Source organism: Muscardinus avellanarius (genome assembly GCF_963383645.1).
Source record: "Muscardinus avellanarius genome assembly, chromosome: 6".
NCBI lineage: Eukaryota > Metazoa > Chordata > Mammalia > Rodentia > Gliridae > Muscardinus > Muscardinus avellanarius.
Genome location: NC_137791.1, coordinates 139,587,055 through 139,730,721, shown reverse-complemented (window position 1 = coordinate 139,730,721; position 143,667 = coordinate 139,587,055). Strand labels below are relative to the sequence as shown.

Below are 143,667 nucleotides of genomic sequence, written 5' to 3'. Positions count from 1 at the left end.
AGCCTAGGCACTGTGGGATCTGGAGGTCCAGGGAGCTTCTGGGGCCGGTATGAGCACGGGAAGCAAGAGTCATCTGAAGAGCCTGCAGGTGGGTAGGGACCGCAAGCTCCCCCTGTTGTGGGTCCACACTGCTGTGGAACAGCCCAAGCTCTTTGACAGTTTTTAGGTAAGCACAAAATAAAAGATTAGAATTAGCCACAAAGCCTTTTCTAGCCCAATATGGGGCAGATGCAGAATGGGCTTGGGAGGGCTAAGAGGCTCCTGTTGTGGCTGTGCTCTGAAACAGCACCTCCTGCAGGGAGGGGGCTGCCGCTGTAAGGCAGGTTTCAGGGATCCACCCTTGGTGTGGGGCATCACATACCAGTGTGAGCATCCCGTGAGCAAGGCGTGTGACTGAGACTCGCATCAGGAGGTAGCAAGCCGTGAACTGCGGGCCTTCCCGGCGGCCATGTACATGCACGAGGGTGAGGACCTGGGCTGGAGACCCCAGCAGGAGCCACAGGGGCCCCTGTGCTTAGGGAAGTCCTGAGGCTCAGGAAGTGCCAGGCTGCGACACGTCACACATGTGGCCATTGATCAGAAGTGCTTTATTCAGTTATGCTACTTAGTCATTTCAGCACAAAGAACTGTACGCTCAGTCGGCCGCGGACCGTGCACATGCAGCGGGGCTGAAGAGCACAGCCTAGCAGGCGCAGGGCAGGAACGCGCTCACCTTCTGTGCGTCACCCCAAAGGGAGCAGGCCCTGCAGGGACACGGAGAGACGCAACAAAAAGATATAACTTTTTTGGTGTCTGTGTGTCAGACTCGGGACTGGACCCAGGGGCATTCTACCTCTGAGCTATCCCCCAGCCCTTTTCTTTTTTATTTTGAGTCAGGGCCTTGCTAAGTCGCTAAGGGGCTGGCTAAATTGCTAAGACTGGACTTAAACCTGCAATCCTCCTGTCTCAGCCTCCAAAGTACTGGGATTACAGGTGTACAGTACCATCCCTGGCTTAACTTTGAAATGATTTCCTAATTCTACATTGTTGAAGAAAAATGAGAACAAAAATGTTGAATAAGGAAAATAAGTTGGAGAAAAATATTCACAAATTTAAATATGTATTTTAACAGTAGGCTTTAAAGTATTAAAGATGTATTTAGGGAATCATTTAAAAGCTCACAGTGTAGCCCAGCATGGTGGTCCATGCTTGGAATCCCAGTCTTTAGGAGGCTGAAACAGGAGGATTGCAGGTCTGAGGCCACAGAGGACTGAGGATCTGAGCAACTTTGAGTGAGACCCTATTTCAAAAGAAAGAATAGAATAGGGGTGTGAGTGTGCTTTGGGCGGAATGCCCTGAGCTCAATCTTCAGTAGTAAGTAAATTTTAAAAAATGAAAATAGGCCAAAAAAACCCAACAAACCCAAAACCCGGGCATGGTGGTGCACACTTGTAATCCCAGCATTTGGGAGGCTGAGACAGGAGGACCGTGGTTCGAGGACAGCCTCAGCTACTTAGTGAGGTCCTTTGCAACTCAGTGAGACCCTGTTTCAAAATAAAGAATAAAAAATAGGAGGGCTGGGAGCGTAGCTCGGAGGTAGAATGCCTCTGGGTTCCATTCCTAGTACTGAAAGAGAAAAAAAAAAGCTCACAGTAAAGACAGTGAACACTGCTTCCTTTTCTTCCCTTCCTATCAGGGAAGAAACCTAGTATATCATAGCTTCAGCCTCTGGGCTTTTTGTGTGTGTGTGTGTGTGTGGTACTGGGGTGGAACCCAGAGGCTTTCTACCTCCGGGCTATACTCCCAGACCTTTTTTTATATTTTATTTGGAAACAGGGTCTCACTAAGTTGCTGGAAGCCTCACTGAGTAGCTGAGGCTGGCTTCGAACCCGTGCGATCCTCCTGTCTCAGCCTCCCAAGCGCGGGGATGACAAGCGTGCGCCACCACGCCCGGCTCAGCCTCTGGGCTTTTTATTTTGAGATAGGGTCTCACTATGTTGCCCAGGGTAGCCTCAAACTTGCCTTCCTCCTGTCTCAGCCTCCTGAGTCACAGGGATTACAGGTGTGAAGCATCACACTTGGCACATTGCTGATTTCCGAACTACTAATGTAAAGCTCAAAACCCATGTCTCGGTAACAGTCGGTTTTGTGACTTGTCCACGTATACACTTGGAAAGTTTCTTATGTGTGCTCTTCTGTGGAGCGGCTGCACACTTGCCTGGGCAGTGCCTCTGAAGCAGGCTGGAGATGCTGATGGGCTGCCTGGGCGGCGGGGCCTGCGTGCTGCCATAGCCCGGGGAGCTTCCCTGTTCTGTTCTTCCTGGCGGCTGGCGTGCTGGAGCCGGTGACGGGCCTTTGATGGGCATCTGCAGTGGTGGGACCCTATTAACAGGTGCAACAGACACAGAGTCACCAGTGTCCTAAGTCTGGCCACAGGCTCAATCAGACATGGCGGTGTGGCTTTAAGGCCACCTGTGATTCAAAAGCTGTCCTGAGCCCCGGGGTAAGCAAGGCTGTGCTGTCCAGGGCCTCTGGCCGCTGCCCGCAGCTTGGGCAGTGCTGCCAGGCAGCCTCCCGAGGCCCTCTGTCAGATGAACTGGAGCAGTCATGGCAAGGAGGCTGACTGTCAGCAGCCCACAGAGCCCTTCCTCTGCACGGTGCTGACCAAAGTCAAGAGCCACAATGTGTACTTTTATCCACAGTCAGTGTTGATAAGAAGCAGAACAGGGCTGACTGGGAGTCCAGGGTCTCTGCCCTCCCCATCACCCGACCTTCCCGGCCAAGGCCAACTTCAGCCCACTTGGTCCTGGCCCCATTGCACCTGCACCTAATCCTCTGTCCTTCCAGCAGTTCTGCCCCTCAGTCCTGCCTACAGCTTGTAGGCACTCCTGCCCACTCCTTGGCTGCAAGGGCCTCTCAGCTCCCGTCTTCAGCACTGTGAAGGTCCTGGAAGCTTCCACGGCAAGCGTATTCACCCCATGCTCTGGCCAGGCTCTCCAGGGTGAGGAGCCCCGAAGCGTGAGGCCCAGCTGTGCGTCCACACGGGCCGTGTGCTGTAGGTCTCCTCACCCCATCAACCCGCACTTCCTCCTGTGTCCGCCGTGGCTGCCCACCCAGGCCTTGCTTGTCTGGAGGTGCTGCTTGGCCACACCCAGAGCCAGCGAAAGCTTGCCTGTGGAACAGCTTCCACAAGCAAGCCCGTCCACCAGAGCCCAGACCCACCCTCCTTTACTTGGCTCCTACATGTACAGCGCCAGCAGTTCTCCTGTCTGCATTTTCTAGAAAAGCAGGGACTCCCTGAGCCCAGACTCCCACACAGCTATCCAAAGCTGCCTACCTTGGGCCACTTGTGCTAGTTTCTTTCCCCAGAACACACCGTGCAGGAGAGCCTGTGTGCCCCTTCTCTTCTCAGGAACCTTGACCGACGACCTCCTCTGCCAAGGCTGTCACCTCTGACCAGACTGATTCAAATAGAACCCAGGTGTGCAGACAGCCTGCCCACAGCTAATGCCACTCTGCCTGCCACAACCCACTGTCTGCCCTGTGTCCATCCATATGCTCCAGAGAGAGAGAAAGAACTGGGCCCCAGGCGCATTATACATGACACACTCCCCGTGGGGGACCCTAGGCACGACCCTGGTGATGCAGGGTCCGTGGGCACAAAGGCAGGCTGGGCAGGGTCGCCTGGGGTGGAAAAGCTTCTTATCTAGGCCCAGGAGCTTTGCCAGGCAGATGGGTGCAGAAGGCCTCAGGGCCCCGGGGCGGTGTGCAAGGTGTAGCTGTGTGGCCACAGGCCCTCTGCAAGCAGGGGAGCCAGGTAAGGCAGGGGAGCAGCCGCAGGCCAGTGGGCAGTGAAGTACTGACTGGACTGCGGCGTCAGAGGGGTAAGGGCCTAGGCATGCCCTGAGAGGGCAGGTCTGCCTTGAGAGGTCACCGGGCCGAGAGCACTGTACACGGACACCTGCCATGCCCAGACACAGTAGAGAAGGCGGGTGGCTGCCTATCCAAGGAGGGCCTGGGTGAGTGCAGGCTGGTGGACTCGGGGCAAATTCCAGCCTGCCGCCTGCTTCTGAGAGTGAAGTGTCATTGAAAGACAGTGACTGGACCTCCTCATGCTGAGAAGGGATGCCAAGTAGAACGGACATCCTCTCTGGCTAGGCACAGCCTCTCCACATCTACACAGGGCGCCACCTGGCTCTTATTTCTATGATTATAACTGCTTCTGCAGGACCAGTGGAGAAACAATCCAGTTTCTCTCCAGTTTAATCAAACTGTATAAAATGCCTTTTTTCCATTAATTGCCTTTTTTCAGTACTGGGGATTGAATCCAGGGGCATTCTGCCTCTAAGCTACACCCCAGCCCTATTTTTTTATTCCTTATTTTGAAACAGGAGCTCACTAAGTTGCAGAAACCTCACTAAGTAGCTGAGGTTGACCTCAAACCTGTGATCCTTCTGTCTCAGCCTCCTAAGTGTACTGGGATTATAAGTGTGTGCCACCATGCCCAGCTCTTATTTGCCGTGTGTGTGTGTTACTAGGGATAGAAGCAGGGGCACTGTGCCTCTGAGCTACACTCACAGCCTAATTATTTTTGAAACAAGGCCTTGCTAAGTTGCTGAAGCTCTTTAAGCCTGCAGTCCTGCCTTCTTAGAAGGCGGACCCCTGGTCTGGAAGGCAGCCCCCACTTCCATGCTGCCCACGCCTGCTTTCTCAGCACAAAGGCAGAACGGAGTAGATGCCCAACAAGCAAAAATATTTACTTCCTGACCTTTACAGAAAACATCTATAAACCTTGTCTATTCCTGGGAGGAAATGAGTGCAGACATTAAATTTTTTTTTCAGATTTAACACAACAGATTTGTTTAGACCTAATACTTCATGTTTCTACTTTAATTGGCATATTTAATTAGACATCACACCGAGGTGCAGGGCGACAGGGACACCAACTCTTGGAGTACTTCCTGCTGGGTCCCACCCTTCCCCCCTCCTCCACACGTGTCTTGGAATATGGAGCATTATTTCAACTATCACATTCTTCTCTGTCCTCCTCTTTTGGAGTTTTTAGTAACAGGGAAAATAAGTTATACTTCAGATTAAAAAATGTAGACTGGTGTATGCAATGTAACTGCACTGAAAGCATGTACAAATGGGACTAACAAGCAATAAAGCAAGGTACTAGCCTCAGTCACGGTGGTTTCTCCTGAGTCAGACTGTGAGTAAGTTGTGTTTTGTTCATATTTTACCTTCTAAATATTGTACGCAAGTCATGCCAGGGAAGCTACCTGAGCGCCTTCGCCATGTGCCCCTGGCTGGGTGTCAGGCTGAGCTGCGGAGGGCCTGGGTAGGAGACGCTGCCTGCGAGGGAAGGGAAGGAAGGTCACCCAGCTGTCAGTCCAGCCTGCCTGGAGCCAAGCGCCCACTGCAGCCGAGCTCCAGCACCCCCTTTCTTCCTGCCGTGTCCTCCGAGCCACGCTTTAGCCTCAACACCAGTGTTAGCTGCTGGTTCAACTTCATGCCTGCAGTGAAGACTGAGGAGCAGAAACGGCAGCGTGCTCCCATGCTCCGCCTGTGCCCTGACTCTGTCCCTCCTGGCGGAGTGCAGTGGCCCTGTGCCGTCCCTCCTCCTCAGCCTACAAAGCTGTACTTCACCACCTTCTGAAGGGCAGGCCGGCGAGCAGCACGTTTTCTGTTTCTCTTACCCTGTAAATATTTTTTGTCTTCACTTTTTTTTTTTGCGGGTCTGGGGATGGAACCCAGGGCCATTCGACCTCTGAGCTACACTTGCCCTGCCCTATTTTTTATTCTTTATTTTGAAACAGGGTCTCACTAGGTTTCTGAGGGCCTCACTAAGTAGCTGAGGCTGTCCACGAACTGCAATCCTCTGGTCTCAGCCTCCTGAATGCTGGGATTACAAGCGTGTGCCACCATGCCTGGCCTTCTGTCTTCACTTTAGATGATAATTCCACTGAATAGAAAAATCCTGGTTGACCTTACAGGTGTGGGCCACCACGCCCGGCTCTGGTTAACATTTTAAAAAGCACTTTGCATAGATAGGTGTGGTAGCACTTGCCTGTTACCCCTCAGCCCTGGGGGCTGAGATAGGACAATTGCAGGTTCAAGGCCAGTGTGTGGAAACTTAGTAAGACCCTGTTTCAAAATAAAAAAATGAAAGCTGAGTGTGTGGTGCATGCTTGTAATCCCAGTACTTGGGAGACTGAGACAGGAGGATGGCAGGTTTAAGGACAGCCTCCACAATGTAACAACTCTCAGCACACACACACACACACACACACACACACACACACACACACACACACTTTGCATAACTACATATATAAATATCTGGGAAAATCTGAGAACACAATCCATTGAACAGAACAAAAATCTAGGAACCTACAGTGTAACATGAATAAAGTTTTCATGCTGACTTGCTAAAGGGAATGCCAGTGGATACCTGCAGAAGGAACCGTGGAGACAGGAAACCCTTGTGAGGCAGTCATGGGCGCTGTGGCCGAGAATGCTGGGGGAGGCCTGATGAGGAAACGGGCTCTAGTGTCAGGGCTGGCTCTCTCGCCACGAGGTCCTTGTACATTATGTGGAGGGGCTGGGCAGGAGACGCTGCCTGTGGAGGGAACGAAACTGTCATTCATGTTAGTGCACCGCGGCACGGGGAGGCCAGACACCTCCTGCCCCCGCCCCGTGAGGCTGGTGCTGGGTGGAGCCATGTGTGTGTACAGACCACCTCCTTCCGCGCCTGGCAGGCTGAGTGTGAGGCCGGCTTGTGAGTTCCTGACTCACAGAGGCAGTTACTAGCCAGAGGCCAGTGTGCTGGCACCCGGGCACTCAGCGAGCACAGGAGAAGCATACTCTGACCTGTTTCACTGGGCGTGTGGATGAGGACACAGGGCACTCTGCAGAGGGGGCCTGACCTTGGGCCTCCCTGAGCATGACAGCTCTGGGGGCCACCAGGGCCTTGTGTCCATGGAGCATGACAGGGACGCTGGCTCTGACAGGCCCATCTCTGTCTCCTGGATCAAGCAATGGTACTACGTGCTGGTAGCACCAGGAAACTCGCAGGAGACCCTGCAGAGTGGCTAAGAACAGGAAGGCAGAACTGCCGAGAAGGCTGAATCCACCCTGTCTTCCACGCTCGAGTTTTATGATGCTTGACATCTCGGGACCTTGTGGGTCCTGCAGAGACTGCCCCTCCCGGGAGAGCTATTAAGGACTGAGGGGATAGCTGGCCTGCGAGGTCGCCTCCAGTCCAGAATCCCTGGCCATGATCATCCCAGGGCTAGCCGTGGACAACAGAGGCAGCCATGCCCTAGAGCCACCAGTGCCAAGCGGCCAGTCTGTCCCACCTGCCTTGCATTCCCCCTGAGAGACTCCCCAGAGAAGGCACTGCCTGCCTCCCACTGAGGGGGGTCCCTGTGGCACTGTGCCAATGCCTGGAAGGCACTGAGCATGCCTTCCTTCATGGCAGGTATCTTGTCTTGTGGCCTCACCAGGTGCGTTCTAATACTCAGACAGTGAGAATGCAGGTCCCTCCTGCTTGGCAATGTCATGTCCATGCTGCAGTGGCCACCGGGCAAGCCTCTGCCCACTAGGGAGGTAACTGCCACCAGCAGGCCCGTGAGTTGGCAGCTCACGGGTGCACCCCATTGACCCTGAGAGCAGTCCTGTCCATTCTGTGTCCCATGAACTACAGCCTTCAGGCCAGGGGAGGGCATGGAGTCCAGAGCAGACGTCACTAAAGAGCCGCAGTGCAGCTGGGCTCGTGGCACACACCTGTAATCCCACCACTTGGGAGGCTGGGACAGGAGGACTGCAGGTTGGAGGCTGGCCTCAGTGACTTAGCAAGGCCCTCAGCAACTTAGACCCAGTTTCAAAATAAAAATAAATGCCCTCCTCATGCCACACTGGCTGGTGAGAGGGCACCTATGTTGGGGTGGGGGTGGCCGGCGACCAGCCTTCACTTCCAGAGGGCTGTGCTGGAGGTAGGAGGAAAACACTCCCACTTTAGTTGACCTGGTGAGTTCACAAGACATGGCTCCTGCTGGGAAGAGTAGGGGCCTGCCAGAGAAACAGTGTGGAACAAGAAGGCCAAAGAGGAGCTGCTCCCAAGCCGGGCGCGGTGGGCACGCCTGTCATCCCCGTGCTCGGGAGGCTGAGACAGGAGGACCGCACGGGTTCGAAGCCAGCCTCAGCTACTTAGTGAGGCTCTCAGCAACTTAGTGAGACCCTGTTTCCAAATAAAATAGAAAAAAGGTCTGGGAGTGTAGCCCAGTGGCAGTAGAAAGCCTCTGGGTTCCACCCCCAGTACCACAAAAAAAAAAAAAAAAAAAAAAGAGGAACTGCTCCCCATGCATCACCAGTGGGCGGAGCCAGCACTCCCAGGTGCGGTGACCCAGGCCTGCAGGCTCCTATGTGTGCTGGCACCCGCGGGTGCCAACGGACACAGCTTACCAGCGAGCTGTGTCAGACGCAAGCACTAGGGCTCAGCCACAGACAGACTGCTGCCGCACACTAGGCCTAAGCACGGGGAGACCGCAGGAAGCCCGCTAGAAAGCAGAGGTAAACGTCTGAGCAGACAGGTCGGTGCTGAGCATTCTGCAATTTAGGTTGCAGCCAGACACGGTGACGCATGTCTATAATTCCAGTACTTGGGAGGCAGACACAGGAGGATTGCAAGTTTGTGGGCATCCACAGCAATTTAGTGGGGCCCTCAGCAACTTAGTGAGACCCTGTTTTGAAATACAAAAATTAAATAGGGCTGAGAGTGTATCTCAGAGGTAGAATGTTCCTGGGTTCAATACTTATATCATCAAAAAAAGTTACAAAAGTTATCTTTTTCAGATAAAAAGCTTTATATACTATGTAAATTGTCCAGATTTCACTCCCACATTATAAGATAATCAAAGAAAAATCATGAGGTGAACAAAGAAACAGTATGACACACTCAACAAAAGCAGTCAAAGGGTGTGCCCAGGAGCTGCACTCTGGGGGACGGCAAAGCAGCTGAGATAAAAGCCCTAAAGGAGAAGCAGTGACAAGCCCTCGCCACTGCAGCAGAACAAGCCCAGCGCCCGGCCATCCCGGCAGATGTAGAGGAGCGCCGGAAAAGCCTCCTGCATCTCAGTGCAGGACTGGTGGGGACCTCACGGCCCTTAGAGGGCCTTCAAAGAGCCAGGCACTCCGCACTCAGTTGTAAAAGTCCAGTTTTCGCCTAAGATCAGGAATAGGACAATGTGTGTGTGTGTGTGTGTGTGTGTGTGTGTGTGTGTGTGTGTGTGACTGGGGAATGAGCCCAGGGATATTCTATCTCTAAACTATACCACCAGCCCTATCTTATTTTTTATTCTTATTTTTAATTTTTTTTTTTAAACAGGATCTCACGAAGTTGCAGAGGGCTTCGCTGAGGTTGGTCTCGAACCTGTGATCCTCCTGTCTCAGCTTCCCAGTGGGATCAGAGGTGTGACCCACGGCGTCTGGCTTTTTGTTTGTTCGTTACTGGGGTTTGAACCCAGGAGCAGTCTACCTCTGCGCTACACTCCTGGCCCTTTTCATTCATTCTTTCTTTTTCTCTTTTTTAACAGGGTCTCACTAAGCCACAGAGGACTTCTCTAAGCTGCCAAAGAAGGTCTTGAACCTGTGATCTTCCTGTCTTACCTCCCAAGTACTGGGACTACAATCATATGCTACTATGCTCGGCCATGCCTCACTTTTTCTTTAAAGAGATGTGTCCTCACTAAGTTGCTCAGGTAGGCTGGCCTTGATTCATGATTTTCATGCCTCAGCTTTCTAAGTAGCTGGGATTATAGGTGTACACTACTATATCCAGCTTTGCTTTTGCTGCTTCTATTTAACATTGTGCTGAGGGTTCTAGGTAGAGTAGTTAGGCAAGAAAAAAAAGTTATCCAGCCGGGCATGGTGGCGCATGCTTGTAATCCCAACATTTGGGAGGCTGAGACCAGAGGATCATGGTTCGAGGACAGCCTCAGCTACTTAGTGAGGCCCTTCACAACTCAGTGAGACCCTTTTTCAAAAAATTACTAAAAACTAGGGCTGGGGGTGTAGCTCAGAGGTATAATGTCCTTGGGTTCTATCCCCAGTACCGCAAAAAAAAAAAAAGCATAAAAAAGAATAAATATTTAGGAATAAAATTTACCAAAGAAGTGTAAAGAATTTTTCACTGAAAACTATAAAGAACTGTTGAAATAAATTAAAAACCTAAATAAAGGAAAGGCTATCCAATGTCCATGGATTGGAAGACTTAATATTGTTATGAAGGTAATACTTTCCAAATACATGTTCAGAGTCACTGAAATTTCAATCAAAATTCCAACTCCTTGCTGAGCTGGGCAACTTAGTGAGACCCTATCTCAAAATAAATTTAAAGAAAGTGCTGAGTGTGCAGCTCAGTGGTAGAGTGTTTGCCTAGCATGCACATAGCCATGGGTTCAATCCCAGCACCACTGGGGGAGGGAAGCAAGATCATACCTATATACTATCGACCAGAGGCACTCCTGTGACTCAAAGACACAGACAGGTTGAAAATAAAAAGTTGAAAAAAGATAACTGTTATGGTTTGGATCTGGAATGGCCTCGAAGGCCCCTGTGTGAAGGTTTGGTCCCAATGTAGCAATGTTCAGAGATGAGGCTTTGGGGGTGACTGGATCATGAGGACTCTGACCTTGTCTGTAGATACAGTCATTGTTGGATTTGCAATTTGAAGGGATTATTGGGAGATGGTAGAAACTAGAAGGATTGCCTATATATATGCAGGAAACAAGCCACTGAGGGAGTACCCTGGAAGGGTACAGCTGTCCCTGGCCCCTTCCTCCCTCTCTCTTTCTCTGCTTCGTGGCCACCATGATACTAAAGTAAGGCTTTGTAGGCTGAATAGAAGAGACAGTACACAGTCACTGCAATCACCAGAAGGAAGGAAGGGCATCAGGGAGGCAGATGTGGCTGAGCACAGGAGCACGCTGTGTGATTATATTCTTCTGTCTTCACGTTAAACATGAAGTTGAAGCAGAAATTAACATTGCTGCTGAGGTTGGATTAAAACATAACTTGATGTAACATGACAGTAAGAGAAAAGGAGGGAGGAAGAAATGCATGCTGGATTTCACCAGAACTAAGTCAGCATTAACTAGATTAGACTTATTTAGAGCAGCCATAGCAAACAGAGCTGCAAAAATACAGCTAAAAAGCCAAAAAGAATTAAAAAGTCACATTGAAAAGCATCTGTTAAGCCGGGTGTGGTAGTTCACACCTCTAATCTCAGTACTTGGTACGTTGGGACAGGAGGATTGCAGGCTCAAGAAAGGGTCAACAACTTAGCAAAGACTCTCAGCAACCTAGCAAGACCCTGTTTCAAAACTAAAAATAAGCCAGGTGGTGGCCCAAGCTTGTAATCCCCGCGCTTGGGAGGCAGAGACAGGAGGATCACAAAGGTTCGAAGCCAACCTCTCTGGTTTAAGAGACCCTGTTTCAAAATATGTCTGGGAGTATAGCCTGGAGGTAGAAGGGTTTCCTGGAACCCCAGTACCACCAACAAACCAACCAACAAACAAAAAAAAAACCCAAAAAACTAAAAATAAGAGCTGGGTGTGGTGGTGCAGGCTTGTAATCCTAGTACTTGGGAGGCTGAGAAAGGAGAATTGCAAAGATTCGAAGCCAGCCTCAGCTACTTAGTGAGGCTCTCAGCAACTTAGTGAGACCCTGTTTCCAAATAAAGTATAAAATAGGTCTGGGAGTATAGCCTGGAGGTAGAAAAGCCCCTGGGTTCCACCCCCAGTATACCAAAAAAAAAAAAAAACCCACAAAAAAAAACAAAAAACAAAACCAAAAACTAAAAATAAAAGAGGGCTGGGACTGTAGCTTGGAGGTACAGTGCCCCTGCACTTGGGAGGCTGAGACAGGAGGATCACAGGCTTGAGGACAGCTTCAGAAATTTGGCAACTCTTCATCAACTGAGACCCTAATTCAAAACAAAAATAAATAAATAAATAAATAAAACAGGGCTGGAGGTGTAGCTCAAAGGTAGAATGCCCCGTATTTAATCCCCAGTACCACCAAAACTAAAACCAAACAAAAAGGGCATCTGTTGAACAGAAAAGAAGGCAATAAAGGCAAAAGAGAGGGGAAAGGAGACATGGCAAAGAGACACAATAAATAACCAAGTAGCAGATGAAAGTCAGACCGTATCAGCACTCATGTTGAATGTGAACAGACTAAACACTCCAGTGGGGCAGCAGAGGCTGTCACACCAGATAAAGCAAGATGGATCCACACACTATTCTAACGGCACACTTTAAATTCAATTCTACCACTTCCGGGAAGATGGCGACCGAGAAAAGCGGGGCTTAAGAGCCCTGCTAACAACCAATCTCCATTACCACAAAATCAGCGCCTTTCATAGCCAGAAAACACCATCACCAGAGAAACAAAAAAATCACCAGGCTCCAGAGAGAAAGCAGACTGAGAACAGAGCTCAGAGCCACAGAGGAGATACACAGGCCTCACGCCCGAGGACGCGGCAGCAGTGCCATACTGCCGGCGGCAGCTGCGAGTTCACCGGACGGCTACAGCAAGCAGAGGTGAGCCGCTGCGGAACAGCCAGGCGGGATTTCTCGCCGCAGGTAAAATCTAAAGCTCCCAGTGGCTGAGCTCAGCACACGCTGCAGGGATTCAGAGTAGAAATCAAAACCAAGAAGAAATACGCCAGCCTCACGGCCGAGGGCGTAGCAGTGGCACCATATTGCCACCGGCGGCAGCAGCAGCGAATTCACCGAATCCAGTACAGCTACATCTGCGTACTCAAGAACAGTGAGTCAAATTGCGGGCCACAGAGGAGAAATCCCAGTACTGTACTCCCTGGGACTTGACCCAGTGGGGGAGGGGCGGTGGCAGAGATATCACACCATAGGAGAACGTGCAACCTGGCACCCCCCATAGTCTAAAGCAGCCTCTATCGACTCCCTGGGTCAGAGACTCTGTGATACAACCCAGTAAAGGAGTAGTGGGGTCTGAGATACTACTGACTCGAGATCCAGAACACCTTAAGTGAAGTCACAGTGACCCAAGGGAAGAACCCAGAGAAGGCACAAACTTCCGAAATCATGGGAAAGAGGAATAATACTGGAGCAATGAATGCCCACAACCCCACAACATCAGAACCCGATAAAACAGAAAATCAGAGATTTCTAGAAGATCAAATCAGGAAAATAACTGTAGAAATAATAGAGGTGCTTCGAAAAGAACTCAGAGAGAGCCAAAAAGAGATAAAGGATGCAATTAATGAAGTAAAGGCCTCAATTCAAAGCACAAACAACCCATTAGACCACATGGAGAACAGAATCTCGCTCTTAGAAGAAGATCATTCTAAAAATGAACGCATAGTTTCTAATCTAGGAAAAAATATCCGACAGCAGGAATCTGATATTGAAGAAATATGGGCCCATTTTAAGAGAGCTAACCTAAGAATAATTGGAATAGAGGAGGGAAAAGAAAGTGAAACCAAAGGGATCAACAATCTCTTCAAGGAAGTAATAGCAGAAAATTTTCCAAACATAGAGCAAGAGGTTGATACACAGATCCAGGAAACTTATAGAACTCCTAAAGGGAGTTTATAAGTTCTATAAGTCTAAAGGACAGGATCGGAGAAGAGGATCCCCACGCCACATAATTGTCAAAATGACCAATGTGGAAGCCAAGCAGAGAATCTTGAAGGCAACAAAAACAAAGAGCCAAGTGACATTCAGAGGCAAACCAATTAGAATCACTCCAGACTTCCCAAACCAAGTCATGAGAGCCAGAAGGGCTTGGAGTAACATATTCCAAACTCTGAAAGAAAACAACTTCCAGCCAAAAATTTCCTACCCAGCAAAACTTTCTATCAAATTAGATGGAGAAATAAGAAGCTTCCATGACAAACAGAAACTGAAGGAATTTATGTCTTCAAAACCAGCACTAGAGAAAATACTCAAAGAGACTAACTACAAAGAAGAAATAGGTAACACACACCAGAACCAGAGAAACAAGAGTTTCCATCCAACAGACAATTAAGATTGGTTATCAGTGGAGATTCATTACTTATGTTAGTTTTTTACCTATCTCTAAATGGTATTGTTTGCCTTTATTGTTGTTAATTTTTAGGATTTCTAGTTGGAATATTAATATACCTTCAGATATAGCATTTGGAAATATTTTATCCCATTCTATTAGTAACTGTTGTTTACATTGTCTTTGGATATACAATATCTTTTTTATTTTTTAGGGAGTTTGTATACTCTTCTATTGCCTGTACCATTGAAATCATATCCAAGAAATCACTGCCAATTTCAATGTTGTGAGGTTTTATGACCCAGATTTTCTCCTAAAAGTTTATAGTCTTAAGATTTATATTTAGGTCTTTTATCTATTTTGAGTTAATATTTGTATATGGGATTAGGTAAGGGTCCAACTTTATTCTTTTCCATGTAATTATTATGTTTCAACAATATTTAGTTAAAAGATTATTATTTCCATCACCAAATGTTCGTGGAAACCTTGTCAAAAATAACTTGACAATATAGGGAAGAATTTATCTCTAGGCTTTTATTTAACTCCAATGGTTTATATATCTGCCTTTAGAATAGTACTACACTGTTTCAATTATTGTAGCTTTATATGGTTTGAAATCAGAAAATATATATCTTCTAGCTTTGTTCTTTTTCAAGATCGTTTTGGGTATCTAGAGTCCATATTCCATATTAGGATATATTTTTTTCTGAAAAATAAATATATAAATATATGATAGTTTCACCTAAAAAAATTGAAAAAAAATATTCTCTGGTAAGAAAGAAAGTAAAAAGAAATATTGAAATGTTATCTTTAAGTCATCAAAAGCTTGGTATCAGACAAATGAAACTATTATGTGAGATTATCATTTTTAATTTTGGATAAATTGCTATAATACTAGATGTCAACCACTAAGCCAAGCATGGGAGGGAGGGATGGGGAGAGAATGGGGTGGGGATCGGGTGGGGGCTGACTGGGCGATGTGTGCATGTATGTCTACAAAAGTTTGTATCCCACTATGATGTATGAATACAGTGCACCAATAAAAAATAAAATAAAAATAAATAAATAAATAGAAAACTAAAAAAAAAAATTCAATTCCACAAATAACTCTAAAGTAAAGGACGGGAAAGAGGCACGTAAACAGCAGGAGGCTGTCTCATCGTCTTCAGGGTGCTCAGGCACCAGTCTGTGATGTAGAGACACATCAACGGGGACAAACCTGGCCGACTGCTACTGGGACACCTGGGTGAGGGGGGTGTGGGAGGGCTTCATACTGTGTTTACAACTTTTTCTGTGTGCTTAAAGTATTTTCAAGAGCCGGACGTGGTGGCGCACGCTTGTAATCCCCGTGCTTGGGAGGCGGAGACAGGAGGATCGCTCAGGTTCGAAGCCAGCTGCGCTGGTGTGAGAGACCCTGTTTCAAAAATATAAAATAGGTCTGGGAGTGTAGCCCGGATGTAGAAGGGCTTCCAGGAACCCCAGTACCACCAAAAAAAAAAAAAAGTATTTTCAAAATAAATGATTAAGAAAGCAAGCTGGGGAAGTGGTGGTGAGGGCTGCTCCACAGCTAGCAGAGCCTCAGCCCAGATGGCAGCAGCGCCCCGAGCTCTCTGCCCTCCCCTGCCTGCCAACTGAAGCAGCCCGCACCCAGCCCGTGGCCCCAGCAGTAGCACCACGGCCAGGTGGAAAGCCTACAATGACAACCTCATGGTGGACGGGACCTGTCAGGGGGCGGCCATCGTCTGGGCTGCTATCCCTGGGAAAACCTTCATCAACATCACACCAGCTAAGTCTGGCGCCCTGGTTGGTAAAGATGGGTCTAGTTTTTTGTAAATGGGCTAACACTCAGGGACTGGAAGTGTTCTGTGATCCAGGACTCACTGTTGCAGGATGGGAATTTACCATGGATCTTCATTCTGGCAGAGCTCTCACCTGTAACATCACTGTTACCACGACTGCCAAGACGCTAGTCCTGCTGATGGGTACAGAAGGTGTCCATGATGGTATGATCAACAAGAAATGCTATGAAATGGCCAGCAACCCATGGCGTGCCCAGTACTGACCTCGTCCATCCCTTCCCTCCACCACTCCCCACAACTTTTGCACCCCCTCCTTCCCATACACACACATGCACCATTTTTATTTTGGGGGTCATTACCCCATATCCCTTATTGCTGCCAAAACCACATGTGCTGGGGCTAGATAGACCAATACCTCTCCCTTACCCACACCTCTCCTGTGTGCAGTTGGAAAACTTTTGTTTGTTTTGTTTTTTTTCTAAATAAAAAGATTCTACTAAAAAAAAAAAAAAAGCAAGTTGATACCTCAAGAGTGACTGAAGAATTTGGAAAAAGATAAACACTAAAAACCCAAAGAATTCCACCCTGCAAAAGACAATGTCAAGAGCAGGAGGAGAAAAACCAGTCTGGAAGAAAGTATTTGCAAAAGACACACCTAAAGAAGGACTGTTATCCAAAACATATACAGAGGTTTAAATAAGAAAACAACAAAAATCCAGGTGTGGTGGCTCATGCCTGTAATCTCAGTACTAGGGAGGTGTAGCTCAGAGGCTGAATGCCTCTAAGTAAATCCCCAGCACCACAAAAAGAAGAAAGAAAGACAAAGAAAGAAAGAAAGAAGAAAAGAAAACAACAATGATAGTCTGGCTGGGCGTGGTACTGCACACCTGAGATCCCAGTGACTTGGGAGGCTGAGGTAAGAGGATCACAAGTTCAAGGCCAGCACGGGCAACCTAGTAAGACTGACTGAAAATAAAAAAAATAATAAAAAGGGCTGGTGCTATGGCTTAGTGCTAGAGTGTACTTGTGACCCATTCCTAGTAACACACACATGTGTGTGCAAACACACACACGGCCAAGGACTCAGAACGTACAGATGGCAAACAGTGTATAAAAAAGGTGCTCATCTCCTATGTCATTAGGGAAATGCAAACTAAAACAAAGCACTACTAAACACCTATTGAACCTGCCAAAGCCCAGAACACTAGAGCACCAAGCACGGGCAAGGACCGGAGCAGAGGAAGCCTCCGCTCAGGCACTGTTGGTGGGGATGCAGGGTGCTGCAGCCACTGTCTTGGCCTGGCAGTTTTGTTTAAAACCAAATGTGCTCTTACCATGCAGTCAAGTAGTAATCGTGCTCCTTGGTATTTACTCAGAAGAACTGAAAACTTATGTCAATACAAAATCTGCTATGGACATCGATAGCTTTACTCAGCACTGAAAAGAAATAACTCTGAAGCCCTGAAAAGACATGCACAATACTTAATGCATATTACTAAGTGAAAGAAGCCAGTCTGATCAAGTCAACACATGAGTCCAACTTAGGACATTCTGGAAAATGCGATTTTATGGAGACAGTAAAAAGATCAGTGGTTGCCAAAGGTTGGAGAGAGGGAGGGATACACAGGTGGAGATGGAGGATCTTAGAGCACTTAACTGTATGGCAGATGTGTCCTTATATATCTGCCTAAACCCACAAAATGTACACCAGGAGTGAATCCCAACACGAGCTACGGGCTTTAGGGGACAATGACGTGTTGGTAAAGGTCCATGCAGATGCTGACAGTGCTTGTGGCTGTGCATGTGAGGGGCAGCGGGTAGATGGAGTCTGGAGCTTCATCTCAATTTTACTGTGAATATAAAACTGCCTTAAAAAAACAAGTCTTTTTTTTTGTACTGGGGATGGAACCCAGGGACACTCCGTCTTTGAGCTACAACCCCAGGCCTCTTTTAAAAATTTTAAACAGGGTCTCACTAAGTTGTAGAGGGTCTAAGTTGCTGACGCTGTTCTCAAACCTGCGATCCTCCTGTCTCAATTTCTCAAATACCAGGAATACAGGTGTGTGTCACCAAACCTGGCAATAAGTCTTTTTTGTTTTCTTTTTTGGGGGTCTGGGGATGGAACCCAGGGGCATTCTACCTCTGAGCTACACCCTCTGCCCTATTTTTTATTCTTTATTTTGAAACCGGGTCTCACTGAGTTGCAGAGGGCCTAAGTAGCTGATGCTGCCCGCAAACCACAATCCTCCAGTCTCAGCCTCCCGAATGCTGGGATTACAAGCATGCGCCACCACGCCTGGCTAATAAGTCTTTTTGTGTGTGTGTGTGTGTGTGGTACTGGGGATGGAACCCAGATGCTTTTTACCTCTGGGCTATACTCCCAGACCTTTTTTTATATTTTATTTGGAAAAAGGGTCTCACTAAGTTGCTGAAAGCCTCACTAAGTAGCTGAGGCTGGCTTCGAACCGGTGCGATCCTCCTGTCTCAGCCTCCCAAGCGCGGGGATTACAAGCGTGCGCCACCAAGCCCGGCCTAATAAGTCTTTTTTAAAAAGCCAACTAGGAGCCTGGCATGGTGGCGCACGCTTGTGATCCCCGCGCTTGGGAGGCCGAGACAGGAGGATTGCGCAGGTTCAAAGCCAGCCTTAGCTGGCTTAAGAGACCCTGTTTCCAAATAAAATATAAAATAGGTCTGGGAGTGTAGCCTGGAGGTAGAAGGCCCCTGGGTTCCATCCCCAGTAACACACACACACACACACACACACACACACACACACACACACACACGCCAACTAGGAAGCCTGGTGTGGTAGCACATGCTTGTAATCCCAGCATTTGGGAGGCTAAAACAGGAGGATCATGGTTTGTGGACAGCCTCAGCTACTTAGTGAGGCCCTCTGCAACTTGGTAAGACCCTGTTTCAAAATAAAGAATAACAAATAGGGCAGGGGGTGTAGCTCAGAGGTACAGTACTCCTGGATTCCATCCCCGGTACCACAAAAACAAAACAAAACAAAAAAAATACCTGAGCACAAAAATCTACGAGGTAAAAAGGGCAGTAGTAGTACATTTGAGTATATAAAAGCTTAAAAGTTTTAAGTTTCTGTTTCAGTCAGCAATTTTTTCATGTTGTGGCCCCAAATACCTGATGACCACAACTGAAAGAAAGGAAGATTTATTGCTCATAGTTCTGGAGGTTTCAGTGCACATTAGGCTGGGTCATGTCTGTGGAGTTCAGAGAATGGTGGCGAGACGCAGAGAGAGTGAGCGAGAAGGGGCCGCGCCATACTCAGGACCCTCAAGATCACTGCAGCGACCGGCTTCCTCACCACACCTGACCTGCCTACCTTACCACCCACAAAGGGCCAGTCCATCAGTGGATTTACCTACCAATGACACCAGAACCCTCCTGACTCAATTATTTCACCTCTGAACACTTTGCCAATACATGAGCTTTTCCAGGGAACGTTCTTTATCCAAATAATAATAGTTTCTCAAATCCAAACACAAATGACAAAGTTACAAACAAACTGGGTAAATGGCCAATACCCTTCATATTAAGGATTTAACGTACAAAGGACAAAGGCAAAACAGGTTAGAGAAAAAGAGACGAATAAACTTAAATGCTCAGAATCACTAATAGTCACACACAAAAAAGAAAATCAACACGTTAACACGGGAGGGGGAGGCGGAAGGGAGAGGACCAGGACCAGATTAGGCCTGAGCCAGTAGGAAAATGGACCAGCCTCTGATTAAAACCACAAGAAGAGTGTCAGAGGCCACTGTCTTCCATGACATGTGATCACAAGAGCTACTCTACAAAAGGGCTCAAGGGCTGTGGCGCCGTGGTAAGTGGCAGCTTCCAGCGCCTTGGGAGGACAGCCCTCACTCAGGTAAGTTCTGACAGCTTTGATGGGACTTGGCTTCCAGGGAACATGGTTTAATTCCTGTATGGACTTGAGATAAGGCTACAGGAACTTTTTTGTTTTTGGAGGGGGGGGGGACTGGGAATGGAACCCAGGGGCATTTGACCTCTGAGCCACACCTCCTGCCCTATTTTTATTCTTTTTTTGTGTGTGTGTGTGTGGTACTGGGGGTGGAACCCAGAGGCTTTCTACCTCCAGGCTATACTCCCAGACCTTTTTTATATTTTATGTGGAAACAGGGTCTCACCAAGTTGCTGAGAGCCTCACTAAGTAGCTGAGGCTGGCTTCAAACCCATGCAATCCTCCTGTCTCAGCCTCCCGAGCGCAGGGATTACAAGTGTGCGCCACCACGCCCGGCTATTCTTTATTTCGAAACAGGATCTCACTAAGTTGTGGAGGGCCTCACTAAGTAGCTGAGGCTGTTCGCAAACTGCGATCCTCCGGTTTCAGCCTCATGAATGCTGGGACTAAAAGCGTGCGCCACCACGCCCGGCCTACAGGAACTTTTACTTACCCATGCGTCCATCCTGAGGTGGGCTAATCATCGAGATTCTCACAGGGCCTGTTGCCATCTCAGGCTAGATATACAAAAGGAAACAATTGGTAAAATTCCAAGTGCCACGCGTAGATTCCCAATCTGTTTATTAAGAATCTGTTTCCCAGAGCTCTGCCTCTAGAGTCCTTACTGCCCTCTGATGCATTCCTGTCTGACCTGGTTTGGTGTTCACTAGGCCAGGCTAGCATGGGGGGAGGGGCGACATGTCTTGCTTCTCCAGTCCCACCAGGGCCTGAGCTGGTGAAAGGATGTAGGAACCTACTAAGTGTGTATAAAAATTCAGGAGAGGAGGGTAAACAGAATTCTTAGCTGACGTTAGAAAATATGGACCTCTGCATCCTCCGGGTGAGGAGCTGCCATGCTGGACCCTGTCTGTACCTGCTTTTCTTCCTCAACCGCATGAGGCAGGTGCTGGCACCATTCCTGCTTGGCCTGCAGGAGCCAAGGGTGTGGAGTTGTGCTTTGCTAAGTTGCTGAGGCTGGCCTGGAACCTTCTATCCTCCTGTCTCAGCCTCCCAAATACTAGGATTATAGGCATGTGCCACCATGCCTGGCTCAGTAGTGCTTTTATTCCATTATTTCTGCGTCCTTCCTGTGAGCTGCGATGCCTTCAACCTAGTTCATCAGAAGCCCTGAAGTCACCTCCTCTTGCACCGTGTTCTGTTCACTGTACCACTCAGTCAACCTCGAGTGCCCGGATGGTCTTCCCCTTCCCAGAGGCCTTCCCTTTGTGCTGCCCACTGAGTCCAGGTGCCCAGATGCCTGCAGTTCAGTGTGCGGTGGCACCTCCAATAGGCCTGGGCATTTGATGGGGACCCACATGAAGGCCCATGGCTCACATCCCAGGGACCCTCCAGCTACTACTCATCCCTGCCCCCAGCTCTTGACCTCACCTCTGGCTGTTCTACAGTTCATGACCAGGTGAACAGTTCATGGGAACTTCAGCTAATCTAAGACCAGGCTGAGGTAAGCTGTCTCTTCCCATATAGCACCTAGAGAGAAAGGACTCTTACTTGTTGGATCTATTTTTGAGCCCCAACTAGGTGAGAGCCTAGTAATAGTTAAAGGAAAAAGAATTCGGACAGGCCAGAATGCCCAGGATAATAGGCCACGCCCAGGGAACTCAAGGGTGGCCCAGGGCTCAGCCTGCAGCAGGCCCATTGTGGGTCCCGGGGAGGGGGCCGTTCAGGGGCTGCTGTGCGTGCTCATCACTTTTGACCTTTCATCTCCATCTGGGCTATTTAGACCAAGCTGACTGCTCCCTTCTCTGGAGCTCATCCTCAATCTGCTGTCTCAGCCTAGGGCACCGGCTGGCATTCAGATGCACCAGGTTTCAGGTGTCGCTCCAGTCCTGGGCAAGGGTTCATACAGACTGCCAGGCATCCGGGCCAGTGTGGCAGAACGCATGGCCACATCCCACTAGATGCTTCTGGGAACTACGGCCCAAAGCCAAGAGGCCCAGGGAGGGGTCCTATATGTTGGGCCATATTCTGGGCCCGCAAGCATGAACGCCTCTCTGTGGAAAGCCAGGCACCTGGGAAACACAAGGGAAGAGCCCACTCTGCCCTTCGACGGCACAAGTGGCCAAGAGGAGGCCAGCAGGCTTATCCAACCCTCTCTCCTCACAGATGCCCCCGACATTCCTGTAAGGTGGTGGAGAGCCATTATGAACCTTCCTCTACCCTGTACACCCATCCCCTAGCCTGCATTCATGCCAACACCTGCTCAGTTGTAGCACAGAAGGCCAGCTTGGTCCGTGGGATAGTCAAAATGCATGCACTGTCTTCTCCCTTCTATTTACAACTCACTCCAAGGAGGGGTTCCCACTGAACCCTCTGTCAAGGCCCAGGATTTTTCATGGCATCAGAAAAAGTGGAGGTCCCTCTGGCCTGAGCTGTTTTTCAGCTGGGAGCTTCCTGCTGTGGAGATCACTGTGTCCACCACAGTGTGAGTGTCCACACTCCTGGCCTCTATACGCATGCTTGTTCTCTGGGTTCTCCTTCACACCAGCTTCCACATTTTACTGACTTCTGTCACTGATGACTGGATAAAGTGTAGGGGAGGTGTTCACTTTATATTTAGGAGCCATGATCTACCTTATAAAAAGGCTTAACACAGCCGGGCGTGGTGGGCTCCCCGCGCCTGGGAGGCTGAGACAGGAGGATCGCACAGGTTTGAAGCCAGCCTCAGCTACTGAGCAAGGCTCTCAGCAACTCAATGAGACCCTGTGTCCAAATAAAGTATAAAATAGGGCTGGGAGTATAGCCTGGAGGTAGAAAAGCCCCTGGGTTCCACCCCCAGTACCACACACACAAAAAAGGCTTAACACTGGCCAGCTGTATAAAGTCCTGTGCTCATTCAAGGTTAGAGCCTTGATGTAAAGGTCATCCTGCTGGGAGAGTTCCTTCCTGGTGGCCTCAGGTGGTGGGGACATTCACCTGGAGGGATTCCTGCACATTGTACTCTGGGGACCAGTAGGTGAAACTCCAGTCTGGGGTGGTAACTGAGAGGTCTCCCCAGAACCCACGCTCCATCTCGGGTTCTCCAGGAGCACCTCGCTGCACACCACCCTCCACAGAGGGCACTGAGGCAGCAAAGCCTCTCTCCAAGAACTTCCACGACCTCCACTCCAGCAGTACAAGAAGATTTTAGAGAGGAGACGCTGGTCTTGGACATTTCCCTTGGAACTCCGCCTCCTGGTACGGCGTGGAGGTTGGCATGCCTGCTTTTGTTAATACAACTTCACCGGGCAAGTTATGCTTGCTCATTTCCATACAGCCCATGGCTGCTTTGAACTCAAGGACAGAGCAGAGTGGCTGTGGTGAAGACTGTCTGCCAAGTCCAAACATTTATTATCTGGCCCTCTCCAGAACACGTGCCAACGTCTGTCTGTACGGGCACTTGCTCGGGCGTCCCATCCCGCATTCAGGCCCCCGCGCTGCGATGTGATGCTCTGCGACGGGCAGCCCAGCTGAGCCTGTCAACCTTCAGCACTTCCAGCTCGGCCAGCTGCCGGAACTTAGGTACTGCCTGGATCCTAGTCAAGGGGAGGCGGAGCCCACAGGAGTCTGCGAGTACACATTCATCTCTGAAACAGCCCCACGGGACGCAGGAGTGGATGGGTCTGGCCCGGGGAAGTGCGCATGGCCAGGGCTGCTGGGAGGTGAGTCGGGCAGGGAGGGACAGCCTGTGTTCATACCAGCTGAGGTTTCTCCTCCCCAGAGCTGCGGAGGGCTCCTCATCCCCGTTAAACAAGTCCCACCATTTTACCCTGGAATCCAGGTCCCACATAATCTGGTTCCGGTGACTCCTTGAAAGTGGGTGCCATTTCTCGCTAACAATTCTATACCGTAGTGTCAACCTCAGTGTACTACGAGGGTGGTTTGTATTTATGGAGAGCTTAGGACAGTTCTTGTCAATAAGCAGCACCATACACAGCTCTGGAAACGATGCACGTCGATGAGCATGCACCTGCGGACACGCTCACAGCTCAGAGCGCTCAGGCTGCCTGTGCTTGGGTCTTCCTCCCAGTACTTTCTCCCACTGGTCACTGCCTGCCCACCTTCTCTGAGCTGCCTGCTGTCTGGCTGAACGTGGGCCGATTGCAGGAGGCTCAGCTTCGCCTGGCCCGGCAGGTGACCGGACCCACCTGGCACCTCCTTGGGCTTTGGTCATATTTCCTCTGTTTTTTCTCTCCATTTCATACTGTGGTGTTCTGTTTTCCAGTGGTCATGTTTCCACTTGTTTCTTTCTGGCTGGCAGGATTTCTGTGTTCCCCAGCGGTGCCTCTTTCTGTCTTCTTGAGCCTCCTGTGAAGGCCGGTAAGCCCTGGGCCACCAGCCCTGCCATTCTGTGAGATGCCACATGGGACTCCGCCACCCTCCCCACATCTGTAGGCCTGGCCATTCAGACAGAATGGCGCATTCCTGGGAGGGCCTTTGGGGACCTGGCTTTGAACCCACCCTGCCCTGCCACGTTCCTCTGGCCAGCGCAGAACGAAGCTCGGCTAGAGGTCAGCCTGTCACTCAGTGGGCATTTGTGAGTGCTGAGGCTGGCTGTGAACACAAGCATGCGGCGAGGGAGCACAGGTGTACTTACTCTTCTCACTGGGGGAGGAGTGAGGTCGACTTCCATGGACTCCACTCTGCTAGAGAGTGAAATACATTAATTGAGCACAGGACTATTTACAGCAAAGAGCATCAGGGTTAGCACAGTGCACTAACCAGACCAGGTCTGCAGGTCTGAATCCCCCGCACCCCGTGCTGTCAGGGCGTAGCCAGCTCTAAGTCTGATCCTTCCCTGAACTCTACTGGCTGCCCACCGCCCGTGATATCAAACACAGGAACCTGGTGGACGATTCCCACCCCTGCTCCTCACTGCCCCCACTGCTCTTCCAACTCCCACTGGAGCCTGCCAGACCAGAGCCCAAGAGCAGGAGTATCCGCTTCCTCCTCACTCACGCCGCCTGTCCTGCACTCTGCATCAGAGCTCTGTACGTGCTCTACGTGCTCACTCTTCCTTAGATGAGAGGCAGGCAGGGAGCCAACCCTGGATTGATTTTTGTGGTGTGCGGACTGAACCCAGGGGCATTCTACCTCCAAGCCACACCCTCAGCCCCATTTTTATTTGGAAACAGGGTCTTGGTAAGTTGCTGAGAGCCGTAATAAATCACTGAGGCTGGTTTTGAGTCTGTGATCCTCCTGCCTCAGCCTCCCAAGTACTAGGATTACAGGCATGCACCATCATGCCCATCTTGAATTTGTTTTTGAGCTGCTTCCCCTCCTCTGGTCATCTAGATAGCAGTGACCTCAGAGCAAAGAGACTCCCTCTTTTCTGACAGCCTCAGTGGGAGTCCCAGGGATGGCTCTCATCGGTCCAGCCTTGGTGCAGTGAATTCTCCTAATTTCACATTGACTCAGCATCCACTGCAAAGCTTAACCCTCCCATACCAGAAGCAGGACTCAGTCACGTTGGATACAGTTTCCAATCTTCTTCTTCCTCCAGTTCCTTAGTCCGGTTGATCCAGACCCCTGCCCTACACAACTTCCTCTTGGAGACATCTTCCTACCGGACAATGAGGTGCAGCCCACTGACTGGCCCCACTGACCTCTCTGCCTGACTCTTTATTACTGCCTTGTGAGGCCCAAGGATGGAGAACTTCCCTCCCTTGCCCAGGATCTGCCAGTAAAAAAACTTTGTTCTGGTGTCCTACTGTGTGGTGTACTGAATTTGCACCTTCTACCAGCAAGACTAGCCTGTTTTCCCTAGGACACTGGGGGAAACACAAGGTTGTTCCATGCACCAGAGCAATGATCAGGCAGGCATAAAGAGGACACAATTCAGACAAGGGCCACAGGGCGTCTGCCAGCATAAACAAATTCTCCTTATGAGAGAACCCTGGTATGGGGTCAGCAGAAGACAAGGTATCAGGCTGTCCACCAGGTGAGAGGAATACCCTGTGAATGCTCTTGGCCAGGTCCTTCATTTCCAGGCAGGGAAGGGCTGCCAGCACCTTCAGCTTGGCAAAAAACTGGATCACACGATCACCCCAAACCAATCACTGTGGCTGCAGGAATAGTATGCTCTGACTGGCTAGCCAGGATCACATTCCTGATTAGGAGACCTGAAGTAGATTACAAAGGGAGCTGGATGTCTAAACATTTAGTAAATTGTCCAGTCTCTGTGTCAGTGAAATTTAGGATTTGGAGGGTGTTTGAAAGAAATGTAGACACGTCTATAAGAAATACTTGTGGTTCAGATTATTTTCACAAACTCTCACACCATCCCACCAGGGATACCTGTCAGGGGCTGACGAGTTAGGTGGCAGCAGCAGGTATCCATTTGGCTTTGCTGAAGGAGCAACGATAAAAGTTTTTACGTTAGTGCACATGAGCGTGGTTTACCAGTGTGAATCTCTACTCACCCCGCCTGGCATTTTTTTACTCACCTGAAGCTGAGTTCTTGATTGTGCTGAAAGCTGCTTGCTGTGATGATCTCACACTGAATGGATGGAGAAAAGATACTGAATTAAATGACAAAACTGCGCTTCCCACTCATTCACCCAAATTGCAAGTGTAAGAAGGCTTCGACTCAGCCAGCATTCCCAGAGGGCCTGAGAGATCACTCATAGGAGTCTACCAAGCCAGGCGTGGTGGCGCACGCTTGTAATCCCTGTGCTTGGGAGGTGGAGACAGGAGGATGCGCAGGTTCAAAGCCAGCCATGCTGGCTTAAGAGACCCTGTTTCCAAATAAAAAAGTATAAAATAGTCTGGGAGTGTAGCCCGGAGGTAGAAGGGCTTCCAGGAACCCCAGTACCACAAAAAAAAAAAAAAAAAAAAAGTCTACCAGCTCACACATTCTGCTGGGCAAATTGCCTGACACTCCCAACTCAGAAGCAAGATGAAAATCAAAGCTTGTTGCCATGTACCTAGCACACTCTTGAGGCTGCAACTGTTAAGACAAATGGCCACTGGCAGGTAGATAGCAAGTACATAAAATGCAGACATAGACAGTAATACTCACATGTCAGGTTGTAAAGGCCAGCAAAAGCAATGGGGAGAAGTTACTGGCTGTTTTGTCAGGCCCAGCAAAGCCCTGGACCTCTGTGGCAGCAGGCACCCCTACTGGGTCCGCCTCAGGCTGCACCTCCCTCCCACCACAGCAAGCTGCTGCACTCAGCCCCCTGGCTGCTGCAGGCGTGAGGGGAGGAGAGGATGAGAGGGCTCCCCGGGCTGAATCCTGAGATTCAGGAGCCTGTGCCCCCAGCAAGTGCAGTGTGGGACCGAATGGGCTAAGACAACTGAGCAATAACTGACACGGGCCTCTGCAGCAAGGCCACCTCAGAGCCTCGCTGCGCCCAGGCCCCATTCCTAACAGTACTTGTCCTGTCTGCAAGCTCCTCTCTGCCCCTCCCCAAGGCTCCTCATCTTTCTTTCTTTCTTTCTTTCTTTCTTTCTTTCTTTCTTTCTTTCTTTCTTGCTTTGCTTTGACAAAAGTTCATAGTAAATGCAAGTGTTCTGTCCTCTACTTCCAGGTGATGACCAACATTAGCCTCTTTTCCAGTCTTTGAGGGACAGAGGCAGCTGGCTGCCCACTGTTCTTATGAGAAACCTTACCTTTGCAGCTGCTCCTTCTGAAGCACTGATTCCCTGAGGGATTCTTCCAAATGAGAAATCTAAACATGATAAAATGATTTCTATTACCCAGACAGACCATCCCAACTGGCAGTCTGTAGGATACATTTTGGCTATTTAATTTTTTTAAGTCAATGCAATGCACTGAGCCACATTAGTAATATGGCAGTGGGGTCCGTCTGTGCAGAGATAAGTCAGACCTGAGTCCTGGAGACACTCAGCCCAGCACTCCACAAACCAGCGCAAACTAGGCAGAAGCCCAGAGTGTCAGCCCGGCCATCTGCTCCTTGGGGATTCTGGCTTGTCAGATACTCCTGCCTATATACAGGTGATTTCAAATCACAGTTTATAACATGTCAGGGTCTGGCCCTGGTCCTGCCACTTGGTACCTGCAAGACCTTGAGAGAGTGGATTATTTCTCCAATCCTGGGGTCAAGGCTCTGTCTTCTAGGTGCTGGGAAGATTAAGACAGTAGTGCACAAAACGCTTTGCCATAGTTTAATAAGAGGCAAGGAGCCTCTGAAGGGGTTCTGAGAACTCCAAGGAGTGGGATGGGGCTACTGTGGGATGGTCAAGGCCAGAGGTGTGTGCAGAACCTGAGCGCATGGCTCTCACCAGGGCCACACACGGGAACGTGGTTGTAGGGATGGATTCTGACTTGAGGACCCAGAGTGCTGTGGCTTTAAGTCTGGACTCCTCACTTCACTTACTCCACAATTTTCAGAACTTTTTTTTGTGGTATGGGGATAGAAACCAGGGTCATTCTGCCTCTGAGCTTTGCCATAGTTTAATAAGAGGCAAGGAACCTCTGAAGGGGTTCTGAAAGCTCCACGGAGCTCTATTCTACTTTATTAATTACTTTATTTATTTATTAATTTATTGTTAGTACTGGGGTTCCTGGAAACCCTTCTACCTCTGGGTTACATTCCCAGACACCTATTTTTTTATATTTTTTTATTTGGAAACAGGGTCTCTTAAGCCAGCGAGGCTGGCTTCGAACCTGTGCGATCCTCCTGTCTCCGCCTCCCAAGTGCGGGGATTACAAGCATGTGCCACCACGCCCAGTGCTACTCTTTATTTTGAAAAAGGGTCTCTCTCACTAAGTTGTGTGGGGGGGTTCTTACTAAGTTGCCAAAACTATCCTCAAATTCAGGGTCCTTCTGTCTCATCCTCTCAAGTACTGGGATTATAAGCATGTGCCACCACAGCTGGCCCTTCAGAACTTTTAAAAAAGGACTTTTATTAACCCCGGGCATGGTGGCGCACGCTTGTAATCCCCATGCTTGGGAGGCAGAGACAGGAGGATCGCGCAGGTTCAAAGCCAGCCGCGCTGGCGTAAGAGACCCTGTTTCAAAAATATAAAATAGGTCTGGGAGTGTAGCCCAGAGGTAGAAGGGCTTCCAGGAACCCCAGTACCACCACCAAAAAAAAAAAAAAAGGACTTTTATTAAAACAAAGTGGCCAAGCAGAGAAACCTCTGCTAAAGAGGCCCTGGCATAAGTCTGGCTGGCTGAAGTGGCCCAGGTTCCTGGCCACCAATGACACTGCAGTGGCCCATTAGGCAACTACAGATAGGTGTCAGGCAAACAGGCCGATGGCCAAGAGGAGACAGTGACAACATCCCCATAATTTGAAATACAAAAAATGCAGACCAGAGTCTGGTAGCCTACCCCCTCTAAGAGCTGGTATTAGATAACAATCTGACATTTAAATCAAAAGGTCAAACAATTCAAGAGGCAATAGATAATTTGATTTACCTTTTCTTTGTAGAAGGCTAACAATCTCTTCCTGTGTTTTTCTTGAAATTCAGAAACCTGAGGAGACAACACACTTAGTTGCTGATGCTGCCTGGGGCTCTTCATAAGCTTCATAGAGAAGCTCAAGGTTGGAAGAAACTCCAAGTGTGGGATACAGCTTGCTCCTTTTAGTTGTACTTCTCCAAACACCCTCGCCACCTCCAGAAAGCCACAGGTTTTTCCAGGCCAGAGGCTGCTGGCTATGCTGGTAACCAGTGCTGCCCAGACACTCAGCACAGATGTTCCAGGAGAGAAGGGGTGTCATCAGGGTATCAGATGCAACTTCACATGAACCTGTGGAACATGAAGAACTCCCGAAATTCACGCTGTTTGTCTTCCCAGGGTCCTTCCAGTCTGAGCTGCTTTGGGAGACTCTCTGGTGTGGAATAGGGCACATGACCCTGCTGGGCCATGGTGGACATCACTTTGGCATTGGAGACTGGCTCCAAGAATGGCCTCCTGACCATCCAGCACCAACCAGAGAACATCCTGAATTTGATACGTGAACTGTGGGCAGGTAAGTAGAAGGAGCTGAAACAGAAGGATGCCTGGAGAGACTGGCAGTGCTGGCAAATACCAAGAACTCATGGCCTTGTCTGGACTCCTAGAGCCAGCTATGATGTAGTTCAGCACCATCACCATCACCATCCCTGGTCTTTTTAGTAGAAGAGCTCCAAATTCCATGTTTGCTGGCACACTGCTTGAATTTGGATTCTCAGAGTATCTGTGAGGGAAGAATGGTCTGTGGTTCACTTGTAGGAAGAAAGCTGTCCCATGAGGCTTTGGACAGCAGTGGCCATCCACTTGAAACAATAAATGTCATTGGTTCACCTAATTTGGCCAGCACTCAGTGTACAGCCATGGAGAGCTATGGCTGACAGTTAAAGTAATACAGTCAGCGTCCTAATCTATCATTCATTCATTCCATCCCAGCATTATAATTACGTTATTGGCTAGTAATGATTCAGACAGGAGGGAATGGTTTGCATTTTCCCTGTGGTCCACTGATCTGGTACAGCAGGAGACAATTCTGTAGAAAGGAACATCACCCCCAAACCTGGGCCTGTGTTCCCATTTGCTAGGCGAGCCATCCTCAGAGGCGGGGCTGTGCTGGGAGCCCATCTCCATGTCAGCAGAGATGGCATCCTCCTCTACACCCCAAGCTGTGGGTGCTGCATTTTTCCATGAGCTGGCTCCCAGAGCTTTTGGCTCTAAGGAGATAAGAGGGGGATGACAGCTCAGCTACTGCCCATACAGACCATGAAGGATGGTGATAAGTCTGGCTGTTGTCATGGGCCACAACCCTGCACATCTTCCACGTGTGGCACTCTCCAGTCCTTGTGTTAGGTGGATATTTTTACTCATCCCTCAAAGCCTGGCTCGTATGGCTCTCATGGTAAAGCTCCTTCAGACCCCTGGCTTCCCAGGATCATGGGCAAGACTCGGTAGCAGACACACAGCCCCAACTGTGAGAAGGCCATGACGTCACATCTGGTCTTGGCGAAGCTTTGTGACCATAGGGGATTTTTCTCTCCTTTCATTTCTTCCTCAGGCTTCTGCAGGATCCTCCCAAGTGCTCTCCTGACCTGGGATTTGGGTGGAGCTAGCTAAGAAGACTTCTGGCAGCGGCCTGATAGGCACAGCACAGCTCCCTGTAGCAACAAAGAACCTGACAGCTGCCAGTCTCCTCCTTCACTGGGTCCCACACATGTGCAGGGGACAGCAACTTCACATGAGGACCCCTGAGCCATGCTCTCAGGGTGGCATCTGGGGAACCACCTCAGGGACTGACTATGCCAGTGTGTCTATGCCAGTTAGTGCATGGGCTCCCAGTGTGGTGGACACTGGGCCCATAGGCCTGTGGACAGGAGAATGCTATTTTTACTCTGCAGGATGATTTTAAATAAGGACTTTGGAGAGGACAGCCCACAGTCACACTCACAGCACAGGCCTAGAGTAGCTGAGGCAAGGCTAGTGCCACAGGCATGCCCCTGAAATCCACACAGTTCACAGAGGAAGGGTGGGCAAGGCTTCTCAAAGAGGCTGCTGAGCTGTAAGGGCCAGTCCTGTGGTGTGGAGTCCAAGAGGCCTGTTAGGACCATGAGCAGCACAGGTCCCGTCCATGCCTCTAGGTCTGCACAATGCTGAGGCCCTGCTCAGGTCTGTGATCTCAGGGCCCCAGGGTTTGTTTGGTCCAAATTCCAGCAGGGCTTTGGGCCCCAGATACTAGAGATGCTGGCTGTGGCCTCAGAAGAAACAGTTTATTAACAAAACAGAGCAAAAAGGAAGTCTGAATCTAATTCATGTAGAGAATCAGCCTCTTGGGTTGAGATGGGAACTGCTCAGGCCTAAAGATGAGGAAGCACCATGCTGGACCAGGCCTACTTAGAAAGTGCTTGGGATCACATACCTTTGTCTACAGCACACAAACTGGCAAGAGAACAAGAGAGGAGAAGGCAGTGAGATGGAATGGGCTGGAAGAACAGTGTCCTCAAGGGGCGGCTCAAGGTCTTGGAGGTGTAGGCAGCATGATGTTTGTGGCCAGCTCAGGCTGGCAGCTGCCCTGGCCTGCCGTGCTCCTCCGTTCACTGCCTGGCTCTCTACCAAGGAGCATGCGTGCCTCCAGACCCCACAAGTGCTCCTGTCCTCGCCAGAGCCAGGACCCCGCCTGCAGACCTGCAGGCATCACACTCTTCTATGGCAGAGACGATATAGCAGAGCGACTGCAGAGGCTTTTGAAAAGGAGGGCGCTTGGCTGCCACAGAGGAGGTCAGAGAGGCAACTGGGCCAGAGGCCTCCTGCGGCCCTTGCCAAGGTGATCCTGGGGTCCACAGACTACTTGTAGAGCGCTCAGCTGTGGTCTCAAGCCAGCTCTGCGCTCTTAAGAGTATCTGAGGAACCAATGAGCTTTGTTTGTGAGGGTTTTGTTTGTCAACATTCACCCTATTAGAAATCAAGACTGACAAACTTTGAAATATTTATTAATTTATTCAAAACAGTAAGTCCATTAACATAAATGTTACAGTATCACTCCTCATATACTCTCTAGAGAATTCTTCCCCTGCTTGTGAGAAATGGGAGTGAGGAGGCTAACACTGTCTTGTAGCCATCGAGTGGCCTGGCCCGGAAGGTGAGGAGAGGTGGTTGGCACTGCCCATGCTGCCCCAGGCTGGAGCCTACAGGCATGGGAGCAGAGCAAGGCCAGGCAGGCGCCACGGGTGGCATGGCCTGCTATCTTTCTCCTGACAAGTGGAGGCTGCTCCAGGAACCATCTAGGAGCCACCTGGACTGTGAGAATCTTCAGGTACTTTGGCCTCCAGGGCACCTGGCCTGAGTGGCAGTTCCTGGGGGTGCAGCAGACAGGTGTGTAGATATGTCCTGTTCTGGGTACTCATGTTATGCCCGCCCTATGCCACCTGGTTTCCATGTATCCAGCCCCTTGTGCTTCTCTGGAAGATGTGGCTGGGCACAATCTGAGATGGGCACTGCACTGGGAAGCTCTGGCACTGTGGACAGTTCGGGCATCATGGTGGGAGAATGGGGCCTGGAGAGGGAGCAGTGGTGGTGGAGCCTGGCTGGCCAACAGCTGAGAAGGGTGTCACGAGGGTTCGTGGGGTCATCACGCATCCTGTGCTCTCTATCAATCAGCCTCCTGCCTCGCTGCAGGCAGCTCCTGGCTGCTCCCCTACTCAGATCCTCCCCTTCAGGGAGGGGAGGCAGGTGCAGTGTGTGCTGCATGGCTAACAGAAGAGGTGGAGGAGGAATGGGTGGGAGCAGGCAGTGACGTCCAGGGAGGTAAGACCAAGTGTGGAATCCAGGGCTGCGCATGAGGAGCTGAGGGCGGGAGAGAGCCGCAACTGCAGAGGGAATGGCATGGGGGCGTGCTGGGGGAGAAGGGTCTGGGAGGGAGAAGGGACTCTGAGAGCAGAAGAGACTGCCGACCCCACACCTGCAGGGGATAGGCCTCTGAGACACCGTGCCCAAGGGCAGGCACCACAAAGCCAAGCCTCAGTGGCACACTTACCTGGGAGGTCTCTTGGGAGTACTTCTTGCACAGATCATCTATGCGCATGAAGAGGGCCTGGATGTCAGAGTCAGCCTGAAAGAGAAAGCAGGTGCCAACGTTTACTGCTTCTAGTAAAAGCTTGGGACACTGGCTGAGAACTGTACTTCAAGATCTAGACTTAACCACAGACCAGCACTTCTTACTAGGCTCTAGGCACATGGGGAGGGCGAGAGCTGGCTGCCAGCCACTGAGCTCCCTGGGTCACCTCAATGCCCAGCTGGAATGTGCCTCAGAACTGGGCATGATGGCGCATACCTGTAATCCCAGTACCTGGGAGGCTGAGACAGACGGATCGCAGATTTGTGGCCAGCCTCAGCAATTTAATGAGGTTTGCTGCAACTTGGTGAGACCCTGTTTCAAAATTTAAAAAAAGAAGAAAATAGAGCTGGGATACAGCTCAAAGGTAGAAGGCCTCTGGATTCAATCCCTAGTAGAGAGAGAGATGGAGAGATGGAGAGATGGAGAGAGGAGAGAGAGAGAGACAGAGAAGAGAAAGGAAGAAAGAAAGAAAGAAAGAAAAGAAAAGAAAGAAAGAAAGAAAGAAAGAAAGAAAGAAAGAAAGAAAATGTGCTACAAAATGAAGGCAAAAAGAGAAGTGGGTATTTTTTTCAGACAAAGGAAAACAGGACTCATCACAGATGGGCACTAAAAGAAATAATGAAAGGAATTCCCTATGGCTAGGAAATAATCCCTGATGGACACACGGAGAAACATGGGGAAACCTCAATGCACACTGGCTGTGGGTGTGGCACACTGAGTCAATACTCCACCAGAGAGGCAGAGGAAGAGGAGAAGAAAGTAAACAGAGTGAAAGCACCCTTCAATCCTAACTCCCACCATTCTCTAAAAGGTTAAGATCGCCCTGCTGTGTCTCCAGGATAACTGTCCTGTTAGACCACTTTGTGTTGCCTTAAAAATAAACCAGGGGCTGGGTCATTCACGAAATAGAGAAAACATTTTTCACGAGAGCTGGGAAGTTCCACCTCCACTTGCTGCCTTCTGGCAAGGGCTTTCTTGCTGTGTCACCCCATGGCAGAAGAACTACAGAGAGCAGACAGACTTGTAGGCTGGGCCTTTTACAATGGACACTAGTGAACATTCCTGAGGCCCACCGCCCAGCACAACTGCACAGGGGTTGTCTCCGCCTCCACATGCTCTGCAGGCCATCTCCCAATGACAGCCACATAAACTATTTTCTTGACCTGAGTTTTGGCTATATTTTGTGGGTCTGGGGATGGAACATGGAACCCAAGGGCATTCGACCTCCAAACTACACCCACTGCCCTATTTTTTAAATTCTTTTTTTTTTATTGGTGCACTGTATTCATACATTATAGTAGGATACATACTTTTGTAGGCATACATGCACACTTTTCCCAGTCAAATTCTTTTTTTTGAAACAGGGTCTCACTAAGTTGCAGAGGGCCTCTCTAAGTAGTTGAGGCTGTCTGCGAACTGCAATCCTCTGGTCTCAGTCTCCTGAATGCTGGGATTACAAGCATGCGCCACTATGCCCGGCTTACCAAACATTTTAATAACATTATATTACAAAAAATTTTAAAGAAGAGGAAAACTATTTTCTAACTTCTTTTATGAAGCCACAATAACTTTGATTTACCAAAACTTGAAAGGACATTACAAGAAAAGGAAAATTACAGGTCTAACTCACATACAATACAGATACAAAAAATTCCAAGTGAAACAGTAACAAACTGAATTCACCTACATATACAGTCTGTGCTACATTGCACAAATTGTATTTATTCCTGGAATCTACTAAAGGATTAAAATGTTAAAAATGAATATAAGGAGCCAGGCATGGTGGTACACATCTGTAATCCTAGTACTTGGGAGGCTGAGACAAGAGGATCTCAGGTTAGAGGACAGCCTTGGCAAGTTGTAAGGTAGTGATACTCTCATTAACCTAGTGAGAGCCTGTTTCAAAACTAAAAATAAAATCAGGCTGAGGGCGTAGCTCAGAAGTAGAATGCCCCTGGATTCAATCCCATTACCACACACACAAAAAGAAAGTCAATATAAGGCCAGGTATGGTGGTGCACACTTGCAATCCCAGTATTTGGGAGGCCGAGACAGGAGGATCCCAGGTTTGAGGATAGCTTCAGCCAATAGTGAGACTCTCATCAAGCTAGTGAGGCCCTGTTTCAAAATAAAAAATAAAATAGCTCTGTGGGTGTAGCTCGTAGGTAGAATGCTCCTGGGTTCCATTCCCAGTAACACACACAACACACACACAACACACAAAATAGACACACACACAGACGTCAATATAAGAGGGGCATGGTAGTACATACCTGTAATCCCAGTACCTGAGAGATTGAGACTGAAGGATTGCAGGCTTGTGGCCAGCCTTAGCAACTTAATGAGACCCTGTTTTAAAAATAAAAAATAAAATAGGGCCTGTGATGTAGCTCAGAGGTAGAATGTCCCTGAGTTCAATCCCTAGTAAAACACACACACACACACACACACACACACACACACACACACACACTCTCTCTCTCTCTCTCTCTCTCTCTCTCATATACACACATATACACTCTCTCAATGTAATACACATTAATCAAATAAAGTAAAAGATATGCATAATAGTACAAAAATCATTAATAAATTTCTATACTATTCATGATTTTAAAAACTTAGTAAAAATTTAATGTACACATAAGTGAAATGCTGAAAACAACATGAAATTAGGAAAAATATAAGGTTTCCTGGTGCTGCCAGCATTTCCACTCAACACGGTAATGAAAATCCTAGCCAAAGAATGTAAAGATTTGATTTCATCTGTAAACAGTCTAGAAGTAGCCACAGATAAGCCAACAGAATTATCAAGCACATTTAGCAAGGTCAATAGTATAAGTCAATAAACAAAATCAAGGGCATTTTTACCTACTAGTAATAAGAATTTAATGTGATGAAAAAAATTGTTTTTGGTGGTACTGGGATTCCTGGAAACCCTTCTACCTCTGGGCTAAACTCACAGACCTATTTTATACTTTTTATTTGGAAACAGGGTCTCTTAAGCCAGTGAGGCTGGCTTCGAACCTGCGTGATCCTCCTGTCTCCGGCTTCCAAGTGCGGGGATTACAAGCGTGCACCACCAAACCTGGCTTAAAATTTTTTTAAAAAAAAACTACTCTAGCCGGGTGTGGTGGCACACGCTTGTAATCCCCATGCTTGGGAGGCAGAGACAGGAGGATCGCACAGGTTCGAAGCCAGCCACGCTCTCGTTGGCTTAGGAGACCCTGTTTCCAAATAAAAATGTAAAAATAGGTCTGGGAGTGTAGCCCGGAGGTAGAAGGGCTTCCAGGAACCCCAGTACCACACACACACACACAAAAAAAAAACCTACTCTAATAGAGCCAGGCATGGTGGTGCATGCTTGTAATCCCCGCACTTGGGAGGTGGAGAAAGGAGGATTGCGCAGTTTCGAAGTCAGCCTCAGCTGGTTTAAGAGACCCTGTTTCCAAATAAAAAAATAAAAAAATTAGTCTGGGAGTGTAGCCTGGAGGTAGAAGGCCCCTGGGTTCCACCCCCAGTACCACAAAAACAAAACAAAACAAACAAAAAACACTACTCTAGTAAACTGGGTGTGGTGGCGCAGGCTTGTAATTCTAGCGCTTGGGAGGCTGAGACAGGAGGATCCCACAGGTTGGAAGCCAGCCTCAGCTACTTAGTGAGGCTCTCAGCAACTTAGTGAGACCCTGTTTCCAAATAAAGTATAAAATAGGTCTGGGAGTGTAGCCTGGAGGTAGAAAAGCCCCTGGGTTCCACCCCCAATATCTCCCCCACAAAAAAAACCTACTCTAGTAGAAATCTGTATCACCAAATGCCTAACAGTAGTGCTAACAAACTAGGTGTGGTGGTTCATGCTTGTAAAAAGAAAACAAACTCATCAAAAAGAAAACACTGTTGGGAGGCTGAGACAAGAAGATCTTGGTTTGTGGACAGTTTCAGCTACTTAGTGAGGCCCTTTGCAACTCAGTGAGACTCTGTTTCAAAGTAAAGAATAAAAAATAGGGCTGATGGTATAGCTCAGAGGTAGAATGCCCCTGGGTTCCAACCCCAGTACCAGAAAAATAAAAGAAAACATTGAAATATTATGCAGTCATTTAAAAACACTGTACCCAAGCCGGGCTGGTGGCACATGCTTGTAATTCTTGTGCTTGGGAGGTGGAGACAGGAGGATCTCAGGTTCAAAGCCAGCTGCTCTGACTTTAAGAGACCCTGTTTCCAATTTTGTGTGTGTGTGTGTGTGTGTGTGTGTGTGTGTGTGTGTGTGTGTGTGTTACTGGGGGTGGAACCCAGAGGCTTTCTACCTCCGGGCTATACTCCCAGATCTATTTTATATTTTATTTGGAAACAGGGTCTCACTAAGTTGCTGAGAGCCTCACTAAGTAGCTGAGGCTGGCTTCGAACCCGTGTGATCCTCCTGTCTCAGACTCCCAAGTGTGGGGATTACAAGCGTGCGCCACCACGCCCGGCTATCCAAATTAATTTAAAAAAAGTATAAAATAGGTCTGGGAGTGTAGGTCAAAGGGAGAAGGGCTTCCAGGAACCCCAGTACCACCAAAAAAAAAAAAAAAAAAGAATGTATCCAAATTGAGAGTGGTGGTATACACTTGTAATCCCAGTACTTGGGAGATTGAGACAGGAGGATCACAGGTTTGCAGCCAGCCTCAACAACTTAGTGAAGTCCTCTACAACTTAATTTTGAAACAGTGAGACCCTATTTCAAAATTAAAAATAAAACAGGGATGGGGAAGTAGCTCAAAGGTAGGATGCCCCTGGATTCAATCCTCATTATTTCTCCACAAAATAAAAATAATAAAATAATTAAAAAATGGCTTGGGGTATAGCTCAGAGGCAGAATGCTCCTAGGTTCAATCCCTAGTACCCAAAACAAACAAAAACAAAAAAAGTGTACCCCAAACAGTATCAACTGGGAAACTATTTTTGTAAAATGATAAATCATGAACACAAGCACCAACTCCTAGGTGTCGTCATCTTTGAAAATGAGATTTGGAGCTGTGTGTGGTGGCACAGGCTTGTAACCTCAGCATTGTAATCCCAACATCTGGGAGGCTGAGACGGGAGGATCATGGTTCACGGTCAGCCTCAGCTACTTAGTGAGGCCCTTTGCAACTCAGTGAGACCCTGTTTCAAAATAAAGAACAAAAAAGGGCTGGGTTATAATTCAGAGGTAGAAGGCCCTGGGTTCCATCCCCAGTACTGTTTAAAAAAAAAAAAAGAAAGAGAAAGAAAGATGAGATTTGGGGGAACTTTCACATTTGCCACTGTGTTATTTTGAATTTTTTTGAAATTTTGTACTGTATAATAAAAAAGATGGTATTAAAATATCAGATCAAGTACACATTTTGGAAACAGGTGTACAGAGAAAAATCACTTGTGACTAAGTTTATACCAAAGAACTAGTTAAACGGATGTATTTTGTAGGGAGAACTGAAGGCCAACCCACAGTAATATTTTCAAGCTTACTCTACAGCCTTCTTCCTAGTCATGCATATGTGACCTCTATGAGAAGCCATTCTCTCACCCTGTTAAGGAGCAGGTGTTGCTCTGAAGACATCTTTCCAACCCTCTTTAATTTCCAGAAACACAGCACAGTTCAACAAACTGCGAATAAGGCTACTCTACAGCCAAGAAAGGAAGTTATACGAAGGTTTTAGAAATGAAATCCTAACTGCACTTTGGTCACTCAGATGTCCTATAAGAGCTAGTTAACTTACCAAAACAATAGAAATTTTATATACAAGTGAGTAAAATAATCTCCAGTTACAAGAAATACAACTGTGATTAATATCCAAATTCTATAGATTTCAACTTACATGTTTTGAGAGTAAAACTGTATGACAAGGAGCTTTACAAAGTAAGCATTCATTCTTTTTACCTATAAAATGAAAAAAAATCTTATTATATTATACTGAATGGTGTTTTAATTATGTACAGATGCAGTTTAATTTATAATGCTTTTTGAAGAAATATGCAGAATTACAGTGCCTAAATGTTTCCACGCTCAGATAGAGAAGCTGTGGGTGTGGAAACAATTAGACAATTTATACAACAATATTTTTTTCTTCCTTTGCAAATATGCCCTAAAACAGTGACCATAAAGATCAATAATACTTAAGATTAAATCTATCCCAGATATTTATTACAATTAGATTTTATAGTGATATCTTAATTTTAGAAATTTAACTATTTAAAATAAAAATACCTCCTCCAACCTCAACCACGAGATAAAATGAGTTTTGCTTTGCCCTACTCAGTCTCACTTTTATAACTCCACACGAGGTGTCCACACATCAGAAAGATCACTTCTCCAAGCCGGGCGTGGTGGCGCACGCTTGTAATCCCAGCATTTGGGAGGCTGAGACAGGAGGATTGTGGTTCACGGACAGCCTCAGCTACTTAGTGAGGCCCTCTGCAACTCAGTGAGACCCGGTTTCAAAATAAAGAATAAAAAATAGGGCAGGAGGTATAGCTCAGAGGTAGAGTCCCCCTGGGTTCCACCCCCAGACCTGCAAAAAAAAAAAAAAGATCACTTCTCCACTCAATAGGTACATATCTTACTGTGTTCCTGCTAACCATGATCCAGTCCTAGGACCTGAGCAGGAAAGGTTAATGCGCCCTGCCTGCTAACATCCAGCTTACCACCTGCACAATCTCCAGGTCTCTGCTGAAGATCTAGAGGGGTCCTAGCCTGACTTCACCATTTCCTCTCCACGAATTCCACTGTCACTCCAAAGGTCAGCCCCAGCCCCAGCCTTGCTCCCCACACAGATGTCCCATGCTTCTACCTGACCACTCTCTGGACCTCTACAGCACTCAGGGACTGTAAAAATGCAGAACTCCTTCCTACACTTGGGCCCTTTCCTGGGAGCAGCGAAGCCTTTCACCAGGCCCGGCACTTCCCTGCTTCAGCCATCACTATCATGTATCATTTTTTCCTTTGAAATATATTCCTAGGGGTGGAAGTGATACATGGCAGCATCCTCATCCTTCCAGGGAGCACAACCATCCAGTTGTGTCTTCTTTCCCCTCTTCTGGTTCAAATCACCTGAGAACTATGGAAAATCCACTGCATTAAAGCCACAGATTTGTGGGTTCCAATGTTGCTGGGTCTGTAACACTACTGTCAATCCCACTTTTCTTGGCTGTTTCCCCCCAATCCCTGTGGGGATATTCACATCCACCTCATACCATCTACTAGGAGAAAAGGCAGTCAGTCCCTGCTCATGACCTATTTCAATTTTCTGCCCTCTTCAGACTCACCTACTAGAGAACAACCCAACTCACTCTACCTCCTTTCTTTCTGTCTTGGAAAGGCATCTCCAGCCAAATTTGTAAATTTGTGCGGTCATCTTAGAGCCACAGCACATTGGACAGAGTGGTGGCATGTTGTGTAATGGATGGTCCCCTTCCAACAGCCTTGAGAATGGTCTCCTCCATCTTCATGCAAACACGTTCAAGTTGCCTCCCTTCTTCTAAGAAGTGTGTGTGCGTGTGTGTGTGTGTGTGTGCGTGTGCGCGTGTGTGCGCGTGTGCGTGCGTGTGCATGTGTGTGCGCATGTGCGTGCGTGTGCATGTGTGTGCGTGTGTGCGTGCATGTGTGTGCGTGCGTGTGTGTGCGTGTGTGCGTGTGCTTGTGCGTGTGTGTGTGTGTGTGTGTGTTACTGGGGATTGAACCCAGGGGCATTCTACCTCTGAACTACATCCTCAGCCCTATTTTTTATTCTTGAAATGGGGTCTTACTAAGTTGCAGAGGGCCCCACTAAGCAGCTGAAGCTGGCCACGAACCTGCAATCCTCAGCCTCTAGGGTTAAAGGCATGTGCCACCACACCCAGCTAAACATTCACCTTTGACAGCATGCTCATGTCCCTCTATCTCTTCCTCCACTGCAGATTTTGAACCAAGGAAATTCCTCCATGTACCATCACAGTCAGAAGCCACTCAGTAAGATTACAGAGCTGACTCTTAAAAATCCAAGCCTTGAGCCAGGCATGGTGGCACACAACCATAAACCTAGTACCCAAGAAAATCACAGGTTCGAGGACAGCCTCAGAAAGTAGTGAGACACTCATCAACCTAGCAAGACCCTGTTTCAAAATAAAGAATAAAATCAACCCAAAGAAAATCTGTGAGGGGACCAAAATGAGCAACAAAAAAGTGTGAATAGCCAATAAACATATGAAAAGAAAATCCAGGCCACTAAGGGAGGAGGGCAACAGGCGCTCACATGCCAGTGTTGGGACCTAAATGGGCACACCTTCTCTGGAGGGCAGTTTAGTCTACTTTAATGTGCACACTCCCTGCTCAGCAACTCTACCCCCAGGAATGAATTTCAAAGGAAAACAATCAAGTTAGTTAACAAGTGGTGTTTAGCAGCATTATGTTAGGAAATAGAAAAGACTTTCAGTAGGGAATCAAATAACTTATGGTTCAGTAACTGAAAGATATACTTTGCAACCTTAACAATGATGATGCAGACTTATTTTAACAGGAAGAGAGGCTTCTTCACTATAAGTAATTAAAGCAGCTTAATGTATGGCATATGCACTTTTATCACCTTTGTTTAAAATTTTGTATCTATAAACCTGGTGTGGTAGCACACGCTTGTAATCTCTGTGCTTGGGAGGCTGAGAAAGGAGGATCGCATGGGTTTGAAGCCAGCCTCAGCTACTTAGTGAGGCTCTCAGCAACTAAGTGAGACCCTGTTTCCAAGTAAAAATATAAAAACAGGTCTGGGAGTATAGCACCGAGGTAGAAAGCCTCTGGGTTCCACCCCCAGTACCACCAAAAAAAATTTTTTTTGTATCTATAGAAAAATTCTGGAAGGATATATGCCAGATCTTAAGGAGAACTCATGAGAAGTAGAGCACTGGACAGCTAAGTCAAGGCTCAACCTGGAACCCCCACCCCTTTCCATCATCGTCTTGTAGGTGTCTGAACTTGGCATGTTTCCAGCCTGCAGTGTCTGTGGCTCTCTGGAAGAATGACCTCAGGCAAGTGGAACCTGTTCTCACCACAGGCTTTATACTAGGCACCTACTAACACTGGGTACTGCTGGCCTTGAAAGCTCTTCCAGTACGAGCCTTGTCTTCATTCCTCCCAACACCTCGGCAGCACACACATTTCCATAATTCTAACAAGATTATCTTAGGGTCCCAGGGACTGCTGTCACTAGTCCACTGGATACTCCAAACACTGGTGCTTTGACTTCACTGGGAAGTCTAGCTCCTCTAGACCTTTACTCTCTATTTTACCCAACATCTTTCTCCTATCTTCACTTGCCTTCTTAAAAAAAAAAAATCTCTCTCCAAAGTGATAACATCCCTTTCCTGTTCTCTACACTCCAGTATATTCAGTTACTATCTCCATGGTCTTAGCTCCTGTTATAGTTTGGATCTGGAAGGTTCCCCAAAAGTTCATGCGTTGAAGGATTGGTGTCCAGTGGGAGATGGTGAAAACTTTAGGAGCTGGGACCTAACTGGAGGAAGTAACTGAGAACATGTCCTCGAGTGGTTTATCTTCTTCCCAGCCCCTCTCTGTCTGTCCATCTCTGTTTTGTTTCCTGGCCATCATGAGGTGGGCACCTCTGCCACACCATATGCTCCCTGCCATGATGTTCTGCCTCACCATAGGCCTCCAGACAATGAAACCAAGTTGCCACTGGACTGAAAGCCCTGAAACCACAAATCAAAATAAGTATTTCCTCCTTTTAAAATTGTTTTTCTCGGGTATTTCTTTCTGTCACAGCAATGGGAAACTAACACAGAATCCCAAACGTATTCCTGCTTGTCGTGAATTTCAGACCCCACATACACAACTGCCTTCTGTCTCCTCTCTGAACTGCTCTCAAAGGACAGTATCTAAACATGAGCTTGTGAGCCTCACTTTACCCTGCTGGTACCCTCTCCAGTGTACAGAACAAAAAACTGTCCAGTTCTCTGCCTTGCTTAACTCATCTGCTGACTCTACCTAACCCACTCCAAACCCAGCACTCTCTCCCATAGCCCTATACTTCCCCCATTACTTCTCACCTGTTCTACTGTACAGCTTCTCCTAAACTTTCATTCTTATTCCAGACTAGGGAGATTTTTTTTTTTTTTTTTTTTTTTGGTGGTGGTACTGGAGTTCCTGGAAGCCCTTCTACCTCCGGGCTACACTCTCAGACCTATTTTATATTTTTATTTGGAAACAGGGTCTCTTAAACCAGCAGAGGCTGGCTTTGAACTAGAGTGATCCTCCTGTCTCCGCCTCCCAGGCGCGGGAACGACAAGCGTGCACCACCATGCCCGGCGGGAGATTTTTTATTTTTATTTATTTATTTTTGCAGTACTAGGGATTGAACCCAGGGGCATTCTACCTCTGAGCTACACTCCCAGCCCTATTTTTTTTTTGTTGTTTTTCTTTATTTTGAAACAGGGTCTACTAAGTTACAGAGGGCCTTACTACGTAGCTGGGGTTGGCTGTGAACCTATGAACCTGTGATCCTCCTGTCTCAGCCTCCCAAATGCTGGGATTACAAGCGTGCACCACCATGCCCAGATGACTTCTGTTTTAAATACATAACTGGTGCCAGGCGTGGTGGTGCACGCTTGTAATCCCTGTGCTTGGGAGGCGGAGACAGGAGGATTGTGCAGGTTCAAAGCCAGCCTTGCTGGCTTGAGACCCTGTTTCCAAATTAAAAAATATATATATAAAATAGGTCTGGGAGTGTAGCTTGGAGGTAGAAGGGTTCCATCTCCAGTACCACCAAAAATAAAAAATAAAAAAATACCTGGTCCTGCACCCATCAGAAACATGTACCTGTGCTTAACAAAGACACAAACGAGTGTTCACAATAGCACCATCTGCCACAGACAACTCTAGAAAACAGCTCCTGTGCCCATCAGTACAACTAAAGAGTAAGTTGGGGTGTGACCACACAACAGTATACCATACAGCAACAACATCAGATAAACTATGCCATATACAAGTATGCAGAGCAATCTTCCAAAGAGAAAGTATGCACATGGTATGGTCCCATTCATTCACTGTCACAGAACATCTAAGAGAATCAGGGCAGTGGTCCCAAGGGCCTTCTAGGGCTGATAATGGGCTGTCTCTCTGACCATGAGCTTGGTTCACAGGCTGAGCAGCTTTGTGGAAATTCAGTCTTTTGTATTTATGCTTTTAGCCCTAACACATATTTTACCTCAACAAAAAACATTCACAGAAAGAAAACACATTCCTGATCATGTAATTAGCTTGCCTGCTGCAAAGGAGAGGGTTCCACCACAGGGACCCCTCCCTCAAACATCTTTGTCCATAGTTCTGTTGCTGGGGACAGTCTGGGGCATCCTGCTGGCTCCTGCCACTGTAGTGCACCCATGACATTCCCAGGGGTCCCCAATGTCCCTGCAGACCCCATCTTAGGCATCGAGAGCGTGAACGCCCAGAGGAGGAGGCCCCTATAATAGCCAATGGACACCTGACCCCTGGAGATACCCCTCTCCTTTGAGTAACCTCACTGAAAACCCCACCTCTGTGGATCCCCCTTCCACCTGTATACCCCCTTACTTCTGGGAAATACCTTCTGGGGTAGCCCTTCCCTGGGAAGTATCTCCCCCCCAACCCCCACTCTGTCCCCTCCCTTCCCCCTGCCCATGGGTGCTCTGCCCCCCCACTTCGCCTTCCTTCAGGATGTCTACTCTCATTGACGCCTTCTTCCCCTGTGGCTCCTCCTCCCCCTGGTGGACGCCCCCTTCTTCCCTGGATGCCCTTTTCCCAGGGGCACCCTGTCCCCGTAGATGTTCCTCCCCCATCCTTCTGTAGACTCCCTCTTCCCCTGGAACGCTCCACCTCTACAGACAACTCCTCCCGTGGATGCCCCTTCCCCCGGGGCTCCCCACCATCCCAGGATGCCCCGCTCCAGCTTTTCAGGGCCACCTCCTTCTCCCGGGCGCCCAGACCTTTGCTGAGGCAGAAGTCGCAGTACACGTGCCCGCAGCTGGTCAGGCTGAAGGACGACTTGCTGCGTGGTGGCTGGAAGCAGCAGTTGCAGAACACCCAGCTGGCCATGCCTTCGCGGACACGCCGCCCTGGGGAGGACGAGGCCCGCGCGCTGCCTCGAGGTCGTCGAAGTCCGCTGTCCAGGCAGGCCGCCGCCAGCCGTTCTGCGCCTGCGCACACCGCGCACGCTGGCAACGGCGCCTGCGCACACCGCACACACTGCGTGCCGCGCCTGCGCACACTGCTCACACTGGCAACGGCGCCTGCGCACACCGCACACACTGCGTGCCGCGCCTGCGCACACTGCACACACTGGCAACAGCGCCTGCACACGCCCAGCGCCGCGGGCCAAAACCGTGGCCTCGCGGGATGGCGCCCGAGTGGGCACCGCGACGCCCTGAGCTGCGCTGTCTGGCGGGGAAATATGTGAGCACCGCAGAGGCAGAGGAGCGGCTGTCCTGCATGAGGTGGACGCCGAGGGCCGAGCGCGCCGTGTTCACGGCCACCCTGAGGGGAGGGGTGGATGGCTGTGGACACAGGGTGGAGGGTGGAGCGGCCCGGGTCTGTGGTCATTGTGAAAGGTGGACGGTCATGGAGACGGGGTGGAGGGCGCAGCGGCCGGGTCTATGGCCACCTCAGGGTGGACGGTCATGGAGACGGGGTGGAGGGCGGTGTAGCTCAGATATATGGCCATTGTCAGAATGGATGGCCATAGAGACAGGGTGGAGGGTGGAGCAGTACAGGTCTGTGGCCACCTCGGGGTCATGGAGACAGGGTGGAAGGTAAATTGGCCGAGGTCTATGTCCACTGTCGGGGTGGACAACCTGGGTCCTTGGCTGTAGGTAGGTGGATGGCTATGGAGACCAGGCAGAGGGCAGAGTGGCCCAGCATCGGTTGCCACTGTAAGAAGTGATAGCCAGCCGGGCGTGGTGGTGCATGCTGGTAATCCCCGCATTTGGGAGGTGAAGACAGGAGGATCGTGCAGGTTTGAAGCCAGCCTTGCTGGCTTAAGAGACCCTTTTTCCACATAAAAAATATACAAAATAGGTCTGGGAGTGTAGCCTGGAGGTAAAAGGTTTTCCAGAAACCCCAGTACCACCAAAAAAAATAAATTAATAAAAAAGAAGTGATAGCCAGGGACACATGACCTCCATGCCTGCCACAAGGGTGGGTGGCCAGGTGTAAAAGGTCATGGAGAGCAGGCATAGTGGGTCTGGTCTCCATGCCCACAGTGATGGGTGGATGGCCATGGAAACCAAATGGAATGGGGCTAGCCCTCCATGTTCCCATGAGGGAAATAGATGATGATGAGTGGATGTCTAGGGAGACCTGTGGGCCAGGCCTCATAGATGGATTGGGGGCCAAGACCAGCTTACTCACTATAACGGAAAGGGTGCAGGAGATTGCAGGAGCAGACGGGGCATCAAGGGATCCTAGCAGAGATGGGGGTGGGACCAGGGACTACCAGGAGGACAAAAAGGAGGGGAGGTGGAATGAACCAGGGGGACTGATTGAACCAGCATGTTTGAGGGACAGAGTGGACTGGCTGGGTCAGAAGCCTTTGTTTGCCTTCAGCATGCACATAATTTAGGGAAGACTATTTCCCTCTAAAAAATAGTGGACGGAGCTGGGTGTGGTGGCGCATGCCTATAATCCCAGTACTGGGAAGCTGATACTGGATTGCAGGCTCAAGGCCAATAGCATGTGATAACTTAGTGAGATGCTGTTTCAAAATAAAAAATAAAATAGGGCAGGGGGGTGTAGTTTATTTGTTTGTTTGTTTTGATGGTACTGGGGTTCCTGGAAACCCTTCTACCTCCAGGCTATACTCCCAGACCTATTTTTATACTTTTTAAATTTGGAAACAGGATCTCTTAAGCCAGCAAAGCTGGCTTCGAACCTGTGCAATCCTCCTGTCTCCACCTCCCAAGCTCGGGGATTACAAGCGCGCATCACCATGCCCGGCAGGGGCATGTAGTTTAAAAGTAGAACACCCCTGTTTTTGATCCCCAGTATCTATCTATCTCTCTCTCTCTCTCTTTCTCTCTCTCTCTCTCTCTCTCTCTCTCTCTCTCTCTCTCTCTCTCTCACACACACACACACACACACACACAGTAGATGGAGGAAGGGGCTCTGTACTATGTTTGCAATTTCTAACGAAATTATAGTTATTTCAAAATTATAAATTGAGGACGGCTGAGACAGGAGGATCGTGGGCTCACTGCCAGCCTCAGAAACTTCATGAGGACTTCCACAACTTAATGAGATCCCGTTTCAAAAATGAAATAAAATAGGGCTGGGTATATAGCTCAGAGGTAGGATGCACCTGAGTTCAATCCTAGTAACACACACACACACACTAAAAGTTGAAAAAACATACATAAGTTACTTTTAGTATATGTACTGCCAAATAAGCACTACACAAGTTACTTTTAAAATATTAATTATAGGTCAGGCATGGTGGCGCATGCTTGTAATCCCCGCGCGTGGGAGTCCGAGACAGGATGATCACGCAGGTTTGAAGCCAGCCGCGCTGACTTAAGAGACCCTGTTTCCAAATAAAAAATATAAAATAGGTCTGGGAGTGTAGCCCGGAGGTAGAAGGGCTTCCAGGAACCCCAGTACCACAAAAAATATATTAATTATACTCCTCACATGATGCCAGAATCCCCTCCATGGTGTCATACGGTCTGCAAAGACTGATAGAGGTCATGTGAAAAAACATGTTTCAGAGACTTCTGGGCCATTTACTTTGGTGGAGAAAAGTTGTTGTCTTTCAGGGAATTAGGAAAAAGCAGAGAAATAGGGCCACTGTTTCTTAGTCAAAGGCACCAGGGATAGGATGTCCTTGCTCTGTGCAGTATATTAGCTGTGAGCGTCTTGTGACCATTGAGCTCTTAAAGTATGGCTGATCCAATTTGGGATGTGCAGTGAGTATAACCTACAGCCCAGGTTTCCAAGACTTATTTTGAAAAAAAGGAACATAAAATATTAATATTAATAACTCACTAGTAACTTTATATTGAGTACATTTAACAGTGATAGTGTTTTATATATTGGGTTAAATATATGTCACTACAATGAATTTCTTTTTAAAAATTTGTTTCAATGTGAAGGGTAGAAAACTTAAAATTACATATACAAACTGAGCATGGTGGCTCATGCCTTTAATCCCAGTACTTGGGAGGCTGAAGACAGGGGGATGACAGGTTCAAGGCCAACCTCAGCAACTTAATGAGATGCTGTTTCAAAATAAAAAATAAAATAGGGCCAGGAGTGTAGCTCAGAGGTAGAATGTTCTTGGGTTCAACTTTCAGTACTGGAAACAGCTCACATTTTGTTTCTATTGGACAGTGCCAATTAATACCAAGTTTAAGATAATATGCTTATTTTATAACATTCAGAAGCTACATTGTTAAAGTAACATTTTATCTACTGCAATTTTATAACATTAATTTCAACCTCTGATATATTTGAAATAATGAAAGTGATACATATATATGCATGTATTTTGGTTTATTCAAACATTATGCGTTTATTGATAATATTTTAGACAAGCTTCTTAGCTATAAAAAAGTCTTTAAGGTATTTCATTTGGAAAATTCCAACTGATATAAAGATTAATATTTGTGCAAAAGCCCACCATAAAACATTGCTATTTGTATTTTCACTGGTCATTCGAAATTTTTCTTCACGGACCTATGTAGAAGAGAAATAGATAGTTTTAGTTTCTTACAGTACTTAATATGTGATTTTGAGGGGAAAGTTGTTGAAGATATATGATATTACCCAATTAATATCTTATCCCAAAGTGTAGTATATGATTTTCTAAGCCAGAATCTGTTGTCTACCTGAGTATAAAAGAGTAAAATTCAACTTTACAAAACACATTTTTATATTTTGGTGTAAAATATCAGGAATTTGATCTATTTATTACATTATCCATTTTATTTGCTGCCATCAGGCACAGCAAACATTACCTACCCAGTAGTGAAAGATTTTCACCATTCAGGTCCTTAATTTATGCTGGTGCTATGCCAAGTACTTGCTAGCCTTATCTAATTTTCATACCTGTACTTATCTTACTTTCCGGATGAAGAAACTGAGACTTGGGTAGTGAGTGATGGAGCAGATGTGAGCACACCGAACACAGTGACTCAGAAAGCACTTGGTGCCACGGGAACAAAACTGGTCCAGACAGGGGCACACTTGAACTGCACACCTCTGTGGTGTGCATGTGGAGGCTTTCATTTATTCCTACTGTAAGCACACACCCTCTCTGGGTTCTTTGCTAGGTCTCTAGGGATAAAATGGTCTGTGAGCTATCGTTCCCTTTCCTAGAGGAAAGAGCTCAAGGTCCAGCAGACAGTGAAGAGAAATTGTTTTCTCCACCTTCTTCTGTGCATCCACACAGTTCTTGCTTAAAGAGAAAGACTGAGGAACAGGCAGTTCATTCTTTCCTTAGTCCAGGGACTTTGTATTAGGAAATGAATTCCTGGCAGGAGGAGATAAAATAAGCTGACAAGGCAAACTGACCCTTTGATAGTTTTGTTCTTTAAGTATTTGCTCGATTTCTTCAATTAGATGTTCAAGCTTGAAGGTAACTTCATTAACTTTGTCCTTTGCTTGAGCAATTGCTGCATCGAGGTCATGTTCTCCTATTCGAATATCTAAGTGGACACGCTGTACAAAGGGTAAAAGAAAGAAATGGCATGTTCTAGAAATGGCTGCACCCCTTTCTCTAATTCTGCACTCTCTGTGCCCTTCCATCCCCCCTCTCCCTTTTCTCTTCCCTTTTCATTAGACACTCCTGAATTCTTACTTCCTCCCCCTCACTACTTCTTTAATCTCTATCCTATCCATTAGTCTTTCTTGTAATAATAATGCAATAAGTAGTAACTGGTTGACGTGAACGTATACTTATACCTTCCTGAACATCAAATTTACTAGTAGGTAAATGCCTTTGGTGCTGAGAAAATGTGATTGATTCTCTCAGGAAACTTTTCTTTATATAGAACTGAATTTTTCAAACTAAAGTGCAAGTTCTCTTCGTCTGTTCTCAACATGTCTAAAAAATAGCCAATCACCATCCACTGTGTAAGAGTTTTATTTATTAGAATTCCATTATTAATTTACCCTTCGGCCTTCACTTGTTTTCAAGCCTGAGTAATCACAGTTCTTTTTTAACCTCACCTCACGGTTCTTATTTTTCAAACCCTTTAATCAACTTCATGGTTCTCCTTTGAAAGCCTTCCAAGCTCTGCAGCTCCCTCTTTAGTTGCTGCCCTGAATTCTGGGCACAGGATTTTAATCAGTTTCTAGTCAGTCTGAGTGCAATGGTTCTGCGTACCAGTGTCATGGTTGAATAGTGTCAATGTTGTGTCCATCATCAAGGACTGGGGAGGCATCTACTCACCAGCTTACTCCCTCCAAATGATACAAGCCTCGTAGAATTAGATTGTATGCAAATGATGTGTTCGCCAGATGAGTGTGAAGTAAAATAGAATGTTCCTTGTGAGCCATATAACTTTGATAATAATACCTAGGGTTGAGAATTTATAGAGTTTAAGGTTATTATTCTCTATTTTCCATTCTTGAAATAAATCTCCTCCATATAACTCTTTAAAAAAAATATGCAGTGTCCAGCAGGGCGTGGTGGCCCACGCTTGTAATCCCCACGCTTGGGAGGTGGAGACAGGGTCATGGAGACAGGGTGGAGCAGTACAGGTCTGTGGCCACCTCAGGGTCATGGAGACAGGGTGGAAGGCAAATTGGCCGAGGTCTATGTCCACTGTCGGGGTGGACAACCTGGGTCCTTGGCTGTAGGTAGGTGGATGGATATGGAGACCAGGCAGAGGGCAGAGTGGCCCAGCATCGGTTGCCACTGTAAGAAGTGATAGCCAGCCGGGCGTGGTGGTGCATGCTGGTAATCCCCGCATGTGGGAGGTGAAGACAGGAGGATCGTGCAGGTTTGAAGCCAGCCTTGCTGGCTTAAGAGACCCTGTTTCCACATAAAAATATACAAAATAGGTCTGGGAGTGTAGCCCAGAGGTAGAAGGGTTTCCAGGAACCCCAGTACCACCAAAAAAAAAAAAAAAAAAAAAAGTACTCAGGAGAGCCAGGCATGGTGAAACATGCTTGTAATCCCCGCGCTTGGGAGGCTGTGACAGGAGGATCGCTCAGGTTCTAAGCCAGCCTCAGCCACTTAGTGAGGCTCTCAGCAACTTAGTGAGACCCTGTTTCCAAATAAAATATTAAAACATAGGTCTTGGAGCATACCCCAGAGGTAGAAAGCCTATGGGTTCCACCCCCAGAATCAATCACAATAGAAAAAAAAAAAACTATTCAGGAGATAGTACACATCTCTAATCCCTAGTGAGACCCTGTTTCTTTTTTTGTGTGTGTGTGTGTGTGGTACTGGGGTTCCTGGAAGCCCTCCTTCCTCCGGGCTACACTCCCAGACCTATTTTATATTTTTGAAACAGGGTCTCTTACGCCAGCACGGCTGGTGCGCGATCCTCCTGTCTCCGCCTCCCAAGCGCGGGGATTACAAGCGTGCGCCACCACGCCCGGCAAAGAGACCCTGTTTCAAAACAAACAAAAAATTTTAAAAGGGCTGAGGATGTAGCTCAGAGTTAGAATGCCCTGAGTTCAATCCCAATACCAAAAGAAAAAGCATTCAGGAGTAGTATAGAGAAATAAGCATTCTTCAAATACCATTGATATATAAATTAAGCAAATATTTTGGAAAGCAGACAATATGTTAAAAATTAAAATGTACATATATAATCACTGACTGAGCAATTTTACCTATAGAAACCCATTCTGGAAAAATGCATATGTTGACAAGGTTATGTTTAAAAGGATATTAAGTGTGAGTGAGTGAGTGAGTGAGAGAGAGAGAGAGAGAGAGAGAGAGAGAGAGAGTGTGTGTGTGGGGGGGGTGTGGGTGGGTGGTGTACTGGGGATTGAACCCAGGACTGTTCTATCTGATATACACATCCAGCCCCATTTTATTTTTTATTTTGAAACAAGATTTCACCAAATTGCCAAAGGCCTTGCTAAGTTATAAAGGCTGGCCCCAAACCCATGATTCTACTGTCTAGGCCTCCCAAGTACTGGAATTATAGGCATGAGCCACCATGCCCAGCCCAGTATAATATTCGTTATAGCAAAATTATAGTTTTCAAATAACAAGTACCTTTCAATGGGGGATTGGTTTAAGTTTGTGGAAATCCAACTAAAGAAACATATTTTAGTAAAAGTTCTAGGATACTAGACCTACATCCGTATTAAAGGTGTTCATGATATTCTATGGTAGAGAAATCTGTATAGGATGTTATTTTGTAAAACAAAAATACTGTTTGTAAAAGTATACCTGTGTATATATGTTTCTATATGCTTATAAGCAGGTTCCAAAGAATGATTCAGTTGTTAATAGTGGTTATATATGCTAGGAAACATTAACTTTCTGCTTAGAATGTTTTATATTGTTTATCATTGTAAAAAACAGGTATAAAACATATGGTCTGACATGTAAGGAGTTTTAAAATCAACACTCTATCCTAACAAGAAGTTAATAGTTAAGCAAATAAAAACTCAGCTATTGCTAAGTGTGGTGGCGCACGCTTTTAATCCCAGAATTTGGGAGGCTGAGACAGGAGGATTGCAGTTCGCGGACAGCCTCAACTACTTAGTGAGGCCCTTTGCAATTCAGTGAGACCCTGTTTCAAAATAAAGAATAAGAAAAAAGGGTTGGGGGTGTCACTCAGAGATTGAATGCCCCTGGGTTCTATCCCTAGTACTGCACAAAAAGGTCAACTATTCTTAAATCTGTTTGAAAATTGGAGAGACCGATATGTGGCTAGAAAGAACCACAGTTTAACAAAGAAGATACCCACTAGCATAAACCTCTGTGGGAGCCAGTACCAGATATCTTGTTTCAAGTACATGGTGTCTAGATTTCAACAGAAACTTACTAAGAGGCAGAAGACACAGCTTAAGAGACAGCAAACATCAGAACCAGGTACAGATATGGAAGAGACGTTGGAATTGTCAGGTCAGGAATTTTAAAAAATCCAACTTTGATTAACATAATAAAGGTGCTTAGGGGCATTTGACCTCCAAGCTGCACCCCCTGCCCTATTTTTTTTAATTCTTTATTTTGAAACAGGGTCTCACTGAGTTGCAGAGGGCCTCACTAAGTAGCTGAGACTGTCCACGAACCGCGATCCTCCAGTCTCAGCCTCCCAAATGCTGGGATTATAAGCGTGCGCCACCATGCCTGGCTAATAAAGGTGCTTTTTGATAGAGTACAGAACATATAAGAAAATGATTATGTAGAGAAATGGAAATTTTAAGAAAGAGAGAGGTAGAGGTAATGGTAGAAATAATTTTTTTAAAAACCCACTCCCAATACTTGGAAGGCTGAGATAGGAGGATTGCATGTTTGAGACGAGCACATGGTAACTTAGTGACTCTCTTAAAAACAAAACAAAACAAAACAAAAAAAACCGAGATAGGACTGGGAGTATAGCTCAAAAGTAGAATGCCCTTGGGTTCAACTGAGTTGACACCGGGATGAACCCAGTGGCATTCTACCTTTGAACCCAGTAAAACACACACACACACACACACACACACACACACACACACGCATGCACGCACGCACACATGCACACACACGCACACGCACACTGGAAGAAATGAAGAATGGCTTCAATGGCTGCATTAGTAGAGTGGATGTAGTAAGGAAAGAATCTCAGAAATTGAGGGTATGTAGATAGAAACATATGAAACTAAAAGGCAAAGAGGGAAAAGTATAGCATCCAAAATGGGAATACTAGAAAGAGAAAGTAAAATAAATATTTGAAGCAATAAGAACAGAATTTTCCCCAAATTAATGTCATATGCCAAGTCAAAGAGCCAGGATGCTCAGAGAACACCATGCATGATAAAAGCTCCAAACAAGATAAATATCAACAATAAGAGCTAAACCTAGACGTATCATGTTAAAACTACAGAAGATTTACAGGCATGGTGGGCACGCTTGTCATCCCAGCATTCGGGAGGCTGAGACCGGAGGGTGGAGGTTCGTGGACAGGCTCAGCTACTTAGTGAGGCCCTCCGCAACTCAGTGAGACCCTGTTTCAAAATAAAGAATAAAAAATAGGGCAGGGGGTGTAGCTTGGAGGTGGAATGCCCCTGAGTTCTATCCCCAGACCCGCAAAAAAAAGATAACAATGGCCAGAATTCAAAACACTGAAAACACCAAATTCTGGAAAGAATATGGAGCAATAAGAACTCTTATTCATTGGCAGTAGGAATTCAGAACAGTGCAATAACTTGATGATACTTTGGTATTTTCTTTGAAAAGTAATTAAATTATTGCCATATCATCCATCAATCATGCTTCTTGGTATTTACTTAAATGATATGAAAACTTGGGTCTGTATGGGAACTTGAACGTGGATTTTTTTTAGAAGTTTCCTTCATAATTGCCCCAACTCAGAAGCAACCAAAATGTTTTTTTATAGGTAAATATGTAACTGGTACACACTGGCAATGGAATAGTATTCAGCACTAAAAAGAAAGGAGTTACTGAGCTATGACAAGATATTGAGGAACCCTAAAGCATGTCAAATGTGACTGCCATCAAGGATCAGGTTTTAGAAATTATTTCTACTTTCATATGAACAGTGAAAAACGCACCTCTGCAGAAATATTTAGTGACTACTCATTGACTATTGCATTTCTGAGACTTAGTTTTGTATTCAAGGTTTTTCAAGGACTTGTTCCAGTGATTAGTGAATTCAAACTTTTTGAATGCTTATTAGCTTGGTGTGTTGGGAAAAAGCAATGTGAGTTTAAATTTCAGTATTGTGCTTGTTGGCAGTATGACATTGTGCAAGTCATTTGACCTCAGCACCACAGCTTCCTCTAAAAAGTGAGATAGGAGTATTGGATATGGAAGATAGAGCGCAGAATGTGGAGGTTTGCGTGGTGCGTCTGTATTGTGACTGCCTGCCTTGCCTACTCACTGGCCATGTCATTCCCTCAAGTTGTCCGTCGTGTGACCAAGAGTAGGAATGTGATCCAGGTCAGCAGCATAGAGTAGCCTGAGCTCTGAACATGCTGGCTCAAGCAGAAACAGAGTACTTGTGGACAGGAAGGGTCTTAAAATGGGGATATTGGTCTTAAAGGAAGATACTAAGAGGGGTCATCAGAAATGTTGAAATTAGCTGGGCGTGGTGGCGCGTGCTTGTAATCCCAGCATTCGGGAGGTGGAGACCGGAGGATCGCGGTTCGAGGACAGCCTCAGCTACTTAGTGAGGCCCTCTGCAACTCAGTGAGACCCTGTTTCAAAAAAATAAAGAATAAAGAAATAGGGCTGGGGGTGTCACTCAGAGGTAGAATGCCCCTGGGTTCATCCCCAGGACAAAAAAAAAGTTGAAATTAGAGCAGTTTCTTGTCATCTTCTCCCCAAATTACAGGTTCATGTCAAGCCTAAGGAACTTAGCAAAGCCTCTGATACTTAGTGAGACTCTGTTTCAAAAGTAAAAAATGGGGCTGGCTGGTGGCTGCTGGAGAGAGAGCCTTCCTGGGGATAAAGCCTGTGGGGGCAAGGATTTTGTCTCCGCACCAAGACAGGAATGTTTACAGGACGAATGACAATATATCTCCCTTCTAGAAGGGGATGTTGTTTCAGGCAATTGTGTATTCTGTTTTATAAGAGTATTTGTATTACTCAGGCTGACGCTGGACTCATGGACTCAAATGAGCCTTTTGCCTCAGCCTTGCCGTAGTGGGACTAGCCATGTGTGTCACCATGTCCAGCTCGGAAATTGTGTATGTTTGTTGGTTTACCTGTATATTTTATTTGCAGTACTGGGAATTGAACCCAGGGTATTCTGCCACCGAGCTACATCCCAGCCCTTTTGATTTTTTGATGTTGGGACAGGGTCTTGCTAAGTCACCTGGGCTGTCCTCGAACTCTCAGTCCTCCTGCCTCAGCCTCCTGAGTAGCTGGAGTTATAGGCATGCACCACGGTGCCCAGTAGCAAGCGTGTGTGTGTGTGTGTGTGTGTGTGGTAGTAGTAGTGTGTGTGTGTGTGTGTAGTAGTAGTGTGTGTGTAGTAGTAGTAGTAGTGTGTGTAGTAGTAGTGTGTGTGTAGTAGTAATAGTAGTAGTGTGTGTGTGTAGTAGTAGTGTGTGTGTAGTAGTAGTAGTGTGTGTGTAGTAGTAGTAGTAGGTGTGTGTAGTAGTAGTAGTAGTGTGTGTAGTAGTAGTGTGTGTAGTAGTAGTAGTGTGTGTGTGTAGTAGTAGTAGTGTGTGTGTAGTAGTAGTGTGTGTGTAGTAGTAGTAGTAGGTGTGTGTGTAGTAGTAGTAGTAGTGTGTGTAGTAGTAGTGTGTGTGTAGTAGTAGTAGTAGTAGTGTGTGTGTAGTAGTAGTGTGTGTGTGTGTAGTAGTAGTGTGTGTGTAGTAGTAGTAGTGTGTGTGTAGTAGTAGTAGTGTGTGTGTAGTAGTAGTAGTAGGTGTGTGTGTAGTAGTAGTAGTAGTGTGTGTAGTAGTAGTGTGTGTGTAGTAGTAGTAGTAGTGTGTGTGTAGTAGTAGTAGTGTGTGTGTGTAGTAGTAGTGTGTGTGTAGTAGTAGTAGTGTGTGTGTAGTAGTAGTAGTAGGTGTGTGTGTAGTAGTAGTAGTAGGTGTAGTAGTAGTGTGTGTGTAGTAGTAGTAGTAGTAGTGTGTGTGTAGTAGTAGTAGTAGTGTGTGTAGTAGTGTGTGTGTAGTAGTAGTAGTGTGTGTGTGTAGTAGTAGTGTGTGTGTAGTAGTAGTAGTAGGTGTGTGTGTAGTAGTAGTAGTAGTGTGTGTAGTAGTAGTGTGTGTGTAGTAGTAGTAGTAGTAGTGTGTGTGTAGTAGTAGTAGTAGTGTGTGTAGTAGTAGTAGTGTGTGTAGTAGTAGTAGTAGGTGTGTGTGTAGTAGTAGTAGTAGTGTGTGTAGTAGTAGTGTGTGTAGTAGTAGTAGTAGTAGTGTGTGTGTAGTAGTAGTAGTGTGTGTGTAGTAGTAGTAGTGTGTGTGTAGTAGTAGTAGTAGGTGTGTGTGTAGTAGTAGTAGTAGTGTGTGTAGTAGTAGTGTGTGTGTAGTAGTAGTAGTAGTAGTGTGTGTGTAGTAGTAGTGTGTGTAGTAGTAGTAGTAGTAGTAGTAGTAGTGTGTGTGTTGTAGTAGTAGTAGTAGTAGTAGTAGTGTGTGTGTGTGTGTGTGTGTGTGTGTGTGTGTGTAGTAGTGAGGGCTAATCTTAGGGGTGTTCTACCTCTGAGCCCTGCCCTCAACACCTGCCCCCTTTTTAAATAGTGCCTCATTAAGTTAGTAAACTGACCTCAAACCTGCAATCCTCCTATCTCTGCCTCCTGTACTGGGATTACAAGTGTCTACCACTGTGCCCAGCTACAATTGTGTATTTTATTTGCTTACTTTTGGTACTGGAGATTGAACCTAGGGGCATTCTACCTCTGAGCTACACCACCAGCCAGCCCCATTTTTAAATTTTTGAAACAGAGTCTCATTAAGTATTGGAGGCCTCACTAAGTTGCTGAGGGTGGCTATGAACCTGTGATCCTCCTGTCTCAGCCTTCCAAGTACTGGGTTACAAGCATGTGCCACCAAGCCCAGCTAACTGTGTATTTTAAAGAATTTTTTCTGTCTTCTAAAAATAATTAACAGGTTTTAATTTAAGAATTTTTAGCACAACTAAAATCTTAACTCTGAATTTAAACTTTGGAGACATTTTCAAATTGATCATCAAAGATTACTGGGAAAGAAGAGGAGAGAATTAGATTTTGACAATACCAGGAAGAATAGGAGAAGATGGGAAGGTACAGAGGAGAAGATAGCTATTTCAACAGGTGACTAGAGAGAGAAAAATAGTCTCAGTGAAACTCTTTTCTGTGGGGAATCAAGTATGCCAAGAAAGGACAGTTAAAATAGGCAGAAATCAAGTATGCAGTGGTCTCATGGGAATGGACCCTTCCCCGGCAGAGCTCCCTGTTTCCACGTGAGGAGCCAGTCACCCAGTTTCCATGAGAGTGTGGCTTTGCCCTGTCTGCATCAAGCACCCTTTCCTTGCCAGCTGGAGAGATGTTTATCTTGTCCCGAAAGCTGCTCCTAGACTACCTCCCAGGCTCCACTGAGGCTTCTCCCTCATTATCTAGAGGCCCTCCGCTATCCTAATTACTGCCTAGCTTTTATATATTAGAGAAAACATATGACCCTCTACTTCCTGTGACTGCCTAATCTCACTTGATAATTTTTTCCAGGTCCTTCCGTTTTCCTGCAAATGTCATAATTTTGTTCTTTGTTGCTGAATAGGATTCCATTGTGTGGATATTCCATAATTTTGTAAGCCATTCATTTGTTGATGGACACCTAGGTTGGTTCCATAATTTGGCTATTGTGAGTTGTGCTGCTGTGAACATGGCTATGCATATATTACTGTAGTTCTGATTTCAGCCCTTTCTTGAAAGATATCCAGGAATGGTCTAGGCAGCTCATATGGTGGATCCATTACTAGTTTTCTGAGGAATCTCCACACTGATCTCCATAGTGGCTAAACTAATTTGCACAGTAGTGTATAAGAGTTCCAGTTTGCCCGTGTCATCAACAACATTTATTGTGTTTTGACCTCTTGATGATTGCCATTCTGATTTGGGTTAGATGGAGTATCAGTGTAGTGTTGATTTGTATCTTCCTGATTGCTAATGATGTTGAACATTTTTTCATGTATTTATTGACTATTTGTATCTCTTTTGTAAACTGTTTAGTTACCCACTTATTGATTGGGGCTTTTAGTGTAAAGTCTTTTAAGTTCTTTGTGTATATATATGTAAAGTATATTGTATATATAATTTATATATATAATGTATATCTGTGTGTGTATATATATATATTTTTTTTTCTTTTTGCAGTAATAGGGATGGGACTCAGGGCCATTCTACCTCCAAGCTTCACCCCCAGCCTTTTTTCTTTTTTCTTTTTTACAGTACCAGGAATTGAACCCAGGGACATTCTACCTCTAAGATACACTCCCAGTCCTATTTTTTTATTCTTTATTTTGAAATAAGGTCTCACTAAGTTGCAGAGGGCCTTACTAGGTAGCTGAAGCTAGCTGTGAATTTGCAATCCTCCTGTCTCAACTTCCCAAGTACTGATATTACAAGCATGCCATGCAGGCCTCCCAGCCCTATTTTTATTCTTTATTTTGAAACAAGGTCTCACTAAGTTGCAGAGGGCCTCACTAAGTAGCTGAGACTATCCTCAAACCATATCCTTCTGTTTTAGTCTCTCAAGTACTAGAATTACAAGTGTTTTTTTTAATATTCTAGATATTAGTCTTTTATCAGAGGGAATAACTGGCAGATTTTTCTCCCATTTTTAAAACTGCCTTCAAAATGTCCCATAGATTTTGGTATGTTGTATCTGTATTTTCATTTAATTCTAGGAATTTTTATTTCTCCCCTATTCTCTGATCTAGTCCTCATTCAAGAGTGTATCATTCAGTCTCCATGTATTTATGTAATTTCTTTGTGTTTTTATGTTGTTGATTTCTACCTTCATTTCCTTGTGATCTGAGAAGATGCAGGGAATTATTATTAGATGTTTAAATTCTTTGGTACTAAGCCAGGCGTGGTGGCACACGCTTGTAATCCCTGCGCTTGGGAGGCTGAGACAGAGGATCACGCAAGTTCGAAGCCAGCCTCACCTGGCTTAAGAGACCCTGTTTTCAAATAAAATATAAAAATAGGTCTGGGAGTGTAGCCTGGAGGTAGAAGGCCCCTGGGTTCCATCCCCAGTACCACCAAAAAATAAAAAAATAAAATAATAAAGTAAATTATTTGGTACTTGTTTTGTAACCCAGAATATGGTCTGTTTTGGAGAAGGTTCCATGAGCAGCTGAGAAGAATATGTATTCAATTATTGTTGGTTGAAATATTCTATATATGTCTGTTAGGTCCATTTGGTTTATAGTGTTCTTTGGATCTGAAGAGTTTTTACTCATCTTTTGCCTGGAAGATGGATCTAGTGGTATGTTGAAGTTTCCCAAAATTATTGTCTTTAGATCTATTTGAGACCTGATGTCCCAAAGAGTTTGTTTTTGTTTTTGTTTTGTGGGTCTGGGGATGGAACACAGGGGCATTCGACCTCCGAGCTACACCCCTGCCCTATTTTTTTTATTCTTTATTTTGAAACCAGGTCTCATTGAGTTGCAGAGGGCCTCTAAAGAGTTTGTTTTATAAAACTAGATATACCCACATTTGGGGCATAAATGTTTACTATCATTATATCTTCTTATTGGATTGTTCCTTTTATTAATGAGAAGTGACCCACTTTGTCTCTTCTGATGTGTTTCAGCGTAGTCTTTTTTGTTAAATATGAGTGTTGTTATCCCTGCTTGCTGTCTCCATTAGCATGGTATCTTTTTCCATCCTTTCACATTTAATGTAGGGATATCTTTGGCTGTAAGTTGAGTTTTTTTGTTTGTTTATTTGTTTGTTTTTTGTGGTACTGGGGATGGAATCCAGGGGCATTGTAAGGCGAGTTTCTTGTAAGCAGCATATAGTTGTATTAATTTCTTTAGTCCACATTACCAATTTATGCCTTTTAATTGGGGAGTTAAGACTTTTGACATTCACTGTTATTATTGAGATATGATTTTTGTTTCCTGTAATTCTGAGTTCTAGTTTCTGTTTGATATAGTGTTATTTCTCCTTTGCTTAGTTGCCCATCTGCTAAAGCTTGCCCCTCTTCTGGTTCTGATACGAGTGTGTGTGTGTGTGTGTGTGTGTGTGTGTGTGTGTGTGTGTGTGTTACTGAGGATTGGATCCAGAGGCATTATACCTTCAAGCTATACCCCTAGCCCAGTTTTATTTCTTATTTGGAAACAGGGTCTTGCTAGGTTGATGAGAGTCTCAGTACTTCCGGAGGCTGCCCACAAACCTCTGATCCTCCTGTCTCAGCCTCCCAAGAACTTTTTATGGTACTTGAGATTGAACTCAGGGGAATTCTACCTCTCAGCTCCACCCCCAGCCCTCTATTTTTTATTCTTTATTTCGAAACAGGGTCTCAAGATGTTGTGAAGAGCCTCACTAAATAGAGGCTGGCTGTGAATCTGTGATCCTCCTGTCTTAGCTTCTCAAGTACTAGGATCACAGGTGTGTGCAAGAAAATAGGCAACTTCTAAATTTTTGTGTCTTATATGAATAATTGTGAATGCTGGTCAGTTAATGCTTTTGCAGAACTTTTGAAACTATGAATGACGTGGTACTTGGATCTTGTTAAGTGAAATTTTAGTAACAAACATGAAAGAATGTTTTACCTCATCGTTGTAAGTTGTAACCGTCACGTACATTCCCAATCCAGGGGCAGAGTTAAGGAAATCATGTTGGCCCATATCCCATTGCTGCATCTTGAAAGTTCCTATTTCAAAAATATAAGACATTTATTATAAAGTCCCTGCTTGCTGTCTCCATTAGCATGGTATCTTTTTCCATCCTTTCACATTTAATGTAGGGATATCTTTGGCTGTAAATTGAGTTTTTTGTTTGTTTGTTTGTTTGTTTGTTTTTTGTGGTACTGGGGATGGAATCCAGGGGCATTATAAGGTGAGAATGAATCATTTTAAATTAAATTATCTTTCCCAATTTATCTACATCATCAAATACTCTTAGTTTGAACAGCCTTTGTTTAAAACTTTGTTCTGCTGTTAGCCCACTACTGGATTAACAGCAGAGTGCTCTGGAATACGGAGTACGACCTGAGGTCTTAGTCCAGCTCTCCCTCGTGTTGACTAGGAGTCATGACAAGCCACTTCACCACTCGGCCTCAGTTTCCTCTTCATAAAAGTGGGTAATATTTATATCCTGCTTAGACCTCTGAGTTGTGAGGACTGTTGAAAACAAACCTAGGAGAGGTATCCTAGGTAAGTAAACCACCTGGTAAGTAAACCCCACATTGGCCTGGACCAGAACTCCTGTACTTCTCCCAACATCCCCTTAAAGCTCTCCTGCCGCTCATACCTTCCTCTTATAACTTAGCCCCATACACTCACAGCAGAGTTTCTTCTCAAAGCACAGGAATAGCCATGTTGAGTCCTTTGTTTCATTGTCTCCAGAGGCCCTGCGCTGACGGAGCCTCCAGTTTCTCCTTTCAGTAAATGGTATCAAATGGCTTAACTTCCCTCTGTACCCTTGCCGGCCTTGCTGGCCCCAGCACCGGCCTAACCCCTCGGCAGGCTCTTATCCTGGCCTCGAGGCCTCAGTACCGGCCTTGCCTCACGGCAGGCTCCGATGCCGGCCTCGCTGGCCCCAGCACCGGCCTAACCCCTCAGCAGGCTCTTATCCTGGCCTCGGAGGCCCCAGTACCGGCCTTGCCTCACGGCAGGCTCCGATGCCGGCCTCACTGGCCCCAGCAGCGGCCTAACCCCTCGGCAGGCTCCGATCCCGGCCTCAGAGGCCCCAGTACCGGCCTTGCCTCACGGCAGGCTCCGATGCCGGCCTCGCTGGCCCCAGCACCGGCCTAACCCCTCGGCAGGCTCTTGTCCTGGCCTCGGAGGCCCCAGTACCGGCCTTGGAGAGGCTGGTTTTGAACCAGCAGGATCCTCCTGTCTCCACCTCCCAAGCATGGGGATTACAAGTGTGCACCACCACGCCCGGCCCCACCCCAAACTTCTTTTTTAGTTTTTGAAACAGTGTTTCACTGAGTTACAAAGGGCTTTGCTAAGTAGCTGAGGCCATCCACAAACAGAACCGTGATCCTCCTCTCTCTGCCTCCAAAGCTGGTCCCTATTTTGTTTTTTATTTTGAAATGGAGTGTCACTAAGTTGTGGAGGGCCTTGCTAAGTTGCTGAGGCTGTCCTTGAACCTGGGATTCTCCTGTCTCAGCCTCCTAAGTACTAGGCTTACAGATATGTGTCATCAAAAAGCTCTTTTATTTAATTTATTTATTTTTTATTTTTTATTTTTTTTGCGGGTCTGGGAATGGAACCCAGGGACATTCGACCTCATTAAGTTGGTCTCATTAAGTTGCGGAGGGCCTCACTAAGTAACAGAGGCTGTCCTCGAATCCCTATCCTCCAGGCTCAGCCTCCCAAATGGTGGGATTACAAGTATGCACCACCACACCCGGCTTAAAAAGCTCTTCTAAAAGGTATCATTGAGCCGGGCATGGTGACGCAGGATATAATCTCAGCATTTGGGAGACTGAGACCGGAGGATTGCTGTTCGCAGACAGCCTCAGCTACATAGGCCCTCTGCAACTTAGTGAGACCCTGTTTCAAAATAAAGAATAAAAAAATAGGGCAGGGAGTGTAGCGTTATGGTCAGATGCCCCTGGGTTCCATCTCCAGACCCACAAAAAAAAAAAAAAAGGTGTCATTAATGGTTTGGGACAAGATGGTATTGTTCTGCGCTAACCTGCTCCTCCCAGTGGGTACAACTCCAAGCCTGGGGAGATGTATGAAGCAACTCTCTGAAGACTCTAGAGGATAGAGAAAAGAAAGTAGACTGGCTAAAGACCTCAGGACTCAAAACACAAGTCAGCGGTGGTTTTTTATTGCCCATCCCAAATAGTCTGGTCTGGGTACCGAAGATATCTTTAACCTAGAGCTGCAGAGCAAATTTTAAAAGAGGGAAAGAGAAAGTGAGAGTGCATGATGCTGCTCAAGGAAGCCTAGCACTTGGGCCTGAGGGTCTGGAAAGGGGCACCCTGCGAGATGAAGCTCCTTCAGCTTACCTGCTGCCGTCCAGATGAGCACCTGACATCAATTGAACCCCTCCCCCTGGGAGCTGCAGCTGTGGAAACTGGAGTGAAGCCTAATCAGCATGCTCGTCCTGCACTAAATGAGGGGCAGTAGAGCCAGCACGTTCCTTCTACATATAACTGGGAGGACTGCAGAGAGGAGGGAGCTGGAGAAAAAGATGGAACCTGTGTTTGAAGTCCTGGGCATACCTTTTATTTTTTATGGTACTTCTACCTCCGGGCTACACTCCCAGACTTATTTTACATATTTTTATTTGGAAACAGGGTCTCTTAAGCCAGCGAGGCTGGGTTCGAACCTGTGCGATCCTCCTGTCTCCGCCTCCCAAGCGCAGGGATTACAAGCGTGTGCCACCACGCCCAGCTCTGGGCATACCTTTGAGTGGCCCATGCACCCCACTTGTCAGATTCAATGCAACAAAAGCGTTGAGAATCCCACTGTGGTGTGGAATACTGCTCGGGTTCAGACTGACCTCTATACAGCTCACAAGCCGGGTAGAGCAGAGTAGTGCAAAGTCTCAGAACACTAAATACCAGGATATGTGCTTTGAATCTAAGTGAGTTAACTCCCTGCTAAAATGGAATGTGATAAATAGGAATCAGAGTCATGCATAATACTCAGAATGTCCAGGATACAATAAAAAACTGCTCATCACACCAAGAACCAGGAGAGTCTCAACTTGAATGAGACAGTTAGACATCAACACCAAGATTACATAGATGTTGTAATTATCCAGGAAGAATTACAAAGCAGCCATCATAAATGCTTCCTTCAAAAGTATGAACACGCTTAAGTAAAAAAATAGTCTCAACAAAAAAGAAGATATGACAAGAACAAAGTAGACGCAATAGAACAGCAAAAATACTGTATTTTAATTTTAAACAACCTTAATGGTAGATTCAGTTAAAAAAAAAAAAGATGACAGGGAAGAACCAGTGAACTTGAAACTAGATCAGTGAAAGTAGTCCAGTCACAGCGGTGGAGAAAAGTAGATTAAAAAAATAATAATAAAGAGCCGGGCATGGTGGGCAAGCTTGTAATCCCAGCATTTGGGAGGCTGAAACAGGAGGATCTGGGCTCGTAGACAGCCTCAGCTACTTAGTGAGGCCCTTTGCGACTCCGTGAGACCCTGCTTTGTAATAAAGAATAAAAAATAGGACTGGGGGTGTCACTCAGAGGTAGAATGCTCCTGGGTTCCATCCCCAGTACTATGAAAAGAAAAGCAAGCAAGCAAGCTGGGTGTGGTGGTGCACACTTGTAATCCCAGCATTCTTTGGGAGGCTGAGACAGGAGGATTGAGGTTCGCAGCCGGCCTCAGCTACTTAATGAGGCTCTCCACAACTTAGAACCTGTTTCTTTTTTTTTTTTTTCTTTTTTTTTTCTTTTTTTTTTTTGTGGGTCTGGAGATGGAACCCAGGGGCATTCGACCTCCGAGCTACACCGCCTGCCCTATTTTTTATTCTTTATTTTGAAACCAGGTCTTACTGAGTTGCAGAGGGCCTCATTAATTATTTGAGGCTGTCCACGAACCACAATCCTCAGGTCTCAGCCTCCTGAACGCTGGGATTACAAGCGTGTGCCTGTTTCAAAATAAAGAATAAAAAAAAAAATAGGGCAGAGGTGTAGCTCGAAGGTCGAATGCCCCTGGGTTCCATCCCCAGACCTGGGAAAAGAAAGAAAGAGGAGAGAGAGAGGGAGAGGGAGAGGGAGAGGGAGAGGGAGAGGGAGAGGGAGAGGGAGGGAGGGAGGGAGGGGGGAGGGAGAGCGAGCGAGCGAGCGAGCGAGCGCGCACGCACATGGTGGGCTTGTGGAACAATAACCAAACGTCTAGAATATATGGAATACCACCAGAGGAGAGAAGAAAGAACAGAGAGCTGAAAATATTGAAGGGACCAATGCTTACAAACTTCCCCAAATTTGATAAAAGACAAACCTATAGGTTTAAGAAGCTTAATATACCACCAACAAAATACTCCCTCCTAAACTATCCCCACATACATTACAAATGGATCAAAACTAAAGATGAGAAAAATCTAGAAAATAACTGAGATAAATGGTGCATCACTGATCCGGTAACAATAATGAATGCCAGCAGGTTGTCCTCAGAAACATGGCACCAGGAGGCAGTGGCACAGGCTTCAACCATTGAAAGAAGAAAATTACCAAACAGGTCTATGACCAACAAGAATGTCCTTGAGAATGAAGCGAAATATTCTTAGGTCAAAGGAAACTAAAATAATTTGTCACCAGAACACCTGCATTAAACGAATTGTTAAATAAGTTCTTCACACAGAAGAAAATGATGGTAGAAGGAAACTTAGACCATGAGGAACACAGGAGGAACAGTGAGAAGGGCAGATGTCGGTGGGAACCATGATAGATTTCTTTACTTGGAAAGCTGTTCAGTAGTTTAAAAGTGGCTGACAGTTGGAAGCAGAAATTACTGTTGTTTAATGTGCTTTTCAGTGTATGTGAAGATATTTTTAAGACAGTTATAATAAAGGGTAGAGTTAGCTGGGTGTGGTGGCACACACTTGTAATCCCAGCATTTGGGAGGCTGGAATAGGAGGACCACAGTTTGCAGACAGCCTCAGCTATTTAGTGAGGTCTTTTGCAACTCAGTGAGACCCTGTCTCAAAATAAAGAATAAAATAAGGCTGAGGGTGTAGCTTGGAGGTAGAATGCCCCTGGGTTCCATCCCCAGTACCATAAAAAAAATAAAGGGTGTAGCCGGGCGTGGTGGCGCATGTTTGTAATCCCAGCGCTTGGGAGGCTGAGACAGGAGGACCGCACAGGTTCGAAGCCAGCCTCAGCTACTTAGGCTCTCAGCAACTTAGTGAAACCCTGTTTCCAAATAAAATATAAAATAGGTCTGGGAGTATAGCCCGGAGGTAGAAAAGCCCCTAGGTTCCATCCCTAGTACCACCTAAATAAATAAATAAATAAATGGTGGAGTTAAGGTTTCTACATTTCCCTTAGAATGGTAAAATAGCGATACTAGTAGACTGATGAGTATGCATATGGAAATTCCTACAGAACCCAGTAATAAAATGTAAAAAAATATGCTGAAAAACACTGTAGATAAGCAAAATGGAACATTATTAAATGTTCAAGTGCCCCATAGGAAGGCACAAAATGGAAAACAAGATAAAAAGTAGAGGACAAAAAGAAAACAAATAATAAACTTCCATACCTGAATCCTGATATTAAAGATTACATGGCATGTAATGGTATAAAGAGATTAAGCAAAGATTGAGTGGATTTTTTTCCCCCTGATACTGGGTATAGAACTCAGGGCCATTCTACCTCTGAGCTACACCTCCCGCTCTTTTTTTTTTTTTTTTTTTTTTTTGGTGATACTGGGGATGGAACCCTTCTACCTCTGGGCTACACTCCCAGACCTATTTTTATATTTTTTATTTGGAAGCAGGGTCTCTTAAACCAGCGAGGCTGGCTTTGAACCTACGCGATCCTCCTGTTTCTACCTCCCAAGCGTGGGGATTGCAAGTGTGCTCCACCACATCCAGCTTTTATTATGTATTTTGAAACAGGGTCTCACTGAGTTACAAAGGACCTCACTAAGTAGATGAGGCTGTCCACGATCTGTGATCCTCTGTTTCAGCCCCATGAATGCTGGGGTTACAAGTGTGCACCACCATGTCTGGCTGGATTTTTTTCCCCCGGTACTGGGGATTGAACCCCAGGGCATTCTACCTCCGAGCTACAGCCCCAGCCCTATTTTTTTATTCTTTATTTTGAAATAGGGTCTCACTAAGTTGTGGAGGGCCTCACTCAGTAGCTGAGGCTGTCTGTGAGCCTGCAATCCTCTTGTCTCAGCCTCCTAAGTACTGGGATTAAAAGCATGCACCACCACACCAAGCTTCTTCTTTTTTTTCTTTCAGTACTGGGGATGGAACCCAGGGGCATTCTACCTCTGAGCTGCACCCCCAGCCCGATTTTTAATTCTTTATATTATTATATTATTTCGAATAATATAGTATTTTGTATATATAATATTATATAATATGTAATATATAATATATTTTGAATAATATTCTTTGTATTATATTATTTTGAAACCGGGTCTCAGTGAGTTGCAATGGGCCTCACTAAGTAGCTGAGGCTGTCCGCGAGCTGCAGTCCTCCGGTCTCAGCCTCCCGAATGCTGGGATTACAAGCGTGCACCACCATGTCCGGCTCATACCCAGCTATTTTTTTTTTTTTTTTTTGTGGTACTGGGGTTCCTGGAAACCCTTCTACTTCTGGGCTACGCTCCCAGACCTATTTTATACTTTTTTTTTTTTTTAATTTGGAAACAGGGTCTCTGAAGCCATTGCGACTGGCTTCGACCTGTGTAATCCTCCTGTCTCCGCTGCCCAAGCACAGGGATTACAAGTATGCGCCACCATGCCCGGCAACACACCCAGCTTCTGAAGGGATTTTTAATGGCCAAATATAATGTAGTCTACAAGGAAATCACTTTCAGCATAGTGCTGTAGGTAGGCGAAAGGCAAAAGGACAGAAAGGCTGTCCTGACACGAACTTCTCAAAATCTCAAGTGGCTATGTAAATAGATAAAGAAAAGTGCCAGGGGTAGGTGATGACGATGAGGAAGACAACCGCCCTAAATGTGCCAAGCCACAGAGCTTCAAAGCCCATGGAGTAAAAGTGACAGAGCCCAGAGGAGACAGATCTGCAGCGGGGGCTTTGACACTCCTCTCTAAGTACTGGAAACAACCAGGCAGAAGATACGCAAGAATTCAGGGCTGGACAGCATCATCAGCTGACCTACTTGATGGCTAGAGAACCTCCCAACAATAGCAGAGCACACTGCAAGTACACACAGAACGTCCAGCAGTGTGCAGCAGCGCACGCAGTGAGGTCCGCGGCCATCCGGCACCTTAGCAGCCAAGGCTTCCAGAGAAAAGCTCTCAGCTAAGCAGACAGGTCGTTTCCAGAAGCGACCAGAGGCATCTGCCTGTGTGTTCCCCACTCCAGAACAGCGGTTCGTTTCACATCTCTTCCTGAGCCTCTTCTAGCATGCCCCCCAAGATGTTTTCCTTGCCTCTGCGGGAACAGCAAGGGTCTGTTTTCACCGTGGAGTGTCCTGTCCCTCCTGCCACGCACGCTCCGAGTCTCTCTTGGGATGGCTGGGCGGCCGCCCTGCTTAGATCCTAGGAGTTGGCTCTCGTATGGTTCCCACACTTGCCCCTTAGCTGTTCTTGTCTGTGTGATGTGCTCGTGGTGCCCTCCTCTGCACTCTGTAAGGTCCTAGAGCAAGGAGACATGTTGTTCCTCTCTCTTTGGATGTTCAATAAGGGATTTCGAATGAAAGTGCCAGGTAGCGCACACCTGGAATCCCAATACCTGAGAGACTGAGAGAGGAGGGTTGCAGGTTCAGTTCCAGCCTCACCAACCTACTGAGGCTCCCAGAAACTTAGTGAGAACTTGTTTCAAAACAAAAAATAAGTCAGGCATGGTGGCACACGCCTGTAATCCCAGTACATAGGAGACTGAGACAGGAGGATGCAGATTCGAAGATGGCCTCAGCAAGCAGTGAGACTCGTCAACCTCGTAAGACCATGTTTCAGAATAAAAAAATAAATTGAGCTGTAGGTGTGGCTTGAAGGTAGAATGCTCCTGGGTTCAATCTCTAGTACCACACACACACAAATTTTAAATAAAAGAACTGGGGGTATAGTTCAGAGGTAGGGTTAGGGTTAGTACGACAGAAAAAAAGAAAGAGTACCCATTGGGCCCCCTGTTAAATGCGTGTTTCTGGAACACTGCTGTGAGTTATCAGAATGGATGAGGACAATTTCTGTTTGCTTTTGCTGTGATCCTGCAGTCTTAGGTACTTGCCACCCCACCTTGCTCCTTAGGAGTGTGGCGGTGGGAGGTGTCATACCCACACATGCCAGCAGATGGCAGAAGAGCAGCGTTGCGCAAAGGCAGAGGGGCCAGGGAGTGTGTGAAAGGCCCTGTGACAAAGGCACCCACAGTATGGGAGAAAGCCAGTAGTGCTGACTGGCCAGGACCAGGGACGGTCGACGGGGTGTGCAGTCTTAGGAAGGACACTGGGCTACGTAAAGCAAGGATAGTAATAGTATACCTCAGCCAAGTGTGGTGGAACCTGCCTATAATCCAAGCAGCTGAAGAGGCTGAGGTAGGAGCATCACAAGTTCAAGGCCAGCCTTGGCAATTTAGGGAGATCCCATCTCAAAATTAAAAAATAAAATAGGACTTGGAGATGTAGCTCAGTGGTAGAGTACACTTGGGTCCAATCCCAAGTATTGCAAATAACAATAGTGATGATGATGATGATGTTATATCTCTCTCAGGATGTGAAGAGCAAATATTAATATTTGTTTGCTACTCACTGTGGAGTTTAATACATTGTAAACCCTATGTAAGACCTGATAACTAATTACTTACATTATTATTAATTTTTTTTTTTTTTTTTTTTACGGGCCGGGGGTGGAACCCAGGGGCATTCGAACTCCAAGCTATACCCTCTGCCATATTTTTGATTCTTTATTTTGAAACCGGGTCTCACTGAATTGCAGAGGGCCTCACTAGGTAGCTGAGGCTGTCGGTGAACTGCGATCCTCCGGTCTCAGCCTCCCGAATGCTGGGATTACAAGCGTGCACCACCACGCCCAGCTTTTTTTTTTTTTTTTTTTTTTTTTTTTTTTTTTTGTGGTACCGGGGATGCAACCCAGGGGCCTTCTACCTCTGGGCTACAATCCCAGACCTATTTTATATTTTTTGTGGGTCTGAGGCTGGAACCCAGGGGCATTTGACCTCTGAGTTACACCCCCTGCCCCTATTTTTTATTATTTTGAAACTGGGTCTTACTGAGTTGCAGAGGGCCTCACTAAGTAGCTGAGGCTGTCCGTAAACCACGATCCTCCAGGTCTCAGCCTCCCGAGTGCTGGGATTACAAGTGTGTTCCACCATGCCCAGCTTTATATTTTGTATTTGGAAACAGGGTCTCTTAAGCCAGCTGAGGCTGGCTTCGAACCTGCGTGATCCTCCTGTCTCAGCCTCCCAAGCGCAGGGGTTACAAGCATGCGCTACCATGCCCAGCTTATTTTTTATTTTAAAACAGGGTCTAAGTTGCTGAGGCCAGCCTTGAACCTGTGATCTTTCAGTCTCAGATTCAGGTACTGGCAACATATTTTTCTGTCAGCTCCCCAATGTAATGCTACACCCTGTGTCATGGATATAATAGCATCCAGTTTCACAGGTGAAGAGTGTGAGGCCTATAAAGGCTCAGTGACATCACTAAAGCCACCCAGGTATGTAGGAGAGTCAGGGCCACACTTCAGCTGGTCAGCTCCCAACCTGAGGTGAGGCCACCAAAACCACACAACCCCATCCCAGGCAGCAGGCCCAGGCCATGTGCTGTGTGTGCTGGGCCAGCCCGCATGAGTGCTCATCAGCCTTGGCACGGCACTGCCAGGCCCCTTCCTCCTGGCATTCAGCTTCACCAGCACTAGGACCCTATGCTGTGGGGCAAGTGGCCCAAGCCCACAGGGCCTCTCCCAGGCCACGTGGACGGAACTCAGCAGTCAGTCCTTTATTATCACCCCATTTGCTGCAGACCAAGTCCTCGAAGCTGGAGCTGTGGGTTATTTGGGTTGGAACTAGAGAAATTAAAGGGTATAATCTCTCCTCTAAAGATTTGACATTGAGTATTATCCTTTTAGCCCTTTCCCTTTAACTGCATTTTATTTTATTTAAAAAAAAAACTGTAGTGCATACACAATCTGTACTTTGCGATAAAAAAAAATTTCCCATGACACTGGGCATGGTGATATTCACCAACAATTCCAGTACATGGGAGGCTGAGACAGGAGGATCACAGGTTCAAGGTCAGCTTTAACAACTAAGTGAGGCTCTCTGCAACTTAGCAAGACCCTGTTTTAAAGTTAAAAAACAAGTTGGGTGTGGTGGCACATGCTTGTAGTACCAGTACTTAGGAGGCTGAGACGGGAGGACCCAGGTTCATGGACAGCCTCAACTACTTAGGCCCTCTGCAACTTAGCGAGACCCTGTTTCAAAATAAAGAATAAAAAATAGGGCTGGGGTGTAGCTTGGAGGTAGAATGCCCCTGGGTTCCATCCCCAATATCCCAAAAAAGGAACAAATTAAAAAATTAAATAGGGCCGGAGGTATATCTCAGATGTTGATGTTCCTGGGTTCAATCCCTAGAACCACACACAAAAAATTCCATGTCTCAAGTATTCTTTTGTAAGCTAATTGAGGTCTCTTCAGAGAGCTCAAGGAAGAGCCAGCATCATTACCTAGTGCATACAGTGTGACAGACAAAAGGTGGTCATTCCACGTTTGCTGAATGAGTGAGCGATAGAACAAGAGGTCTTGTGTGTGGTGGTTTAAAGCCATGGTCTGGTTGGCCCCCTGGATCTTCCACTCACAGGCTGTCAGTCTTGGGCAAGTGTAGAAGACCTCTCAGAAGCAAGCAGGGGATTGTACCTGTGCTGTATCTCTTAGGGTGGTCTTGGAGGTTAAATGTGTTAACACGGTACTGAGAACATTGCTAAGCCGGGAGTAATCGCTCAAAATGTGCTGAGCACAATTAACCAATCATCTCTATGTAAAACAGATGGAGGCAAGTGACAGAAGAAGTACCATATTGCCGGGCATGGTGGCGCACCCTGTAATCCCCGCGCTTGGGCGGCGGAGACAGGAGGATCACGCAGGTTTGAAACCAGCCGCCCTGGTTTAAGAGACCCTGTTTCCAAATAAAAAGTATAAAAATAGGTCTGGGAGTATAGCCCGGAGGTAGAAGGGCTTCCAGGAACCCCGGTACCACCAAAAAAAAAAAAAAAAAGAAGTACCATATTAAAGTTGTAGTGCCCCCATTGTTCTTAGCATGAAATCCAAATTCACTGATCGTGCCCCTCAGGCCTCCAGAATTTGGCCCTGTTTTCATTGATCATACTGTACGCTTCTATCCTGGGAGCAACAGAGGTGCTGCGAGGAAAGCAAACAGCATTGAAAGTGGGGCTCTGGCTGGGCGTGGGGCGCACACTTGTAATCCCAGCATTCCGGAGGCTGAGACCAAAGGATCACGGTTCGTGGACAGCCTCAGCTACTTGGTGAGGCCTCTGCAACTCAGTGAGACTTGGTTTCAAAATAAAGAATAAAAAATAGGGTAGGGGCTGTAGCTCAAAGGTCGAATGCCCCTGGGTTCTATCCCCAGACCCGCAAAAAAGAAGAAAAAAAAGTGGGGCTCTGGGGTGAGAGGAAACTTCCAGGCTTGAGGAGAAGGGCCCCAGGCACATAGGAAAGAGACCTGTCTAGTGGCTCTCAAGGTTTGCTGGACATTGGAGTCACCTGGAGACCTTTAATGCTACTGGCACCTAGCTCTGCCAGGCATTCTGATCAGCTCAGGATGGGGCTTTAGCTTTCCAAGCTTGTGTTTATATTTTGGGGAAACAACAGTATGCATCTTCTATTTTTTGAGAGCATGAGGTGTGCCTGTGCTCAGCTTCAATATATACCAAATGTTGGTGCCTGTTTGTGGCTGGAGTGGATATAGGCTGTGTCTGTGAGTGTGCTTGGTACTGTCTTCTTCACTTGGGCCTTTGGTGAGTGTGCAGCAGCACCTCTGGGCTTGGCCTCACGCTTTCCTGGGACTAACAAGGGGCGGTGCCTTGTTCAGGTCTCCTTCCCTGTAGCATGCCCTTCTCCTACCCTATGGAAGCGGGTAGACCCCTGCCTTTGCTGGTGTGTCATTCCAGTGTAAGATGGTGCACATTTAACCTTTTCACTTGTTCTTAGGTATTTTTAATCTTCTCATCAAGTCAAGGGGAAGCAGTTGAAATTTGTTTATCCACTCATCTGTTGACAGACACTTGGGTTGTTCCTACCTTTTGGTTATTGTGAATAATGAATGGGGCTATAAACAATAGTATTTAAACATCTTTTTGAGGCCCTGCTTTCCATTCTTTAGGGTATAGATGTAGTGTAGGATTGCAGGATCTTAGTCTGCATTTATACTCCTGAGCTCCTCACAGAGAGCCAGACCCTTGGCTCAAGTCTGCCTCAGAGAATGCCTGACCCAAGGCAAAGCTAAAGAATGCTGAGGTCTTCATGAAGACCTGAACAGAGTCTGTCTGTCCAGAGGAGTTTTGAATGATAGTACTCAGTCAGTTTTGGGGTCCCTTTCCACTTGTACAACAGAGCAAAGCATCAGCACTTTGGCAGAGAGCTTGAGTCACATTAGGGGACCTTGCCCAAGACACACCCAGTAGCAGACTTCCATGCTTACTGGTTTTGAATTCTAAGTATTTATTTTTAATGAACAGTCAGTCTCCTGCCTTATGATAACTATGTTCACAGCACTGCTCTCTTTCTGTCAGTCTAATATAAGGGACTAATAGCCTTATTTAAAATAAAATCTCCAAGCACCACAAGTGAGTGGTGTTCAGCTCACCAGGCAGGTATAGGAATGTATACAGTTGCTGCTACCTGAGTCTTCCCTCCCTGCTCCCCTTGTCTCCCCTTAGACTCACCATCAAAGATGCTTTATGCTTCTTTTTACCCAAGACAATCTGGAATTTATTGTGGACATTAGTAAGTAGAACTAAGAAAAACAAGATCACATAAAGAGAATATATTTGCTGCTGGGTGTGGTGGCACACACTTGTAATCTGAGTACTTGGGAGGCTGAGACAGGTGGAGTACAGGTTTGCAGCCAGCTACTTAGGCCCTCTGCAACTTAGTGAGACTCTGTTTCACTGTAAAGACTAAAAAATAGGGCTGGGTATAGCTCAGAGGTAGAATGTTCCTGAGTTCAATGCCTAGTACTACAAAAGGGGGGGGGAGATCGCGCGTGTGCATTGCGCGTGCACGAAAACAAGGGAAGATGAAAACAATATATTTGCTTAGGTGTTTCTGACAAGTTCTTGGAGTAAGAATATCTTATCCTGGGCTTGGCTGGCAGATCATGGGCATACAAGTCCTGTACTGTCTCCCTCTCAGCTTCCATTCGGAACAAAGGAATGTGTTCTCAGGCAGTTCCCTTCAAGGAGGGCTGACAGTTACACCCACATCTCTAGTGGACTCAGGACGAATAGCCAGAGGCCAAGTTACCTAGGTTAGAAGCAGAGCCCAGAGGGTGGGAACTAGCCTTGCTGCAGCACCTGCTCAGGCTGGGACTGGGAACTTGCTGCTCCAGGGCAGGTGGTCCAGCTCACAGATAGGACAGCAGTGTCACTAGTCCTGGACCTTGAGAGCAGGGTTCAAAGCCCTCTCTCTGCATCCATGCCTGTTATGATTCTTTTGTGGTGCTCTGAGCCACCTCCATCCGGGGAAAATGGAGAGATCTTTGACAAAGTCTCAGGTTCCCATAGACGCACAGAAAGTTTTAATTTTTTTCATTTTAACAGTATCTCAAAGTTAGATGCAGGCGTGTTCTTCGTCAGAACTTCTGATTTGGCATTTTACTTGACTTTATGATCAGGTATGCACTATATAAAAGTCGGTGGGTGTCTGGCAGCTGAAGACTTTGCAGTAGTTCAGTGAAGAGGGAGGTGAGAACATAGTTGTTAGCTGGCAGAAAACAGGTGTGCCAGCCTCTCGAGAGCCTGCTACAGTGGTCACTGATGGGCTCACACTGCAAGCACAAGAAGTCAGCCAGGCTCTGGCTTTAGATGTAGGGGCTTACAGAATATCTCAAATAAAAGCTTAGAGTAAATATGCAATAAAATGTTTGCATAGGGGGAAAGACTTACTTGCAGTGCTAGGGACTAAACCAGAGTCCTGTGCGTGCTAGGCAAGTGTTCTACACTATACCCTGGCCCCATTGAGGGGATTTTAATTTATTAATTTTTTGAAACAGGGTCTCACTGAGTTCCAAAGGGCCTCGCTAAGTAGCTGAGGCGGTAGGCAAACAGTGATCCTCCAGTCTCCACCACCCAAATGCTGGGATGACAAGATGTGCCATCATGCCTGGCTGGAATTTTTTTTTTTTTTTTTGTAGTACTTGGATTGAACCCAGGGATATTCTACCTCTAAGCTATACCCACAACCCTATTTTTTATTCTTTATTTTTTTGAAAAAAAATTATTTTGAAACAGGGTCTCACTAAGTTGCAGGGGGCCTCAGTAAGTATGTAAAACTAGCTGTGAACCTGCTATCCTCTTGTCTCGGTTCTCCAAGTACTAGGATTACAAGCATGAGCTACCCTGCCTGGCATTGAGGGGATTTTTAAAATAAATATATAAGAATTGTATTTTGGAGCTGGGCATAGTGGCACATGCTTGTAATCCCAGCATCTGGGAGGCTGAGACAGGAGGATCATGGTTCACACATAGCCTCCGTTATTTAATGAGGCCATTTGCAACTCAGTGAGTTTCAAAATAAAGAATAAAAATTAGGGCTGGGCTGGGCGTGGTGGTGCACACTTGTAATCCCTGTGTTGGGAGGCTGAGACAGGAGGATTTCGCAGGTTCGAAGCCAGTGTCTGCTGGCTTAAGACACCCTGTTTCCAAATATATAAAATAGGTCTGGGAGGATAGCCCGTAGGTAGAAGGCCCCTGGGTTCCATACCCAGTACCACCAAAAAAAAAATTAGGGCTGGGGGTGTAGCTCAGAGGTAGAAGGCCCCTGGGTTCCATCCCTAGAACCACACACACACACACACACACACACACACACACAGAATTGTATTTTGGAATGCATTATCACATTATTTGGCAATCGAGTAGTTGATGATTAAAGATACAAGACTCTTTGTGTTTGACTTTCAGTCACTTGACTGTGATGTACACGAGGTGTGGTTTCCCTTCTCTTTATTCTCATTTCAGATACTCCATGCTCCTTGGGTCTCTGCTTTCCATCTGTCATCAGTTTTCCAAATTCTTGGCCACTGTCTCTGAATACTGTGTTTGCTCCATTCTCACTCATCTTTCCACGTGGGGCTGCAATTACATGTATAAACATTTGTCTCTCCCGTGTCTTTTGAGCCCTTTTCTGGTGTTTTCATTCTTTTTTAATTGAGGTCTCTTCAGTTCTAGTGTGCCTCCTTCACTAATCTCCTTTCCTTAGACTTGTTGGACGCATCAGTGAGCTACAGATGCTGTACCCTTGTTTTGTCATATCTACTTGTTTATTATTTTGTGGTACTGGGGGTAGAACCCAGGGGCATTGTGTCTCTGAGTGGCACCCCTAGCCCTGTTTTATATTTTAGTTGGAAACAGGGTCTCCCTAGGTTGTGGAGGCCTTGTTAAGTTGCTGAGGCTGGCCTTGAACTTTTGTTCCTCTCGTCTAAACCTCCCAAGTGCTGGATGATAGGCATTCGCCACCACACCAGCTCCTACTCGTTTTGTTTTGTTTTGTTGTGGTACTGGAGGTGGAACCCAGGGGCTCTTCTACCTCTGCGCTATACTCCCAGACCTTTTTTTTTTTTTTTTTTTTTTTTTTTTTGGTGGTACTGGGGGTGGAACCCAGAGGCTTTCTACCTCTGGGCTACACTCCCAGACCTTTTTAATAGTTTATTTGAAAACAGGGTCTCACTAAGTTGCTGAGAGCCTCACTAAGTAGCTGAGGCTGGCTTTGAACCCGTGCGATCCTCCTGTCTCAGCCTCCCAAGCGCAGGGATTACAAGCGTGCGCCACCATGCCCGGCTTTACTCCCAGACCTATTTTATATTTTACTTGGAAACAGGGTCTCACTAAGTTGCTGAGAGCCTCACTCAGTAGCTGAGGCTGGCTTTGAACCTGTATGATCCTCCTGTCTCAGCCTCCCAAGCACTGGGATTACAAGTGTGAGCCACCAACCCAGCTTCTACTTGGTTTTTAAAAAGAGATTACTAGCTGGAAGTGGTGGTGCACTCCTATAATTCTAGTACTTGGGAGGCTGAGATAGGAAGATCACAGGTTTGAGGCTGACTTCAGCAATTTAGCAAGACCTGTTTCAAAATAAAATAAAATAAGAATAGGGGTCTATTTCAGAAGTAGAAGTCCCCTGTGTTCAATTCTCAGTACCCAGTACCATAAAAATAATTTTGTGTGTGTGGTACTGGGATTGGAACCTAGGAACATTCAACCTCTGAGCTACAGCCCTATTTTTTAAATTTTGAAACAAGGTCTCACTAAGTAACTGAGGCTGGCCACAAACCAGTGACCCTCCTGTCTCAGCCTCTCAAATACTGGAGTTACAAGTGTGCGCAACCATGCCCAGCCAAAAGTAAATTTTTGTTTGTTTGTTTTGTGGTATTGGTGAGGAGATAGAAAGGAAATAGGCAGATAGGGAAGAGGCCTCGTAGAAAAAAAGTTAATTTCCTGAGAGGCAAGGAATACTAACTTCCAAGGCTCAGAGATAAGAATGAACAAAGCTTCATAAAACCATCTGTTTACTAATCAACAAACCCAGGAGACATCATTGGAGCAAGTCTGATACTTCTACTGAAAGGAGACCCTTCAAAGGACATGCAAATACCCTATGCAAATTCTGAGAGCTGCTTCCCAGAATTCCCAGAATCCCAAACTCACCACAACCAACAGAGGACATGCAGACATATATAAACCCCTAGCGCAGCCACCAAGATAGAATTTCCTTCTTTGGGAACCTCTCCCCTTTGGGGAGCTTTTCTCTCTCTCTTGCAGGTCGTATTAGCCTTGAGAGAAGGCAGAGTGCAATGAAGGCATTTGGCCCGGGCTACACTCGGGTAGTGACCTGAAGGCCTCTGCTGGACATCAAGGCCGACCAAGGCCCCTAGGGGTGACGTGCACTTCTTTTCTGGCAGATCGCGTGGACTCTGGGAGAAAGCAGCTTGCAACTGAAGGCATTTGGCTTGGGATACCCTCAAGTATTGTCCTGAAGGCAGCTGCTGGACTTCAGAGTTCTGACAGCCCCTTTGGGGTGTTTGGCCACGTTTCCCTATTCCCTGCTGCTTCCAATATACCTTTTTACTCCCCTTCCTGTGGTTGCGGGTGTCATTCTTCGCTTGCTGCAGACAAGAATCCGGTAAGGAAACGCCGAGTTTCTTCTCAAGAAACTCTGTTTCATCTTTGATGAAACGCCAGGTTTCTTCTCAAGAACCCCCCCTGTTTCATCTTGGGTGCTTAGGAGAAACCCCCGTTTCACTGGGGGTGGAACCCAGGGGCTTTTCCACCTCTGGGCTATCCTCCCAGACCTATTTTATACTTTATTTGGAAACAAGGTCTCACTAAGTTGCCGAGAGCCTCACTAAGTAGCTGAGGCTGGCTTTGAACCTGTGCAATTCTCCTGTCTCCGCCTCCCAAGTGCTGGGATTACAAGCGTGCGCCACCACGCCCAACCAAAAGTAAATTTTAAAAAAAGAGATTCCTGTTGAATCATCTCTGCACCTCTCTTTGTCCCCCCTCCCGTGTCTCTCTCTCTCACTCTCTCTCTTGCTTTTCTTTTTTCTTTTTTTTGGTGTGTGTGCAGTACTAAGGATTGAACTCAGGGGCATTCTGTCTCTGAGTTACACCCCCAGCCCTATTTTACTTTTTATTTTGAAACAGGGTCTCACTGAATTGCTGTGGGCCTTGCTAAGTTTCTAAGGCTGGCTGTGAACCTGCGAGCCTCCTGTCCCAGCCTCCTCAGTACTGGGATTCCAGGTATGCACTGAGCCCACTTTCTATTGCTTGTGTTACCTTTTCGATTTTAGTCACTCAGTCTATTTTTAAAGCATGCCTCATAATGTTTGCTCAGATGACAAGAACAGTGAAGGCTTTGATGGACGAAGTCCATTGTTCAGCTCCGTGTCAGCTCTGGAGAGCGGTGGCCAGGCGGTAACTCCCGGGCCCTCGTGCTTTGACATTCCACTGCACTGACAGCAGAGGCTCTGCCACTCACCCACTCATCAGTTTGTCTGCTTCTCTCTACAAAAGTACAGTGCATGAAGGCCCTCTTGTCTCAGTTGTGAATCCGTGGGATCCAGGACAGCGGCTGGTAGATGGTCAGCAGGTACTTGCAGAATAAAGATGAGGGGAGAGGGAGCGAGGGAAGGAGCAGAAGCGGCTCAAGAGGAGGGGAGTCGGCAGTCAGGGACCAGCTCGTCCAGGCCTGGGCAAGGAGACTGAGCGCCAGGACAGCCAGGACGGACTCGGGCCTTCAGAGAGCGGGCTGTGCCACACTGTAAGTCTGTGAGCACCAGGACGGACTCGGGCCTTCGGAGAGCGGGCTGTGCCACACTGCCGTAAGTCTGTGAGCACCAGGACGGACTCGGGCCTTCGGAGAGCGGGCTGTGCCACACTGTAAGTCTTTTGGAGGTTTTTTTGTGACTGGGAACTAAACCCAGGGGCATTCTACCTCTGAGCCACACCCTTAACTTTTTTTTTTATTATTTTGAAACAAAAGCTCCCTAAATTACTCAGGGCCTTGTTAAGTTACGAAGCTGACCTCAAACTTTGATCCTCCTGTCTTGCCTCTCAAGTACTAGGGTTACAGGAGTGCACCAGCACACCCTGCTGTCTTCTTTATTGTTGTTAGGAACAGAAGGGGGTAGGGCTCAGAAACACTGAAAATCACAGAAATGGACTTCATAGACTTTGTGTTATACCTTTGAATTAAATTAGGAAGTTGGATGAACCCACATCCCAGTGCATGATGGTAATTAAAACCCAGCCAGAGCCGGATGTGGTGGGACACGCTTGGGAGACAGAGACACGAGGATCACGCAGGTTTGAAGCCAGCTGTGCTGGCTTAAGAAACTCTGTTTTCAAATTAAAAATATATATAAAATCGGTCTGAGCGTGTAGCCCAGAGGTAGAAGGGCTTCCAGGAACCCCAGTACCACACACACACACACACACACAAAACAAAACAAAACAAAACCCCAGCCAGAGGATTCATCTCAGCATGGTTGGAAGTCTTGAAAACCATAGCTTTCTCCTACGGCCTGCCGGCTCAGCTTTGTTCAGGTGCACTCACTCCAACGCAGAGGCTTTGGGAATACAAGGCTGGGTAGACAAGAGGCCATGCCTTCAACATGCCCATTCTGTCCCAATATGCCGTTTAGCTGGTGTCCATGCGGATACAGATCAAATGACCATATTGGTAAGTCACGCAGAACTGAGGAAGCCCAGGATGTCCTCCTGCCCTCAGTCTCTGTGGCCCTGGCACAGGGCCCAAAGCCCAATCAGCCAGAGCAGCCAAGGGAGAAGTCTCTGCCCAGTACTCTCCAGAGCTAGCCCCTTGCCATTTCAGTACAGAGAAAATGGCCTTATTTTAGTTTGTGTCCTATTTGGACCAAGCCTTTCTTGTGGTTTTTTGATTAATTGATATGGTAAGTTTGATTTTGTTTCTCTCCTAATTTAATATACCTAAAATGTGTCCTCAGCTTTTTTATATTCAATTAATAAATAGTCCTTTATTCGTTTATGCCCCCATTTTTCCTTCCATTCCTCTGCCTCTGACTCTACAGCTCGTGCTCTGGGTCTCCTCCTAGCAGCCCGTCTGGGGTGTTTCTTGCCTGTGTCATGGTCAGCAGACAAATGCTCCCTTCTTGGGTTGTGCCCTTTCCTGCTGCCCAAGGTCTGCCTCACCTGGCCTGCTCTGTGCCTGCTGAGCTGCCCCAGAGTGGGTTTAGTGAGCCTAGAAAGGAAGACTGACTTCAAAGTTGAGACTTATGCAGGTGAGAAACAGAGCGGGGCACGTGGTGACTAAGTACAACTTGGCCTGCCCTCTGGACAGCGCTGGGCCGTGCTGCCACAGAGGGCGAAGCTCCATGCAGGCACGAGCACGGAAGGCTCCTCCTCGACCCACAAGACAGCTTCCCATACCACAGTCTGTGCTTCTGAGACTCTAGGGCCTTATGTCCCCTCTGATAGAAAAATGAAAATTTGCGACCTGAGGTGCTTTCAAATTTTTCTTTTGGTTTCAGTAGATTTTAAAAGGCTGGGCTAGCTGGGCATGGTGGCGCATACTTGGGAGGCTGGGCTAGCTGGGCATGGTGGCGCATACTTGGGAGGCTGGGCTAGCTGGGCATGGTGGCGCATACTTGGGAGGCTGGGCTAGCTGGGCATGGTGGCGCATACTTGGGAGGCTGGGCTAGCTGGGCATGGTGGCGCATACTTGGGAGGCTGAGGCAGGAGGGTCACAGGTTCCAGGCCAGCCTCAGCAACCTAGACCTTGTTTCAAAACAGAACAAAAAGTAAGAAAACAAAAGACTGGGCTCTCGATCTCCATAACTGCAGAGTGGGAGCACAGAGGAGGCCTGGAGGGAGGGGAGATGGAGGCCTCAATGAGACTCTTGGCTCTGGGATTGAGGAGCTGGCCATAGTGGGAGCCCCAGGGCTGCGGCCGTCAGGACACTGTCTAGTTTCCTGACTCAGATGCCTCCAGTGGCTGAAGCACTCCACTGATGTGACTGGGCCAGGTCTGTCTAGCTGGTGGCCATAGGCCAGCAGGCAGGGTGGACAGGCCACCCTGTCCCTCCTATTCTTCCTTTGTGCCTTGAAATGCAAGTTGAAAAATTCACAGGTTACTAGAAAAATGTCCAGGGGCGCTGGTTTTCAGCAAGGAGGCTGCTGCCTGCTCAGGACCACACTGAGCAGGAACTTGGAGCTCTCTGTGCAGTAGTACAGGCTCCAGATGTTAACAGCCTCACGGCCCAGGGACAGGCGCCACCTTCCCCGTCATCATCAGAGAGGTTGAAGAGCTTGCCCTCGAGGGGCGGGTCTAGGGTCTGGACCCAGCGGCCTTGTCCACCATCCAGGGTCTCAGGGCTTCTTCCTGCAGGGAGCACAACAGCAGGGGGAGGTCTAGCACCACTCAGGTTCCTCCCTGTCTTTCCCTTCTGCTCACCCCAGACTCTCCCCCACCTCTGCCCCACACTTCTCACTGTACCTGCACACACTTGCTGCATTCATTTGACTCTCTTTGGAATAGAACACTGAAACACAAAGACCAGGGTGCGCTGGAAGATTTCAAGTGTTCAATGTAAGATAGGGCGGGACGTGAAGATACAAAACCAGACTATGAAAATTACACCAGAGCCAGGCGTGGTGGCGCACGCTTGTAATCCCAGCATTCAGGAGTCTGAGACAGGAGGATTGTGGTTCATGGACAACCTCAATACTTAGGCCCTTTGCAACTCAGTGAAACCTGTTTCAAAATAAAGAATAAGCCGGGCATGGTGGCGCACACTTGGGAGGCTGAGACAGGAAGATTGCACAGGTTCGAAGCCAGCTTCAGCAACTTAGTGAGGCTCTCAGCAACTTAGTGAAACCCTGTTTCCAAATAAATATATATAATAAAATAGGTCTAGGAGTATAGCCCAGAGGTAGAAAGCCTCTGGGTTCCACCCCCAGTACCACCACCAAAAAAAATAATAATAATAAGGACTAGGGGTGTAGCTCAGAGGTAGAATGCCCTTGGGTTCAGTCCCCAGTACCACAAAAACAAACAAACAAACAAAAAACAAAATAAAGAATAAAAAATAGGGCTGGGGGGTGTAGCTGAGAGGTAGAATGCCCTTGGGTCCCATCCCTAGTACTGCAAAAAATTAAAATTAAAAATAAAAAGAGAGAAAAATACCACTATACTTAAATTCTATTTTTTTGCACTGAAATCAGAGAATTTGATGTTAAGTCTGACTTGAATGTTAGCCAGGCTGGATTTTCTCATACAGTTCTGAAACTCATGGGTGCGTACTTCTTTCTCAGGAGGTGGCTCAGTCTCACCTGTATGAGAATGTGCTTGCAGCATGGGAGGAAATGTGCAGAAATCACCGTGGTGATGGCAGGTTTTATGAGCAGGTCACTTGGCGAGCAGTCTTGGATCTGCACTGGCATTCCTTCCCCAGGGCCTCCTCCCCGTGGGCGCTGTAGGGCTCCAAGAGGCCGGGGTTCAGACAGCACATGGACTGGTGCTATGTGTCCTGTTTGAGTGGGCAGATCTAAAGACCTCTGATCTGTTTTGCGTGTTCAGCCACAACTAGCATTTTAAATGGCAATGGAGAGTCTTTTTTTTTTTTTTTTTGGTACTGGGAGTTGAATGCAGGAGCATTCTACCTCCAAAGTACACCCCCCAACCCTATTTTATTTTTTGTTTTGAAACAGTCTTACTAGGTTACCGAGAATCTGGGTACTTTGCTGAAATTGTCCCCAAACCTGCAATCCTGTCTGGGCCTCCTAAGTGCTGGGATTACAGATGTGCACCACCATGACTTCCCAGAGTCTTGCACTTAAGGAAACCTGACAACTGGAAAAGCTTAGAATTTGTGGTGTCAGATCCTGTCTTCCTGTTTTATTAATTACACAAGTCACTCACTCTTCAGGCTATTTTCATAACTTGATACACTATCAAGAGAAAACCATACAGCATTACACTTACTTGAAGAGATTAGCATAATACCCAAAATGACATCCGGAGCCAACCTTCAGGCGAGTCCATTTCACCTACCTGTTATCCATGTGTCGCTTGGAATGTCTTCTATTATACATTTCTCCTCTCGCTCCCCTACATGGAAATAAAAAGCAGAAGAAAGGGAAAAACTAAAGAATAAAAGAAGTGCCAACATTGCGTCTCTGTTGCTTTAGCCACCCCTGGCAGTACTTTCTTTGAAACATCTATTGCAAGAGAAGCTGCTTACTGTTTGCTTGTATTTCATTGGGTAATTTTGTAAAATTGATTTTTGTGAGAAGTGACACATGGTGCTCAAGGCAGGTAATTGCAGCAAATCCCAGGACCAAGATAAGATATCTGGACCATGGCACCTTTCCAAGTGTGACGGCATGAGATTTTCTTCTGATCTGCTTTTTAAGGATCTTGGAGTGTTCTGATGGGATGGAAGGCAGGGTCAGCCCAGGGAGAGTGCTAGCGGGCGCCTGAGGGCTGAGTGCGCGGGCCACACTGGAACCCGGAGTGGGCCTCTGTGACCACCGGGACAGCTGTTTCCTGGTTGTCCCACTGCTTGGCAGGAAGTTGGAGGAAGGAGAAAAGTTGCTGTCCTGGAGGATGAGAAATGGGAGGGAATAGGAGAGACGGACACAGGAAGGTGTGCGCAGGAGGGAGGAACACATTGCTGAAGTGCAGCTGTTCTGGGTGAGAGAAGGTGAGAGACAAGAGACCATTTTTTGTTGTTCGTTTGTTTTGTCTGTTTGATTTTGCACTGCTGCGTATTGAACCCAGGGGCATCTACCTCTGAGCTCTACCCCCAGCCCTATTTTTTAATGCTTTTTTTTGTGTGTGTGGTACTGGGGTTCCTGGAAACCCTTCTACCTCCGGGCTACACTCCCACACCTATTTCTATATTTTTATTTGGAAACAGGGTCTCTTAAGCCAGCTAAGGCTGGCTTTGAACCTGCGCAATCTTCCTGTCTCTGCCTCCCAAGCGTGGGGATTACAAGCGTGTGCCACCACCCCTGGCAGTAATGCTTTATTTTGATACAGGGTTTCACTAAGTTGTTGAGGCTGGCCTCAAACCTGTGGTCCTTCTGTCTTAGCCTTCCAAGTACTGAGATTACAGGTGTGCACTACCACACCTGGTTGAGAGCCACAATTTTAACTGAGGCCTTACCCTGGATAAGACTCACTCTGTGTGTCACACTGGGGTTGAACCCAGGAGTGGCCTACTTCTGAGCTACATACACCCCCACTCCTATTTTATTTTTTATTTTTATTTATTTATTTGTGGTACTGGGGATGGAACCCAGAACCATTGTACCTCCAAGCAACACCTCTAGCCCTATTATTTATTCTTTTTTTTATTTCTTTTCTTTTGTGTGTGTGTGTGTTTAGTGCTGGGGGTGGAGCTCAGGGGGTTTCTACCTCCGGGCTATACTCCCAGACCTATTTTTTACTTTATTTGGAAACATGGTCTCACCTAGTTGCTGAGAGCCTCACTAAGTAGCTGAGGCTGGCTTCGAACCTGTGTGATCCTCCTGTCTCAGCCTCCCAAGCACAGGGATTACAATCGTGCTTTTATTCTTTATTTTGAAACAGAGTCTCACTAAGTTACCAAATACCTCACTACATAGCTAAAGCTGTCAGGAACCTCAATCCTCCTGTCTCAACCTCCTGAAAGCTGGGATTATAAGCATGCATAAGCATGTGCTACCAACCAGCTTTATGTTTTATACTGATACAGGCTCTTGCTAAAGTTCTGCAGGCTGACCTTGAACCTGCCATTTTCCTGTCTCAGCTCCCAAGCACTGGGACTACAGGCACGCACCACGCCTGGCCCTCAGGTGGTTTTTGATTCAGCACATACTGTAGTGTGCACAGGGTCTCCTGAGGCTCAGGTCCCTTCACTTCTGATGCTGGAGGTCAGGAGGTATTTCTGAGCACTGCCACTCTGCTCCTCACGCTACATAGAGTGATGAGGGCTGCCTGTCCTTCTTGCAGTCTACACTGGCATGTGGAGCTAAAGACTCAGGCTCAGTAGCAGGGATGTGCTTTCTGTTGCCTCTCCACAGAGGCCAGGAGGAATAGAGGACTTTTAAGTGATCAAAGTCTGCACCTGGCTGAGGGGTGTCAGCCTGACTCCACCATTGTCAGGGCCTCTCAGCCTCTATGTGATGGCTTTTAACATTCATTCATGCTTTTCCCTTTATTCATTATTTCCTTAATAGTTCATGTAAAAAAAAATATTTCTCTCACCAACTAGATGATTGCCTTGAAAAAGACTTTGTACAGGAGAGGCAGGCTATATGCTCAGTCCTTTTCTTAAATTATCAAGTTTCAAAATAATACAGTAATGCCCTAAAAATGTCCTGCAGTAACCAGTGGGGTTTCTTTAAAGTTTTATTATAATATACAGGTTGTTATATACTTAATGTTCCAATCATTTTTTTTTCTGCCGGTCTGGGGATGGAACCCAGAGGCATTTGACCTCCAACCTACACCCCCTGCCCAGTTTTTTATTCTTTATTTTGAAACAGGGTCTCACTGAGTTGCGGAGGGCCTCACCAAGTAGCTGAGGCTGTCCACGAACTGCGATCCTCAGGTCTCAGCCTCCCAACAGTCATTATTTTTTACTTTAACATATTTTTTCTTTTTTGTGGTACTGGGGATGGAATCCAGGGGCATTCTAACTCTGAGCTACACCCCCTGCCCTATGTTTTATTCTTTATTTTGAAACAGGGTCTCACTGAGTTGCAAAGGGCCTCACTAGGTAACTGACGTTGTCCCCGAACCACAATCCTCCTGTCTCAGCCTCCCAAATGCCGGGATTACAAGTATGCACCACCATGCTCAGCTACTTTTACTTTGTTTTTGACACATAACAATCATACATGCTTATAGGGCACACTGGAAAGTTTCAGTACGTGAAAAAATATGTAATGAGCACATCAGGGTAATTGGCATATCTGTTACTCAGACATATTTCATTTCTTTGTGTTGGAAACATTCCAAATGTTTTCTAGCTATTTTGAAATATTCAATTATTGTTATCAACCATTGTTACCTACTGTGCTACTAAACATTAAAAAGTCATTCCTCCTAGGTTGGGTGTGGTGGCGCATGCTTGTAATCCCAGTACATGGGAGGCTAACACAGGAGGATTGCAGGTTCGTGGCCAGCCTCAGCTACTTAGGCCCTCAGCAATTTAGGGAGACTCTGTTTCAAAATAAAGAATAGGCCAGTCTTGGTGGCACATGCCTGTAATCCCAGCATTTGGAAGGCTGAGACCAGAGGATCGCAGTTTGCGGACAGCCTCAGCTACTTAGGCCCTCCTAAGTGAGACCCTCCTTAGTGAGACCCTGTTTCCAAATAAAGAGTAAAAAGTAGGGCAAGGGTTGTAGCTCAAAGGTCGAATGCCCCCTGGGTTCTATCCCCAGACCTGCAAAAAAAAAAAAAAAAGTAAAGAAAGAAAGAATAAAAAAATTCAACTGAAGGTGTAACTTGGAGGTAGAATGACTACCCAGTACTGAAAAAATAAGTCATTACTCTTATTCAGCTGCATACTGGTATCTTTGTGTATCCATTCATCATTCTCTCTCTGTCCTTCCTCCCACAGCCCTCCCCAGGTTCTGTTAAATTACTATTTTACTCTCTACTTCTTTATTTTTTTCCCTGGGTCTGGGAATGGAACCCAGGGGCATTCGACCTCCGAGCTACATCCCCTGCCCTATTTTTTATTCTTTATTTTGAGATAGTGTCTCATTAAGTTGTGGAGGGTCTCACTAAGTAGCTGTGGCTGCCCGCAAACCACGATCCTCTGGTCTCAGCCTCCCGAATGCTGGGATTACAAGTGTGTGCCACCACGCCTGGCTACTCTCTACTTCTTTAAGATCAATGTTTTAGCTTCCACATATAAGTGAGATCATGTTATTGGTTTTTTTATTTGTTTGTTTGTTTTTTGTTTTGGTGGTACTGGGGATGGAACCCTTCTACCTCTGGGCTATACTCCCAGACCTATTTTATATTTTATTTGGAAACAGGGTCTCTTAAGCCAGCGAGGCTGGCTTCAAACTTGTGCAATCCTTCTGTCTCTGCCTCCCAAGTGTGGGGATTACAAGCGTGCGCCACCACGCCCCACAAACATGTCATTGTTTTAATGTTGAAATTGAGTCAGGGGTTGCAAAGGAAGCAAAATACACCAAAGGAGTGTGATACCAGGCCCCTTTTTATTAAATTGTCTATGGCTCCCGGTTGAGGTCTGTAGACCGATATTCGATATTGGGCGGGGGGTGCTATGGGTCAGCAGAGTCACGCCACAGAGAGGAAGTGAGGGCGTTTATGTAATGCTGGGCTTCTCACAACATCTGGAGTCTGCCCCTTGACATCTGGTCCTCTTGCTGACACCTGAAGGCTGCCCGAACCCTGGCTTCTGGGGTTCCACCTCCTGTTCCAGCTGCAGGGTCCCAAGAACTAGGTTACTAGTTCTAGTAACTTCATAGTTTTGGGTCTTACATCTATGTCTTTGATCCATTTTGAGTATTTTTGTATATGGTGAGAAATAGAGATCTAGTTTATTTCTTCTGTACATAAATATTTCATTTTCCCCATGCCATTTATTGAAGTGACTTTCCTCAGGGAGGGAGGAAGAGATAGAGAGGGAGAGAGAGAGAGAGAGAAAAGGACAGATGGATGGACTGACAGACACCAGATGGTATAAGTATGTAGACTTATTTCTGGATTCAATGCTCTGTTAGTCTTTGTGCCTGTTTTTATACCAATACTATGCTGTTTTGGTTACTTTTTTGTAGTAGATTTTGAAATGTATTAAAATACTTCCAGCTTTTTCTTTTTGCTCAGGATTGCTTTGGCTATCTAGGATATTTCCAATACAAAATTTAGGACTGTTTTTACTATTTTAGTTAAGAACATAATTGAGATTATTATAGGAATTTTACTGAACCTTCAGATTGCTTTGGGTAGTATGGACATTGTGACATCCTTTTAATCCATGAACATGGGATGTCTTTTTATTGTTTTTGTTTCCTCTTCAATTTCTTTTATCAGTGTTTTCTAATTTTTTCATTTAGAGGTCATTTACTTCCTTGGTTAAATTTGTTTCCAAGTTGTTGGGGTTTTTTGGTAACCATTGTGAATAGGACTACTTTTTTTTTTTTACTCATTAATTTCATTACTAATGCATAAAAAGCTACTAATGTCAATTTTCTGTTCTGTAAACTTTTGAATTTGTTTAAGAGCTCTAATGGTTTTTTTATGGAGTCTTGAGGTTTGTTTGTATATATCATCCATCTACAGAAGTGATAATTGACCTCCATCTTTTTTATTTGTATTCCTTATATCTTTTTCTTGCCTTATTGCTTTGACTAAGACTTTCAATATTATGTTAAATAAGGATGGTAAAAGTAGACATCCTAGCTGGGGCGTGGTTGCACATGCCTGTAATCCTAGTACTTAGGAGGCTGAGAGAGGAGGATCCCAGGTTCAAGATCTGCCTCAGCAACCTATTGGGACTTGTTTCCAAAGAGAAAGAACAAAAAAGAGCTGGAGGTGTAGTTCAGAGATAGAATGCCCCTGTACCATCACCAACAACAATAACAAAAAAGTGGCTTGTCTTGTTCTTGATCTTACAGGAAATGATTTCTTTATTCAGTATGGTATAGGCTATGAGTTTCTCAAATATTGTGCTTTTTGTGTCAAGATAGATTACTTCTATACCTATTTTGTTTTAGTTTTGTGATGGAGTGTTAAATTTTATTAAGTGCTTTTTCTACATCTAGATGATCATGTGTGAGGGTTTTTTGTTTTTGTTATTTCTTTTTTTTTTTTTTTTTTTTTTTTTGCGGGTCTGGAGATGGAACCCAGGGGCATTCGACCTCTGAGCTACACCGCCTGCCCTATTTTTTATTCTTTATTTTGAAACCGGGTCTCACTGAGCTGCAAGGGGTCTCACTAAGTAGCTGAGGCTGTCCGTGAACCACAATCCTCCTGTCTCAGCCTCCCAAATGCTGAGATTACAAGCATGCACTACCACGCCTGGCTTGATCATACGGTTTTTATACTTCATTATTTTAATATGACGTATTACTCTTACTGATTTGCTTATGTTGAATCATTCTTGCATCCCTGGAATAAATTCTACTTGATCATGGTGTATAGTAATCATTTTTATGCAATGTTGCTTTCAGTTTTTTAGTATTTTATCGAGAATTTTCATATCTACATTTACTAGGTTTATTGGTCTTTAGTTTTATTTATTGTGTCCTTGTCTGATTTGGATGTCAGTTTAATACTGGCCTCATAAAATGAATTTGGAAGAGTTACTTCCCTTTCTGTACTTTGGAATAGTGAGAAGAATTGGCATTAGTTCTTTAAAAGACTGGTAAGAGCCGGGCGTGGTGGCACATGCTTGTAATCCCGCTGAGACGGGAGGATCATGCAGGTTCGAAGCCAGCCTCAGCTGGCTTAAGAGACCCTGTTTCCAAATAAAATATAAAATAGGTCTGGGAGTGTAGCCCAGAGGTTGAGGGCCCCTGGGTTCCATCCCCAGTACCACAAATAAAATAAAATAAAATAAAAGTCTGGTAAGCTCAAGAGTAAAGACATCTGATTCTGTACTTTTTTTTGTTAACCTTTGTCAGTCTTGTTATCTGTTACTGGTCTGTTTTCTGTGTCTTCTTGATTTAATTTTGGCAGTAAATACATGTCCAGAAAATGTATCTATTCCTTACAGGTTTTCCAATTTGTTGTCATATAGTTGTTCATGATAGTTTCTAATGATCATTTGTATTTCTGTGATATCAGTTATAATGTCTCCTTATCATTTCTGATTTTATTTATTTTAGTCTCCCCTCTATTTTTCTTAGGTGGTTTAACTAAAGGTTTGTCAATTTAAAAAAAAAAAACACCAGCTCTTAGTTTCATTGACCTTTTGTATTCTTCTTTTAAGCCTCTATTTCACTTATTTGTGCTCTTTTGTTCATTCTTCCTTTCCTTCTCCTAAGTTTTGGTTGGTTTTCTGCTTTTCTCATGCCTCAAGTTGCATCAGTAGTTGTTCATTTGAAGTCTTTTTTTTGTCCAGGCACTTACTGCTCTAAACGTCACTCATCACTGCTTTTTCCATTTCCCTTAGGTTTTGGTATTTTGTGTTTTCATTTGTTTCAAGAAAAAATTTTTATGCTGGGCATGGTGGTGCACGCTTGTAATCCCAGCATTCGGGAGGTTGAGACCAGGGGATAGTAATTCACGGACAGCCTCAGCCACTTAGTGAGGCCCTCTGCAAGTCAGTGAGACCCGGTTTCCAAATAAAGAATAAAAAAAAAAAATAGGGCAGGGGGTATAGCTTGGAGGTCCAATCCCAGACCCACAAAAAAAAGAAAAAAAGAAAAAAAATGTTTTGTTTCTATCTCTGAGCTATACTACCCAATCCCCCCTTCTTTTTAAAAAACTGTGTCTCAATAGGTTGCTGGATTCTCTCTAAGTTGTTGAGGCTGATCTTGAACCTGCAATTCTCCTGTCTTTCTCCCAAGTACTGGTGTTACAGGTATGTGCCGCCACACCTGGATCCTTGTTTCAAGAAATTGTTAAGTTTACCTTTTGCTATTTCATTAACCCATCGGTTGTTTAAGAGAATGTTCCTTAATCTTCATATATTTGTACAATTACTGAACTTTCTCTTGGTGATATCTAGTTTTTCATTATAATCAGAAGATACACGCTATGATTTCAAGTTTATTAAATTTGTAGGGACACATATGTTCTATCCTGGAGAACATTTCGTGTGCTGAAGAGAAGAATGAAATATTCTGTAAATGTCTGTTAGGTCCATTTGGTCTGTGGTATAATCTAACTTTGCTCTTTGTTGGCCAGGATGACCTGTCCATTGATAAAGTGGGTGTTGAAGACCCTGTAACTGTACATGAGTCTTTCTCTCCTTTTGGATCTTATGTTTACCTCATAAAATTGGGCGCTCTAGTTACAGTTGTCGTATCTTACTGAAGTGATCTCCTTGTCCTTGTCTAGTGGCATTCTTCATTCAGTCTTACAGCTTTTAAAGCCTATTTTACCTGTTATAAGTGGAGCTGCCCTTGCTTGTTTTCTATCACTTTTATTTGGTAATGTGGATTAAATCTAGGGGTACTCTACTGCTGAACTAAAAACCCAACCCTTTTCGTTTTTAATTTTCAGTCAGGGTCTTACTAAATTGCCCAGGCTGACCTTGAACTTTCAGTCTCCTTCTTTAGCCTACTAAGTAACTGGGATTACAAAGGTATGCGCCACACCCAGTTTTTCTTGGTTTTGGTTTCTTTTTGCTTGGCATAGCATGTTTCTAGCCCTTCACTTTCGGTGTCTAGTCTGTGCATGTCTTTACTGTGAAGGGAGTTTCCTAGAGGTAACACACTGCTGCACTTCCATGTTATGGAACCAGCTTTTTTTAGCCTCCTGAACCAACCTAAGCTAGCTCCAAACTCTCTTCTGCAGTTTTCTCACCTTCCAGCCTTTGCAGAATTGAAGCAAGTGAGAGCCTGGGTCTGGATCAGGCTTCGGCATGATCCGAGCAATATTTTTTCTCATATAAGCAATAAGGCTATTTTTAATCATTTATGTGTTGAAGGAAGGAATAGCACTTTCGTTTCCCTTGATAACTTTTCCTTTGCATTCACAGCTTTGCTAACTGCCTGGTACAAGAGGCTTAGATTGAGCCTATCTCAGCTTCAATATGTGTGTGGGGGGGGGGGTACTGGGAATGGAACCCAGGAGCATTCTACCTCTGAGCTACATCCCAAGCCCTATTTTATTTTTCGTTTTGAAATAGGGTCTCGCTAAGTTGCTAAGGACCTTGCTGAGGCTGGCTTTGAACCTGCTATCCTCCTGTCAGCCTCCCAAGTACTAGGGTTACAGGCATGCTGGCTTCTGATTTTAGAGTAAGAGATGTGTGACCTTTCCAGTCTCTTGGACACTTTGGTGGCCACTGTGGGGTTATTGACTGTTTTAACTCAATACTTTTGAGTCTTAAGGAATAAGGAGGCCTGAGGATAGGGAGAGAGATGTCAGAATATATAAAACATTTATGGATTAAGTTTCCCACCTTATTTGGGCACAAACTGTGGCATCCCAAAACAATTACAATAGTAACATTGAAGAACACTGATCACAGATCATCATAACAGACAAAATAATAACAAAAAGGCATGAAATATTGGGAGAACTGCCAAGAAGTGACACAGGGGCACTGGGGGAGCACAGTGTTGGAATCGTAGCACCAATAGACTAGCTTGATGCAGGGTTTTTTTTTATTGCAATGGGCAATAAAGCAAGGCACAATAAAAACAAGGCATGCCTATACCACACAGATTCTACTCCAAGGAGAGTGGCTGTCTTAATGTCAGACACAGTGGCCTTCCATGCGGAAAGCATCACTGGAGATAAGTTAATCATATAAGCAGCCCTGAATTACATGCATATGCACCTGGCGTTAATCCTTCCAAATCCATGGAGCAGAAAGTGCCAGAACTGGAGGAGAAAGAGACAGGTTACAATTATAGCTGGAGATACCAGCGCTTCTCTGTCAGTATCAAAACAAATAAGGGAAATGAGTAAGGGCAGAGAAAACTTGGACCACACCAGCAACCGATTCTACCCCACCTGGCTCAACCACGTTTGCAGAGCACGCACCTCAGCATGGTGGAATGTGTAATCTTTCCAGAACACATTGACTGTTTGCCAAGATAGTCCTTGTCATGTTCTATAAAATAGTTTCAGTAAGTACAAAAGGGTTGAAATCATGCAGACTATGTTTCTGGTCATAATTAATTGAAGCCAGGGTTGGTGGCACGGGCTTGTACCCCCAGCACTTGGGAGGCTGAGACAGGAGGATCTCAGATTTGCAACCACCTTCAGCTATTAGTGAGGCCCTTTGCAACTTAGACCTTGTCTCAAAATAAAGACTAAAAAATAGAGCTGGGGTGTAGCTCAGAGGTAGAATACCCTTGGCTTTATTCCTAAGTACTGCAAAAAAATTGAAAAACTCCAAATATCTGCAAATAAACATATCTTTAAATAAACACACATCTTTTTCATCTTTTTTTTTTTTTTTTTGCAGGTCTGAGGATGGAACTTAGGGGCATTTGACCTCTGAGCTACACCCCCTGCCCTATTTTTTTTTTTAATTCTTTATTTTGAAACCGGGTCTCACTGAGTTGCAGAGGGCCTCACTAAGTAGCTCAGGCTGTCTGCGAACCGCGATCCTCCAGGTCTCAGCCTCCTGAATGCTGGGATCACAAGCGTGCGCCACCACGCCCGGCTAAACAACACATCTAAAAAGAAGGGAAAGCAGGAAATATTTTAACTGAACTGCAATGCAGATATACGTTATATGTAGTATGTAGCTTAAGCATGCTTAAAGGAAAATGTATACCTTTATTTTACTTTATTTGTTTTACTGAGGATTGAACTCAGAGACATTCTATCTCTGAGCTACACCCAGCCCTTTTTAATATTTATTTATTTATGTGGGGGGGTACAGGGGATGGAACCCAGAGGCTTTCTACTTCCGGGCTACACTCCCAGACTTATTTTATATTTTATTTGGAAACAGGGTCTTACTAAGTTGCTGAGAGCCTCACTAAGTAACTGAGGCTGACTTTGAACCTGTGCGATCCTCCTGTCTCAGCCTCCCAAGTACTGGGATTACAAGCATGTGCCACCACGCCCAACTTATTTTTTATTTTTGAAACAGGATCTCACTGTTGTGGAGGACCTTGCTAAGTTTCTGAGGCTGGCCTTGAACCTGCAGTCCTCCTGTGCCAGCCTCCCAAGTACTGAGATTACAAGCATGCACCACTTTTTTTCCCCTGGTACTGAGAATTGAACCCAGAAGCATTCTACTTCTAAGCTACACTCCAAGCCTTTCATTTTTTATTTTGAACAGGGTCTTCCTAAGTTATCACACTCTAGCCTTGAACCTGCCATCCTCTTGTCTCAACCTGCTAAATATTGGAATTACAGGTGTATACCGCCACACCCAACTCTTTTTTGCATTCTTGATGTAGTTTTAATTTGCATTTCCCTGATTGCTAAAGATAGTAAGCATTTTTTTCCTATGTGTTGGCTATTTGTCTTTCTTTCTCCCCCCTTCCAACCCACTATGTTCCAGGGATTGAACTCATAGATGTTCTACTCTGAGCTACATCCCCAGCCCTCCTTATTTTTATTTTGAAGCAGCATCTCACTAAGTTGCTGAAGGCCTTGCTGTGTTGCTGAGGCTGGCCTCAAACCTGTGATCCTCCTGCCTCAACCTTTCAAGTACTGGGATTACAGGCATGAGCCAACACACCCAGCTGTATTTCTTTTTTCTTTGGTGGTACTGGGGTTCCTGGAAACCCTTCTACCTCCGGGCTACACTCCCAGACCTATTTTTATACTTTATTTGGAAACAGGGTCTCTTAAGCCAGCGAGGCTGGCTTCAAACCTGCGTGATCCTCCTGGATTACAAGCGTGTGCCACCACGCCCACCCCAGCTGTATTTCTTCTTTTGAGAAGTATCCATTTCACTCAGTTGCCCATTAATTGGTTGGATGTTTTTGTTTGTTTTTCTTGGGGCTTTTGTCTTTTAAGTTTTTCAAGTTCTTTATAATTCTAGATATTGGATTTGTTGAAGTAGCTGGCAAAGATGTTCTTACATCTTGTAGGCTATCTATCCACCCCCTTGATTGTTTCCTTTGCTGTGCAGAAGTTTTTAAATTTGATGCCCATCCCATCTATTGATTCTTGGTTTTATTTTTTTGAGCTTTAGGGGTCTTATTAAGGAAGTTTCTGCCGCTGCCTATATGTTGGAGGGTTGGTCCGTATGTTTTCTTTTAGTACTTTCAAAGTTTCTGGTCTAATTTCTAGGTGTGTGGTCCACTTGGAGTTGACTTTTGTGCAGGGTGACAGATAGGGATCTGTTTCATTCTTCTTCATATAGATTTCTGGTTTTCCCAGCACCATTTTTTGAAATTTAGATAAAATCAGCAGTCTTTGGAGCACAGATTACCAAAATCTTCACACGCGCGTGCATACACACACACACACACACACACACACACTCTCTCTCTCTCTCTCTCTCTCCACCTCTGAATATTCACTTATCTAGTAGAGAAATTGTATTTGTAATTACAACTCCTTCCACAAAGAAAACTCAAGGCCCTGTGCTCTCACTGGTAAATTCTATAAAATGTTCCATAAAACATTTAAGGAAAACTGAGTTTCAGTTTTGTGGTCTCCAAAGAGAAGGGACCAGTGAAGTCATTTTATGAGTTCAGCATTATCCAGTGACGAATTCACATAGAGCTATAGACTCTGTAGTAAATGTTAGTATGTGGAGCTGCCAGTTCTCTAAGCTTGTCAAGATTCTGCAGTTAAAATTTGCCTGGTTCTTCCAATTTATGAACCTAAACTTCTACCTTAGGATTTGTCTCTTCAGACTCCGTCAGTCAGTTGTCACTTTAGTACTGCTTTTCGGCTTCCCAGACTTTGCTGTTGTTTTTCCTTCATTCTTAGGGAATTTGTTTTTGTTACTGAGATTTTAAAAAGCATCTCGGGCCATCCTTATGGACAGTTTTCCTCCATACCAAAATACCCTTTAGAAGCTCCCTCAGTGTACTTCTTTTGGTATTAAGTTTTGTCATTCTGCAAATGTGTTTTGCCCTCATTCTGAAAAGAATATTTCTGAGTTCACAGGTGCTGGTTGACAGTCAACTTCGCAACGTTTGGGAAGTCTCGCTTGGAAGCCTTCTGACTGCCTTGGCCACTGTCGAGGAGCTGCTGTCACTGGGCAGAGTCCTGTCCCTTCCAGCTGGGCCTCCGAAGGTCTCTGTGTGCTTGGCGCTTAGTAGTCCTGTATGCTGTGTCGGCCAGCCTGGGGTATAGTGTGCTTTCTGTTTCTGGAGACACCTTTGATTTTATCCAGCTCTGCGCCTTCTGCTCTGCTTTCTCTAAATATGTCTTCTCCGCTCTCCCATCATCTCCTTTGGAGTCTCAGTTTTAAATCATCTTGGAAGTGCGCTTCATCCTCCGTGTCTCTTTTCAGTGTCCCTTGTCTTTGTGCTGCTTCCCGGGCCATGTCTTCAGCTGCCTCTTGCAGTTCTTTGGTTTTCTCCCTGGTGACGCCTACCTAGCTAGCTCTGGAGTCCAGCCTTTGTCATTTCCTTTCCAAAACTGTCTGTTCTTAATTGCCCCTTGCCAGTGGTTGTTTCTGTTATCCCGCCCTCTTGCTATCTGTGATCATGGGTGTCTGGGATGGGTGCTGGGGTTCTGCTGCCTTTCTCTCTATCAGTGTCAGTGACTCTCATCACTGGATGGTTTCTGTGTTTGTACTCTTTGCTTGCGTTTGGTTGTGGGGCCAGGGGCTGCCTCAGGGAGTTGGGAGAGCATCCTGTGGACATTCCCATATTCCCTGTATGCGCTGCTGGCTTTGAAGCCTTGCTCAGCATGGGCACCGGCCCAGCTCAGCGGCCTTCAGAACCCACCTTTCCCAGTGGCAAGAGCTCAACTACCCTGGGCTGTTCAGTGTGTGACAGGGCCACACACCCTGCAGAGCATCCTCAGGTGTAGCTCTGTCCTCGCTCATCCCTTCCTTTCCTCAAGCTGACTGGGAAAGACTTAGATATCTCTGGAGGCACGTCCAGCTCAGGTCTGTAAGACCTGCATTGCCTGGTTGTAAATCAGACTCAGAACCTCCCTCTCTTACACCTGCACAGGTGGCTCTGGTTTCTTGGATGATTGCAGAGGCCTGTCCTCCCTTTCCTGTCCTTCTCTTGCTCTTACTCAGTCTTATTGTGGCCCACTCAGCTCCATACCCCTGGGGGGGGGAGGAGCCTGCAGGTCTCAGCCCTCAGTGTTCCCTGGGACTTTGCAGCCCTGTAGCAGCACATGGTTTGTGAGTCTGCTCTCACAATCCGTGGTTCAGGTTTAAGTCCATCTCAGCACCTTTCTGTGGTCTGCTTCGGGTCCTGAGCTCCTGGTCTGGTTGGTTCTCCTGACATTCTGGGCCTGATAATCCTAATGCCAGTGGCTGGCGGTTCTGGCTTGGAGTTTGCTGGCTCCACAGCTGAGAGCATAACAACTATGTACTCTGTGTGTGGTGGGTTTGATTGTGAGAACACATTCCTGGGATGCTTGAGTCCTGGGACACGGAACATCCTCTGGACAGGCTTGCGTCCTCCTTCCTGAACATTACCAGTCCAGGAAAGTTTAGGAAGGACTTTTAACCAAGGCATCTCAAATCTCCACGGTTACCTCAGAATTAAGGACCCTGTGAGCATGTGTATGTCCAGAATTTTCAAGTATGCCAAGTGGTGGGAGGTGGCCTGGGGTTTTATTCAGGAAGCATCATGGATAGAAGGTCTTAGCCAGATATAAAAGTAGCCTACCAGGGTCCCCTAGGAGGAAGAAGGACCCCTATATCCAAGGTGGTGGGGGGGCTGGGAGAAGCTATCTCTTTAGTGCCTCTACCCCACACTGTGGCCTGCCCCAGGCCCAGGTGTGAGGGGGCTCTGATATCCCCCGGGAGGAGTGGTCCTGAGCCCTTGAGCCATGAGAACCCTCAAAGCAGGTCACTACAAGCCCTTGAGGTTTGCCATGGCTTGGATCTGGAAGTCCCCCAAGGCCCATATGTTGGATTTGTGTTCCCCAGAGGGGCACTACTGGGAGGTAGGTGGAGCCTTTAAGAGGCAGGTCCTGTGAGGAGGTCACTGGGGCATGCCCTTTGAGGGTAGAGGAGGTCACTGGGGCATGCCCTTGGAGGGTGAGGAGGTCACTGGGGAATGCCCCTGAGGGGGAGAGGAGGTCCATGGGGCATGCCCTTGAAGGGGTAGAGGAGGTCACTGGGGCTTGCCCTTGGAGGATAGAGGAGGTCACCGGGGCATGCCCTTGGAGATGTAGAGGAGGTCACCGGGGCATGTCCTTGGAGGGGTAGAGGAGGTCACTGGGGCATGCCCTTTGAGGGTAGAGGAGGTCACTGGGGCATGCTCTTGGAGGTTGAGGAGGTCACTGGGGAATGCCCCTGAGGGGGAGAGGAGGTCCATGGGGCATGCCCTTGAAGGGGTAGAGGAGGTCACTGGGGCTTGCCCTTGGAGGATAGAGGAGGTCACCGGGACATGCCCTTGGAGATGTAGAGGAGGTCACCAGGGCATGTCCTTGAAGGGGTAGAGGAGGTCACTGGGGCATGCCCTTTGAGGGTAGAGGAGGTCACTGGGGCATGCCCTTGGAGGGTAGAAGAGGTCACCGGGGCATGCCCTTGGAGGGTAGAGGAGGTCACTGGGGCATGCCCTTGGAGGGTAGAGGAAGTCACCGGGGCATGCCCTTGGAGGGTAGAAGAGGTCACCGGGGCATGCCCTTGGAGGGTAGAGGAGATCACTGGGGCATGCCCTTGGAGGGTAGAGGAAGTCACTGGGGCATGCCCTTGGAGGGGTAGAGGAGGTCCATGGGGCATGCCCTTGGAGGGTAGAGGAGGTCACTGGGGCATGCCCTTGGAGAGTAGAGGAGGTCACTGGGGCATGCCCTAGGAGGGGTAGAGGAGGTCACTGGGGCATGCTCTTGAAGGGGTAGAGGAGGTCACTGGGGCATCCCCTTGGAAGGGTAGAGGAGGTCCATGGGGCATGTCCTTGGAGGGGTAGAGGAGGTCCATGGGGCATGCCCTTTGAGGGTAGAGGAGGTCACTGGGGCATGCCCTTGGAGAGTAGAGGAGGTCACTGGGGCATGCCCTTGGAGGGTAGAGGAGGTCCATGGGGCATGCCCTAGGAGGGTAGGGGAGGTCCATGGGGCATCCCCTTGGAGGGGTAGAGGAGGTCCATGGGGCATGCCCTTGGAGAGTAGAGGAGGTCACTGGGGCATGCCCTTGGAGGGTAGAGGAAGTCACTGGGACATCCCCTTGGAGGGGTAGAGGAAGTCCATGGGGCATGTTCTTGTAGGGGTAGAGGAGGTCCATGGGGCATGCCCTTGGAGGGCTAGAGGAGGTCACTGGGGCATGCCCTTGGAGGGTAGAGGACCCAGCCCAGCCTGTCTTCTTTCCCAGCCGTGAAGTAAATGACTTGCTCCACTGTGCATTTCTTGCTGGGCTGTGCCACCTTCCCACCAGCCCCAAAACAGTAGGTCTGCCAGACCAAGTCGCAGTGACAGATTGCTGACTAACACCAGGGGCATCTTTGAGGTTGGGGCCCTTGGGCTCAGGTCTCTGTAGTCACCTGCTCACAGCCGGCAGAGCCTCTCCCCTGTGCGGTGCGCAGAGCAAGGCCCGTGACCACAGCCGATCTTCGGGTGCCACCCTGGCTTCTTGTCACTCCTGTCTGCAGTGTGATCTGGCTGGTGGGATGAGTGCGCTCTGTCCTTTGTGTTTCTCTGGCACTGACCACTGGCCTCTTGGACCTCCAGGCACCTGCCCCAAGCCCCATAGACACAGTTGCCACAGGCACCTTGCAAACTCAAATGTCTCTTCCCTGCATAGTGTCCAGAGGTGGGCCCCGGTGTTTGTCAGGAACAGCCTTTATTCAAATGCAGAGGTCAGTAACATGAAACTCCAATTTTCTGAAACTGCCCTGTCCTCATTTATTTCTTGTGTGGTGGCCCCTGCTTGGCCAGCGTGCAGTGCAAGGGTGGCAGCTTTGCACCAGGGTGGGTGCAGCAGCAGCCGGGGACACCAGGTCTGAGGTATTTGGCAACTGTGTGGGTGTAGGAGTCCTGGGCTTGGGGAGCATCCTTTTACTCAATGCTGGTGTGGATGTTCTCTGCATCAAGGGCAGCCTCTCCGGAAAGTAATAAATTACAAAGGACATAATTTAGAGCAGAGACTCGTGAGCCTCAAAGATTGCCATACTTGTGAAAGGAGCCTGTTCACAGACGTCCCCCTGCCTATCACCGAGCAGTGCAGGGAGTGCCTGTCAGCGGCCTGCAGTTGAGAATGTCACAGCACTGCCCTTGCCCTCTGGCCCTGCCTGCCCTGAGCTTCCTGGGCCCTGTGTGACCCAGACCCGAGCCTGAAGCCAGTGGGCCCTAGGGCTGTGGGCTCTAGATTCAGACACAGTTGTCAGGGACACACTCGTCCTCTTCTTCCAGCTCAGGGCAGGGGGTCCCATTGTTGGCAGGCTGGACACGGATATAGCGAGTTCTTCTTTTAGCTCCCAGCTTCCCACATGGACCGCCACACAATCCCCACGACGACCACAGGGAAACCTCGCAGTCCAGCGGTGTTTCTGGAGCTAGACCAAGCAGAGGGGAGACCGTATAAGGAAGTGCTTGGAGGAAGCAGGAGGTCCCAGGTGTGTGTGTGTGTGTGTGTGTGTGTGTGTGTGTGTGTGTGTGTGTGTGCTGTGTGTGTGTGTGTGTGTCTGTGTGTGTCTGTGCATGTGCATGTGCGCTCCACCCTGAGGACAGCCTCCCCAGGGGAGCCTGCGCTTGCTTTTCTCAGCAGGGTTGTAGAGAAAGTTGCATGATGGTGTCACTAAATGGTCAGCAAATGGTTGAGTGGCACCTTTCTAGGCTGAATCTGCAGTGTCCTGGGCTTTGGGAAATGAACTTAAGTCTGCCTCTTGGCAGCCTGAGGCCTGGGGCACGGGGGACCCAACCATCAGGGGGACAGAGTGTTCAGTTGTAGGAGCCTTCTCAGAGGCAGAGCATGTTTGGCCCACAACTCAGTCCTCCTGCTACACTAGCTGTAGTTACTTATTTCTGAAGACTGGAAGCTGGCAAGCCCTTTGGGTCGTGGGATCTGCCTCCCCTCCCACTCGTCCTCATCGGGCTCAGGCATTTTCAGTATCGTTTTTCTTTTTTTCTGTGTCCCACTGTTTCCGTTATATTTAAAAATTTAAAAATCATCTATTTGGGGTTATGGTAAACCACCTAGAGATTTCCATTTTTCCAAAGCAAAATGTATGTATACCACATGCCAAACCAGACACAGGCACAGCATTTTTCCATAGCTGTCGCCTGGGAGTGGGGCTGCCCTGCAGAAGTCCTGAGCCAACCTTGGCCTCAGCAGTGCACACGAGGACTCTGACACCATCAGTCAGCATCAGGTGCGGTGGCCTCAGTCAGCCTGCTTCCAACTCTGTGGCAACCCAAAGATGGGGATTCCAGAAACAAGTCACAGTGTGGGAAGGACTCAGGAAGGAAGGAGTGGTGCAGTGTGTTGGGGCACTGGGCATGGTGCCTATAATGCTCTGGTGCCTCCAGCCATACCTATACCTGGAGTAGCCCTCTTTTGTGGCAGACAGAGTAGGACAGGATCTGCAAAGACCCTGAGGCTTCAGAGAGACAGACAAGAACCTTGCCTGAGTGGGGAGTCTTTGGGCAACCAGCCTGGAGTGAGCCACATGGCATCTGGGAGGCCCGAGTCACTTTCCAGGTGTGAAGTGGGGCCGCTGGAGCCCCTGGCATGGTTATGGGTGCTCGCAGCAGCCCCTGAGGCAGAGGCCTGAGGACAAGGGCACCCAGCATGGGAGCAGGAAACAAACATTATGGGCCTGGTTGGGCATCCTGTGTGGTGCCAGCCACGGGCCAGGCCTGCCTCTCCCCTGAGGGAGTCCAGAGGAGCAGGAGACTGACTCATGGGCGATACAGGGTTCTGTCTCCCACCCGCACCCGGGCAGGGGTCAGGGGGAGAAGTAAAGCAGACATCAGGAAGAGCACTGAGGGTCCATGAGACATGGAGCAGTGTCAGTCAGGGTGGGTGTGAGGAGCCAGCCTGCGGGCAGGAGGCTCTGGGAAGGGCTTTGGCACAGGTCCTTCTTTGGGCCTTGGGATGCCTTGGAGACATCAGGAGCAGGGGCACCACACTGTTGCTTGTGCTCCTCAGATGTCCTGGCATGCTGGACAAGGAGTGAACTCAGCTTGATTCTTCCCCATCTAGTGACAGCTCTCTTGGCGGGATTCTCTAGGACTCCCCATCACCAGCTCCACACGGCAGTCCCCAGGCCTTCACTGATGACTTCTGTCCACTCCCACCCTGGCCTGCCCTTCCCCTACAATGTCTCCTTTGCTCCCAGCATGCTTTACCCCTCCATCCCTGATCAGGCATGGCTGACTACCACATACCCCCCTGTCCATGTTGCTAGGCACTCCTGGTGGGGCCAATGGCACCTCTCCACTGGTGTGCCCACAAGTGGCTCTTCCTGCCAGCTGGCACATGTTTGTGGGTGTGGCCACGGCCACAAGCAAATGACACATGCCTGAGTACCCAAATGGTGCATCCACTCAGACACAGGAGCCAGGAACCAAGCCCAAGTAGGGAGGATTGGTGCCACTCTCCAGAGTCTGCAGCACTGCCTTGTGAAAGCAGGGGCAGGAGGCACCAGGAGGCCAGCTGTCTTCAGTGTCTGGCACTGTGCGGCATGTTAGCCACAAGCTCACCCTCCTGCCTGGCCTTGAGATGCCAGGTGTGAGGCGGCCCTGAGCCTCCTTTTCCTCTGGCCAGCAAGGTCAGAACCAGTAGGCCTGCTGCTACTGAGGCTCTTGGCAGGCCAGATTTTGTCTGTCTCCAGCTTTTCATGGGAAACTGAAATTGTGCCTGGGTGGTGGACTGAATTAAGTTCTTGCTCAGTCTTGAGTTCCGTAACAAAGGGGAGCTCACCCTGCCCCCACCCCAGCGTCTGTGACAGGGAACACCTTCCGGGACTGCTCAGTTACTCTGTCCACTCCCATGCCAGGGTTGCTGGGTCCCTGACTGGCTAGGCTTCTGTGCAGTGAAGGAACTGCGATGTCCAGCCTCGGGTGCACCCCCCCTTGCTCCATCTCTGGTTGGCACCCATGAAGGCTAAGTAGGTAGTCATCAGTGCCTGGCATTCACTCCTGCCCTCCCCATTGCAGCAGCCCCTGTTAGCAGGGCCGGGAGCTGGCCACAGCTCCTCACAGGAACCCTGGGGCAGCTCTGGCCTCAGCCTGGTGACGCCTGCACCTGTACCCTTCGCCCCAGGTCAGTGAGTGGACAGGTGGGACCCCGTGTAGCAGACTCTCCTGTCACCCCCGTCTCTGTGTAGCAGACTCTCCTGTCACCCCCGTCTCTGTGATGTACATGCTACTCTAGGCACATTCTGATGATGCTTTCTTATTCTCCTCAGAGTCATAGCGTGAGTTGTTTCCAACTGCAGATATTGTGAAGACTCAGATCTCTAATGTTTGAATCCACCAAGTCCTAGACCTTTGAAATTTAACAACATTTTATAACAAATGTTATGACTGACCCCTCCCTCATAATTGCTCAGACTCAGGTTTCTGTGAGCCACACGGTGGTGGTGCTCAGGTACGCAAGAGAGGCTTCATACTTCTAGATTGTAAAGCACAAGGGCTGCCTGGCAGAGTGGAGCTCAGGGTGGTGCCCTGACACAGGGTGCTTTTTCAACCCCATGGTGGTCACCAGATGACACGTGCCCCATGGCTCAGGACACATACTCAGCTGTGGCTTCTCCTCCCACGGTGTGGGCAGTAGTAGACCCTGAGTTTGCCTTGAAATCTAAGCACCAAGACACCCTGAGCCACACATGTTAACTGAGGGTCCAGCTCACTTTATGAGCCTTAGGCCACCTCCTTTCTGCCAGTCTGCTCACCATGGTGTGCAAGGAATAGGAAACCTGGACATTACCTGAGAAGCTGTCCACGATCTCATTGCCCCTGCTGGCCAGGTCCAGGGCAGGTGGGACAAAGACCCTGGGGCTCTGCCGGAGCCGCACCAGGGTCACTCTGGCAATGGGAGGCAGAGACTTCAGCCGTGGGTAGTAGAATGAGTTCGCTGGGTGACTGGGAGAAGAAGATGTTATCTGGAGTGGACGAAGAAAAGGAGTTGGCACAGGGAGCCCACCTTCACATGTGTGTGGCCCACTGGGCAGTACCAGCATCCAACAGGGCAGTTTTGAAAAAGAAACTAACCTGGGCCTCACCTAAGGGACACCAGTCCCAGCACTGCCAGACATGCCCACCACGGTTTCTCCCTGAGCCCTGGGAATGGTCTTTTGGCTTGTTTTTTGTTTGTTTGTTTGTTTGTTTGTTTGTGAGTTTTCTCGGGTTTTTTGTTTGTTTTAGAGTACAGGGGATAAAACCCAGGGACATTCTACCTCTGAGCTACATTCCCAGCCCTATTTTTATTTATTTTGAAACAGGGTCTCACTAAGTTTCTGATAGCCTTACTAAGTAGCTGAGCTTGGCAGCAAACCTGCAATCCTCCTGGGCCAGCCTCCCAACTACTAGAATTACAGCATGTGCCACTGCGCCTGGCATCTGGGAATTGTCTGGCCATGTCCTCTGCCTGGCCACCATGACAGTGCTCCCACAGTGGGCTCACAGGCCAGGCAGGGATGCATGTGCTCTGCTCAGCAGCCCCACGAAATGGGGGCTTGGAAGCAGAGGCCAGGGAGGGGGACCTCTGAAGGACCCCGCATCTTGCTTCTTTCCTGTAGTGCTGCCAGCTGGGCATTAGAAACGGTGTTCTCTAAACCAGAGCCCTGCCCCTGGTAGGTGAAAGCTCTGCCCACTCCCTCCCTCCAGCCGGGCTGGCCACACCTCCACCTGCCACTCTAGGGAGGGGGCTCCAGAGCACTCCAGCACAGCATGGCGTGCCCGGGAGAGAGGCTGTCGGTCACCTCAGTCACTGTGTCCTGTGGAATGGTCGCAAAGTTGGGTGAGGAGAAAGTGAAGCCGCTGTCGGTCCCAGCGTCGTAGGGGTAGAGGTCCAGGGCAGCCTGCTCCTTCCAGCGGCCTCCCTCACACAGGTTCAGACTGTCGACGCCCACAAACCAGTCGGGGCTGGGCACAATGCGGACCACGAAGGAGACCTGGGTGCAGCCAGGAGGCTCAGCCACTGCAGCTTTGGGGACACACCCTCCCTCCGGCTGCGGAAAGCTTACCAGCGAGTGCCGGGGGTGCAGCTCCAGTTCCGCAGAGGTCTGCCCCGTGCCGCTGGGGACAGCAGGGGCCGAGAACACTGCATGCACGCTCTGGAGCTTCTCTCCAGCAGCCTCGATCTCTTTCATCAGGGCCCAGGCCTCGCCTCGCTCAGCAAAGTCCCTCAGCCCATTGCTGACATACTCATTCTTTCTCCACATGCTGTAGTCGGAGCTGTGAGCTGCCCCTGTGTGACAGCCAGGCTGCATGAGCCAGCTGGGACGGGTAGCAGGTCCCAGGCTGGGATCCTAGCTGGCCACCACCCCAAGTGGACACTACATCCCTCCTTCCAAAGCATCCGCTCCCTCAGCTGAAAGGCAGGGAGCCACATCCTTCCTGTCACTTACAGGTGGTGGCGGTCTGCATCTGTGCATTGGTGGAGGTTCTGGTTTGGTGACTGGTGACCAGCTAACCTCCTCCTGCCTGGCCACCTCGACCTTCACGTTCCCAGAGCCCACAGTGTCTCCGGCGGGCACACCGTAGGTACTAGGAACTATTTCTTGCATTGAAGTCTGCTGGCTGTGAGAGTGCCCACATTGTCAGTCTCTGCTGTGCCTAAGGCAGAAGAGACCTCTTTCTCCCTGGTCCCGTCTGTTCTCTCTGGGGCCAGGCAGTGGTGTGTCACAAAGAGAGGGAGCTGGGGCCTCGCCTGCCAGCAGGAGGCGGCACCCTCTTGCATAACTAGCAGCTCTGGGCACTCACTGGGACCGGCCCATAGCCCCACATCCCAACGCCTGCCACCCCTGTCTGGTGGGTACCGCGTACCTAGGTCCGGGAGACATGCGGGCCAGGTTAAGCACCATGCAGTTGCCCCAGGTCTGTCCCCTGTACTGAGCCCTCCCAGACAGGTCGGGGCACTACTGAACATGCCCTGGAAAGAGGAGGGAAGGGGGCTGCCCTTACCCAGCAACGAGGACCACTGTGCAGGGGGCCGGAACAATGGGTACTGCTTGGGGAAGGCTGTCTGGCTCCACTTGCCGGTGAAGGTGATACTGTATTTGGCCAGAGGCCGGGCAGTGCACAAGGACTCTCCCCCCAGCAGCTGGCCAGTAGCAGGGCCAAGCGAGGCAAGGAGAAGAGCCCAGAGAGCCCCGCCCAGGGCAGTGGCTGTCTTCGGGTTTCCCATAACCTGCAGCGGGGGGAGAGGAGAGCAGATACCATTACTTCCAAAAAGCCCCTGCCAGTACAACCCAGAGATGAGAGAGGGCTCCTAGTGAGACCCCGTGCATACCCCTGCTCCCCAAAGTCTCCTGTTGAGGCTTTCCCACACCTCCCCACCACCAAGTGAAGCGTGCCTTTGAACCGCCAGTGCATCTGCCAGAACCCCAGAGTAACTGGCAGGCTTACAGCCGCCGGGATTGCTGCACGCCCTGCTGCTGGGTGCAGAGCTCACACGCCACACTAAGGCTGATTACTCGGCAGTGGGGCACAGCATGCAGGAGGCACATGCCTCACAGTGGCTCCCCACCATGCCTCCAGGTACAGGAACACGGGACCTGGCATGTAAACTTGACATGTTGCCCGTGCTCAGGGCTGGACCAGCAGAACTTAGGCAGCAGCCAGTCTCAGAGTGGGTCTTTCTGTGTGGTTGCAGATTTCAGGGCCTGGGGAAGGTCCCAGGAAGCCAGGGCCCTCTCTGGGTCCGCATGTCCCCAGGACCTAGGTACGCGGTACTCACCAGACAGGGGTGGCAGGAGTTGGGATGTGGGGCTATGGGCCGGTCCCAGTGAGTGCCCAGAGCTGCCATTTATGCACGAGGGTGCTGCCTTCCGCTGGCCAGCGAGGCCCCAGCTCCCTCTCTTTGTGGCACCCACTGCCCGGACCAGGGAGAAAGAGGCTTCCTCTGCCTGGCACAGCAGAGACTGCTGCTCTCTGCCTTCCCCAGAGCTGACTGTAGTGCTGACCTGCTCCAGCAGAGCTTGCCCCGCCCTGGCTGGCCCGCGGCTTTGTCTCTTCTCCTCCCTCCCCTCTCTCCTCCTCCCTCCCCTCTCTTCTCCTCCCTCCCCTCCCTCCCTCCCAGTGTCTACTGAAACGGTGCCATAAGGAGCCCTGTGCTCAGTGACCTCATGGCCCGGCCAGAAGAGTGGGAGGTGGACCGAGAAGCCCAGGACTGTCCACTGTGGCATCCACAACGTCAAGGCTCTGGATCCCAGCCAAACACAGCTGCCTCTTGCCCATCATGCCTGGATCTACACAGCATTGCCGAGGAGGCCCACACGCTGGCCAGGGGGCATCTGGGATTGGTCTCTCCCAGAGGGAATCAGAACCAGGCAGAGTGAGTGCTCAGGGGGTCGAGGATGAGCCACAGAAAGGGGGCCACCCTCCAAGGACCCACGTTGTGTGCCTCTGTCCTCTGGCCGCCTGTGTGGCACATGCAGAGGGCTAAGGCTGCCCTGGGCCCCCATGTCACTGCTCCTGCTTTAGGACAAGCCGAGAGATTCTGGAGTTTATTGTTGCACAGTGTCAAGAGAATATCTACAGAGCCCCGTCCAGGCCGAGGAGCCGGAGAAGGGAGGGAGAGCAGCGAAGTCTTACAGTCTCCCTGCCCGCCTTGCTCATCAGAATGCTCAGGAAGCTTTCAAGCGTCAACAAAATGCATGCTGGTTTTTGGAACTCTGTTAACGTTTTACATATTCAAACAGAGGTGGAGTAAGAATAAATAGAATCAACAAGAATAGAATACAAACAAAAACAAATGATGTAACCTGTATTTCAAATAATAGCACAACCACAGAGAAGTCACTGTGAGTAGTGTTTGACTCCAGCCCCTAGCGCCAAAGACAAATCCTAAGTCAGTAGTCTCCAGCTTTTTGATCTCAGGACTCCATTTCACTCTTAAATGTTACTGAAGCTGGGTGTGGTGGCTCATGACTGGAATCCCAGTACTTGGGAGACTGAGATAGGAGGATCACAGGTTTAAGGAAAGTGTCGATAATATAGCAAGACTCTCAGGAACCTAATAAGACTGTTTCAAAACAAAAACATAAAAAGGGCTGAGAATGTAGCTTAGAGGTAGAATGCTCCTGGGCTTAATCCCTAGTACCCAAAAAACGTAGTCATTGAGGTCACCAAAGAGTGTTTGTGTGGGTTTAATCTGCTGGTGCTTGCCACATTCTAAATCATAACAAGTGCTCAGAATACATTAATTCACTTCAAAATAACACAAAGTGATTACACTGTTAGCAAAAGTAACAATATTTTATAAAAAGCAGTTGCTATTTTTCAAAATTAGAAATGGCATGGTTCTGTATTTGTGCAAATCTTTTTATTATCTAGCTTAATAGAAGGTAGCTGTACTATCATATCCCCATCTACCATTAATATGATGAAACTGTTTTTGTGTGTGTGGTACTGGGGATTGAATCCAGAGGCATTCTCTGCCCAAGCCACATCCCCAGCCCTATTTTTTTATTTTTTATTTTATTTTATTTATTTATTTGTGTGTGTGTGTGTGTGTGTGTGTGTGTGTGGTACTAGAGGTGGACCCCAGGGGCTTTTCTACCTCCGGACTACACTCCCAGACCTATTTTATATTTTATTTGGAAACAGGGTCTCACTAAGTTGCTGAGAGCCTTGCCAAGTAGCTGAGGCTAGCTTCCAACCTGTATGATCCTCCTGTCTCCACCTCCCAAGCGCGGGGATTACAAGTGTGTGCCACCACGCCCAGCTCTTTTTCTTTATTTTGAAACAGAATTGTAGAGGGTCTCACTAAGTAGCTGAGGCTGGCCGGGAACCTGCTATCCTCCTGACTCTGCCTCCCAAGTACTGGGATTACAAGGATGTACCACCACACCCAGTTCTTGGTTGATGTCTTTGAAGAAAGTGCAGCCTTGCATAGATACCAGGAAGGGGAGAGTGCTTTCACCTTATCAGGCGAAAGGTGGCCATCAGACGAGGCCTGCGGAAACTTCGCTGTACATGCATCAGAGAATGAAAGTAAAAGGGTGCTTTCCTGGAAGCGGCATTGACCTCACTGCCCCAGAGATTCTCTGCTGTTTCAAACCAACACTGAAATCTAATCTGGAGGCTTCTCTCTGGCAGAGTCTTGGGCTAGCACTTCTGCACCTGCTTTGTGTCCCAGGACTAGAACAGGGCCCCTTGTCAGGCCTCTCACTGTTGGCAGTGGAGCTCCAGGGAGGGAGGTGACTGAGATGAGCACTGAGTCACTGGAGGGGCTGGCAGTGCGGCATGGGCTTGTGCAGTGTGTGTATGTGAGGGCACACACCTTCCTAGCAGTGACCCTGGCACCTGGGAGCAGCAGCACTGGCATCATTGAGCATACTGGGCCTACTTCCCACTAAAAGGAACACGGGCTCCTTGGAGAAGGGACTGGCCGGGCTGGAGCTTAGGGAGAAGAGGACGGGCCTGGAATACGGTTGCAAGGAAGCAGAGGTTGCTGGGGCAGCTCCTGCTGTGGCCCACTCAGACACAGTTCAGTTCTCGCCCGTGTCTCTTAGTGGCCTCAGGTCGGCTCCATGTTACAGAACTCGAGGGACAGTAGTAGCAGCCCCAGTGTGTCAGGAGACTCATTTCCCAGCCCTCTGCGCCCACCTACCTCAGGAAGGCTCTGCACTCAGGCTCCAATTAGGACATGCAGTGGGGGGGGGGGGCTGGATACCTCCAGCGGGGCCTCCCCAGGGGACTTGAGGGATGGCAAGAGAAGAACTTCCTTAGGTGGCAGGGTACCCCCAACTGAGCAAACCTAAGGACATGATGGGACGTGGGAAGGTCTCTGCTGCACTCACATAGGGGCACAGAGGGAGGTTGGGGAGAGGTGGTCGCAGTGCCTGGGGCCCCTTGTGTTGCCCTGGGCTAGGATCCCAGGTGGAGCTGGTGCTGCGCTGAGGCAGGGAGCCTGGCAGGAGGGAGTCAGCTGGTATGACTGTCTTCACGGACTCACTGGGAAGCTCTCTGACCCCGGGCTCCTCCTCTGTAAACCAGGTGCCATAGTCTATCTCCCACTGAAGACAACACTAGGTAACACTTGGCAAGGTATCCCCACAAATGAGAGTTCCTCTGTGCACAGAAACACACCACCGCATGACAGATTCATCCATTAAGTGTATGTTAAGCACCTCCTGCACCTCAGAGATAGGGACAGAGAAACTACCCCAATAGACCTGAGGCTTCAGGGTCTGGGTGAAGAGGATATTTTCTCCAGACACCTGTAATTCCAGCACTTGGATTTGTAGGTTCAAGGCCAGCCTCAGAAACTTAGTGAGATTCTGTTTCAAAATAATAAAATAGAGCTGGGGGATAGCTCAGGGGAAGAATTCCCCTGGATTCAAACCCCAGTGCCCAAAGAAAACAATAAAAGTTTGATTTATTGAGCTTGGTATGGTGGTACATGCCTGTAATCCCTGTATTTGTGAGGCTGAGACAGGAGGATTACAGGTTCAAGACCACCCTCGGCTGTTTAGCAAGACCCTCAGAAACATAGACCCTATTTTAAGGTTAAAAAATAAAATAGGGCTGGAGATATAGCTCAGAGATAGAACATGCTGGGATTTAATATCCAGTACCACATAAACAAAGTTGTCTTTGTTGACAGACACGAGTACTGGGGGCCCTCAGGGACAGGCCCTTTCTGGGGGTCATGTCGCCACCAGCCTGAGCTGGTTTCCAGGGGGCGTGGGTAGCTGTGGCTGCAGGGCAGTGTGTTCTCTGTCTGCCCATTTCCCTGGCATCTGCCCAGCCCCTTCCACCCCTGTCGTAACTCTGCTTGGTGTCTAGTGTGAGTAGTTGACAGGCATACTTCCAGGGTATGGCTCGCCTCCCCTTTTACTGAGGGATTGAACCCCAGGGGAGTTGGGACATTCTGCCTCCAAGCTACACGCCAGACCCTATTTTATTTTTTAATTTGAAACAGGTTCTCACTAAGTCACTAAGGCTGGTCTGGAAGCTGTGACCCTCCTGTCTCAGCCCCCCAAGTACTGGGATTATAGGTATGTACCACCACACCCAGCTAGCAATTTGTGAAAGGTTTCTGTTAACCCAAAGAAATTGCTAATGGTGGACTTCTAGGCAAATATTTAGTGTTCCAAAGTTCCCTCCCCAAGGTTGGGGCTTATGCTGCTCAATTTGGGTCTGTGCAGGCGGGTGTGGGATACCGAGAGCATGTTTGTGGGCGAGTAGAGCAGGCGCACACAGGAATGCTTGCTCAGGCCCCTTTCCTCCCTGACCCCATTTGGTCATCACACTCGGCTCCACAGGACCGGGGCCCAGTGCCCAGGGCTAATGGGGTTCCAGCCAGGGATGGCAGGCCTACTTACCTTCCTGTGTGGATCCTGGCAGGGGAGCGGTCCTCTAGGCCTAGTATAGCAAGGACTCTGAGAGCTTGCCCCAGCCCCTCCCTGGGGTGGGGCACAGGCCCCCAGGCCTTACCTGGCCAGAGCCCAGCTCCCAAGCCACATCTGCTGACTCAGTCTCCGAATCCCCACCCTTGGGATAAGCTGTCTTCTGAAGGCGGCGTGTCTGGCTGCCCAGGGGGGTCCTGCACAAAGTTAAAAACACCCACAGACACCACACATACCAGCCCACGCAGGCGCACACCCGTTTGCTCATTCGCTCACTCAACAGACAGTTACCCAGGGGCTGGCTTCTGTCAAGCATAATCTCTGTGCACAGACTTTCTAAAGGCTGCCCGACCCCGAATGCCTTTATGTCCGGGAATGGGGCCATGAGGTCTGGCTCGCCCTCCAGCACCCCCTTCCCTTCCTCTCAGCCTCTCTGGCTCTCCCTAGGGGGCCCCCAGCCTGCTCTGCACTTGCAACTCTTCTACCTACCAGCCCTTTTTATTCTTTGAGACAGGGTCTCATTACCTTGCTCAGGCTGGCCTCAAGCTTGCAATCCTCTTGTCCTGGCCTCCAAGTACTGGGATTACAGGGGTTGAGTGAACTGCCATGCTCACTTTTTTTTTTTTTTTTTTTCAGTTCTGGAGATGGAACCAGGGGCATTGTACCTCTGAGCTATACCCCCAGCCCTATTTTTAGTGTTGTTGTTTTTTGTTTTTGTTTTTTTTTGGTGGTACTAGGGTTCCTGGAAGCTCTTCTATCTCCGGCTACACTCCCAGACCTATTATATATATATATATATATATATATATATATATATATATATATATTTTTTTTTTTTTTTTTTTTTTTTTAATTTGGAAACAGGGTCTCTTAAGCCAGCGAGGCTGGCTCCAAACCAGCGCGATCCTCCTGTCTCCGCCTCCCAAGCACAGGGATTACAAGCATATGCTACCATGCCCAGCAGTGTATTTTTTTAAAAACAGGGTCTCACTGAGTTGCGAAGGGTCTTGCTAAGTAGCTGAGGCTGTCCGTGAACCGCCATCCTCCAGTCTACACCTCCCTAGTGCTGGAATTACAAGCGTGCATCACCACGCCCAGCTGCCCAGATTTAAAAATGTGGATACTTCACAAATTTGTGTGTCATCCTTGTGCAGGGACCATGCTAGTCTCTGTTACCATCCCATTTTTATTATATGTGCTGTGAAAGTGAATACCGTGGTTTTATTTTTAACCAGGAAGTCCATTCCTACCAGAATAAGCAGGTAGGGACTAGCTATGGAGCATTAAGTGGCTCTCCTTAGCAAGCTGAAGGCAGACCCTGGATGGGGCTTTGGGGGACCATCTTCAGAGCTGCAGAGCAGGTAGGCTGCTGGTCCTGCCTACTCAGGAACCTACCCATAGGTGGCCCTGCACTGTCTCCCTCCTACTGATGGCCTCCATTCAGGGCCAGGTTTCACTGAGCAGTTCTGATTCAAAGTCTGCAATGGGTCCAGAAACTAACTTCTAGGTTCTGCTTCATGGCCGCTGAAATCTGGGAGAGTACATAGAAGGAAGGTAGAAGTAAGCTGAGCCACAGCACCCGTTCCCATCTGCTCATCTTAGCTTATTGCTAATGCAAAGTGGGGCCGCACCCAGCTGGCCCACCTCTGTGCTGTGACCACTGAGACCAAGCCTAGCTTGCAAGAGACTTGGTGAATGCAGCCCCCCTTCCTTCCCAAGCTAGCACAGCGGCACTGCCGACCTCACAAGGAGGCAGCCATGCCTGGTGAGCACAGACCTGGGAGGAGGACTGCAGGTGCTTTCTGCTCTACAGAATTCTCCACTGTGCAACAGCCTACCTTTCAAAATGTGGGCCTGTCAATTTTCAATAGTATAGTGTCTCTTCTTTCACAATAAGATGCTGGGTTCTCAGCAAAAAAATGGCAGAGTAAGGACTTCTGAGAACTCTCTCAATGAAGGTTTCCTGAGTGGAGTTTCTCCTCAGTATGAATATCATATGGCAGCAAGTCAGGTCTTCCTTGCATGAAATACATTCACATAAAAAAGCAAAAATGGAGAGATGTAAGAGGTTTTATTTAAAGCAGTGATGGTACCCTGAAAGGAAGTCAGTAATGAAGGGAGGTGAGGGTGTTTATGATCCAGAGAAAAGCATCTGGAATAGCCCCTTTAAGTCAAACATGGTGCCAAGCCAGATGTGGTGGTACACACTTATAATCACAGAGATCCAGTCCAGATCTACCTTGAACTTTTGAGGAAATCTCCCCAAAAGTAGACTGCTCCTGCCACACAAGCTTGGGAATTCTGGACAACATGCTAAGTGGTAAAAGGGTTTGGGGGTATCTATCAGAGGGAGCTCCGCATAGCCGGGATGGGGTGCCACGCTGCGTGTTCTGGGAGACAGCCCTCATGGCCACCGTGCTCCTCTGTGCAGAGCAGGAGGCCAGGGTGCACATGGAGCAGCAGAGCCTGATCTCCAAAGTGAACTTGTGGACCTCTGCCTTTGGAGGGAAGACAAGGCTCGTTACCACTAGGTATTTGGGGTCCCAGCTTTCACAAAAGACATGTACTGCTCTCTCATATTAAAAAAAAAAATTGAAAAACGCCGGGCGTGGTGGCATACACTTGTAATCCCTGTGCTTGGGAGGTGGAGACAGGAGGATTGCCCAGGCTCGAGGCCAGCCTTGCTGGCTTAAGAGACCTTGTTTCGAAATAAAAATATAAAAAAAAATAGGTCTCCGGGAGTGTAGCCTGGAGGTAGAAAGGTTTCCAGGAACTCCAGTAAAAAAGAAGGAGGAGGAGGGGGATGAGGAGGAGGAGGAAAGAAGAAGGAGGAGGAGGAGGAGGAGGAGGAGGAGGAGGAGGAGGAGGAGGAACATCTGTAGACGACCTGCTCATAGTGACAGAGACCAGAGCCCGATGCACAGCAAGGCCTGTGCCGGGGCCTCTGAGACCAGGATCAGAGCCTGTCAGGCAGCTAGGCCAGTGCCAGGGCCAGTGAGGCCGGGATCAGAGCCTACCATAAGGCAAGACCAGTCTGGGAGCCTGCCATGAAGCGAGGCCGGTGCTGGGCCTCGGAGGCCAAGATCAAAGCCTGCCGAGCGGTGAGGTTGGTGCTGGGACCAGTGAGGCTGGGATGGGATCGGAGCCTGCCGAGGGGTGAGGCTGGTGCTGGGGCCAGTGAGGCTGGGATTGGGGCCTGCTGTGAGGCAAGGCCGGTGCTCGGGCCTCCCTAAGAGTCCAGGATTGGAGCCTGCCGAGGAGTGAGGCCGGTGCTGGGGCCAACGAGGCCAGGATAGGAGCCTGCCATGCAGTGAGGCTGGTGCTGGGGTCAGCAAGGCTGGGATAGGAGCTTGCCTTAAGGCAAGGCCAGTGCAGGGGCCTCCGAGGCTGGAATTGGAGCCTGCCATGAGGCAAGGCCTGTGCTAGAGCCAGCAAGGCTGGGATCAGAGTCTGCCGGGTGGCCAGGCTGGTGCTGGTGCCTTCAAGAGTGGAATCAGAACTTGCAATGTGGTATACACAGAGAAATATCACAGAAAATTAAAAATCAGATGCTTTCCCTGATATGCAAAAACTAGGAAGAAATGGGTAATAGGAGGAAATCTAGTTGAAGAAAGGGCCCTATGGAGAAGCAATTAAGGTGACCCAATCAGAGGGGATGGGATGGGAGAAGATGGAATCTCTTTAAAACACATGATGTACATAAATATATCAAAGTTAATCACTAAATCAAGCATGGAATTGAGGGAGAGGGAGGGAGTGGGATGGGGATTGGATAAAGGCTAATTGGATGATATGTGCTTGGATATTCTCACAAGTCTTGTATTCCATTGTGATGTTTGACTATAATGCACCAATAAAAAGATATTTTTTAAAAAAGAAGTGAGGGCTAATGTAGAGTCATTAACTGCCTGACTCAGTATCAAAAATATGCCCCAACATACATGGAGAGCTGAGAGATTTACTGGTTCCAGGCATTTAAGGAACTCTTAGTCCAATGATTAACTGACCACTGATTAAGGAGAGACTTAATGGCCACACATGACAAAGAATACAGATTTTACAGAATTCAGAAAGCCTCTAAATAAATTACAACAAACAAACAGCAATAAACCCTGAGGGGTGGGGATAATTTGATATCCAGAGCTGCCATATTTTAGTATTATGAGAAATTGTAGTACCAGAAATTATGAGCCATGGGAAAACATGGGAATATGGCCCGTACGTAGCAGGAAGAACGTGATCAATATAGACTGTCACTGAGGAAGTCCAGATGTTGGACATACCAGAGAAGGTTTGTTTTGTTTTTTAACAGTCTGAAGCATGTTTAAAGAACAATAGGGAGCCATGTCTAAATAAAGTATAACAGTGATTTTCAGCCAGAAGTGGTGGCACATGCCTATAATCCCAGTACATGGGATTCAGAGACAGGAGGATTGCCGTTTCAAGGCCAGCCTCAGTCAATTAGTGAGGCCCTGTTTAAAATTTAAAATAGGGCTGGGGGTGTAGCGCAGAGGTAGAACACCTCAGAATTCAACCCCCAGTACCACACAGACATAGACACAGAGTGATGTTCAGCAAATAGAGATACCACTAAAAAGTAAAAATTAAAAAGGAGGACTGGATTTAAGAATCCTGGAGTTGAGAACTATAATTGGATCGAAAAGTTCACTAGAGGGGCTCAACAAACAATTTGAGCAGGCAGAAGAGTCCACAAAAAGGAAATAGGGTCAATTCATATTATCCAGGCTGGGAAAGAAAAGAAAATGGTAAAAAATGAACAAGATTCAGAAATGTGGTCCACCACCAAACACATGAACAGTTACATAATTGAAGTCCCAGGAAGAGAGGGAGACGGGATGGAAAGACATTTGAGAAAATAATAGCTGAAACTTCCCAAAGCTGATGAAAAACAGCCTGCACATCCAAGATCTACCCAGCCAATTCTAAGTAAGGAGCAGGCAAAAGGATCTATACTGAGGCCCATTATAACTAAACAGTCAAAGTCAGTCGCAAAGGATCTCGAAAGCCGCAAGAGAGAAGCAACCCTTCACAGGTGAGGGTCCCTCAACTGGAGCCGAGGCCTGACTACTCACATAAACCACAGAGGGCAGTAGGCAGTGGGTGACGTGCAAGGAGGAAAAGAGCTATTGTCCCCCAAGAAGTCTATAACGGAGAAGACTACCCTTCAGAAAGGAAGGAGGTATTAAGTTATTTCCAGGTAATCAAAACCTGGATTTATCATTAGGAAATCTACCCTACAAGAAATACTAAAGGAAGGATTCTAGACTAAAACAACATGAGACAGTAACTTAAACCCACATGAAGAAAGAAAGTACCGTTATGGTTTGACTCTGAAATGTCCCCAGAGCCTCATGTGTTGAAGGCTGGTCCAGTGCAGCAGTGTTCAGAGGTGGGGCTTCAGGGAGGTCATTGGATCGTGAGCTCTGATCTCATCCATGGGTCAATCCATTAAGACTCCATAACTCAAATGGACTGTTGGAACTGGAGGCGACTGTAAGAGGAGGGACAGAATTGAAGGAGTGGCCCTTTGGGGACTGTGTCTTGTCTTAGCCTGCTTCCCTCTGCTTTCTGGACACCATGAGGTGAGCAGATCTCAACACCACACCCTCAGCCATGCTGTTTTGCCTTGCCTTGGTCAGAGCAGTGGAGCCCACCAGCCACATACTCAACTCTTTGAAACTGTCAGCCAAAACAGATCTTTTTTGAGGTTTTTTTTCCTCATGAAAGCTGACTAACATCATTTACAGTCATTGGATAGGACATGGAGAAGACAGAATGGAGAAGGTTCTGGTGGGGCCGGAGCACCAGGAACCACAGCTGTGCTGGAGAATATGCTGATGTAACTACTTTGGAACCCTGCAGCCTGTTGAATGCCTGTGAATTCCTAGAAAAGGCTTGCAGTAAACTGCAGTTAATTTCCATGTAATAGCTTTAATATGACACCATCAGTCGCATGACAGGCAACTGGACATGTATTCCTGGAGCAGTTTGCACTTGATTTGCGGGACCCCTGTCACCAGGCATAGTGGTACACCTGTAATGCCAGTACTTGGTAGGCTGAGACAAGAGGATCACAAGTTCAAGGCCAGCCTCAGCAACTTAGTGAGATCCTATTTCAAAACAAATTAACAACAACAACAAAAGGACAAGAGGTGTGGCCTAGAGGTAGAATGCCCTGGGTTCAAATCCTAGTACAAAAAAAAAAAAAAGACCCTGTCCTCCAAGTCTGCCGGTCTGTGCTCTGGCCCATGACTGCTGCTTCTGGTCACAGAGCGGCAGAGAGGCCAGTTGCCATTCTGTCTCCACTGGTTGCTGCAGCTCCCCTCAGCCCAGCTGAAATGACTTTGAGGACTTTAGAGTGCCAGTGCCCTTCCTCCCTCTTCATTTTTCTCTTTTTTCCCTTTATGGAGTCAAACGTTAAAGACTAGTAGGATATTCAGAAGCAGCCACATAATGTGGGAAAGGTTAAGAAGTGACTGTCTGCCCAGGGAAAGGTCCATAAAAGGCCTGAGACCTTGAATCTGCACCTGCCACAGATCCTCATGGATACGGCCACAACAGATTCAGTAGCACATGAGCAGCAGCAAGAGCCAGCGAGCCTTGGGGAAGGAGGGCCTGACTCGCAGAGTTAGGGCGTTATTAGACCCAGTCGCTGGCTTTCTAGCTGCCTTTCTTTCTAAGGGGAAAAAGGAAATTCTGGAGCTGAAAAGTGCAATAATAAAGATGAAAATTCACTAGAGGGAACCAAAGGCAGATCTGAGCAACAGCTGAGGGCATCCATCACCACTCGCCCGGCTGCAGCATCAGGCCTGCAGTGTTGCAGGAAGGGCACCTGGGAACTGAAGACAGGACTTGTGAAAGTAAATACAGGGCACTTGTGAGAGTTAACATTATAACAGTGGCCTGTAACTATGTATGCGTAGTGGGCATGCTTATAACCCCAGCACTGGGAGGCTGAGACAAGAAAATCATGGTTTGTGGACAGCCTCAGCTACTTAGTGAGGCCCTTCACAACTCAGTGAGACTCTATTTCAAAATAAAGAATAAAAAATAGGACTGGGGGTGCAGCTTGGAGGGAGAATGCCCCTGGGTTCCATCCCCAGTACCGCAAAAATAAATAAATTAATTAATCAAAATTAACATTGTAGCTTTGGTTTATAACTCCACATTTTATTTTGAACATAATCTAAGAGACCATTGGCTTTTTAAAGCACAAGCTATATTTTTAAGTACACAGTGTATGAAGACATAAGTCTGTGGCATCAACAACTGAAAGAGGCAGAGATGGAGAGGAAGAGCAGTTTGTGTCTTACGACGTTAAACTGCTGTGGTTTCAGATTAGTTAGAGTACTGTAACTTTAGAATGCTACGTGCATTCCCATGGTCACCACACGGAAAACACCAGAGTAGACACAAAGGAAGTGAGGAAGAGTTAGGAATTTCCGTGAGAAAGTAAACACAAAGAAGACAATAATGCAGGAAATACACAAAAAGTCATGATAGGCAGAGTTGTGCACACCTATTCTCTCAGTATTTGGGAGGCTGACAGGAGGATCTCAGCTTCACAGACAGCCTCAGCAACTTCGTGAAACCCTGTTTCAAGATAAACAATAAAATAGGTCAGGGAATGTAGCTCAGAGGTAGAACACACCCTGGGTTCAATCCTCAATATCCCCCTACACACACACACACACACACACAGAGGTAACAAAATGACAGAAGTGCTTCCTTCCCAGTAAGTACTTTAAATGAAAATGGACCAAACTTTCTAATTAAAAGGCAAAGGTTCAGGCCGGGTGTGGTGGCGCACGCTTGTAATCCCTGCGCTTGGGAGGCAGAGACAGGAGGATCGTGCAGGTTCGAAGCCAGCCGCGCGTGCTGGCTTAGGAGACCCTGTTTCCAAACAAAAATGTAAAAAAAAAATAGGTCTGGGAGTGTAGCCCGGAGGTAGAAGGGCTTCCAGGAACCCCAGTACCACCAAAAAAAAAAAAAAAGGCAAAGGTTCACAGAATGTACAAAGCAACTTGATCCAACTACATGCTATCTACAATGACATCACATATGAAAAATACAAACAGATTGATTAGTGAAGAGATAGAAAAAGATATTCCATGTAAATAGTAATCAAAAGATAGCAGGGAGCCGGGCGTGGTGGCGCACGCTTGTAATCCCCGCGCTTGGGAGGCAGAGACAGGAGGATCTGGGTTTGTGGCCAGCCTCAGCTACTCAGGGAGGCCCTCTGCAACTTAGTGAGACCCTGCTTTAAAATAATGAATAAGCTGGGAGTGGTAGTTCACGTTTGTAATCCCCGCGCTTGGGAGGCGGAGACAGGAGGATCACGCAGGTTCGAAGCCAGCCACGCTGGCTTAAGAGACCCTGTTTCCAAAAATAAAAACAGGGCTGGGAGTGTAGCCCGGAGGTAGAAGGGCTTCCAGGAATCCCAGTACCACACACAAAAATAAATAAATAAATAAATAAAATAAAATAATAAACTGGGAGTGGTGGTACACGCTTATAATCCCAGCATTTGGTAGGCTGAGACAGGAGGATTGCGGTTCACAGATAGCCTCAACTACTTAGTGAGACCCTCTGCAACTCAGAGATCCTGTTTTGAAATAAAGAAAAACTATGGCTGGGGGTGTATCTTGGAGGTAGAAAGCCCCTGGGTTCCATTCCCAATACCACCAAAAAAAAAAAAAAGTTGATCAAATTGAAGGAATAAATACTAATAAAGACTTCAGTATTGTATCCTGAAAAGGGGGTAGACAGAAGCCAGGCATGGCGTCGCACACTTGTAATCCCAGTGTTTGGGAAGCTGAGACAGGAGGATCTCACAGGTTCAAAGCCAGCCTCAGCTACTTGGGCTCTCAGCAACTTAGTGAGACCCCGTTTCCAAATAAAATATAAAATAGGTCTGGGAGTATAACCCAGAGGTAGAAAGTCCCTGGGTTCCACCTCTAGTACCACCAAAAATAAATAAGTAAATAAAAAGCGGGTAGACAGAAGATAAGTAAGGACACAGGACCTTTACAAATGACCCAACTAGACCTACAGACTTCACAGAATACCATACCTAGCAACAGCATGCCATTCTTCTCATGCACACATAGAACTTTTTTTTTTTTTCAGTACTAAAGATTGAACCCAGGGGCATATTATCTCTGAGCTACATCCCCAGCCTGATTTTATTCTTTATTTTGAAGCAGGGGCTCACTAAGCTGCAGAGGGCCTCATTAAGTACCTGAGGCTGGTCACAAACCCATCTCAGCCTTCCAAGTACTGGAATTACAAGCGTGCGCTACCACGCCCGGCACACATAGGACATTTTCCAGATTCGACTATAGATTAGGACACAAGCTTCAATCGTTTTTTGTTGTTTTTGTGGTTCTGGGAATTGAAACCAGAGGCATTCTACCTTTGAGCTATATCCCCAGACCGATTTTATATTCTATTTGGAAACAAGGTCTCACTGGGTTGCTGTGAGCCTCACTAAATTGCTGAGGCTGTCCTTGAACCTGCGATTCTTCAGCCTCAGTCTCCCAAGTACTAGGATTACAAGTGTGCACCACCATGCCTGGCTTCAATTGTTTTAAAAGGGCATATAACATACAATCTGTTTTCAATAAGGGGAACTAACAAGTGAAACTGGAAATTTCACAAATTTATGGAAGTTGACACACTCTTACGCAGCCAACAGGTCAAAGTAGAAGTCACAAAGGAATAAGAAAACACTTGGAGCTGAATGAAAATGAAAACAGAATGCATCAAAACCTATGAGAAAATGAAAACAGTTGTGAGGAGATTAATATCTATAAACAGTTATATTAAAATTAGAAAATTTTCAAATTGCAACTTAACTTTATACAATCCTGACTTTACAAATAAGTAACTAGAAAAAGAACAGACTAAACTGAAAGCTAACTAGAGGAAAAAATACTCAAGATTAAAGTGAAGATCAATGAAGTAGATCACAGAAAAGCAATAGAGAACGTCAACAGAACCAAAAGCTGGTTCTTTGAAAACACCAGCAAAATTGACTAACCTTTGGTTAGCTATAGTAAGAAAGGGAGAAGACTCAAACTACCAAAATCAGTGATGAAAGTGAGACATTATTACTGATTCTGTAGAAATAAAAAGGATTATGAGAGTACTAAGAATGGTTGAAGGCCAATAAATTGGATAGTCTCAATGAAACTGACAATTTTATAGAAACACCAAACCAAGACTAAATCATGAAGAAATAGAAAATCTGAAGAGACCTATTGCTGGTGTGGAGTTTGAGTTAGTAGTAAAAAGTCTCCCATCAAAGACAAGCCTGGATCTGGGGACTTCATTGCTTAATTCTACCAAACATTTAAAAACGTTGTACCAATCCTCAAATTTTCCAAAAATTTGAAGAGGAAGGAACATTTCCCAACTTGTTTATGAGGCCAGCATTACTCTTATACTAAATCCAGATAAAGATACTACAAGAAAAGTAAAACACAGGCTGTTATCCCTGAAGAATATAGATGTAAAAATCCAAATTCCACAGCATCTTAAGAGAATTATACACCATGACTAAGTGTGATTTAATTTTGGAATGCCAGGATCCATGGAAACAGATCAATATAATACACCCTACTGATAGAATGTGGGAAAATTTCACATGATTTTAACTTGTGCACAAAAAGCATTTAACTGGCTGGGCGTGGTAATCCCCACGCTTGGGAGGCAGAGACAGGAGGATCGCGCAGGTTCGAAGCCAGCCATGTGCGCTGGCTTAAAAGACCCTGTTTCCAAATAAAAATGTAAAAATAGGTCTGGGAGTGTAGCCTGGAGGTAGAAGGGCCTCCAAGAACCCCAGTACCACCACAAAAAAAAAAAAAGCATTTAACAAAGTCTGTATTTTCATAATAATAATCTTTAAAACCCTCTTACAACCTAGGAATATAAGGAAACTTAATCAGTGTAATAAAAGTCACATGTGAGACCTGCATCACACATCTCAGTGATGCAAGGCTGAGGAGACCAAGAACAAGGCATGGAGGCCTGCTTTCTCCACTTCTATTCCACATAGAACCAGAAGATCCAGCTACAATAACTGGGCAAGGAAAATTAAAGGCATCTAAATTGTAAATAAAGAAATTAGATTTTTGTTGTTTGCAGATAATAAATCTTTTATATAGAAACTCTAAAATACATATAAGCCAGGCGTGGTGGCACATGCCTGTAATCCCAGTACTTGGGAGGCTATGACAGGAGGGTCACAGGTTTGAGGTCAGCTTCAGCAGTGCAGTGAGACTCTACTCTAGGAAGACCCTGTTTCCAAACAACAAAGTATAAGTAAGTAGGGTTGGGGGTGTAGCTAGGAGGTAGAATACTCCTGGGTTCAATCCCTAGTACTTAAAAAAAAAAGACTATACACATGTGCACATATACATAAACACACACACTTAAACTGTAGAATGAAAATGAATTCAGCAAATTACTAGAATATAAAGTCAATACACAAAAATTGGTTGCATTTTTATATATTAATTGATCTGAAAAAGAAATTATGAAAATAATTTCACTTAAGTATTTTTAATATATTTTTATTGGTGCATTGTAGTCAAACATCACATTGAAATATAAGACTTGTGAGGGTATACAAGCATATATCATCCAATTAGCCCTTATCCCGTCCCCGTTCCATTCCCTCCCCCTCCCTCGATCCCAAGCTTGATTTGGTGATTAACTTTGATACATTTGTTTATGTACATCATGCATTTTAAAGAGATTCCGTCTTCCCCCATCCTATCCCCTCTGATTGGTCACCTTGATTGCTCTTCCATAGGGCCCTTTCTTCAACTAGCTCTCCTCCCATTACCCATTTCTTCCTAGTTTTTGCATATTAGGAAAAGCATCAGATTTTCTATTTTCTGTGATGTTCCTCTGTGTATGCCATATTGCAAGTTCCGTTCCCGCTCCTGAAGGCCCTGCCACCGGCCTTGCCCCCTGGCAGACTCTGATGTTGGCCTTGCTGGCTCCAGCAACAACCTTGCCTCATGGCAGCCCCAATCTCTGCCCTGCTGACCCCGGCTCTGGCCTCACCCCTCGAGAGGCTCCGATCCCTTCTTCAGAGGCCCCAGCACCAGCCTTGCCTCACAGCAGGCTCCAATCCTGAACTCGCTGGCCCTGGGATTGGCCTCACGCCTCCGCTGGCTCCATTCCCGGCCTCAGAGGCCCCAACACTGGCCTTGCCTCATGGCAGGCTTCAATCTCATCATGCTGGCCCAGTCTCCGGCCTCACCCCTCGGCAGGCTCCGATCCCAGCTTCAGAGGCCTCAGCTCCAGCCTTGCCTCACAGCGGGTCCCAATCCTGGCCAGGCTGGTCCCGGCACCGGCCTCACCCATCAGCAGTCTCCAGTCCCGGCCTCGGCGGCTCCAGCACCAGCCATGCCTCATGGCAGGCCCCGGTCCCAGCCTTGCTGGCCCCAGCACTGGTCGAGCCCCTCGGTAGGCTCTGATCCTGACCTCGAAGGCCCCTGCCCCAGCCTTGCCTCACGGCTGGCTCAGATCCCGGCTTTGCTGGCACTGGCACTGGCCTCACCCCTTGGCAGGCTCCGATCCTGGCCTCAGAGGCCCCAGCACCGGCCTTGCCTCACAGCAGGCTCCGGTCCCAGCCTTGCTGGCCCCCGCACTGGCCTAACCCCTCGGCAGGCTCCAATCCCAGCCTTAGAGGCCTCATCACCAGCCTTGCCTCATGGCAGGCCCTGGTCCCGGCCTTGCTGGCTCCAGCACCGTCCTCACCCCTCAGCAGTCTCCGATCCCGGCCTCGGAGGCCCCAGCACCAGCCTTGCCTCACATCAGACCCCAGTCCCAGCTTTGCTGGCCCTGGCACCGGCCTAACCCCTCAGCAGGCTCTGATACCAGTTTCGAAGGCCCCTGCACTGGCCTTGCCTCACAGCAAGCCCCAGTCCCAGCCTTGCTGGTCCTGGCACTGGCCTAACCCCTTGGCAGGCTCCGTTCCCGGCCTCGAAGGCCCTTGCACCAGCCTTGCCTCATGGCAGGCCCCAGTCCTGGCCTTGCTGGCCCCAGCACCAGCCTAACTCCTTGGCAGGCTCCAATCCTGGCTTCGCTGGCCCTGGCACCAGCCTCACCCCTCGGCAGGCTCTGATCCCGGCCTCGGAGGCCCCAGAACCAGCCTTGTACTTAAGTATTTTTTAAAATAAGATACTTAGGAATTAACCACAGTAGTAAAAGACTTATACAATGGAAACTACAAACATTTCTGAAAGATACTAAAGAAGACATAATTAGAGCTAGATACGGTGTTGCACACCTATAATCCCAGTAGTTGGGAAGCAAAGACAAGAGGATTGCATGTTCAAGCCCAGCCTTGGAAATTTAGTGAGACCCTGTTTCAAAATAAAATTGGGCCAGGGGTTCAGCTCATGTAGTACACACCTGAGTTCAATACCATGCCAAACACATACACAAATGCATAATTAAATGGAAGTTCATTGGATAATTCTAAGTTTGTTCATATTATCCAGAGTGATCTACCAATTTAATGCAATCCTACAAAATCTCAATAAAACTTTTACAGAAATATAAAAACTCATACAAACATTCGTGCGGAATCTCAAGGGACTCTGATCTGACAAAACAATCTTGAAAAAAAGAATAAAGCTAAAAGACTCATGCTTCTGACTTCAAAACTGCCAAGTTGCAGCAATCAACAATCTGGTAATGCAGTATATGTATCACAAAGCTGTAGAAATCAAGAATACAGTAGTAAGAATTCATATAGGTCAGTGGAATAGAGAGCCCAGAAATAAAGCTTTTCATATATGGTCAAATGATTTTTGGACAAAGGAATCAAAACCAATTAAATGAAGGAAAGAACAGGCTTTTCAACAAATGATGTTAAGAAAACTATATATCCACATGTAAAAGAACGAAGTGGTGCCTTTACACCATCCACAAAAATTAACTCAAAATGGACCAACAACATACATATAACACCTAAAACTATAAATCTCATGAAGGAACATAAGGTAAAACCTACAACACTGGATTGGCAGTGATTTCTTGGATAGGACATCAAAAGCACAGGCAACAAAAGAAAAATAGACAAAGTGGGTCTCATGGAAATTAAAGTATTTGTGCATAAAAGACAATAATGAGAAAAAAGTCTCACAAAATGGAAGATGTTTATTTATTTATTTATTATTTATTTATTATTTATTTATTATTTATTTATTTTGTGGTACTGTGGTTCCTGGAAGCCCTTCTATTTCCAGGCTACACTCCCAGACCTATTTTATACTTTTTTATGCTTTTTTATTTTTGGAAACAGGATCTCTTAAGCCAGCACATCTGGGTTCAAACCTGCGCGATCCTCCTGTCTCCGCCTCCCAAGCACGGGGATTACAAGCGTGCGCCACCACACTCAGCCGGAAGATGTTTTTAAATCACATATATGATAAGGTATGAATATGCAGAATGTATAGAGAATTTCCAAAATTCAAGAATAAAAAGAAAAGACTCAATTTAAAAATGCACAAAAAGCCAGGTGTGGGGGCGCATGCTTATAATCCCAGCATTTCAGGAGGCTGAGACTTCATGAGTAGTAGTATTGCCCAAGGAGACCCTGGATTCTCCAGCCATTCGTGAGCTGGAAAAGGATAGCGCACGGGTGGCCAAGAGCTCCTTCTGCCAAGCATCCCCAAGCAGAGGCTTCACCCTCCACAGCATGACCAGCAGCAGAGGCACTGTGCCAGTGGGCCAGAGTGCCTAAGACTCAGAGAAAATGAGAGGCTCAATAGACAGGCAAGCTGATTGATTGACCTATGGTGTTGACTTTTCCTGCAAGGAGAGTAAAACAAGTGGGAAGGTCTTATCAAAGATATAGTAGAAGAAAATGTTGCTTTGATAAGAAGCTCTGCATCTGTGCATAAAATCAGTTATTCCTGGAACAGTGTACCCGTGGTGCCTCAGAGCTAAAGTATCTGAGTATGAAGAACCCAGTGTGTGATAGACCAGCTTGGTCGGAGCAATGGGACCGTTGGAAAAGGGGTCTTGGAAGATGGGCAAGGATTCGGCTTAGTTCTGCAGCGGCTTTTTCTGCAGCGATTTCTCCCCCTTATCAAATAAACTCCTTCAAGTCCCTGTTCACGGCGCTAAAGTGGAGATTCGTCTCCAGGACTTGGGAGGGAGAGACCTGAAATGACTGACCCGGACAATTGCCTCTCGTGCAACTGAAAAAGTTTATTTTCCAAAATCAAGACTCTTATACCCTTCTCCAGTGAGATTCCTAGTAAAAAAGTATAAACACCAAAGAAAAATAGTGAGCTATTAAAACAAGACAAAAGGAAGACCCGAGATATCACTTGTCTTGTGATCAAGATCAGCCCTGGACCTTGTGATTAAGATCAGATCTTTGGCCTCACAGGCGGCCTTAGAGGGCAAATTCCAAAAAGGACAGGAGTCACACCCAGAGTTTTTGGAGAATTCAGCCTTTAGAATCTCCTTTAACCCTTTCGGAACCTTCCGTTCCTAAGGCTTTGGCCATGTCCTCCTCTGTCTAGTAACTTCTTTGAGCTGGACAGAGATGAAGTTGGGGGTCCCAGCTTTAGGGTAACATTCATGCATGTAGTTGGCATGGGGGAATCAGATGGGTCTGTGCCGTGTATGTCTATGACGATCCAAAGGACTGCAATAGATGTTGCTTCTGTTTGCACCACCATCTGAAGTCTGAAAGCTTCAAGCCTATGAGACAACACTCACAATACATTTTAGCAGACAGGGCCCAAAAAGCAACATGACAAGAAGACACAGGTGAGCTGATTCCTGTATCTATTCTCTGATAAATAACCTTGAAGCCAGTTTTAAAGAATTGTCTCTCTCCAATGTCCTCTTGGGGATACACAAGCGGTAGGCTTGTGTTTTAGAAACCTACTCCTCTTTTAATAATCCATCTTCATCACATATGCAAATAAACATACCACAAACATTCTGCAACTTGCTTCTAACCTTCTTGTTTTTTATCCTGGTTCTTTCTTTCCCATTTGGGACAATCTTAGGATAAAACTTACTTCATACAAAATGCTTTCTTGTTCTCACAAGATTTCCTTTCTTTATAACCATCAAAACTTTATACCTGTATACTTATTATATCTGTCTTTTGTTCTGACATACTTATTCCTTAGCCAGGTGGTGCCTCCTTGTCTCCGGACAGTGCACGGGCTAAGTGCAAGGGTCAAGAATCTACCTGGCCCTCAGCTCTATTGTATTGGGCAGTATTGGTTGCTCATCAACTAGGGTGCTTTGAAGCTGCACACAAAGTTTACCTTTCCTATGCCAGGCCGGATCACGAGGAGAGGAGGTAAACGGAGGCACCGGTTGCCTTTCTTGTAGTTTTAGGGCTAATGGCTTCAGTTGACTCTTAAGGCTTTTACTATAGGTTAATGATTAGAATGAAGGGCAAAGGCAGAGAGGAACTCTGCATTGTAATCACTCCCTGCCTGAGCGCCTGCACAGCACCTAAGCTCTGACTAGATTTTACACTTTGGAAATTACCAAAGCAATCTTCCAATACCAGCACATTAATATATTTGATGCCTCTTTCCAATACTGGTACATTTCCCTCCTCTGTCTTCTCTGGCCAATTTTATTATAGCTTGGAGCAAGGCAGGGGGAGTCTGAGGGCCCAGACATATATTACCAGAAAATTTATCTTCCACAGAATAAGTTTCTCCCACAGTCCTGATTCTACATCACCGGAGCCATTTGTGTGGAAAGCTAATAGAATCAATACCAAAAGAACAATAGCCATGAAAGAACATCCAAGAACAAGGAGCGGTCTGACCAGGAACCACGCTCCTCAGGGCTTGCGTTCTTTAAGCATGTGCCACGTCACGCGTGCAGGGTCACGCAGACTCCAAGGGAGACAAGGCCGTGGCACCAGTGGACACACAGGAGCATGGCAAAAGACCTGATTGCTTCACACTTCACCACAGAGCATTCTGGAAGCCACAGCAACCCTTCGGAGCTGGTTTCAGGGCTCACTTTACAGGTGGGGAAGATGAGATTGGGAGAGAGGCTCACGGTGCTGCCTAAAAGCTTCTTGGGCTCAGGAGAGTACTTGAGTGCTCACATACAGGATCTTCCAGACAGCTGTGCGGAGCCACACAGAGGGATCCAAGGAAGAAGCCACAGTGGCCAGCGGGCAACACTGGGACCCTCAGTGGGGCCTGCCCTGCGTGACTTCTGTAGCATAGCAACCCTCCCACTCCCACCTCCAGGCCGATTTGCCCAAGAGACTGTACCAGGGCTGAACTCAGTGGGACAGTGACCTCTGGTCTTCTTGGTGTCTCTGGCTGTCGAAGGTGGGGAAGAGTCACCTTATGGCCCCTTCACTCACTCCAGGTGGTTCATACCAGCTGGGACCTCAGTGGGGCCTGTGACAGGAACCCCTGCATGGGTATTGCCAGGCCTGGGCTTCCTCCCAACATGGAAGACAGGTTCTCAAGAGAGCAAGGACCAGGAGGAAGGTCCCGTGGCTGTTCCTAACCACATATGAGTCAGAGGCCAGCCCAGGGCCAAGGGAAGGGGAAACTTACCCAGCTCTCATAGGGAGTGGCAAGGTCCTTGGGGCCACAGGGCTGGAGCGTGCCCCAGGGCTACAGGACCCCCAGGCCCCTGGAGCCAGCACCTCCGCAACCCGTGGCTGAGTGCCTGGGCCTTGCAAAAGCTCACAGCACCGAGCCACTGCACCCAGGAGGCCCTGGCGTGGCACCTTGTGTGGCATCTGGTTTGTCTGCAAGGCCTGGGCATCAGTCAGCCTACTGCTCAGAGACGTTCCTGTGGATGCACTGCTTCCTGGAGGCTTCATTCCCTTCAGGTAATCAGCTGCAGACATAGGGCTGGTGCTGGGCAGGAGGTGAAGGCCAGCATTCCTCTGCACTTCTCCCCCAAGACCACCTCCACTCTAAGGCCACCTCGTGCCTGCAGGGGGCACCCAGTGTGGGGTCCCTCTGGCTGGGCGCTGCCCCATCACCCCCTTCTCTCAAACTCCCAGCCTGTTTGGGTCTTGGCCCACAGGGGTGGCTGGGCAGGGCTGAGGGTGTGGCCTCCCGAGGAAGGGCTGGAGGCCCTGGATGTTCTCTTTGACACCCCTGCCTGGGGCATCATTCTAGAGGAGGGGACCCCAGAGCTCAGCATCTGGAGGCCTGCTCCAGAGTCCACAAGGAAGACTAGAGGACAGAGTGGAGCTCAACCCCACATTCCTGATGCAGTGGCTACACAGGGCAGCGTGGAAGCCATGGTGCCACCACCCAGGCATTCCAGGCAGGGGGCAGATCAGGGGAGTGGTGTGTAGCCTGCAGGCAGCCATGTCCCTGGCCTGTGCACTGGCCTCCCTGCAGCCCCCGGGCAGGTGGCCTCAGCCCACATGGGCCTGGGGACTGGGCAGCAGGGACTGTGCCCAGGAGGAGCCATGTGGGCAACTCTCAACTGCTTCTTAGCCCCAAACTGGAGCCAGGAGAAGGAGATTCTAGAGCAGGCTCCTCCTGGGATCCCCTGTGCCCAAAGACTGTTCTCCCTCTGAGGGATCACCAGACGGTCCTTAGCCCCTCCAGCCCGCGCATCTTCGGCATAGAGATGATCCTTCCTTGCGGTCCACAGGCTAGCCAAGCAGCTTCACTGAGAGTGGACTCCATCCAAACTGTGAGTCAGCCCCAGCCTGTGGGTCCTGGGAAGTATTTGGGGTCTGGGGACTTGTGCTTTCGCTCTCGTGTTGTCTCTGCAGGGACTCTCCGGCTCTTGTTCCCAAGGTGGTGGTAGAGCCTTGGTTGCCCCCGAGCCTGGGCTTCTTTCCAGGATGGGCATCTGGTGAGCAGGCTGCGTGCCCACAGCAAAACCGTCTTCCCGGTCCCCCATGTGGTTGGAAAGGGTGGTGGTGGAAGGAGCCAGCCAAAGGAACAGGAGACAGCTCGAGCAAAGCAGAGGCTCCATCAGGGCACTGGATGTGCCTCTGGTCCCCTCATCTCTGCAAGCCGCAGATTTAGTGTGGGCGATAGGAGAGCCAGGGAGTGCAGCGACTGCCAGAGGCTCTGCTGCCTGGCCACACGGCACCTGGTCTGCCGAGTCCATCCGTACCACGGCCACGCCAGCTTAGGAACGCTGTCAGCAGAGGTACCCGGCAGGTGGGAGGCCACAGCCCAGGCCCTTCCAGTGGCTGCGGCCAGCAGAGAGGGTGAGGGAGACACAGGCCAGCGAGGTCAGACCTCAGTGTCCAGGTGAAGAGGCTGCGGTGAGGTCTCTGTTCGGCTCACCTGCACAGGGCAGGGCTGTGGGACGGAGACACCTGAGCAGCCGCGTTGGCCAGTGTGTCTGGCACACACACCTGCATGTACCTAACATCCACACACATGCCTATGCCCACCACGTGCACACACCTGACGTGTGCCTCTCCCACCCGCACAGCCTGCATCAGAGGCTGATTCTTCGTGTTCTTGGGGCACACCTGCTGATGGAAGCCCTGGGCTCTGTGTAGGGGCTGCTGTCTGTGGGCATGGCAATCTCCAGCCCCTGCCCAGGCCTGTTCTAGGTCCCCTGCCCCACACACCCCTCATCACTGTGTATCCCCCTCCCCGGGTAGCTGTTCTGATTAGGAGGGGCTGCCCTGTAGGCCAAGGGCCTGGCTCTTCTACCTCTTATCCCAGTCCCATCTGTGGCAAGGAGCAGGAGGGAGGCCAGCTCCAGGCCTCAAATGTGAGCAAGTGGGGAGGGGCTGGCTCCTCTCAAGGTCCCTCAGAACCACCTTCCCCCAAGCAGTGAGGACTCACTAGGCTGGGCATCCTGTCTGTCCGCCTGCCTTTGAATGCCAGCTGCTGGCTGGTGCAGCTAGGATGCTCTCTGGTGTCCTCAGCAGCTGCTCCACATTCTCACCAGCCCTGTAGCCCCATGGGGAGCTTGGGGGAGGCATCGGCCCTGGCTTTGAGCACAGCAGCAGGGCATATGGGGCAAAGAGCCTCCTGCTAGCCGCCCTACCCCAGAAAGGCAAACAGGTTTCTCCTGGTCCTTCCCCAGATTCAGATGGGCAGCAGGAAGAAGCATCCTTCAGGTGGCTTTGCCCGGATGGGAAGAGGGAGGGAGGGAGAGAGCGCCCAAGAGGAAAAGCAGAGAAACCACCCTCTGGCCCTGCACCAGTGCCCAACCCAGCCCCCAAAGGCAGGAGGCACCACAGGAGGGACTAGGAGGACCACGGCACCCCTTGGCTCCTCTGGCCAGGCTCCGGGTAGGCTCTTAAAAAAGGGCCACTTCCTAGCCTGGAAAATCTGAGCAGCCCTGCGGCCAGCTTCGGGACGCCTGGCTCCAGCCTCGCTGGTGGCCTACTTTCCGCCGGCTCAGTGGAAATGTGGGTCAGCATTTGCTCACCGGGTCCAGGGCCAAAGCCAGCGGGAGGAAGAACACCCGGCGAGGCGGCCTGGGGTGGGCCCAGCTCCAAGCAGCTCGGGGCTGTGGGGGAGGACTCCCCATCCCTGCATCCTGGTCTCCCACGGGGGGTGGGGCAGGCACGTGACTGCCGCCCACAGCACACAGTGGCTCTCGGCTCTCACCCCTGCTAGGCTCTGCAGACCAAGTCCAGAAGCTGCGGCTCCCGTCTCTCCATGGCCTCTCCCCAGAGGCAGTGGGAAGAGCTGCTGCCCCCTGGGGTCCCTGATGACACAGGTCCAGCTGACCTGGCTTTTTGCCCTGCAGATGTCAGGGAAGCATGAAGTTGCCCACCAGGACCCAGGGCCTCCCAGGGCAGTGTTGGCCTACTGCAGACCCTCCTGTCTGCAGAGTCTGTGGCAAAGGACAGCCTGCATACAGCCCCACCCAGGGACCCCAGGCCGGCTGCTGTGCTCCATGAGGGGTCCCTTCCTTCTAGGGACTCTCAAAGGGGCGCTCTGCCTCCAGGCTACACCTCTCACCCCCCTCCCACTTATCTTTATTTTGAAACAGGGTCTCCTTTAGCAAGACCCTACACACTGACCTTGAAATTGTGTGTGTGTGTGGTACTGGGGATGGAACCAGGGATTTTCTACCTCCATGCTAAACCTCCAGACCTATTTTACATTTTATTTGGAAACAGGGTCTCAGTAAGTTCCCGAGAGCCTCACTAAGCTGCTGAGGCTGGCTTTGAACCTGCCATCCTCCTGTCTCAGCCTCCCAAGTACTAGAATTATAAGCGTGCACCACCACGCCCGGCTGGTCTTGAAATTCTGATCCTCCTGTCTCAGCCTTCCAAGGAGTGAAATTACAGACATGTGCTCTCAAAAGATTTTTTTTTTTTTTTTTTTTTTTTGCAGTACTGGGGATGGAACCCAGGAGCATTCTACTTCCAAGCTACCCCCTCCCCTCCCTGGTCCTATTTCACAGTCTTTTTTTTTTTTTTTTGGTGGCACTGGGGGTGGAACCCAGAGGCACCTCCGGGCTATACTCCCAGACCTATTTTATTTTTGTATTTTTTTAATTTGGAAACAGAATCTCTTAAGCCATCGAGGCTGACTCCAAACCAGCGCGATCCTCCTGTCTCTGCCTCCCAAGCGCAGGGATTACAAGTGTGCGCCACCACGCCCGGCTATTTTATATTTTATTAGAAACAGGGTCTCACTAAGTTGCTGAGAGCCTCACTAAGTAGCTGAGGCTGGCTTCGAACCTGTGCGATCCTCCTGTCTCAGCCTCCCAAGCGTGGGGATTACAAGCGTGCGCCATCACGCCCGGCTAGTCTTTATATTTTTTGAAACAGAGCCTCACTGAGTTATGAAGGGCCTCACTAAGTAGCTGAGGCTGTCCACAAACCACGATCCTCCGGTCTCCAGTTCCCGAATGCTGGGATGACAAGCGAGCACCACCACGCCCGGCCCTCAAAGGACATTGTTAAAGTGTATAAAATAAGTCTTATTCTTAAGGCTTTAAAGAAAGGGTCAGCTCTATCCCTCTGCCACCACCACCTGAAAGAGAGAATGAGTCCAAACCGCTATCCCAGCACTGGCTTGTCTGGCCTGTGTAGGTGGTGGGGCTGCAAGATCCCTCCAGGGGAGAGGAGGAGTGCTGGAGGCCAGCACTTGCCATGCCTGCTCCGTCTCCAAGATCCTTAGGGACTGCTTCTGAAATACATTCAGAAGTTGCAGGCGCAGTATCTCCTCGAGTGCTGGAACTTCCAGGACCACAGTACTCAGGCAGAGCCTGGACGCGGAGGCCACAGACCCTCGCCTTCGGAGTGTCCCTGGTGTGCTGCTGGAGGGCGCCAAGCTCCGGTCCACCCGCCCGCGGCTCCGGCAGACTGCACAGGGCCTGGGGTTTGTTTCGGCTGCGTTGTGACCGTGAAGTCTGGCCTTGTTGAGACATCCTGAGGCTTGGGTTTGCTACGTCCTCGGGATGGAGCGGCCACTCACTTTTTTTTTTTTTTTTTTTTTTTGGCGGGTCTGGGGATGGAACCCAGGAGCATTCGAACACCGAGCTACACCCCCTGCTCTATTTTTTATTCTTTATTTTGAACCGGGTCTCACTGAGTTGCAGAGGGCCTCACTAAGTAGCTGAGACTGGCTGAGAACCGTGATCCTCGGGTCTCAGCCTCTGGAATGCTGGGATTACAAGCGTGCACCACCACGCCTGCTCACTCACTTCTCTTTTTCTTTTTCTTTTTCTTTTTCTTTTTTTTTTTTTTTTTTTTTTTTTTTTTTGGTGGTACCGGGGTTCCTGGAAACTCTTCTACCTCCGGGCTACACTCCCAGACCTATTTTTAAACTTTTTTATTTGGAAACAGAATCTCTTAAACCAGCACAGCTGGCTTTGAACCTAAGCGATCCTCCTGTCTCCGCCTCCCAACCGTGGGGATTACAAACTGCGCCACCACGCCCGGCAACTCACTTCTGATAGTGTTGGTCATCACATCGGGCATAGGGAGCAGCCTGAGCTGTTCACCAGCTGTGCATGCACGTGAGCAAGGCTGTGCTTCTTCCACAGGGAGGCCTGCCCCACCCTGCTCCGGGGACCCCCACTCCTTTGGAAGGGGCCACACGTGAGCGGCTTTGTTGCAGACACCCAGGACGTCCCTGGCCGTGGAGAGGCATTCCCTCCAGCACCTACCTGGTCCTTCTGCTTCTGAAGAACCGTTTCCTAGGGCAGCGGTGCTGAGATGGGCGGATGCCACCTTGACCCTGCGGCGCAGGTCAGATCTCATGCTGGCCATAGTGCTCTGAGCTGGAGCCTGTGACGGACATATGAACAGACACGCATGGGGAGTCCCCAGTGCCCTTGCTTGAGGAGGCTCATGGAGCCTGGAGGCTGCTGCCCTCCGGCTCCCCCACCAGCCTCCTCTACACACACCCTCACTGTCCCTTTCTCTGAATATGAGCACAGCCACCAGAGTGCCCAGTGCCAGCAGGGCTCAGGTGGGATTGCTGGGGGAAGGTGCAGCTTTTGGTAACATTCATTACCAGATACGTGTGCCCTGGGTCAGAGAGGCCAACATCTTCACCCACAGCTGTGTGTCTTCAAGGAGGTGACTTTGCCTCTCTGGGCCTCAGCTTTCCTCATCCTTGAGCACAGAGCCCTACAAGTCTCTGGGGGCTGTGTGGGCTCCACCAGGACTTCCCCCCTCTGCGGTTAAGCTGCACGGTCAGCCTGGGAGAATCATGTACAGGTGAGGTGTATACCCACATCCGCCAAGACTCCAGCAGGCCACGTGCAGTCATGCTGGGAAGCACTGGCAGAGGCTGCTGCTGTCACCTCCCAGGCCTACGGGGTCTGTGGGAGTGCAGCCAGGGCTAAAGCACAGTGCTCCTGCATGCTAACAAAGAGCATGTCACCAAGAGAGGGGAGTGAGGCTGGGGAGGCCAGAAGCTTTCACCTACAGCACGGAAAGCGGGAGACAGCAGCACGGTGAAGTGTCACCCACTGACCGTGTCTCCCAACCAGCCCAGAATTGTCACCTGTGAGCAGGAAAGAAGCCTCTGTGTCCTGCCCTGCAGAAACGCCCGAGGCCAGCACACTGGCTGTGAACCCACACTGAGGGTGGAGGACAGGAGAGGAGGGGCGAGCCTCACACAGCACACCTACACGCCACGCGCAGACCAGGTATGCTCGTGCTGGAGCGACCAAGAAACAAGCCATAAACCTCTGTGTGCCTAAGGGGATAGGAGCTCTGGGGCAGGGCCAGGGGTACACAGCGGGGCTGCTGCTGGCCTCTGAGCCTGTGATAGGATGACTCAAACATCTGTCCAGATAGTGGTCCCATTCCCCACAGAAGAAATACAGCACTTTTAGCCGGGCGTGGTGGCGCACGCTTGTAATCCCCGCGCTTGGGAGGCGGAGACAGGAGGATCGCGCAGGTTCGAAGCCAGCCGCGCGCGCTGGCTTAGGAGACCCTGTTTCTAAATAAAAATATAAAAATATAAAAATAGGTCTGGGAGTGTAGCCCGGAGGTAGAAGGGCTTCCAGGAACCCCAGTACCACCAAAAAAAAAAAAAAAAGAAAAAAGAAAAGAAATACAGCACTTTTATAAGCCCATGTATGTTACATACCTGGCTTCAAAGAAATCCTCAATGGGCTAAAAAGGAGATTAACTGAAGTGGTCTTGGCTGGGCGTGGTGACACTTGCAATCCTGGTACTGGGGAGGCTGAGACCCTGTTTCAAAATAAAAATAAAAAATAGGCTTGGGGTGTAGATCAGAGGTAGAATGCCCCTGGGTTCCATCCCCAGTGAGACACACACACACACACACACACACACACACACGCACGCACACACATGCACACACACGCACACACACATACACAGTCTTATTATGAACCAAAAAAATTTAAAGCACCAAAAAGTGCTACCCTTCTTCCCTGCAATGTAACCTTTAAAGGCAGAGGAACACACCCCTAGCTCTCCTAGGTAACATGGGAATCAAATCTGAACACAAGAGCTCTCTGGACAGCTGTGGAAGTATAAATGTTTTAGAGCCGAAGACACATCCAGCCAGGCGCACAGAGCCCCCGTGCACCTGCTGTTCTTCTGAGGAAAGACAAACCGCAGGGATTTTGTGTCCATCTTAAGAAAGTAGAGTGACACTGGGCATGGGGGCGCACACCAATAATCCCAGTACTTGGGAGGCGTGACAGGAGAATCACGGGTTCATGGATAGTTTCAGCAACTTAGACTGTTTCAAAATAATAAAATAAGGCCGGGGTTGTAGCTTGGAGGTAGAATGCTCCTCTGTTCAATATCCAGTACCAAAAAGAAAAAAAGCAGAGTGAAAACAAAATACATGGCCGGGCGTGGTGGCGCACCCTTGTAATCCCAGCATTTGGGAGGCTGAGACAGGAGGATCGTGGTTCACAGACAGCCTCAGCTACTTAGTGAGGCCCTATGTAATTTAGTGAGACCCTGTTTCAAAATAAAGAATAAAAATAGGACAGAAGGTGTAGCTCGAAGGTTGAATGCCCCTGGTCCATCCCTAGACCCGCAAAAGAAAAAAAAAAAAATTGCAAAAAGTAGGATGAGGCTAAAACCAGAAATTAGTGAAAGAAAAAAAAAGTAAAAAGGAGAAATGATGTTTTACATAAAATAGCCTTTGCCCTGCCTAAAATCTGGAAATATTGACTATATCTATGTAGAGTTTGTATATGTTGAAATTTAGAAACCCAGGTGTGATTGGGAACAAGAAAGGAGGCCTAATGTGGACAGGTCACAGGATGATACACCAGAGTACACAGCCTGCAGCAAACAGGTAATTTTCTAGTGGGTATAAACTGCCTAAATAATTCAAATCAGTGGAAAACATGACTAGACGAATATAAGAAACTGCAAAAGTCACTAAAACAAACCAGCCAGTAGGAGTACCAGGACAGATGTTCACAGCTGACTAAGATCTAACCTGAAGTTGGGGACGTTAGTTCAGTGTCATCCAGCTTTTCCAAGGCAAGAAAAGATGGAAAAATCTGTGATTCATGTCATGAAACCACTATAATCTAATATGAAAACCTGATGTAAGGCAAAAAAACATCGACAAATGTCACTCTTAAGTGAAGAAGCAAAACAAGAGAGTAGCAGAGACCAGTGAAATATGTGGAGTCACGTGTTTGTGACCGTGCGGGTCTAGGCCAGGCTCACAAGGTGGTTCAGCAACTGACGCAAGTCATGGTGTCAACAGATTGACGGAGCATCTGGGGAGCCAAACTGTGAGGTACAAAAAGGAAATTGATCAAACCAAGCCAGTAGTAAAGCTAATTAAAAGAGAAGCTGGGTGTGGTGGTGCATGCCTGTAACTTAGCACTTAGGAAGCCGAGACAGAAGGATTGCAGGTTTAAGGCCAGCCTCAGCAACTTAGCAAGACCCTCAGAAACCTAGTGAGACACTGATTCAAAACAAAAAATTTAATGCTGGGCCTGGTGGCGCACGCTTGCAATCCCAGCTTTTGGGAGGCTGAGACTAGAGGATCGCAGTTTGCGGACAGCCTCAGCTACTTAGGCCCTTTGCAACTTAGTGAGACCTGGTTTTAAAATAAAGAATAAAAAATAGGGCAGGGGGTGTAGCTCGGAGGTCGAATACCCTGGGTTCTATCCCCAGACCTGCAAAAAAAAAAAAAAAAAAAAATTTAAAAGGTTAAGGGGGTAGGTCAAAAGTAGAATGTCTCTGGGTTCAATCTTCAGTACCAATATTGCATACACACAAAAAAAAAAAAGTAGAAGAAACCCTGAAGGCTTTGCTCTCTGTAAAGGCCAAGATTGTTCTATATGCAAAAACCAAAACTATTTCAATAAATATGGAAATGATAATGAGGCCTGCCATTATTGTTGTTCAGCATTTCTGTGGAGATTTTAACAAGTGCAATAAGATAAGAAAAAAAATGACATAAACCAGAAAAACACAAGTCATGTTTGTGGATGATATCAACACAGAGACTCCCTTATATTTCAGTTTAAAAACTAAAATACAAAACAGATACAAAAATTTAACATGAGATGAATGTACAGAAGGTAGTAACTTCCCACTCTAGCAATCGCACCTAGACATAAAAGTGGTAGAATGCTCCCTTGGTGATGGTGGGAGTGCAGAGGCACAGGGTAAAAGTAAGATGCTGTAACAAGCAGCCCCACTATGCGGTGCTCCACAGGCAAGGCTTTCACTTCCCCACATGAAGCCCCTGCGTGGAGGAGCAGTGGTTCTGCTCATGTTAGTAATGCTTTTTCCAGGTATCCCAACCTACTCAGAAAACAATGAGGTCCAGGCCAGGCTGTCAACACAGGAACAGGTTGTGCACTGCACAGGAAAGCCCAAGAGTTGCAAGAAGCTAGAGGGTGGCAAAGATGGGATTGGAGTCCCTGGAGGCAACCTTACAAACACCCTGTCTTGGCGGAGGGAGAGGTACTGTGGGTAGTTGGTGGGTGGTGGAGGGCCCGGGGGCCATGGTTGGGCTCTGTGGCGGGGGCCTGGGGGTTCTCCTGGGCTGAGCCGGGAGAGCCAGGCTGCAGCACTGCTAGGGGAGGTGCCGCGCGCAGGAAGAACAGCCCCGGGCCTCCAAAACCAGATGGCCCCGGCCCCGGGGAGGTTCTGGCGTGGGCGGGGCTGGCTCCGGCCCCTGAAGCTCCATCCAGCTCTGGAGTGTCTCTGCCTCTGTGACCTTATCAATCTGCCTGGAATGTGTAAACCATGAGCTAACTGCGTGGGGAATGTGCTCTCAGCGCCGCCCCCGCAGTGACAGCTGCTCCCCATCAGCCAGCTGCCCCACCTCTGTGGCCGCTCCTTGCTTCTCAGTGGGAAGCTGAGTGGCAGTGCTGCAGGCCAGGTGTGGTCGAGCCCCTCACCCCTGCCACCTGTGGGCAGACCCCTGGACAGGGCCAGTGGACAGGGCCCTGCAGGCCTTGGCGCACCTTCACAGTTGCCTTCGTTGTGGCTGAGTCAGAGACCCTCGCACCCCAGGCAGGTTGGCGCCTGCCACTGCTGATTGGTCCTCAGTGCCCATGCCAGGCCAGGGACACCCCTTTATTTCTGCCCTGGACCTGAGCACTTCAGAGGTTCTCACGAGTTGCAGATCCAGGCTGGAACATTTCAGGTTGTTCCATCCCTCTTGCAGGGTTTCCAGCCCTAGCTGGTCCCTGGGCGGGGGCCTCCTGCCCCCCACAGTGGCTGGGGCCTGGATCCCCTTGGGTCCAAGGCAGTCCCCAGCCTGACCTCATTCAGGACAAGACCTATGACAAAGGACAGACCCCCGTTTTGAAAGGGGCAGCCCACCCAAGCTGGGGCCCATAGGCCGTCATTGTCTCCCATTGTGGGGCATCAGGAGTGGCCCTGGGTCTGAGGGGTGCCCCAGCCCTTTCCTGCCAAGAGCATCCCTCCAAGCCTTCAGAAAAGGCCTGGCAGGCCCCAAGCTCACCCTCTGGACAGGCCCAACCAGGCCTGTGCTCAGCAGTTGAGGCTGGCATTGGAACCAGGGTTGGGGGCCAGCCCCACAAACCACACAGTGAGGGGGGCCCTGAGAGAGATGTGTCAGGGAGTTCAGGTGTCACCAGCGGGGTCTGCACCTACCTCTCCAGTGCTGTCCCCCAAGGCTAGGCCTCCACAATGGCTAATTTTTAGAAGAGGCACCTTGCCTATTCTAAAAACCCATGGTATGGAGATAATTCACATGTGTGAAGCTCACTTCCACAAGGACTGCTTCTGTGGGCTCAGTACCCACAGGGTCACGCACACCATTCCGCCCGGAGCCCTTTCTCCACCCTGGAGAAGGCCAGGGCCCTTGGCAGTCACTTCCACCGAGACCTGAATGGGTGCGCCTGGCTCCTGCTGCTAGCATAGCACAGCGCCACACTGGGTGATTGCGGAGGAGAACTTTAGTCCTCATAACGCCAGAGGCTGGAAGGTCAAGGCCAAGCCACCAGCACATCCCATGCCTGGTAAGGATGTTCTCTTAATTCTTTAACTTTTTTTTTTTTTTTTTTTTTTTTTGGTACTGGAGCTTGAACCCGGGGAGGTTCTACCTGGGAGTTACACACCCAGCCCTATTTTAGTTCTTATTTTGAAACAGCCAAGTTGCTGAGTGTTTTTTTTTTTTTCTTGCTGAGTTGCTGAGGCTGTTCTGGACCCTGCAGTCCTCCTGTTTTGACCTCCCAAGCACGGGGATTGCAGGTCCCCTGGGGCCCCAGGCAGCGCCCCACAGTGCGGAGAGTGCGCCCACTCCTGCAGCCCCCCTCTTTGGTACTGTTGATTGAACCCAGGGACATTCTACCTCTGCGCTATACCCCCAGCCCTTTTTAAGTTGTTATTTTGGAAGCAGTTTCTCACTAAATTGCTAAGCCTGGCCTTGCACCTGTGATCCTCCAGGTGTGTGCCATCATGTCTGGCTTTATGCACAGGTCTTTCTTTCTTTCTTTCTTTCTTTCCTTCTTTCTTTCTTTTTTCTGGGCAGGAGGGAAGCTGAGAATTAAACCCAGGCCTAGCACTTGCTAGGCAAGAGCTCTGCCATGAGCTTCACCGCAGCCCCACAGACCTAGGGCAGTGGGAAGGACCTCCACAGCCAGACAACTTCCCATTAGGCCTGCTCCTTGGGGGTTAAGTTTCTACGTGAGTTTTTAGGGGGGAAACCTTCAGACTGCAGCATTCCATGCCTGGCCCCTAAAAACTGAGGGTTTTGTCACAGGCAAAGCACACTGGTTACTGCAGTGGCCCTGAAAGCTCAAATCCCTCCGTGTCATCTTGAAAGTCAGCACCAGCTGCGCGGAGGCCTGTGCAGCACAGCCCGAGGATAACCCTCCTCCACAGGGAGCCCGTGAGTCAAGACCTTCCAAACAGCGGGGGATGCGCACGGCAGAGGCTCCCTCCCACAGGATTGCCTACGAGGAAAAGCGTAATGGGTCCCCGGTAAGTCGAGGACCCAACAGGGAGGCAACGTTAAGTCCTGACTCCATGTCTGGAACCTGGGCGCCCCAGAGCAGTGTCAGCCCCGTGGCTCTGCCGGACACAGCCTGCAACCACTCTCTCGGTGGAAGTGGAGTCCGCAGCTGGGTGCCAGGCCCAGGGGTGTGACCTGGGCAGCCCCGCCTCTGTGGCAAGTGTGCCCTGGCCCTGAGACCATCCAGGACACCCTCTGAAGTCTGGTAGAGGCCGCCATGGCCACAGCGATGCCCTCAGGGCTCAGCACCTGTGGGAGGGGGTGCTGCCAAGCACTGTTTCCCCTGAGGGGCAGCAGGTAGAGCCTTACCTGGGTCTGTTTGGGCCCTGGCAGAGGAGCTCCGGACCAGAATTCAGGGAGCAGAGACTCCAGGCAGTGAGTCCCAAGGCCCCACCGCACCCCAGGCCTGTCCCCCAAAGCCATCCCGTTCACAGCCTTCAGAGAGGGGCTGGGGGTTAGCAAGGCCTTGGGCCTCCTGCCTTCTGCTGTTTGAGGATGCCACAAGGAGTGAGAATGCAGCGATGGCCAGGCCAGCCCTTGACCTGGGCCTGCCAGCCTCCAGCACTGTGAGAGGTAAGCTGCTCTTGCTTTTAACTTACCCAGTCTGGGGTATTTTGTTATATCAGCAGGAATGACCCACGATAATTCCCATTGTGCACCCCAGGGCTCCCTTTCTCTCCCCAGCCCTTGGCAAGCAGAGATACTTGTGTTGCTGTGCAGCTATCTGTTCTAGACGTTTGATGTAAGTGGAGTACGTAGCGCTTGTGTCTGGCCTCTTACTCAGCACAATGTTTTTGAGGTTTAGCTGCTCTGTAGCATGAATCAGGACTTCATTCCTTTTTTATGGGTGAATACTATTCCGTTGCATACATAAGCTACAATTTGTTTAGCTATTTGTCAGCTGATGGACATATAGTCTTTTTCCACCATTCAGCTGTTAAGAATAATTTTGCTGAGAGTATTTTCATTTAAGCTTCTGTGTGGACAGATGTTTTCGATTCTCGGGCATATACC

At 47.9% G+C, this 143,667-nt stretch overlaps 2 protein-coding genes across 2 annotated transcripts; both read right to left on the bottom strand.

The window, feature by feature from the left end:
• Positions 1-48,910: 48,910 nt before the first annotated feature.
• Positions 48,911-84,690, bottom strand: LOC308264316 (transmembrane emp24 domain-containing protein 11; the record flags this gene model as incomplete). The annotated part of the gene is made up of 5 exons (XM_080697487.1): positions 48,911-49,060; positions 49,898-50,044; positions 50,778-50,903; positions 61,728-61,828; positions 84,573-84,690. The coding sequence occupies 5 exons, from the start codon at positions 84,688-84,690 to the stop codon at positions 48,911-48,913; spliced, it is 642 nt and encodes a 213-aa protein (XP_080553613.1).
• A 16,889-nt stretch (positions 84,691-101,579) lies between these two features.
• On the bottom strand, positions 101,580-107,562 carry SPON2 (spondin 2; the record flags this gene model as incomplete). The annotated part of the gene is made up of 5 exons (XM_080697138.1): positions 101,580-101,764; positions 105,142-105,316; positions 106,136-106,327; positions 106,400-106,623; positions 107,340-107,562. The coding sequence occupies 5 exons, from the start codon at positions 107,560-107,562 to the stop codon at positions 101,580-101,582; spliced, it is 999 nt and encodes a 332-aa protein (XP_080553264.1).
• Positions 107,563-143,667: the final 36,105 nt, after the last annotated feature.